The sequence below is a fragment of the Neurospora tetraspora genome (assembly GCF_033439725.1).
Source record: "Neurospora tetraspora strain CBS 560.94 chromosome Unknown B0H65scaffold_5, whole genome shotgun sequence".
Classification (NCBI taxonomy): Eukaryota; Fungi; Ascomycota; class Sordariomycetes; order Sordariales; family Sordariaceae; genus Neurospora; species Neurospora tetraspora.
The window spans coordinates 599008-733058 of record NW_026944387.1 but is presented as its reverse complement, the minus strand read 5'-3'; the positions used below and the strand labels follow the sequence as shown (position 1 = coordinate 733058).

At 45.6% G+C, this 134051-nt stretch overlaps 23 protein-coding genes and 1 non-coding gene across 24 annotated transcripts in view; 14 read left to right on the top strand and 10 right to left on the bottom strand.

Annotated features, from left to right (window-relative positions):
* Positions 1-20744: 20744 nt before the first annotated feature.
* B0H65DRAFT_218701 (kinase-like domain-containing protein) lies at positions 20745-24142 on the bottom strand. The gene is made up of 3 exons (XM_062822019.1): positions 23209-24142; positions 22493-23129; positions 20745-22431 (listed from the first exon to the last, which is right to left on the bottom strand). Exons 1-3 carry the CDS (start codon positions 23716-23718, stop codon positions 20993-20995), a joined length of 2586 nt encoding a protein of 861 aa, XP_062680204.1. The 5' UTR covers positions 23719-24142; the 3' UTR covers positions 20745-20992.
* A 729-nt stretch (positions 24143-24871) lies between these two features.
* On the top strand, positions 24872-25597 carry B0H65DRAFT_218680 (uncharacterized protein). The gene has a single exon (XM_062822018.1). It carries the CDS (start codon positions 24932-24934, stop codon positions 25367-25369), a length of 438 nt encoding a protein of 145 aa, XP_062680203.1. The 5' UTR covers positions 24872-24931; the 3' UTR covers positions 25370-25597.
* Positions 25598-27343: 1746 nt separating this feature from the next.
* B0H65DRAFT_575607 (uncharacterized protein) lies at positions 27344-33069 on the top strand (the record flags this gene model as incomplete). The annotated part of the gene is made up of 8 exons (XM_062830625.1): positions 27344-27549; positions 27612-29314; positions 29384-29587; positions 31115-31978; positions 32063-32099; positions 32156-32291; positions 32348-32700; positions 32778-33069. The coding sequence occupies 8 exons, from the start codon at positions 27344-27346 to the stop codon at positions 33067-33069; spliced, it is 3795 nt and encodes a 1264-aa protein (XP_062680202.1).
* Positions 33070-35102: 2033 nt separating this feature from the next.
* On the top strand, positions 35103-35814 carry B0H65DRAFT_575564 (uncharacterized protein; the record flags this gene model as incomplete). Its single annotated transcript, XM_062830624.1, has 3 exons — positions 35103-35157; positions 35240-35298; positions 35392-35814. The coding sequence occupies 3 exons, from the start codon at positions 35103-35105 to the stop codon at positions 35764-35766; spliced, it is 489 nt and encodes a 162-aa protein (XP_062680201.1). The 3' UTR covers positions 35767-35814.
* Positions 35815-36788: 974 nt separating this feature from the next.
* B0H65DRAFT_468159 (heterokaryon incompatibility protein-domain-containing protein) lies at positions 36789-39473 on the bottom strand. Its single transcript, XM_062826947.1, has 2 exons — positions 38675-39473; positions 36789-38617 (listed from the first exon to the last, which is right to left on the bottom strand). The coding sequence occupies exons 1-2, from the start codon at positions 38994-38996 to the stop codon at positions 36915-36917; spliced, it is 2025 nt and encodes a 674-aa protein (XP_062680200.1). The 5' UTR covers positions 38997-39473; the 3' UTR covers positions 36789-36914.
* A 231-nt stretch (positions 39474-39704) lies between these two features.
* Positions 39705-39776, bottom strand: B0H65DRAFT_t278. The gene has a single exon. It is a non-coding gene; the product is annotated as a tRNA-Thr (tRNA).
* Positions 39777-39924: 148 nt separating this feature from the next.
* On the bottom strand, positions 39925-43942 carry B0H65DRAFT_468158 (P-loop containing nucleoside triphosphate hydrolase protein). The gene has a single exon (XM_062826946.1). The coding sequence runs from the start codon at positions 43564-43566 to the stop codon at positions 40198-40200; it is 3369 nt and encodes a 1122-aa protein (XP_062680199.1). The 5' UTR covers positions 43567-43942; the 3' UTR covers positions 39925-40197.
* A 9153-nt stretch (positions 43943-53095) lies between these two features.
* On the top strand, positions 53096-55006 carry B0H65DRAFT_549619 (uncharacterized protein; the record flags this gene model as incomplete). Its single annotated transcript, XM_062829671.1, has 1 exon — positions 53096-55006. One exon carries the CDS (start codon positions 53096-53098, stop codon positions 55004-55006), a length of 1911 nt encoding a protein of 636 aa, XP_062680198.1.
* Positions 55007-61843: 6837 nt separating this feature from the next.
* On the top strand, positions 61844-65543 carry B0H65DRAFT_218340 (uncharacterized protein). Its single transcript, XM_062822017.1, has 2 exons — positions 61844-63249; positions 63320-65543. The coding sequence occupies exons 1-2, from the start codon at positions 62167-62169 to the stop codon at positions 65450-65452; spliced, it is 3216 nt and encodes a 1071-aa protein (XP_062680197.1). The 5' UTR covers positions 61844-62166; the 3' UTR covers positions 65453-65543.
* On the top strand, positions 65421-66247 carry B0H65DRAFT_218302 (uncharacterized protein). The gene has a single exon (XM_062822016.1). The coding sequence runs from the start codon at positions 65635-65637 to the stop codon at positions 66085-66087; it is 453 nt and encodes a 150-aa protein (XP_062680196.1). The 5' UTR covers positions 65421-65634; the 3' UTR covers positions 66088-66247.
* Positions 66248-69081: 2834 nt separating this feature from the next.
* Positions 69082-72553, top strand: B0H65DRAFT_495354 (argonaute). Its single transcript, XM_062827786.1, has 2 exons — positions 69082-69167; positions 69221-72553. Exon 2 carries the CDS (start codon positions 69321-69323, stop codon positions 72159-72161), a length of 2841 nt encoding a protein of 946 aa, XP_062680195.1. The 5' UTR covers positions 69082-69167; positions 69221-69320; the 3' UTR covers positions 72162-72553.
* Positions 72554-73100: 547 nt separating this feature from the next.
* B0H65DRAFT_218225 (uncharacterized protein) lies at positions 73101-75856 on the bottom strand. The gene is made up of 4 exons (XM_062822015.1): positions 75512-75856; positions 74232-75444; positions 73502-74148; positions 73101-73318 (listed from the first exon to the last, which is right to left on the bottom strand). Exons 1-4 carry the CDS (start codon positions 75658-75660, stop codon positions 73201-73203), a joined length of 2127 nt encoding a protein of 708 aa, XP_062680194.1. The 5' UTR covers positions 75661-75856; the 3' UTR covers positions 73101-73200.
* Positions 75857-76614: 758 nt separating this feature from the next.
* Positions 76615-78473, bottom strand: B0H65DRAFT_428124 (uncharacterized protein; the record flags this gene model as incomplete). Its single annotated transcript, XM_062824735.1, has 3 exons — positions 76615-77098; positions 77171-77743; positions 77803-78473. The coding sequence occupies 3 exons, from the start codon at positions 78471-78473 to the stop codon at positions 76615-76617; spliced, it is 1728 nt and encodes a 575-aa protein (XP_062680193.1).
* Positions 78474-80355: 1882 nt separating this feature from the next.
* B0H65DRAFT_218166 (uncharacterized protein) lies at positions 80356-82275 on the top strand. The gene is made up of 3 exons (XM_062822014.1): positions 80356-80876; positions 80933-81478; positions 81537-82275. Exons 1-3 carry the CDS (start codon positions 80664-80666, stop codon positions 82080-82082), a joined length of 1305 nt encoding a protein of 434 aa, XP_062680192.1. The 5' UTR covers positions 80356-80663; the 3' UTR covers positions 82083-82275.
* B0H65DRAFT_468134 (glycoside hydrolase superfamily) lies at positions 82271-86392 on the bottom strand. Its single transcript, XM_062826945.1, has 5 exons — positions 86060-86392; positions 85679-85797; positions 84345-85619; positions 82594-84287; positions 82271-82520 (listed from the first exon to the last, which is right to left on the bottom strand). The coding sequence occupies exons 1-5, from the start codon at positions 86098-86100 to the stop codon at positions 82503-82505; spliced, it is 3147 nt and encodes a 1048-aa protein (XP_062680191.1). The 5' UTR covers positions 86101-86392; the 3' UTR covers positions 82271-82502.
* Positions 86393-87139: 747 nt separating this feature from the next.
* Positions 87140-89116, top strand: B0H65DRAFT_218128 (uncharacterized protein). Its single transcript, XM_062822013.1, has one exon. The coding sequence runs from the start codon at positions 87275-87277 to the stop codon at positions 88823-88825; it is 1551 nt and encodes a 516-aa protein (XP_062680190.1). The 5' UTR covers positions 87140-87274; the 3' UTR covers positions 88826-89116.
* B0H65DRAFT_218102 (uncharacterized protein) lies at positions 89050-91071 on the bottom strand. Its single transcript, XM_062822012.1, has 5 exons — positions 90818-91071; positions 90364-90756; positions 89855-90307; positions 89644-89800; positions 89050-89590 (listed from the first exon to the last, which is right to left on the bottom strand). The coding sequence occupies exons 1-5, from the start codon at positions 90830-90832 to the stop codon at positions 89274-89276; spliced, it is 1335 nt and encodes a 444-aa protein (XP_062680189.1). The 5' UTR covers positions 90833-91071; the 3' UTR covers positions 89050-89273.
* Positions 91072-91820: 749 nt separating this feature from the next.
* On the top strand, positions 91821-93631 carry B0H65DRAFT_218088 (uncharacterized protein). The gene is made up of 2 exons (XM_062822011.1): positions 91821-92037; positions 92095-93631. Exons 1-2 carry the CDS (start codon positions 91994-91996, stop codon positions 93527-93529), a joined length of 1479 nt encoding a protein of 492 aa, XP_062680188.1. The 5' UTR covers positions 91821-91993; the 3' UTR covers positions 93530-93631.
* A 280-nt stretch (positions 93632-93911) lies between these two features.
* On the bottom strand, positions 93912-94079 carry B0H65DRAFT_412423 (uncharacterized protein; the record flags this gene model as incomplete). Its single annotated transcript, XM_062823846.1, has 1 exon — positions 93912-94079. A coding segment is annotated over one exon (168 nt), but the record flags the coding sequence as incomplete, so codon positions are not given.
* Positions 94080-94655: 576 nt separating this feature from the next.
* On the top strand, positions 94656-98121 carry B0H65DRAFT_575543 (uncharacterized protein; the record flags this gene model as incomplete). The annotated part of the gene is made up of 6 exons (XM_062830623.1): positions 94656-94929; positions 94982-96037; positions 96116-96591; positions 96738-97000; positions 97059-97399; positions 97467-98121. The coding sequence occupies 6 exons, from the start codon at positions 94656-94658 to the stop codon at positions 97928-97930; spliced, it is 2874 nt and encodes a 957-aa protein (XP_062680186.1). The 3' UTR covers positions 97931-98121.
* A 1597-nt stretch (positions 98122-99718) lies between these two features.
* B0H65DRAFT_218081 (Neutral/alkaline nonlysosomal ceramidase) lies at positions 99719-102627 on the top strand. The gene is made up of 4 exons (XM_062822010.1): positions 99719-99983; positions 100050-100720; positions 100774-101304; positions 101355-102627. The coding sequence occupies exons 2-4, from the start codon at positions 100073-100075 to the stop codon at positions 102489-102491; spliced, it is 2316 nt and encodes a 771-aa protein (XP_062680185.1). The 5' UTR covers positions 99719-99983; positions 100050-100072; the 3' UTR covers positions 102492-102627.
* Positions 102628-103559: 932 nt separating this feature from the next.
* B0H65DRAFT_589452 (nitrite reductase [NAD(P)H]) lies at positions 103560-107336 on the top strand (the record flags this gene model as incomplete). The annotated part of the gene is made up of 4 exons (XM_062831034.1): positions 103560-103672; positions 103761-103908; positions 104017-106052; positions 106109-107336. 4 exons carry the CDS (start codon positions 103560-103562, stop codon positions 107334-107336), a joined length of 3525 nt encoding a protein of 1174 aa, XP_062680184.1.
* A 5514-nt stretch (positions 107337-112850) lies between these two features.
* On the bottom strand, positions 112851-113201 carry B0H65DRAFT_429759 (uncharacterized protein; the record flags this gene model as incomplete). The annotated part of the gene is made up of 2 exons (XM_062824842.1): positions 112851-113043; positions 113170-113201. Coding segments are annotated over 2 exons (225 nt in total), but the record flags the coding sequence as incomplete, so codon positions are not given.
* Positions 113202-132659: 19458 nt separating this feature from the next.
* B0H65DRAFT_468112 (uncharacterized protein) overlaps positions 132660-134051 on the top strand; it is a 2215-nt gene continuing 823 nt past the window's right edge. Inside the window, exons 1-2 of the mRNA XM_062826944.1 lie at positions 132660-133151; positions 133282-134051. The exon at positions 133282-134051 is cut by the window's right edge and continues 823 nt beyond it. The gene's annotated coding sequence lies outside the window, so the exon portion shown is untranslated. The remainder of the gene's footprint in view (positions 133152-133281) is intronic.

Here is a 134051-nt window from a genome sequence, read left to right as displayed (position 1 = left end):
AACGATATTTTCTTATAAAGGGTATAGCGGCGGGAGTATTAGTACCCCTACTAGTACCCCTACTAGTACTATTGCTAATAAAGATCTCTAATCTATAGCAACAGTAATAAAGATAGCGAAAACCTTAATACCAATAACAACAATAACGAGTTCTACAAAGGAGGAAGCGGGGAATTTAAAGGGTAGGTAAAAATTAGGGTACGAAAGTTAGAGTATAAGAATTAAGGCATTAGAGAGTAGGGCGCCAGATTTTACCCTCCTTCACAGAGGGTATAGTTGGTATATATATTATATTATATGCTTAAATCTGTGCTGATATGTGCCTACCTATTGTATTCCCTAATCCCAATTTCGCGAGTTTATATGGTACGTTATAAAGATTTGGATGACGATCACTATCCAAGCTTGAAGACCGAGTAGTCTACTACTAGGCTTGTTGTTACGCGAAGCGATACTTCATAAGTGATGCTAATACAGAATAATAGAGTAAGCAACTAGTTGCTAGATAGAGCAATAGTATATAACGGTTAACAATAATTTTATTAAAGGAAATTAAAAATAAATATTATCGAGAGCCTTAACTTAAGACCTCGTATACGATTTTATAAAATATAAGTAAGATAGACGTTAGGTTGATATAATATAAATTAATAATCTAATTGACTTTAACGGAAGTTAATAGGGAAAGTACTCTTATATAATATATCCTACTCGACAAAATAGTCCCACGCTTAATAAAATATATACTAAAATAAAATAGAGTATTTAAGCACTTACTTGGAATATCCTATAATATTTCCCCCTTGACGAAAGGAGAAGAGTATTTACTATCTACTAAAATTATTACTAAATACAAAATAGAAAATAAGAATTATTACTTTCCTTACTATTAACGAACTATCCTTTTTATATTCTATATAACCCTTAACTACCAATAATTATTTTTAACAATTAAAATATTCTAATACAAAAATTAAAAAAATAATAAATAATTAGTAGAAATAATAAAGACGGAAGAAATCCCTAATAATAACCGCAACGAAACGAGCGAATATTAACGTTATTATTATGCTAGAAATTATTCTTATTAAATTTAAGAGGATTTTAACGCGTACACTTACAACTAAGCGGAGAATTATCCTATCTTTAATCCTCTATAATATTACTAAGATATAAAAAATAAGTAATCGGTATAGTATCGAAGCGACTAGTAAAATAAGTAATTATACTACTAAATTTATTTAATATATTAATAAAATTAAGCGTACTACGAAATAATATATTGCTAGAATAAATAATACAAAGAGGAAAAATATTAAGTACGACGTTAATATAGCGCGCGTATATAATAAACGCTAATAAAAGAATATAGCGGATACAAGGTTTTTAAAATTCGATAAGCTCTCGGCGTACATCCAATAGTTCTACCTTTAGCTATTCTACTACTTCTCCCTAATAAAAGTTAGAATTTTCTAAGAGATGCTTATACTTCTCGAAGGCGGTAACGACGACGTTAAAAATAGCATCTAAATTGCCTATTCTAACGGCAACCGGAATTTCTTTAATAACCTCCACTTTACGAACGACCTCGACCTTGCGTATAAGAAATTTACCTATAATAAATTCAATTAGGGTTACCTAAATACAATATAAATAATTTAAGCGACTTAGCAAACTACTTATTTACCTAAATAGACTAATACTATAATTAAAATATTAAATAGTTAATAAAGTAATTTTTAATAAAATTTTATTAATAAAGGCAAGGTTATTATTATTATGCTTTTTTAGAGCGCTATCGAAAATACTTTTAATACTACGTACCAACTTACTTTATAAAAAACTATATATACTCGTAAACTCCCTCTTATAAATATCAATATTCATTATATATACTTTAATAACTTTTTCGATATCTGTACGCAAATAATAATTAATTTTAATATTGAAATCTTAATAATCTTTATCGAATATACTAATTATATTTTCGAAGGATAAGTAGAATTTACCCTTACCGCTAGCCTTACTATAAATATTAATATTACTATACAATTAAATAATACGTAAAGTAATTTTACGCGCTTTTTGAAACGTCGCTTTAGCGTTAGATTTATTAAAAAGGATAATCGGAATAACTATTATAAAAATTGGATACAAAATAGCGATAATATTACTAATTAAGAAATTTAATTTATATTATTCTTAAATCTCCAAAAAGTTGTAACCGTTAAAAGTAATAAAGCGGCTAATAAAATTGATAAATTTTAAAATAATAGTATTAAAATAAATATAATATTAAATTACATATAAAGCGTAGCAGATTTCCTCTATTTAGTTACAATGAAAAGTAAAGTTACTATAAGCGACGGGAACGGTCGGAATAAATTCGAAGGTCTTCTCCGAATACAAAAACTACATACGAATATTAAAATAACCGAATAGGGTAGTAACTTAATTTTATTAATCGCTAAATCCACTACTAAGAACAAAGTCTTCGAAGATTAGCGCTAATAATATAACTAATATAAAATAATATAAATTACTCTTTAAAATTTATAAAATTACTTAGTCGAAATTAATTTAAACGCCAGTATAATCGACTGTACTATAAAAGACCAATAATAATTAATTATTATAAAATATAAAAAAGTAATTAATTATTATAAGGGGTATATAACGGCGGCTATCGTCGGCCTTCTTACTATTAATAACTAAAATATTATTTAGTACATAAATATTATAGGGCTAGATCATATGCCCTATACCAATCGTACTATTAGCCAATGCTACACTACGGCTCAGCTATAGCCATTACTATAATACTAGGCTCAGCCTTAGTAACGGTTATAAGGTAGATCTACCCAATTAGGTAGATTTTACCCGTACCCTATATTTACCATAATTGCGTATACTTTTTTTACTTCCCTTGTACAATAATAAAGATTATACCTTATACCTAACGGTACCCTCGCCCCGTAATAATTTATTATACCTATATATTGCGCTACGTACGCTTATTTACTATAAATATCGTAACGAATATTTTTCTTAGCAATTTATTAGTAATTAAATATTCGGATCGTTCTCAACGTTCTCGCCATTCGTAGAACGGAGAATTAATTTAGCAACAATACTTATCCGTTTAATATTTTTAATTATAAACGGATTTTACAACTATTATAATTATAGTAATTAAGCGTTAAACGACGCCCCTAATTTTAAATATATTTATTTTATTTACTCCGAAGATAATAACGATATTAAGTTATTAATTATTAATTATTATAATAACGATACCAATATTAAATTTAGAGTTATTAATTACTTTTTTTAATTTCATAAGCGAAATTACCTTTATTTTTATTAATTAAATTTTAATTCTTAATATAAATAATAATTACCCTACTCCCTAGGAAATAAATTCTTATAAAATTAAAATTTTTTATCCCCCTAATTATTATTATTAAAGTTATAAATTCTATAGTTTTAATTTTATTTCCTAAGAATTAAACGATCTCCTCCCTCCCCGGCCGATAGTAGCAAAATAGTTACCAATAATAAAATAGCCCTAATAGCCTTACGTATATACAGTAACGATATTATATATTGTTATATTTAATCCTTTTTATACAATATATTACTAATTAATAACCCTATCGCTTTATACCTAATTATATTTCGCTAATATACTAACTATATTACTTAATTACTAGCCTTTATCCGTATAATTAATACTATTGCTGAAGCCTTTCGTATTTTTAAAAAATATTACTATTACAAAATCTTATATAAAGAAGCGGAGGATTATATTAATAAGTAGTCTTAAAGGAACTTTTAGAACGAAGTTATTTAATAAAAGTCGGAAACTAGGAAATAGTTTAATAAATATAAGGATAGAGAATAATTGTACGTAAACTACAATAAGGAAATATTCAATATAGTTAATAATAATAGTATTAGCGTTCCCATTAGTTTTAACCTTAATAACAGTAATAATTATAAAGGAAGTCTTAACAGTAGTAGCGGCGGAAGTCTTAATAGCAGTAGTAGAAGTCCTAGCGGCCCCCCTCTTAAGCCTCTAATTCCAATTTCAACTATAAACTACGATAGTAATAATTACTATTATATAGTACCTAACCTTAAAATTTTCGACGCTTCTAGTAAAATACCCCGTAATTATAATAATATTTATTCGACTTATCATACGAAAATCTATTTATATTAGAATATAAATAAATAAGTATTCCTTATAGAATATACTAAATTCCTTTATATTTATGCCTATTTAAGTAAAACGTTTATAATTAACATTAAAAAGGGTATAGAATTTATTATAAAAAGTAGGGACACTTCGATATAATTCTAAAAAATAAGCGAAGATTTAATTATCTACTTTAATATTTATTATAATACTATAAATATAAAGTTAAATACTAAGTATACTTTCTAATAGCTTTAATAGAAGTTTAACTTCTAAAATTTCGAAGATAAGTTTATCCTCTATACTAATTATAATAATATAAATAATTTGATAAAAAAAATTTATTTAGGAAGAAAATTAATAATTAATTTGAGAAATTAATTAATTACTAAACTAACTTCCTAACTAGCAATAATTTTTAGGGCTAGGTTTTATTCCTATATAATTTCGCGTACAATTATAAAGAGGCCGCTTTCGAGAAGAAATTCTCTAACCTTTTTAATAACCGCAGTAATTCTAACTTTAATTTTAGTAACGGCGGTTCTAATAATAGAAGTAATAGCGGCGGATCTATTAAAACTATTTTATAGGGCGGCGATACTATAAATTTAAATTAATTCGAAATTATTATATATTATATTATATTTTCTAATCTTTAGAAGCATTATTAGAATAATAGCGAGTGCGAAAAATGCGGTAAGAAAAGCTATGAATAGAAAACTTATTAATAATTCGTAAATTTAGGTAATAGTAAAAGACTTATTGCAGGTACTAAAATTTACTATCCTAATAATAATAAAAAGTCCGATAATAATAATAAAAAGCCCAGCTAAAGCAGTTATAGCAACGGCAGCGATAATATTAATACGGTCGACAGTAGCAGTAATAAAGCCGCTACCGAAATTAATAATAATAAAAACGATGCCGGTACGGGAAATACGGCGCCTCCGTTGTAAGTTACTAATAGAGGCTACCATTAAAGAAGAAAAGGGAGAAGGAATTGGAAAGATATTTACTAAAGCGTAAAGAATTGAATTAAGAGGAATTTTTATTAATTAATTTAATCATATTAAAGAAATCTATCCTTCTTTCTAATTACTTTTATTATAGTAAGTATAAAATATATTAGTTAGTATTAATTAACAGCGGTTATATAAGTAAAACTTTTATTAATATAAATTTTATTAAATAAAACAATTTATTAATTTATAAATTAGAACGGCTATAGCTATTAAAGTTAGCGGACAGCAATATTAATACTTATATTACTAATTATATACAATTAATTATAAAAATTAAGGTTTATAGCGAAGATATTAATATATTAATATTTATACTATTACTAAAACACCCGGTTATTTTAGGGCTCCTTTAATTATAATAATATAATCCTTCAATAAATTAGGAAATAAGAGAATTTAAATTTAATAAAAAATATTAGGGCAAATATCTACCTAAGGATATACTTAATTTCTAAATACGGGTATTTAAAATTTTATATAGGGATACTATAAAGATTATTAAAGAGGAAATAGAAGGAGAAATAAAATTAGCATTAACAGCGGCGCTACCTTTTCTAAATAATGAATTAAGTTTCAAAAATATATTAGCGGTACTAAAACCCGAAGCTAAAGTATTATTAGAATTAGAATTAAAATTAGTTCGCTTACTAATATTAAACTTAAAACCAATTTATTCGTTAGTATTAAATTTGGAGTATTCTCGGGAATTTCTAATTCTATCTTAAACTAGACGTACAATTTAATATAGAAGAATTTAATTATAAGAAAAAATTGCAAAGAGGGCGGGTATAAACCCTAAATAGTTTTGGCCTATTAATTTATTAGAAGGAAACTAAGTAATAATATTACTTCCCGACCCAAACTTATCCTAAATAACCGAGCTTAAAATTAAAATTAATACCCTATAGAATAATTAATAAATAATATAAACTTATCGTCGTTCCGGTAAGGAGGTTTTTAATACCCCTATTTATAAAGTTTATTAATATGAACGGTATCCCTATTAATATAAATAATATTATAGAACTTAACGCTATAAATTTTAATTTCGTAGTCTATATAGAACAATTAGAAATAATCATTATAAGTAAGGCTAAAATCGAAGAAGTAATTAAATAAATAGAAACGAAATTAAAAAATAAGGGTAAAAAAGAATCGGGAAAATTAGAAGTTATAAATTAAATATATAAGGATATTTATATAAGTAATAGAATTAAATATAGAGATAGCTTTATAAACTACTTTTTAAGATTTTGAAAGGGAAAGGTAGGCGAAACAATATTAAAGATTATAAAGGAAGACATTAAAACGTTTTATAAGAAAGCGGATAGACTTTTAATTATTAAGGAATAAATTAAAGTAAAAATATTAATATATTAATATAAGTATTAAAAGGTAGCCAATCCTGACGACGTCAAAATTATACTTTAATATAAGTCTTACAATTATAAAATCGAATTTATTCTAGGAATCGAATTATTTAATATTCGGTTATAATTATTTTTTCCCCTAGAATTAGGGGTTATTAAAAGATAGTTGGATAAAAATATTAAATAAAGATTTATTAGGTTATTAGAATTATTGGCGGCTTTTTTAATTTTATTAATTAAAAAGCCAGGCGGCGGCATCCGTATTTATATAAATTATAAGGGCATTAATAATATAATTCTTAAAATACAATACCTTTTTCTCTTAATTAAAAAAATATTAAATACTATTTATAACGTTAAAATTTCTATTAAGTTCGATATTATCGTAATTTTTAATTGTATACGAATTTATAAGGGCTACAAATAATTAATAGCGTTTATAATACAGTTCGGGCTATATAAATTTTTAATTTATCTTTTCAGCATATAGGGTACGCCGGCGACTTTTTAGAATTTTATTAATAATATTCTTTATAATGCCCTAAATAAATTCGCTACCATTTATTTCGACGATACTTTAATCTATTTAAATAATAAGGAAGATTATATTAAATATGTATTGGATATTCTAGAGCGGTTCGAAAAGTTAAGGTTATAGTTTAATATCGATAAGTGCGAGTTTTATATTACGAAGACGAAATATTTAGGCCTAATTATTATATTAGGCGGTATCGAAATAAAGATAAATAAAATTAAAGTAATAACTATATAGGAGGCTCTAAAATTAAAGAAGGGATTATAATTTTTCCTAGGCTTTATCAATTTCTATTATTAATTTATTAAGAATTTTTCGAATATAGTTAAACCTTTGTATAAATTTATTAAAAAGACGGTAGATTAGTATTAGAATATTGAGTATTAAAAAGTATTCGACGATTTTAAAACCGCTTTTATAATAGTATTAATCTTGAAAATTTATAATTAGGGTAAAAAAACAATAATTAAAATAAATATATTAAATTAGGTATTAGGGGGAATGTTTTTTTTAATAGGAAGACAATAGAATTTTCTACCTGGTAGTATATTTTTTAATAAAGTATATTATAATAGAATGTAATTACGATATTTATAATAAGGAATTGCTAACGATTGTAAAAGTTTTGGAGGAGTAGTCCTTTAAATTCGAGGGGGCCTAAAAGGAGGTAGAAATTATTATAGATTATAAAAATTTTAAAACGTTTGTAATTATAAAGTAATTTACCCTTTAATATATAAAGTAGTTAGAATTTTTCAACCGATTTAATTTCTGGATTATATATTGATAAGAATCGGACAATGTGAGGCCTAACGCCCTAAATTGGAAGCTGGAAAATAAGCTACAAAATTCGGATTACGAACGTTTACTAGTAAGGAAAAAACTATTAATCGATTTAAATCGTTTTAATCTAACCTTTTTCGAAGGGGAAAACGATAAGCCGATAGACGTTTTTTATTTATATTTAGGAATAATAGAAAAAGTATACTATATAAGCTATATTATAAATTTATATAATTAAGAATTAGATTTCTAGGACTTTAATTTCTACGAATCTAGTATTTTGAAGTCTATAAACGATTTAATTGATAGTAATTACGCTAAATCTAACTTAATATAAAAAATAATCTCTTATTTATAAAAGGAGGGATAGAGGAATTAAACTTTAAAGGTTAAAAAGAAATTTAAAATTGCTTTTATAAAATATTTCATTAAATAGGGCTACGTATATTAAAAGAAGGATATAAAAAAAGGGGTATTTATTAATCCGGATAATAAAAATATTTAGTTACAATTTATTTATAAAATATATATAATTAAGCTAAGAGCTTATCCCGGCTGTAAAAGGACGTATAAAACCTTTAACCGATTCTATTATTAATTAGAAATATATTAGTTAATTAAAGAATTTTATAAGGTATGTTTAATTTACGTAAAAATAAAGTCTTTAAGGTATTTACCCGCTGGTTTTTTAAAGCCTTTTCTTATATTATTTAAATTGTAGTTCAAAATTTTAATCGATTATATTACCCTTATAATACTATATATACGCCGGGGTAGGATTTATAAATATATAGTAATCGTTATTAACTACTTTATTAAAATACAATATTATATACCTATAAAAACCTTAGAGACGGAGGAATTCGTTAAACAATTTATCAAAAAGATTTATAGTATTTATAGCCTTCTAAATAATATTATTTCGGATAGAAGCTTGTAATTTATTTTAGTACCTTAAAGAACCTTATATAAACGGCTAGGTATTATAATAAACTTTTCGTTAGCTTTTTATTTATAAATTAATAGTTAAATAGAAAGGATTAACGCCGAAATAGAATAATATTTTCGTTTTTATATTGATTGAGCCTAAAAAATTAAGTAAATTAATTGCCCCTAATTAAATTTATTTATAATAATATAATATTAAAGATTATAAATATTAACCCGTTTTATATTAATTACGGGTTTGATTCCCTAATAGGTATTAAAGTAATTAAGCCGTACCCTCCTAATTTAATTGAGGTATAAAAGAAGGAATTTTTTAAAATTTTAAAAGTAATTAACCGGTTTTAAGTTATTTTAGATAGTGTAGTCGCCCTATTGAGGTAAATATAAGACTGGTACGAAGTAAATATAAATAAATATTGTAGCGCTGCTCCGAAATATTATATTAGAGATAGGGTTCTATTGAATATTTAGAATTTAGCTATGGGAAGGCCGCAAGTAAAGCTAGTCCTTAAATAGGAAGGATTATTCTTAATTATCGAATTAAATTCCTACCGCGTAAAATTTAAATTCTTTAAGAATATAAAGGTTAATTTAATATTCTATATATTTATAGTTAAATTTTAGGAAACGGTTGAATTGCTGGGATAATACGATATTGAGGAGGATATTCGTATAAATAAAGGCTGGGTAATAATTAGAATTAATAAATATAATAATAATAATAAATAGTAGCAATAGGAATTTGAAAATATTATAGGATATAGTAAGGTAAATGATAATTACTAGTAGTATTATATTAAATAGCAAAAATATTGATAAACCTAATTAATAATTAAATAAACATTTAGAAGGTTATGACGACGCTATTTAAAAGTTTCATAATATTAATTTTAATATATTACTATTACTAATTTAAATTAAAAAGAGAAGGGGACGATTAAAGAAAAAATTAATTTAAGTTTAAAATAACTCCTTGAAGACGCTAAAGCTAAGAGTATTACCGGTTCGTCGTGATATTAAATTAAATAAAAAGTAAAATTTTAATAAAATTTTAATAAAAAAGAATTTAAGATTTATAAAATACGCCCTACCTTAAATCTTTAAAAAATAAATCTCCTAAACTTACTTTAAATGATAGCCCGTTTTAATTATAATTTAATCTTTTAATTTTATTATATTATAAAACTTTTATAGGTAGGCGTGTTTAAATCAATCTCCCCAATTTAGATAAAATTGTATAATATTTGTAAGAGGTTAGCGTAAACGGGATTAAGCAATTATAGTTATATTTACGAATATAGGGTAAAAGAGGGGAAAAAAAGAATATAAAATAATTCGAATATATAATGTTTATATTTATACTAATAGTAGCGCTTTAGGCGTCTTTGTATGCTATTATATTATAGGGCCCTTATAGTACCCCCTACGGGGGTTGGCGATAATAGAGGGGAGAAGTAGCAATTATAAAGACGATTGGAGCGTTATTTGGGATTATTTAGTATAATAATAAATATTTCGGTAGGAAAGTTATATTTAATAATGTTTTGGCTAGTATTCTACCCTTAAATAAGTATTCTAATATTAAGTAACTTCCTGTCTTAATATACGTATTAAAGGATTTTATCGGAATTTGATTAGGTACGTCTACGAGGTAATTGGGAAGGCCTACTTTAGAGGATTCAAAGGGTTTTAAAGAGTAAAACTATATATTTAGCGATTTTATAAACGGGGACTTCTTTTAAGAAAGAGTAATATTATAGGGCTAAATTATATGCCCTATACTAATCGTACTATTGGCTAATATTATATTGCGGCTTAGTTATAGCTATTGCTATAGTATTAGGCTTAGCCTTGGTAGCGGTTATGGGGTAGATCTACCTAGTTAGGTGGATTTCACCCGTGCCCTATATCTGCCCTGGCTGCGCACACCTTTCTTACTTCCTTTGTATAATAATAAAGATTATACCTCATACCTAACGGTGCCCTCGCCCCGTGATAGTAACATTTAATATTAGGGTAATAGTCGGATAAGTTATAAGGGCTGGTAAAGTTACATAAATTAACAAAATAATTAATAATATATTAAAGGCGAATATACTAAAAGAAATTACGTAAATATTTAATATTTATATTAGTAATAGAATTAGTAATAAAATTAAAAACTATAATATATAAATTATTAGTACTAAGATTAGTAAATTTATAAGCGTAGCTAACTATAATATAGCGATTAAAGTACCTTACTATAATTACTAGCGCCGGGAAACGTTAATCTAATTTTAAAATAAGCGGAACTAATAAGCAATCTTACAATAGGGTACGAAAGCTACTATTAAGGTCGCTATTATTATTAATCTAATCGTCGAAACCGTTTATAAACTTATTATTAGGAAGCATTGAAAATATTTCGACATCATCTATATTAATAAGTAATATAATAAATAATAAATGAAGGAATATATTTAATAAATAAGGGGGATTATAAGGATAAGGTAAGTTATAATAAGATTAATAAAATAAAAAAGAAGTTTTAAAAGGAAAAAATGATTTTAAACTATATAAAAAATTATATACGTACCAAAACCTTTCAACTCCATTTCAAATTATACTCTTAATTACCTACCGGGAGAATTATTTACTTTATACGACCGTACCTACTTAAACTTTAATAATTTTATATACTATTAATATTCTATTAAAATAAAATAAAAAGGAGAGCGATAAAACTATAGAAATAATATAATATACAATAAAGTAACAATATTAATTAATAATATTATCATAACCGGGAATTCAATTAAATAATATCTTGAAGATTTTAATAAACTAAAAGCGAAAATTAAAGAAAATAAAAACGAAGAAAATTTAATAAAAAAATATTTATTTCCTTTCCCCCGTATTCTTAAAAAAACTTTTAATATTGCTACTAAATTTAATTTACGGTCGCTTATTTTAATAATTAACGTACTAAACTATTTTCTTATAAATACCTAAGAACGATAATTCTAATAAATACTTTATATCGAACTCCTTTACCTTCTCCTTCGAATTCTTTATAAATTCAATATATAATTCCTATATATTATCCTTATCCTAATATCTAATCTATTTAATAAGATACTTAATATCCGACGGACCCTAACTTCTAATTACTAAATTTTCGACTTCCTATTCCTCTTAACCATTAACCTTTATAAATTTAGGAGGCAATACTTCGCAACTAAAGGGATCCAAACTTTAAACGGGCTTATAAAAATAAATTACCGAAATAATTAAATACGTAGGCTAATCGCTAAGTAAATTAAATTTATAAATTAAAAGGTTAACTTTTTTTAAAACTTTTATAAAGGCCTATATATTTTATGAACTATTTCTTTTTTAAATTTCCGGGTAAATAATAACCTTTACCTAATCGTAAATAAACTTCATCCTTAATTTTAAAATAATTAGAAAGTATTTAATATTATAATATTCTTTAATAACTATACTAACCCTATTAATAGGTTCGGCTACCTTAAATTAATACTTTTAATATAATAAAACTAATAATTCCGTAATCGACGCCTCTTCTATATCCAGGACGAAAAGATTAAATACAACCCGAAGTTTAAATTTATATCTTAATTCGTTAAGCGATAATCCAATTATAAATTAAATAATATTAATTGAATTATATTATAAGGCTACTAATATTAACATCTAAAGAAGAGTATTAATAGCGTACTATATACGGATTTTTATTTCTACCATTTAGTTAATATATTCTAATTATCCATTAATTTGGGCGTAAGAAACCATAGAAAAAAGTAAATTAATAATTAAAACCTCGAAAATACTATACCAAATACCGGAAACGAATTTAGAATTATAATTACTAATAATAGTAACTAGTAAACACTAATCGCAATAATACAAAATTTAGAATAAAACTTTAACTTATTTATACGCGCTATAAATTAAATAACCTACTAATAATAGTACTTTCTTATTAAATTTATAAGTAATATTATATATTATATTAAACTTATTAAAATTAAATATAAATTATATAATATTAATAGACTTGATAATTAATATATCGGTAATAAAGTTTATAATAATTTAAAACGGGCGCGGGAATATTCAAATAAATAAAAATTCGGCGGGAATTGGTTACCGATCGTATTAATTTTAATAATATACTTTGTAATATTTAATATACTTCCGAACTATCTATATTTTATATTATATATAAAATTAAAATAAATCGGCTATTATCTTATTAATACTAAAATAATACTTCTTATCGTATACTAATTCTAGCATTTTTTATATATATAAACGAAGGATACAAAAACATTACTCGTCTTAATAATCAACGTAATAAAGAAGATTATTTTCGAATAAATAAAAATTAACGAATAAATTAGGGCATTTACTGGAGCAACGTATATAAATATAATTCAGAACGTTAGCCTTTTGAATTAATTAGAGAATTCTACCGTATTTAAAATCGGAAGAGTATATTTCAATTAATTATTTCCGAAAAGTAGGAGCGATAATTAGTAAAACAGTCCGAATATTTAGAAAAATATTTATATATAAAAAAGAAAAGGGAGTAAAACTTTCTAAATAGCTAAAATAGAATTAAATATTAGTAAATTCGTTAAGAATATCGTCGTTATTGATTAGTTCGGTAGTAGGCAACTTTAATAAGGCGTCGGGAATAATATTCAAGAGATTAAAAATATAAAAAATATTTAAATTAAATTATAACGCCTAATTAATAGCGTTAATAAATTTAGGGTTAATTTTAACCAAATCTATAATTGGTAAAGAAATATACTTAATAATACCGGTAGTAGAAACATAATTGGTAATAATAGTTATACACTATTTATTAAATTATATTATTTTCCTAAATTTCTAGAGGGCCTAAATAATAACTACAATTTCTACTTCTCTAGAGCCGTATTTCTTTTCGGCTAAAATTATTAATCTTAATAAGAAATAGACCGATTTGATCATAATTAAAAGAATTTTACTTATACTAAGGATAAATTAACCATCCTATAAGTATTTAAATTAGAAGATGTAAATTCCGTATATTATACTACTAGCGTTAATCTTAATAAATAAAACTTCGCTTTTAATATAATAAAATATATATACTTAATTATATAAATTTTCCTATATACTACGAAATGCTTCAATCTCCTCCTTAATTAATATAAATTTAACCTTCAATATATAAGCTTTTTTCGCCTACTTTATTACTCTTAATTACAAATCCCTCAATTCGTACGCTCGCTTAAACAATTCGGTTTTCTTACCATTAAATAATTCTTTTTTAATAGCGAACTAAAACATTCTTTATTTTAACTAACCAACTATCCTAAAATAAATTTTAAAAACATCTAAAATATTAACAAATTTAAGCTTTCAAAAGGCCATAATATAATCTTCGATATACTTATAACCTTCGCCGTCGATAATATTACCGAATAATTATATAGAAAAGTAAATTATAAAAGATTTATTAGCGCTAATATAAATACGGTATTTATTAAGGAAATCTATTATAATACTAATATATTTAAATATTCTTCCTTAATATTATTAAAAATAATAATATCATTAATATAAGCGCAAACGAAGGAGCAATAATCAAATAAAAGTCGACTTATAAACCGCTATATAAAGGCGGGCGAATTCTTAAAACCTATAAATACAATATTAAATTACTTAAAACTACGTAGATTAATTACTACTATCTTATTATAATATTTTATTAAAATTAATAATTAATAGAAAAAACTAGCGGTATTAAAAATTAAAAAAAATTTGTTACCAATTATAATATTAATTATATCCTTTTAGTCGGGTAGCGGGTAAACGTCCAAAATAATAATATTATTTAACAGCCGTGAATTAATAATTATACGACTTTTCTTAACGCTATTAACCTTTCGCTATATAATAAATATAAAGTACGTAATGAATATAAATTATAATATAAACGTTTATTTTACTTTAAATATATATTTTATTATATTCCTTATTAAGAAACTCGCAATCTTTAATTTTAAATAAGTAAACCTTAACGATTCTCTACTAATTCTACTATCTCTCAACGAAATTAATACGTATTTTATCTTCTTCTTTTCTTAGAACGATTCTTCTATTTTTAAAAATATTAATATATTTATTTAGGAAGCTCTTTAATTACTAAGTAAAATTATAATTAATATCATAAATATTAATACCTACTTCGGAGAGGATAGAATTAATATTATTAAATTTATTTAATTTATAAAACGGAATATTAAAAGTTTCTTTTTAAATAGTAATTTCCTTATCGTCTTTAATAATCCTATCGATATATATAGCATATTACTTAGGAAAGAAGCTAACTTAGATTTTAGCAACTAAGTAGGCTATATGTAATACGTCGAAAAATATAATTTTTTCGTTAACTTTAAACGAAGAATATATAATTATACCGATTCGGGTACTTACGGGAATAAAAAGGTTATTATTAGAATAATTAAAATAAAGAATTACTTTATATATTTTATTATCTACCGTAATATTTAATAAACTATAGAATTGGGCGTAAAAATTATAAACAGGACATTTACCTTAGTAGGATTACTAATTATTAAACTAGGCATTATAATGTACTTAGAAAATATTTAATTAATAAACTATAAAAACGGTATCTCTTTTAACGAATGCTTCGGTAATTAACGTATCTTTTCCAACTTCTTCTCTTTTAAAAAAGACTTCTCTTTATATTTTTATACTCAAAATGAATTAAAGAAAATAAAGAGTAGTATTAAAATCGATTTTTACGCTATAGCAACGAAGAAAATCGATTTTTAAGAGTATATTCGGGCTAAATTCTTCGATAATTAAAACGGATATTTAGAAATAACCGTTAACTATAACGCCGTTTACCTTTCCTTCTATATAAAAATTAAATTCGGTAATAATATTAATAACTATTTTCGAATTAACTCCCTTTATAACGCTCGGCAGGATTAATAAATACCGAATATTAAGTAAAAACTTCTTAATAAACGTACAGTTTACTATAATCGATAAATAACCGGAATTAAAACATATAATAATTATAAGAATATTAAAGTACAATTTAATATCTGTTTATAAATAGGAAATAACTTTCTTTAAATTTAATTCTCTATTTTATAAAGTAATATCCGGAATAACTTCGATTATCTACCCTTCCATAAAAATAAGCAAATAATATTAACTTTTATACTATACCTCCAATAATTTAAGCTCCTATCTATTGGTTAATATTAGCAATTTTAATATAATATCTGCTTCTCTTACCTTACTAACCCAATTTAGCATAGCCTGAAAACACTTAATAATTATTATTCGATCTTTAAACAAAAAATTAGACGATCTACTAAATATTTAGACTAATTCTAAGCGTTTAAAAATCGTTATAAAATTGGAATCGGATAATAAATTTAATAATAAGGGTATAATATAATTATTAAAGTCGGTACTATTAATAAGAATAGTATTAATAATAATAGTCGGAATTAATAAAAACGAAGTTAATAAAATAGAAAATTATAGAATATCGGAAAATATAATATTAAAGGGAGTTAAAAAACTAGTAAAATAAATCGAAAATTTATTATTATATTTAATAGTAGAAATTTTTATATTAAATTTAATTACTTCTTCTTCGCAATTACTTATAAAATAGTAACCTTCGCTCTGTAAATAATGAACTTTATTATTAACGTCGAAATTATCCGTGAAAACAATCGCGGAATTAATATAAGCATAACAACTATCCTTAAAATAATAACATTTTTCGAACTTTTTACCCTAACGACGGTTACAATTATTATTATTACCCGAATAATTATTATTACATTTATTAAATTTATTACTAAATTTGTCAAATTTTCCGTTATTAAAATAAAGTTTCGTACCACCCTTTTCGGTAAAATTATTATTATTAGGCTAAAAGTTTCTTTTGAAAAAAGGTTTACTATTATCCTTATTTCCTTAAAAATTAGAATAGACGGCTATTATAATATTATTTTCTATTATATTATTAATATTATTAATAGCAAAATAGGTTGAACGCAGACTTTTGGCGAGATTTAGGAATTTATTACAAATAATTAAAGTTTTTTTTTTAACGTTATCAATATATTAACAGATAGTATAACTACGATTAGGGTTAGCGTAATAAAACTTTAATTTATAATATAAACTATTCTAAAAACGGGTATAAAGTTAAAAATCGGTATTATTACCCTATAAACGAATATATTTAAATAATTCCGTAGAGAAATTATATAAAGCTTAATCGCTTTTCTTATATATTTCAACGTGGCCGCACAGCCAAGAGCAACTGGCTGTATACTTGGACGACGGAGAGTAGGCCGACCGCCTCCTCAATTGGGTATTGAGATTGGGACGGCTCCGAGAATACCGTCTAGCAGTTAAGTTGGCCTCAGGGATAACACATCAGTCGATAGTAAGATATCGGCGATGCGTTAACGTCATTATTCACCAAGCGGTGGGTGAGCACCGCTATGGTAGGAAACGCAGGTGCCGGCCTCGCGGCCGGGCAAGGGGCGGGGCTTTTTATCCGGCAGACGGAAGTATGTACGGTTTTCCCTCCGAAAATAGGTGAAGGACCCCATGCCCATCGGGCGCTTAGTATATAGTTACTAGCATAGGGAATAAGACTACTATCACTATATATTTCAACGGTAAACCTATTCGTATTAAATTATTTTTATATTTTATTAGGTTTAATACTAAAGATTCGATATAAGGCGTTGGTAATATAGTTAAATTTATTATAAAAATTATTACGTTCGGTATAAAATAGGGTATTAATTTTACTATTAATATAAACTCTTTATTTCTTCTTATTGGTAAGGGCATTAGGGAAGAATATGCTAACGTTAAAGAATTTCTATTAAATAGATTTATTATTAAAAATATTAACCGGCATACTAAATTTTTTATTAAAAATAACATTATTACAAAGCTTAAATTCCTTAAAACAATTATATAAATCTTCGAATATTTTATAGAGGGTAATATTATTTATTATAGTACTATTACTATTAGCTTTAGCTAATTATTAAAAGGTATTAAAAGAAGCGTTAGCGAAACGTATTAAAGGTTATAAAATATTTATAAATTAATTACTTTAACAGAAAAATCAATGTAATAAGGGAATTAAAATAGGAGGAATTTATATAGGGGGAATTTAAACGGAAATTAATTAAACCGAGGAAAATATATTTTATTCCTAAACTTAACGAACTTAATAAATTTATTTAATTATACGGGTTCGCTTTTCGGTTTAATAAAATTAATATTTAATTTCTTTTTTATTAGCGGAGGCTCTTTCTTATTAAATGAACTCTTCGGGAATTATCTTTATAATATAAATAAAAATATAACGGCCGGTTAATAGAAGTAATATATTATAATGGCTATAAATAGGCTATTAATAAACATTATCGAATAGGGGTAAGTAATTAACGTAATTAATCCAAAAAAGTTTTATTTAGTTAATAAAGTTAGTAACATTATATAAATCTTTAGCGTTAATTATAGTAGTATTATTAATAATATTAATAAAGTTTATAATATATTAAAGCTAATTAATAATAGAATTATCGGTTTATTAAGTAGGATTACGCCGAGCGGCGGCCGGAGCGGGTAAGTTAAAATTGGGCTTTATATTATTTTAAGTAAAGTATAAAGTATTTTAGACCGGATTAACGAAATAAATTGGAAATTTATTAATTATAATTAATTTCGGCTATATAAAAGCTTACTTTTATTACTATTTTTAAATAAATTTAATTAGAATTTCTATTTGTACTATATTAGCGAAATACTTAGTAATAGGATTAATTGCAAATTACTAGGTAAAATTAGTAGCGATTTCAATAATTAAATTAATACGGGAAATAACGGATTCAATAAGCGAAAATAAACGAAAGGATTAAACGGGGTAAGAAAACTATTTTACTAAAATTAGTAATAAAAAAGGAAAAATAAAAATTTAAATAAAATTTACAAGAGGCAGCGCATTAATTATTTTAACGGTATCGGAAAAATTATTAAACGAAGATTAAAAGTTAGAAGCGACGGAAGTATTAATACTAGGGGGAATTAATATATTAGCGACTATTTCAATAATATTGTCGTTAATTTTATATTGAGTAGCTTTATTATTATTAACTTTTAATTTAATTATATATTATTACTAATAACTTTTTTAAAATTAAATAGAAGCGCTATCTCTTTTTTAAGGAAAAATTAAATTTAACGTCCTTTAAAAGGGTATTTAATGATAAAATTACAATATTTACGTAGAATTTATTAAACTTCTTTATTAATTGTATTAATATCGATAATCCAGCCTTTATTGTAAATATTATTATTAATTTCATTGGCCTAGTCCTTTTAAATTTCGATTTGGCCAGTTTCTATATTAAAGCGAAACTTAGCAGCTTTAATAAAAAGTTCGGCGGCCGGAGGAGTAAAACGTTCTTCGTAATAAAATTAGGATTAGAATACTATAAATTTAAAAACTTAATATACTTTACGTATTAGACTATCGTCTTAAAATTTAAAAGCTGTTTAGGGAATATAATTGCCGTTTAATATCGTAAAAGTTAATTTTGAAATTTGAGGGGATAATAAAAGAATTATAAAGAAAGGGGGCTTAAAATTAAGCGGGATAAGTAAGTACTTAGTTTGAAAGGGTAAATTGAATAAGTAGTAATAAATCTAATAAATTATTATTAAAACTAACGAAACGAAGATAGAATTTCCCCTTTTACGAAAGGAAGAAACGAAAAAGGATATAAAGAATAAAGAATAATAAAATCGGTTTAAAATTGAATTATAGGCATTACTTATTACGCGAAGCGATACTTTATAAATAATATTAATATAAAATAATAGAGTAAATAATTAATTATTAAATAGAATAATAGTACGTAACAGTTGACGATAATCTTATTAAAGGAAATTAAAGATAAATATTATCGAGAGTCTTAATTTGGGACTTCGTATACGATTTTATAGAGTATAAGCAAAATAGACGTTAGGTTGATATAATATGAATTAATGATCCAATTAATTTTGACGGAGGTTGATAGGGAGAGCACTCTTATATAACATATCCTGCTCGATAGAGCAGTCCCACGCTCAACAGAGTATATGCCAAGATAGAGTGGGGCATTCAGGCACCTGCCTGGAATATCCCATAACACTTGTTATCATCCAGTTCACATCACGATGAGATTCTCAACCACTTGGTTATTGATGAAGTCCCAGCAACTTGCTCCAAGAACCCCAAAAGTCACTACTCCTTATTTCTACTACATATACAAAGAAGAAGCAAGAATCATGACCACCACTGAAAGTAGGTACCTTACATCAGCTCTCGTACCGTGACTGTCCGCCTTGTCTCTTGATGGGGTGTGGGTGCAATTAAAAAAGAATTATTAGTCTGTAGATAAAAGTTAAAGCCGTTATAACCCCCTCCTTCCTTGCTGTAAAAGCCAAAAGCCAAAGAAAAGCAAACCGCAACTCTCTCTTTACTGCTTCCGTCTGCTGCTGCCATGCCTCGCAAAAAAAGGACTCGCAAAAACGAAATCAGACATGAGTGTGTAAGTAGTGACGACCCCAATCGTGAGTGAGAAAAACGACCGACCGACCAGACCAATACCAGTCCAGAGTATGTGTGAGAGTGTGAGAGTGTAAGCGAGAGTGTTGTGCGCGCAAGTACATGAAATAAGAACAACCCGCAAACACAAAATCCTGTTTCCTTTTTCCCCTTTGTGACACCCGTCCCTTTTCTTTCTTGTTTTATAGTTTTGAGCGAGAGAGTAGAAGTCCGGTCTCAGACCCAAGACTCCTTTCTCAAGACTGAGCGAGACAATTAAGGGGGAAAGTTCAGGTAGCGTAGGTGACTCCCCAACGCAGAACGCCCATACTGTCAAATCATCAAAAGCACATTTTGCTCACCCTCGCAACCATCCGCTTGCTTTCCATGCTGTCATCATCCATGCCAGCAACCTTACAGTACAATCCAACAAACTTCAACCCAATCAGTCCATTACAGTCGCAGCTCCCGAACAATCTTCTCCGCCAAGGCCTTATACTGCCAAGTGTTTCCGGCGAGCCTCTTGAACTGGACACCGTGCAGACTGACAATCGGGACCTTGACGATCAAGATCTCGAACTCGATATCATTGCCGCCCTCGGTCATTACCGTCGGTTGTCGTTCGGCGTGGTTGATGCTGGGCGTATGCAGACAGCTGAAACCACCCTTGATCTCAGTAAAGTCAACGCCAAGCACCCGCAACACTCGCTTGATATCCGCCCTTATTTCAGAGAGAGGTCTTGTCGAGGTTGTGGATACGCTGAAGATACCCTTGAGGAACACAGGCTTGGCCAGATCGGGATCTTCAGGCTCTAGCCTCTCGTTGGAACCGCCCGAGGTCTCGCCTCTTGGGTCGCTATCCACCAGCTCAGCGTCCGTCTCTTCGCGGACAGAGTGGTGATGGCTCTGGTAGCTTCTTTGAGGCTCTGTTGTTTGTGACTGAGCCTGCTGAGCAGCGGCCTCGGCCTCGCGCTTGGCTCGTCGCATCTGGATGGACTCCCTCCGAGCGTGGCCGAGCGACTTGGCGCGCATGGACATGGAACCCCGGAGGGGCGGCTTGCCGTCCGTTGAGTTAGCTGTCGCTGGAGGCTCCTTTCGCTTGTCACGGGTGCTAAGTCTGCGGAGGATACCGGCGGCCGTGCTCTCCTTCTTGGCGGGGACCATATCGGGCGAGAGTAGACCACTCTTGATGGGCTCCCTAGGCTGATCCTCACTGTGCGACCTTGTCCTTTGTCGGCTCCGTGGTTCGGCATTGTGGACGGGCTGTGGTGGCACGATATCGGCAAGGGAATGTTTCTCCCTTGGTCGGACAACGGGAGAAGGAGGTACTGGTACCTGTGTCTGTGATGACGAAGGTGGCTGCTGTGCCTTGGATGGTTGTTGCAAGTCAATGTGGACGTGGTTGCGCTCGCGCTCGAGCTTTTCGCGAACCAGATAGTAAATGGAAACAAGAGGGTCGAAAGCGTTAAGAGGATCATCGCCAAGGGGAAGACCCTCAGAACTGGTGGCAGTCAGCGTGTCCTTGCTCGTCACAGAATTCCTTCTCTTGTAGAAATCGAAACCAAAGCCACGCTTCTTCTCGGCATCTTTCGGGACTGGCTCCGGTCGTTCTCTCTCCTTTTCAAGACGGCGGATGGCGGCCTGGTACTTGGGCGACTTAATGCGCTTGGTCAACTCTGCTGTGATATACTCTGGAGGCCCAAACTTGAAACCGGTCATCTGCGAAATGACTTCGGGATCGAGGGGAAGCGTCAGGGGCTCGCGGCGCGGGAGGTAGTTATCGGGGGGTCCGTTGTAACCCTTGAGCATCCAAGGGTGGTTCATGACCTCATGCATGGTGGCTCGCTGTTTGGGGTCAGTCACCAACATGCGCGAGATGAGGTGCTTGCATTCTGCAGACAGCCAAGTTAGCATGCTGTCCAGTGAGGTCAGGGATTGTGTGTGGAAACATACCCGAAGAAAGCCAATTGGGATAGTCAACTACGCCCTTCTTGATTTTCTGGTGAAGAGCGGGCATGTACTGGTCGTCAAACGGAACCTTGCCGCACACCAACACAAACAGAACAACACCAAAGCTCCATACGTCAACCTCGGGACCAGTGTATGGCCTTGCCTGCAAAAGCTCGGGAGCGGCAAAGTAGAGACTGCCGCAGTATGTCTTGAGTTTCCTATCCTCCTCTGGGGAGAAAAGGTTGCTGAGACCGAAATCAATAATCTTGATGTCGCCAGTCTTGCTGATCAGGATGTTCTCGATCTTCAAGTCGCGATGCACAATGCTGTTGCGGTGGCAATAGTCGACGGCACTGGCTATTTGGCGAGCGAACTTGCGAGCCTGTTTCTCCTTAAGCTTACCGTGGGAAATGATGTAGTCCAGCATTTGGCCGCCATTAACGTATTCAAAAAGCATGTACCAATGCCACCTTGTTCGCAAATTATCGCGGAGTCCGCAAATGTACTGATGGTTCAGGAGGCTGACGATAGCCGCCTCACGGGCGTTACGGTCTTCCCTAGCGGCATCGGCCTTTTCACGTTCTTCCCTCGACTGTCGGCCATCGTCGGGCGATACTCTCTCAATGATCTTGCAGGCAACCTAAAAACAGAGAAAGAAAGGTAAGAGTTAGCTAAAGAAACGGAACAACCGGGATGTCGCATTTGATGGGTTGACTTGCCAATTCATTGGTGCCCTCCTTTTTCGCCAGCTTGACCTTGCCCATGCTACCCTGACCAATTGTCTTGATGAAGGCATAGTTACCGGAAGGCGCGGGGATCACGGTACGGTATCGCTGCTTGGTGGTGCCGGTGGCACTGCGGTGTGTCGAGGTAGCTGCGTCGGCGCCATTGCGATGGTCGTCCCCGGCGCTGGGGTGGCCGTGGGGAGCGGCAGCAGCAGCGGCAGCGGACATGTCGGGCTGCTGATGGTGATGCTGCTGCTGTTGTGAAGGATGGTGGTGGTGTCTCGACGATGTGGCCGTGGTAGTGGTAGCTGCTGCTGCGGTTGCTCCTGAGGCAGATCGCTGACTGCTCCGGCGGTGGGGACGCGAGGCTTCAGCTCTGCTGGTTGATTCGGACCGCGGCAGTGGTGGCTCTGGTCGTGATGTGGTAGGGGGACGCCGAGTCCGAACAGACTGTGACCGGATGGGGAGTTCGGCGGCGGCGCCAGAGGAGAGTGTCGTCGCCATGGGGGGTGGAGACGCGTGTGGTGGTACGGAGTACTCTTTTGGTCTGAAGCAAAGGGGATTTCCCAGGGTGATGGAGCCGGGTTGGCGGTAGGGCGGTCGGAGTCCTGATCCCTAGTCGCAGCCGGGGGAGGACGGGGGTCGGGGGTCGGGGGTCTTGGGGTGTTCTGGTCGAGTCTCAGTCGGCGAAGCCAATGGTTGACTATAGGCGAGTAGAGATGACTACCTGGATACGGCTTGGTCGATTACGAGGATTGTGGAGGGCGGATATGTCGTGGTATTTGTCCGGACTGACCTCGTGGTGCAAGTCGCAAGATTACAGTCGGGCCCGGGAGCCTAATTCAGGACCTAATCCAGGGCTCAGGTACAAAGCGAAATGGGCGTAATGGGGAATCTGGTCTCGAGCGATCCACGCGAATTCGGTTGCGGGAGAGAAGTAGTGGAGAGTGGGAGTACTAGGTGAAAATGCAAGGAGGGAGCGAAATGCTGTACTCCGGCTGCCCGATGCCGAAAACGATCCAGGATTTTGGGTTGGTGCTGTGCAGGGCAGTGTTGCAAGTTGAGATGAAGCAGCAGATTGTTGGGAGGAGTTGTGGAAGTGCAGTCCGCAGTCAGGTCCGGCGGAGAACAACAGGACGGGAGCTTTGGTCGCTGTGAGGGTCAGTCGAGGAGAGGTGCCCGTGCTTCGATTGAGTTAGACGGGAGTTGGTTCAACCTTGGCACATGTGTCAAACCTCGAGACGGCGTTCCCGACAGCAACTCTTGTGACGGGGTGAGCGAGCTGCGAGGTAAATGTAAGAAGTTGTCTAGAGAGGTGTTGTTGACAAAAGTCAAATAATGGTCGGAAAGGGTTAATGATTGTCTGCCCGGTCTTGTGTTGTCTCTGGCCAAGTCGGGATGGCGGAAGCAGGGCAGTGGAGACAGGATGCAAGCACAGTGAAGGGGCCCGACGGGGAGGCTTTGGAGATGGGCCCGCTGCGTCGGCCACTGACAAAGAATTGGTGGTTGGGTTTTGCAGTGAGACGGACGGGGCGCCCTGGGCAAGGGACTTGGAGTGGGTCTACCTCTTTAGTGCTATTGCTCGAGGTACTTCTGCCTCTCATCTGTTAACATGTGGGAATATCTGTCCGCCTTCTTCAAGCGTCACCGCCAGGTCGACCGCTTTTGAAAAGAGATCAGGCCCGATATAAAAACAAAGATCTGTGATTGTTTCAACATGATCCCAGACATCCTAAGAACCAGGCCGGCGGGTATGATTCACTTGTCAGGTCAGTTCCCAGTTTCTGGGGTGAATGATGAGGTTGCCTTGAATAGGAGCGCGCTTAACACCACAGATGACACTATACCGAACGCTAAACATCAGCCTCTTTTGACCTCCTCCACAGCCAGAACTCCGGAGACATTGAAGGTGAGGCACGGTAACGGACAGACGAGGCCATCACCAACGGCTACAATTTCGAGTCTATCCTCTCGTGTTAAGTATTGCCATGTAGTCCTTCTCCTGACCTTTGCCTCGAATGGTCTTCCTTTTCTCCTGGCCTGGACCCAATGTTGTCCATTTCTTGAGGACCACCGAGGCACACCAAAGAAAGGGACCACCAAGAACCACCGGGGGATCCAGCAGTTCCAAGGCAATCCGGCATCTCATTTGTGAATTTCAGTCACCATGAGAAAAAGGACAAGGAAGGCCAGGACACTTGAGGAGGGCCGTGCATTTCTAAACCCACAAAGGGCACAGTTGTCGTTCGTGATCATCCTTCTTGGCCGGCGCCCTTCAACCGCATCCACCCTTCCTCCACAACATGTTCCCCTCAAAAGCCCCTGAAGCCATTCCGATATCTTGACATGTGAGTCGGATGTTGACCTTGGTATAACCAAACTTATAGGCAGCTAACTATTCTTTTTGAGACTGATCAAAAGATTAGGAATAAACGACCAATTGACCGCTCTTCACTATTCAGCACAGAATCTTTTAACATCTCATCGTCTCTCACAGCTTGGATCGGGATCCGCTGTTGGCGTGGTGGGGAGTTTGACGACCTGCCCTCCGCCGCGGAGCTCTTTTGATTCGTTCTCGACCAAAACCGGTCCCAGACTCCAATGCCACGTCTACAGCACCCGGAAAAGGCCCGCGGCGAGCTTCGAGAAGGATGCAACTCCTGGATCCCATCTGACTGGCCAGAAGCTGGGGTTCAAGAGACGGGCAGCTTCAGACTGGTGCCAGCAATTCAGGAGAGAATGCTTGTCTCCGGGATGCCCTCCTTCAGCTCGGACGGGAACTGTCAGATTTGGGATACTCTCTCTTGACTGATACATCTCGAAAAAGGAAGCTCTCTGTGCCACACCGCAGCCTTGATACTGCAACATTGGATATCGCGGAATGGCGGCCGTGCCTCAAGCCCACGACTTGCGGGGAAGCTTTGCCCAATGGCAGCTCTGGTGCAGTGAGCGTCGGAGTGCAAGGCAACCTTATCACCAGACTCTTTTCAGAAACTTGAGCTGAGTCGACATGGGACGGGATGGTAAGTACTATGCAACTTTCTTCTTCTGACTCTCATTGCCGGCTGTCCTCATCACCCCAATCACCAGAGGAGGCCGGTGTTGTACAGCATGAGACATCCGTTTCTGTGCGGGAGACATTTGAAAGCATTTTTAATCACTCCTTTGGAATCTCACGATATCCACGCGGAAAGACCTGAAACGTTACAAAGAATTTTCCCAGGATATCAAACAAAATGCGTGGAAAAAAGACCGAAATATCAAGGATCGACCAACAATGCGTACCGGATATTGCCCGCTGAAATGATATCATGCTGCGGATCAAAGCGATATTTCCAAGACAGGAACCTGATCACCTCTCCAGGTTGTTGGGTTACAGTTATCACCTTCATGCGGGGTTTCCAACCGTCTCGTCGTCTTGAACAGATTTGTGCAATGTGAGGCTTGATAGGTATTCATCATCTTCGTCCGTGTTTGTCCAGCAAAGAATGAAATTCATCGGCTTGTTTCATGATGCCGAGCAAACACAACTGGGCTGCATTCGGCGGGCCGAGATGCTGCACTTGCAATTCCACTTTCTGCCGTCTGAAGCTCTCGGGCGCCAGCGGACGGACGCCCGGATCCAGCCCGTCGGGAGAGGTTCCAACGGTCTGATCCACGGCTCTGATATTGAAAGCGACTTTGCGGCTCAACATGGCAGAAGAATTGATGCTTCCATCGGTCAATGAGTTTCAACATAAAGTGAACAGGAATGTCTTGCTTCTTTCGTCTTTCGGTCTGGTCTCAACCGTCGGGCTTCTAAAATCACACAAGTTTCAGGGCACTTTCCCCAGGGACAGCCCCTGTCGTCGAGCGCCGTCCCCGCATCGGCAGCGGCAGAATGACCCCGCTCCGTTCTAGAACTGGTACCGCCTTCCCTTTTGACCGCTGACATGCCTGCCCCTGCCAGCTGGCCAAGAAGCCCCGGAGCAAGGCTGAACAGCGCCCTAAATTTAGCGACCGTCGCGTTCCATCACGAACCACCCACACCTTCCAGCTTGCATAGAGCTAGCTTGTGCTGAGCTTCAGCCTCGAATTCCACATTTGTCAACACACGATATAATCACCCTTTCGACCACCCATCCTCTCCATGTCCTACAAGAGGTCACGCGCAACTTTCGAGGCCGATCTTACTGCTCAACAATCACCCTACGTTTTCTTCGGCACACCTCTTCCACCGCGCGACCCCGAAGTTCGCGACGATGGCTCCTACGTACCGATCTGGAAGCAGGAGGTGAGGGACGAGAGAGGGAGGAAAAGACTACACGGCGCATTCACAGGAGGATTCAGTGCAGGGTATGTATAGCTCCTTTCCACGAAGACCGCTCTCACTTTTTGCTAACAATAACCTCCATTAGCTACTTTAACACCGTCGGCTCCAAAGAAGGATGGACACCCTCGACATTTGTCTCATCACGAACCAACCGTCACAAAGATGCCCCGAAAGCTGTCCAACAACGACCGGAGGACTTTATGGACGAGGAGGATCTTGCCGATGCTGAAGAAGCCAAGAAAATCCAGACCAACGCCGCCTTCGCCGGGCTAGGCTCGACCGCGAACGATGCCACACGAGCGAGCAGCCTTATGGGCCTCTTTCGTACCCAGGGTGAAACTATGGGTGTGAAACTACTCAAGAAGATGGGCTGGAGGGAAGGTCAAGGCATTGGCCCCAAGGTACGGAGGAAAGCGCGACTCGAGCTGCAGAACGATGCGACTGCCCAAGGGGGAACTTTCCTCTTTGCGCCGGAAAACGTACCCATGATTGCGTTTGTGAAGAAGACGGATCGCAAGGGCTTAGGGTACGCGGGAGAGAGCAGACTGACGCCAATCGGTCTGTCGGGGTCAAAGAAAAGCAGTCACGGTGACACGGACGACGAAGATGAAGACGACTACGGCTCGCTGGGACGACCAAAACTCACAATAGGCGGGGCTCGGAAGAAGGAAACCAACAAGGTTCGAGGAGGTATAGGGATAGGCGTCCTGAATGATACCGGCTCAGACGACGAAGATCCATACGAAGTCGGCCCCAAAATATCCTACAACCGAGTAATAGGCGGAGACAAGAAGAAAAAGAAGGCTACGATAGCGGCCAACCCGACGTTACAAGCAAAACCGAAGTTCATCACCAAGAAAGCAGCATCATCAATATTAGGCAAAGTAGGGTTAGGAGTTCGCAAATGCCACGACGGCCGCCTACCCCTCGACGGGTTCGTCTTCGGCAAAGAACCCGACGCCCTCACAACCGAAACCAACTCCGAAGGAAAATACCCACCTCCCCAGATCCCTCCAGGGTGGGTATCATCCAGGACACCCAAACCGGAATCCGGCGGGTCCCCAGCAGCAAACTACGTCTCAACAGCCGACGTAGCCAAAGCCTCCACCCTCGACCCCAAAGCCCGCGCCGCCCTCCTTGGCGAAAAGCAGTTACCCGGAAAATCCGTCTTCGACTTCATCTCCCCCGCCTCTCGCGACCGTCTCGCCGCCGTCACGGGCCGCTCCGACCTGCCCCAAGCTTTCGGGGAAGTTCCCGCCGCCTACGCCCGCAGCGAAGCCGAAAAGCAACAAGAACTCCTCGACCGCGTTCCCAAACTCGACAAGGAGACCGCCATAGCCGCCATCTCCCGCGGCATCGGCGGTGGCGCGCCCTATGCTGAAGACGAGGAGAAGCGTGCACGGTATAGAGGGTACTTGGAGTTCCAAGCGGGGTTTAGACCGCAACTACCACCGAAGCCGAAGAAGTTGACGGATGAGGAGTGGTTGAGGGAGTTTCATGAGTTCTTCAATTGTGCGCGGATCTTTAAGCCGATGACGGGGTTTATGGCTAGTCGGTTTACTACGAGTTCATCGACCAAAGCTGCTACGTCAACTACTGGGGACAAAGACAGTTTGGTATCAAAACCGCCACCAAAACCAGAGGATCCAGCGGAAGAGGCGGCGAGATTGGGTATGTTTGGCACCATGACTAGGTCTACGACGGACTTTTATCCTACGAGGTTGTTGTGTAAGCGGTTTGGAGTCAAGCCGCCGGCACATGTGCAGCCTGATAATTACGATGCGACTAGTGAGAGGAAGAAGGATGACGTGTGGTCGCAGTTTCAGTCGTACGGGTATCAGGGTGGTGGTGGAGCAGGTGCTGTTGAGAGGGAGTTGTTGGGTTTGGAGTTTGGGAGCACTGGCGGCGGAGGAGGAGGAGGGAGTACGGCCATGGCTGATTTGGAAAGAGGAGGAGGAGAGGCACAGAAGCCTGCGGCTGCGGTCCTTGATACGTCGAGGAATGAGGCGTTGGAAGGGAAGAGGCCGGGAGATGAAGTGTTCAAGGCCATTTTTGGGGATAGTGATGATGATGACTGATGAAGATGGAAGTCTTGGAAGGGGACCTTGATGGTTTTATGTACCCTAATGGCTAGGTGGTCAGGGGCAGGGTTAGGGTTATGCATCATCGAATATGTCATTGACAGACACTGTATGAACAGCTTCAGTTCCAAAGCTTCAAAATCCCATCACCCGCCAATCCTGATGTCAAACGTATGAACCTTCTTGAACAGCATCGGTCTCCCCAAATTGCTATATGCACGAGACAATCCCCAACCGTGATGTTGGTCTGTTGACATGGTGATTGGTCCGTAGACGGGCGGCTACAGAAGCAGGGACTGTGCTGCTTGGAAGCTTGGCTCACTTGGCAGCTAACAATTGGCAGCTCGAGCAGTGATTGGCAATTCCAGCGCCTCAGCGGTAATTTCACAGCGTGACAGCAGACAGCATGGAGCAGCACCCCTGGCCGCCCCATACAGTTGCATCAGTTGCATTTCGGGGGATCTATCCATCGCGGTGCAGTTGTTGTAAGAGTGAGAATCCTTGATCCATCGGACGGGATTGATCTCAAACAACCGGACAGGAAAAAAAGATCCAAAGTTTCTTCTGTTGTGTCCATCGGATGTCAATCGATCAATTCCGTCAGTGCTGCTGTCAACTTTGACAAGTGTGCTTGGAAGTGGAAGTTTCGCCTGTCGTCTCCCGTCTTGCCGTCCCGTCTTCTTGATTCTTTCCGCGTCATTTCTTCGCATTTCAACTTCTTACAAGTACAAATTTACCGAATCTAAGACCTGTCACACCAGAGTTATAGGTCCCTTGATTCGAGCTCCTTGATTTTCTTCTTCGAGAATCTCTTCTTTGTTTGCTTGTTCAGGACATCCACTTCCAAAGTGTCGAATTACACCGATTTCTTGCCAGAAAGCGAAACCTGTCACGAAAGAACCATTCGACCCTCTTCTGGACCTTTTCCCGCCCGGACCATCTGACATCTCAGACGACAGGGCCATCTAATTAGACGATTGGACCAGCTAGCCTAGCCTACCTCAGATTGGGCAGTGGAGGCTCGCAGGTAATTACGCCCAGGTACTTGCTGGGTATATCTGCCACGGTAATAGCATCCCACTCTCCCCGAAGAGGAACCCCAATCTTACTTGGCCCTTCACCTAATCCTAATTCCCGACCATTGTCCGCGCCAACAACATCACTCATCCATCCCATCCAATTCAACAAGTCGCGCCATTGCCATCTCCATCGCGTAACCCAATACCATCGATCCCATGCAATCAATTGACTGTGTGTGTTTTTTCAGGAAGGTAAGTCAAGACTCTTGATGGAAACAGGTCGAGGTGGAAAATAACCAAAGCAAACACTCTCCATCGCCATCAAGAGGAACACTGTGACGACTGGGTCCATGGAAACTTGGCTAACCTTTCTTCGGCTCCCCCAGCTTTATCACGTCCCTAGCCCCTTATATTAGATCCAAAATCACGACCGAATTAATTCCCAATTGCGACACCCACCCCCGTCGTCACCCTGTCTGCGCCGCGAGATTCCAGCTGCTCGTCCTCCGGGCCCATCTTCGACCACCCTCCACATCACCACAGGGCCTCTCGCCTTTCTCTCCCCAAACGGCGTAGCGCAGAAGAAGACACTGGATTGCTATCCGACCTGGACCTGGACCTGAACCTGGACAACCTGGCCCTGGATCACCATCACCTAAACCACCTGTCCGACGACAACAACACCATACCCGAGACACTTCCGCCGGGTCTTGTCTGCTTCACTGCAGAAGTCAACGGCTTCCGTCGCCCAACTACCACCACCGCTGTCGCCGGTCCTGAGCCACCATCGGCCTCTCGTTCTCCGCCACCCCAATACCCGGCGTCCGAGTCCTCTTCAGCCGGACGACCTCCGCCCTTCTCGTCGCTCTTTGCCAGTCCATCAGCGGACCCCGAACTTGCCAGTTCAGCATCCGTCTTTGAACCATTCGACGGCAAGTACGCCGCCGTTTCAGTCACCGATTTCGATAATAACGACGTCGTCAACGACCAAGACGAATTAAACGAAGTCGCATCATCGCCATCTGCCGCCCCAGCTTACGCGCCGTCCGATCCATTCGTTGTACATCATCCATCAGGAGTAGGAAGCAGTAGTAGTGCTTTTGTCGCCACCGCGCCTTCGACCTCGTCCCCCGGATTCCAGTTCCAGGACGAAACCAAGCGCGCGCTCTCTCAAAAGGAGGATACCAAGGGCGAGTCATCTCGCAAGGAGGAAGAAGCAGAGCCGCCACCGGCATATTCGGAGGGATCCAGTCCCCTCCAGTCTTTCACATATCTAATGGCTGCCGCGGGAGGAGCGTCGAGTATCATTACTCAGGTCCAGCAGGGTGGACCGCCTATTAATACCCTTGGAGGTGAGTTGGGTTGCTCTGGATGAAGGTGGTCAATTGGGCAATGTTGGGATAAAACAGAGGTTAACAATGGGGTTTGTTGGATAGATGTCGCCGCCGATGAGACGATTACTATTGACCTGCGGTAAGAATGCCCCGAAAAGATGTATTATAGCGGACGTTTACTGATTCACTTCACAGGGGAACGCGGTTCACACTATCACGCGACGAGTTGCTAACGTTACCCGAATTCGTCCTTTTGTCCCTCTTTCCCAATGGACTCTTCCCCGAAGGACACATGGGTGGCTTTGGCGAGGGAGATGCCGTACAAGTTGACGTAAGTTTGCGCGCTCACGAATTATCCACCCAGACCATCGCTAACTTCGTGACCAGTATGACCCAGCATCCCTACAATACATGCTGGAGTTCTTCCGCACAGTAGCCCAGTCCATCCCCGTAGACCCTTCCAACCCCCAAGATGGCAGCGATGGCATAGTACCCCTCGACCCGGCGTCTGGCGCAAGAGGTGATGACGGTTCTAAGCGCGCCGGCATCATTGTGCTGCGCGAGGACCTGGACTTCTACGCCATCCCCCCTCGCGCCGACCTTGGTCAGGCTGAGATGATGGAGATCAAGCGCGCGGCTGCTCGAGCGCTGCTCAAGCAGGATGGTATTTTCAGCGGGCTGAAGAAGAGTGATGAGCCGGGCACGACCGAGGCGCATTTGATTGAGATGTTGACTGCTGGGTAAGTTTTGTTCTCTGATTCTGAGCTCATCCTCCAATTCTACTCGAAAGAACAGTTTCACTAACAATACATTACAGCGGCTTCAACTACGACGACCGCTGGGGCCATCGCGCCGGCGAGCCCAACAAGGCCGTCATCTGCTCCCTCGCCCTCGCCCGCCTGCGCTCCGACATCAAGGGCAACGAGATGGGCAGCAACGCCGTCGGCATGGCCCAGAAGCTTTTGCTTTTCTGGCGCAAGCCCGCTCGCAGGTGCTGGTGGGAAGGTGTCGAGCTCGAGGGTGTCGAGGGTCTCGAGCCCGGCACGAAGCTGAAGGTGTGGATCCGCAGGGTGTGGACGCTGGAGATGAGTGTGATTGGACTGCGTTAGGTACTCGGCAGTCTCGAGCTCAGCCCGGGTCAATATGCACTGGGGTTAGTGGATGGTGGACTCGATGGTGTTGAGGAAGAGGAAGGGAAGGATGAGGAGGAGGATGAGATCATTGACGGGTTGGAGCAGCTTGTGGTGATGGAGGAAGAGTAAGGAGTAGGAGTAGGAGTGAAGGCTTGCCAGGTCGGGGGATTTTGTTGTGCCTGGTGGTCTTGCCTGGTTGATTGGTTCTTTCAAGGTGTTGGATTGGTGTGATTGGTGTTGGAAGCAAGGAAAGGGAAGGGAAGGGAAGGAAAGCAGCTCGTTCAGTTTGATATACCACTTGGGCTTTTTTTTATGTTCGTTCTTTGTTAGTTTGTTGTTGTAGAAGTTGAAGCTTGAGAGAGCATGAGTCAGATTAAGAGTGAAAAGGGAAAAGTGTTATGGCGTAATGTCTGTTTAGAATCGGCACCAGCACCAGCATATACTTTGTGTTTTCCTTCCTTAGCCAAACCGTTCCGTCAGTATATTTACCGGAGTCGACGTTGGTCCCTTTCCTTGTGTCCCGTTACTGTTGTCATTAATGGGCCGTCAATAAAATCGGAGTGTCCGTAACAAGTCAAGTGTCTACGGAGGGATACTCAGGTATGGACGTGATGTTCTCGATCCCCTTTTCTCATCCTCCGTGCCCGGTAACTCGGTAATAACCGATTATTACTTAATCACCACCTACTGTACCACATCCATTCCTTCCTTTTCCCTAGACTGTTCTTTCCTTACTAGACTAACTGCTACTTTTCCTCGCTGTGATGTACTGGGAAGGTGCGCTGTGCGCCTAACAATCAGGGGTATATAGTATACCCAGTTGCTCGGGGGTCTCCCCTCTGACAGTTCCTTTCTTCTAATTAACCACCACCTTGCTCCCACCCAAAAAAGAACCACTCCTGGCGAACTGTACCCTCCTGGCTTTCAGTAGCAGTAACCCCGAGTCCAAGGAACGAACTCAAGATCTTGCCCTTCACACCGGCTCGAATCAACCCTGCCACACCGATGGCTCCCTATCCTTCCCTTGGAAATACATGTCACTTCTCTCGGCTCCCGGCTCTCGGATCCGGACCAGTTTCCTACCTAGGTTTTTCCTGTCCCAGATCCTATTCTTTAACAGAAATTTTATACTTCTCGCACCATGCTTCCAACGTCCAGTTGGTAGTGCAACACACCAAATTACCTGAAGTGTATTAATGGTGTTGAGGAGATCCATCACCAACGGGCCGTCTCGGTCTGCAGGGTAGAGGTTGTAAGGATGTTGACGTGCAGGCACTCTCGACACTGTATCAAACTGTTTGTACAGTTGATTTCGCCATCATTGGTTCACTCGTCCTTGGGATCGATCCCCTGTGGCAGTAAGGCATGTCACTGTCTACCTCTAAAACGTATTCGTCCCCTTAGCCGGGTATTTTACATTTTCTCCCTTCTTTTTGAATGACATCCTGCAGTTGGTGCGGTCCCTGACGACTTGAGATCCTTTCATCAAAGAGTGGTGTCTATGACTTCCTCCTCGCCTATCAACATAGGTCAGCGGCAAGTTGGTGATGCCCTATAATTCGAAAACCAAGCGCCAACAGGCCGGCCGTCTCTTTCTTCTTCTTTGGATGGAAGCAGAGGCCATGGCTTAAGCGTTTACAGCCCTCACCTACTGGGACATCGAGTCAGGAGCGCTTCGAGCCTTCGAGAAACAGGTAGTTATGATACCAAGCCCCGGGTAGTTGGTGATTATCCAAAAAGCTGAATGACCTACCAGATTACCAACGATATCACCAACTCGGCTCTTTCTTTATCATCGGGTCTTCATGACAATCTCCGTCATCCAGTGTCATGGATGATGAACGAGTTGGGCTCTTCCGAAAGACGAATGCTCACCAACATCATCCTCCGCTCTCCTTCTCCTTTGACCAGAGAGTCTTCAACGCGAGATGCTTCCCGTCCACCTTCAAGAACCTCCGGCTCGTTGGTGATATCCTCCAATCGATTTGGCCACCGCGCGGAAACTCACCATGCTGGGTGTTTCTTTATTCACCTCTGCGCGTAACGTAGTGGACATCTTCGACGGTATGATGCCTCTTGACTACAAAATGGGCGGGTTTCTCTCACCTGGAAGTTCGATTATGAGAAGGAGCAGACACAACCGAAGCCAAACTCTCTGAATACCCGGTCTATTCTTTACAAGCTCCCTCAGAACCTTCCAAGCAGGTAAGCACTTTCATCCCTCAACGCCGAGGAGGGCCCTCACCTTGTAGGATCAACGCATCAGAGCGTTTACCAACTCATCATCTCCCTTTACAGACTCGTCCCCCCGACAACCAAAAACCCAACCTCACAAAACACCAAAAGCCAACAAAACCCATCAACCCACCCACCATGTGCAAGTACATCCTTCTCCCCGGCGTCCACGTACACGACTGGACCCCTACCAACCAACAATATGCCGGCGTCGGGGCCAGGTGCTCCCACGCGGTTGAATACAAAAAGCGCCAGGAGGTCACCTACGACAGCAGATTTTGTCAATGCGATACTGTCGTTGAACACGACCCGCAAGCGAATGGCCGGTCCTCTGGGCTTGCCTCCGTAGGCAACGTGCAGGTTCCGTGTGCGACATGCAGAAAGAAGGAGCCTTGGGCTAAGAACCACGGCACGACCCAGAACCCAATTGAGGATTAGGTTAAGTTGACCATTCCTTCAAGGCTACATGACCTCATTGATGGGGTTGGTCTTGATGGCTTCTGGGATTGGATGGGAAAGGGCACGGTGAGGCTTTTACGAGGTTTCCATTACTTTGGCTTTTGTTTCCTTCTTTGGGGGGAATGGAAGTGGTGCATGAGTGACCGAGACGCTGGACGGTAGCCTCACTCGGAGCTGGGATCTGGGACATGGACACTGGCAGGCGATAGGTAGTACAGGAAGGAGAAAGAGTGATTCGGAGGATGATTGGGTTTGGATAGGTATCTTTCTTTCTCTCATTAAGCTAAGAGGAAACTAAGCTGAACGACGAACGAGATGGGCGTATCGGGTCGATATGAGGAAGTGGTTGATTTTTGGGACTTGGGGTTTAGGGGGTAAAGGAGAAACTTGGAAACGTACCTTTCCAGGTACTGGAGAGAGTAGCTGACAATTCACTCGTTATTTGTTCTGTCGATATATCGCTAGTTCTCTTGGGACTTGGTTGAAGTTGTAGTGACTCCCATGTTTGCTCACTCCAGATCGGCTACCTGGTTGTAGGCCGTCTCGGTCATGTTAAGAGTGAGTGTTAGCGTGAGGCACCGTTTCTCTGCAGGCATGAGGGTATGAGACTGACCGATCTAAACAGGAAATCAAGTTCATTGAGATGTTTTCCCCAACATGAGTTGGACGTTTAAGGCCTGTTGTACCGACAGACACCCATGTTTATTTGCGCTTTCTTGACTCACTTCAGGGGCGCAACGTCGATGAACCTTGAAACCTTGTCCGAGGAGCCGCCAACGTCCCGCTTCTTGATTATATTTGTGTAATGTGGGCTCTGTTGCCTTTGGTTCATAATCGCGGGTATTGGGCGTTGACTATTTGATGCGTCCCGGGTGGTTAGTTTATGTACACTCAATTATTCTGCCATCATTCAGTCCCCCGGTAGTTCAAGGTGTAGTCGAGTCGTGATATTTGCACATCCTTTAGTAGTGTTGTAAATGAACCAAGATAACGGAACAGGATGTGAAAAAAGAAACGCGTAACATGTCTTCCGGTTCTCAAGCCAACAGAAACTCCAGTCCCAATCCGGATAGACTCGTATATGTACATGTGTAACCCAGTCATGAACTGCCCAACTGCCCCCGAGATCAAACTATGGTGATTACCTTGTGCTCGTCTGCCGCAGAGATGAGACCAGAAATCCAGTCATCCCATTGTCCCTGGGTGTATTCACGATGTTGGAGAAGACCCAGTCTTTCATACATCCCTGGTTTGTCGCTTGACAACCCTAGTACTAGGAAGAAAACACGCCCAGATATAGATCCGACCAAGAACAGATACACAACAGCGGCGGAAGGTATTCTAGGCGGCGAGGGCTCGTGTTCTTGTGGAGTTATGGACGAGAGTCGACGAAATCGACGAACAGATCTCTCCAGGTTGCCATGTTCGTCTGTTGCTTCAGACTCTTCTAGCCAGGTGTCGTTATCAAAAGGGTTTTCTCCCAGATATTTGGTGGAAAGCGAATATCTTGCCCCACGCTCAGGGTAGTCAACAAGAGCGGCTCTGAAGATATAACCACAGAGTTTGATCCAGCCGTTGTTCACCCGACCCAATGGATCTTTACCATCGGCAATGGAGCAAGTATCTTCGACCACATTCTGAGAGACCCATTCACTTGTAAAGTAGAACCGATCTTCCACGAATCCTTGGACTGGCGAGGATGTTGACGCCCAACAGAAAGTAGGTGCTATGTAAAGCTCTGGAGCACATCTTACTTGGCTCCCGGAAGCAACCCACAAGAGACTCAAAGGTAGTTGGTTTTCCCACATGCCTGCGATATATGGAGACTGTATGACTTGTTGAAAGACTTGTGCAAGACCAGAAATTGCGGGTAGCTTGTCACGGGCATCGGTAAGCTCGCGGGCAGTATAGTCAACAACAATGTGGCGCCATTGTGTATGGGCCAACTTGGCAGATTCGAACCTATACGTGGGCGAATCCAGCGGGTCTTTAGCCACCAAGCTGCAACTCCAGTTCGAACGACATTGGCACGCCGCTTTATTTTGGCAAACCCAGCGAAGCTCGTAAGCGTGATATTTGAGTACTCTCCTCGAGAGTAATTGTTCCTGCAATGTCCACCCGCGAAGATTCCAGGGCAGCGCAAGAGCCCGGTTGTGGTCCTCCTGGCGCCTTAAAAAATTGTTTATCTCTCGAACGCCTAAAATGGTCGAGCAGGCTTCCTGATTGATCCATTCCTCGTGACATGGCTCCCTGTACCAAGGATTTGTTTCCCGGTAATTGCGAGATAGAAACCCCTCAGTAACGTCAGAGGCAGTAGCAGCAGCAATAGTTAGATAGGCATCACGGTATACCGAGGCCATCCTCGACGATTCAACTTCCCAGTCGCTTGGAGAGTTTTGGATGATGCATAAGGCGTCTACCCATAGGTACTGTTGACCCAGCGTTCGGGTAACGGCAATGGCATCTTGTAAAGTCTGCGGCAGACTGGAGACCATAAGACCTAACTTCATAACCTCCAGGTTTTCGGACGTCAGCGTCAGACTCTGTCCTTTTCCCCAGCAGTAACTAAGGGCTATGTAGGTCATCTTGGCCCCCACAGAAAGCGACGCTGTTTCGACAAGTATCACTTGCTGCGCGCCTTCATGCTGTACGTCTAACAGCCGCGTGGGCAGTTCCTGACCTGCAACTTTGCATTCCGGGTGATTGGCCTCGCAGTCTCGAAGACAGGAACGAATATACTCATAAGTCTCGGGTATCTGAGGCGAGCCGCTCATATTGACGTCAAGGGGATTGGCGTTCTGGGGAATACCCAGCCAAGCTGGCGGATGACCTGAACACTCATGTATCAACACCACTTTCTCTCACATTAGACACGACTTATACTTGCCTGCCGGTGTGTATAGCTCTAGCTCAAGGCGAACGTCAAGGACATCTCCATCAACACGAAGAGAATAGCGCCCTCCCTCGCGGAAGAAGTCTATGAGCTTCAAATCGTCATTAGCGCTGTTGGGGCAGAAGTGCTCCAAAGCGTTGAGAATAAGGATGCAATAACGACAGCCTAAGCTGGCTGACGCTTTAGCCTCACGTCTGAGATAGATCAAACGAGAAAACCGTAGATTCTTGCAAGTGATGCAGTACTTTGTCAGCTTATATACCAGGCGTCGCCATGGGTGATGAACTTGTAGAGAAAATGTGCATCGGAAAGGCATTTGGCAAGTGCAACGAGGACAATAGAAGTTCAGGAGATAGAGATGAAGGGGTTGGGGTGGAGAAAAGACCGTAAGGATGACTGACCGACTCTTAACTCTTGCTCGACGACACAAACCCGAAGGGGCAGTGCTCTCCCCCGAGGATGGCTAAACTCCAGAGGCTCTCTCCGCCTCACGTGCTCGAGCTCACTCTGCACCTTAACTGGTCTCACGCCCAATCAAGAGTTCTGACGCCATCATGGCCTCTGACATCAAAACTCGTCGCTGACTGGCGATGAAAGCCGTGGCGCTGCATGACTGCCAAGTCATCAAATTGGGTTGCAATCGTGTTCGACGACGGATGGAATACAAGTAAAATGATACTGTGCGAAAATTTTTGTTTGGTTGTGCCGCGACGAGAACGTGAGAAAGGGAGAGAAAAAAGAGAAAGAAGAAGAAGTAATAATGAGGGGAAAACAGAGTCCGATTGCGCCATGTCCATAATAATTCGGAAGTCGCGAACGCGGAAGCAACCTGCACCTTCACACTCACATCACTCCAAAAAATGCGCGCAACACCAGGAACACATCATCACCAACGACAACAACAGCTTTACAGTACATCTTTATCCGCGCGTGAACAGAAACTGAAAAAAAAAGAAAATCAACAGAGAGAGGAAAAAAAAACCTAAAACAAGGAATCGCAAATTGCAACCGCTCGAAAATCAAATGCCCACAGCCAGAATCGAACTGACGACCTCATCATTACTAGTGATGCGCTCTACCACTGAGCCATGCGGGCGGGGATTTGATTCGTTGAAAGTTGTGGCCAGAACATGGCATTAAGAACTCCTACTACTGCACAATGCATTTGGTTCCGACAACACGGCAACCGGTTGACGAGAGGGGAGGTTTTGGACTTCCAGTGATGAAAAAGATATTGGTGAATTGGAATGTAAAAGGTTGTCATGGAAATAGATGATGCTTGCCTGCGTGCTCCATTCTAAATATAAAATGTTTCTCCGTATCAGATAAACATGCTGAAAGATACTCCGTGACCGAATTCGAAAATGATACTTTTGCCCTGGGGCCGTCAACTTTTGTGATCCGTTTTCTCTTTTCCTTGAATCAAACACCTTACACCAGTACAACAATCACAACATTTCACAATGCATACACCACCATAAACACCTCGAACTCTCTAAATCTCATACCTCACAGCCTTACCTCCCCATCCCAGGCCTCTGCACCCCCGGTCTCCCCATCGTACTTCCACTACCACCACCAACACTTCTACTTCCATTTCCACTCCCACCGATCCCTCGACCACCTCCACCACTAACCCCAGAACCTACAGCCCGATTCATAGTCAAAGGCTTAAAAGGTTTCATCAACCTCTCCATCGGTTTAATACCCCCCATACCCATACCCGCCCCCATTCCCTCCGTTCCGCCCAACCTCGCCAACCCCACAGGCTTCCTCACCACTCCCGCGCCCGCTCCCGCTGCCCCTCCCCCAACCCCTCCTCCGCCTCCTGCCCGTCTCCCAGGATACCCACCCAACCCCGTAGGCAAAACATTATGACAAGTAGTAACATGCAAACTCCCCGCCGGTCTTGTAGGAGTAGGCGGTTGTTCGTTTTCTTCTTCTTCCTCCTCCCTCTCCCCACTCCCAGTAGTTGGAGCAGCGAAATCGTCAGGTTCAGGCCTCGTAGGCGAGCTAGAAAAACAGACATACTGCTTTTTATAGTGAAACGAAGACGCAGAAGAATCTTTGGGTGGTTGCAGAGAAGGAGGACGAGTAACATTGAGGTTCAGACCACGACTAGTTCCCAGCTTATGGGACGCTAGTTCGGGGGCTATACCTGCGGCTATTCCTGCGATGGGAACAGAGGGTTTGGAGGGATGGCTTTGGGCTCTTTGGAGACCGTGGCCGGTGAGGGCGCGGGTTGTGGGGAGTGATGGGTTGCGGGATAGGCTTGGTTGCGGGAGACGGGGAGTTGGGGCAGAGGGACGGTTGGTGGTGATAGAGGTGGAGGTGGAGGTAATGGCTGAACCGGAGCCGGTGGCGGGCTCGAAATTGGTCTTAACAAATCCGAGGATGCTCTTCTGGTCGGCTGGTCGTTTGTTCGTGCCTCGCTTTATGCCTGATGAAGCTGAGGCCTTGTTGGCTCTGGCTTCCAGGGCGGCAGCGGCGCTGGCGTTGGCCGCGGCGGTGATGGCTGCTTGATGGACGGCTGCGTTGACGAAGCCGGGGAGGGAAGCCATGGTGAAGGTTGAGGCTTGGTCCATCGTCGTAGCATGTGGCTTGGCCCATTGAGGTTCTTCATGACCGTCTCCTGTTGATATCGCCACTGGGTTGTAGAGCTTGGGACGTTTCGATCGCGACGGGTCAAAGCCCTGTCCACTTTCTTGGAGATTCTCGTCTGGGTCAATGGGATACATATTATCCTCGGTATGGGACATGTTGGGGATCCCCTTGAAGATATCCTTTTCGGAAGGTAGCTCCCGTTGGAGCACCTTTGCGATGTGGCGCATCAGTGATCGTTCGAAATTGGGGCCCTTCTTCGCGAAAGAGTTGGCAACAGGTGATACAAAAGAAGATAACTCGGTACGTTCGCTGCTACCGGGACTGCTGTAGACTGGGTAGCTGAGGTATAGCAAGGATTGAGCTCGTGTCATGGCGACGTATAGCAGTCTTCGCTCTTCATCACCGTCGTCGGACCGCATATGCGGGATAGAGCCGTTGTAGACAGCTGGTATGAAAACGATGGGCCACTCCAAACCCTTGGCGGCATGAATGGTCGATATGGTAACCAAGGGCTTGCTCTCTTGGCCCTCTTCTCCTTTTTGTGCATCAGAAGCCAGGGACACATTGGCCAAGAACTGCGGGAGAACTTCCTCCTCCTTTGACTGCTCAAGCCCTTCGATTTCTGGAAGAGCATCCTCTCCGGACCTGTCCAAGTCTCGCACGAAGTCATTGGCAAGACTAATGAACTCCTGTACGTTGGCCCATCTTTGTTCGTGGTCGTCGGGATACGTAACCTGAAGGTAGTTTTGAAAGTTTAAGGCCGTAAGCAAATGCTCGATCAGATCGACCAAGCCAAACGGTTTGCTCTCTGTAGCCTCTTCCATCTTCTTCCGTATACCATTCAACATGCGAATCAGTTCACCACTAATCTTCTGTTCGGCATGCTTGGTGATTTTGGTCTTGGCCGTCCGATCTCCCCGGCAGTGTTTGACAAGAAGACTGAAAAGACTGAGAGTCGATTTCTCTGCTTCTTCGATAAGGTTCTTGATAGTGCCATCGCCAATGCCTCGCTTGGGGACGTTCATGATCCTCCCAATCGCATCGTTGTTGTCTGGCTGATGAATAACTCGTAGATAATCGAGGACAGTCTTGATCTCTGCTCGCTCGTAAAATTTGAAGCCACCGACCATGCGGTAAGGAACTCCGGCTTTTCCGAGGGCACTTTCGACGTGTCTTGACAGCGATGCTGAGCGCAGAAGAATAGCCACATCGTTGTAGGTCAACATTGACCCGGACATAAGAAGCGCACGGCGTATCTCGGCGACAATCCACTCTGCTTCAGTAGATGCATTCTTGAGTTTGCGCAAGACTGGACGGGAGCCTCTGTCATGGACTGGTTTCAACACCTTCTGATATCTCTTCTTGTCCTGCTGAATCACCAGCAGCGATAGGTCGAGGATAGCTTGGGATGAGCGGTAGTTCTCTTCGAGCGAAATCTCGTCGGTCTTTGGGTAGTCGCGAAGCAATCGCCATAAGTTCTTGATTTCGGCCGATCGCCATCCGTAGATACTCTGATCTGGGTCGCCGACAATGGTAATTCTCTGATGCCTTTGGGCAAGCAGTCGCATAAGCTCGTATTGCACGCCGTTTGTATCTTGGTATTCGTCGATCAAGACCGTCTGTATGTTAGACACACAAGAAGGGAACTTGCGAAGAAGTTCAACGCATCGCACCAGAAGATCGTCATAGTCTAGCAAGTTCGAACGCTCCAAGTGACTCTGGTATTCCTTATAACAGACCTCCAGGTCCCGTTGACCTTGCTGTATCGGTTGTTTCTTCGGCGGTTGAGGCACAGACGAAGGGCTAGGTTCCATTCCTTTGGCCTTCTTCTTGCTAATCCACGCCTTTGCCATGGGTGGATCCAGCCCCAGCTGCAGTCTCTTGCATATTCTCGTAATGATGGATCTTGAGTCGTTGTCGTCGGCAATGCTAAACTTTTCGCTCAGTCCGATATGGCGGCCGTACGCGGCAAGGTAACGTCGACCAATACTGTGAAATGTCCCCAGAATAATCTTCTTTTCGCGACCATTTCCAAGTGCCTTTCCTATACGCTCCTTCATCTCTCGAGCTGCCTTAACGGTGAAGGTCGCGACGACGACATCTTGGGGTTGGTAGCCAACGTGGTCAACCAGCCAAACGACTCGAGAAGTAAGAGTGTGTGTCTTGCCACTGCCTGGACCGGCTAGAATGGCGACGGTTGCAGCATCGGAGGTTACGGCGCGTGCCTGGGCATTGTTCAAGCTGTCGAGGATGGAGTGTTTTGGCGGTGCGGAGGGAGACATGGGAGCGCGTGAGAGACTGCAATTGCAGCCGCTTTAAGGCTGCTAAATCCAGCAAATGTTGGCTGGTAGTGATACCATTGGAGCCCAGCTCGCGGTATGCAAAGTCGGGCAAGTTGCTGTGCCTGTACAGGTTGCAGTTCGTTGTCGTCGATTGTCAATTCGCGAACAACAAACCGGTCGCGCCGTCAAGGTGCACGGCTCCACTATTGCTGCACGAAAGCATGTGACTTGTTTGAAGTGCAGCTGGTGGACACAACCCACGCATATCCCTAACCCTTCGAAGATCCACCGCCCACCTTTTCAACCTGCCAAGAAATGGAGACATCTTCAATTCCAAATTCCACGCAATTGAACTTTTTCCTTTTGTCATAACTAAGGGCGTGTCCGATGACGTGGAAATGGCTTTCGGAAATGGTTTCTGGAAATGTGGTCCGTGTTTGGTACTTCGAAGTAAAGCGGGCTAATTCCTGATCGAAGTCACTCCTTCGAAGTACCTTTCAACAACTTCCGAGTGTTCATTGGGCTTGGAAATGGCTTGGAAGTTGATTTACTCCACTAAGCTGGATGCGCGCTGTGTGGTTGGTCCAAAAAGGTCTTGGCGGGCCAAATTTCCAGGTGACATAGGTCCGGAATCGACTTTCGGAAATGATGGTCAGTGCTTTTTAACCGTGGGTGTGAGTTGGACTGGTCGTTTTGTCGCAACACCCACTCTCTTGCAGAGAGTGGGTAAAAAAATCGAGGGACACCTAGAAATCGAGGGACAGTCAGGTCCGTGCGCGCACCCGCATATCGTACCCAAACATACCTAAAATGTCATGATATTCAATTAATGACCATAATTGAAGCCGTTAATATTTCTGAATATCAACAAGTGCTTTGTATTACTGTGATGTGTATTTGTTTACTCTATCTCTCTGAGTTCGTAGAAACGATGTACGTTAGTAATTATTGACGTGACTTTATTAGGTTTAATATACAATAGGTAGTTTAATAGCAACCCCCCTTTTTCTAGCACTTTATCTGCCTCGCTGCTATAGTAACGATTCGAATTAATTACTAAGAGGGGAGCTCTCCCAATTATAATAAGGACCTCTTATATAAAATAGCGGGGTTCAGTCTGGGATGGCTAGTAAGAGTCGCGGTTAAAAATAAAATTATCGTCGTTTTTATTGGCGGTATTAGACTTATCTCCCTCTTTATTACCTTCTTTATTTCCTTCCTCCTCCTCCCTATCTTCCTTATCCTCGTCGCTATTAACGTTAATAATAGTTTTATTGCAGCTTAACATCGCGGCTATTATAGGATATTCTAGGCAGGTACCTAAATGCCCCACTCTATCTTGGCACATACTCTATTGAGCGTAGGACTACTCTATCGAGTAGGACATATTATATAAGAGTACTCTCCCTATCAACCTCCGTCAAAATTAATTAGATTATCAATTTATATTATATCAACCTAACGTCTATTTTACTCACACCCTATAAAATCGTATACGAAGTCCTAAATTAAGGCTCTCAATAATACTTATCTTCAACTTCCTTTAATAAAACTATCGTTAACCGTTACGCACTATTACTCTATCCAATAATTAATTATTTACTCTATTATTCTATATTAGTATTACTTAGAAAATATCGCTTTACGTAATAACTAGTACCTATAATTTAATTTTAAACCAACCTCATTATTCTTTATTCTTTATATCTTTTTTATTTCTTCCTTTCGTAAAGGGGGAAATTCTATTATCGTTTCGTTAATTTTAATAATAATTTATTAAACTTATTACCACTTATTCAACTTACCCTCTTAAACTAAGTACTTACCTATTCCGCTCAATTTTAAACTCCATTTCTTTATAATTCTTTTATTATCCCTTCAAATCTCAAAACTAACCTTTATAATATTAAACGGCAACGCTACTCCCTAAACGGTTTTTAATTTCTAAAATAATAATTTAATACGTAAAATGTATTAAATTTTTAAATTTATAATATTCTAGCCCTAACTTTACTATAAAGAACGTTTCACCCTTCTAACCGCCGAACTTCTTATTAAAACTGCCAAACTTCACCTCAATATAAAAACCGGCTATATCAAAATTTAAAAAAATTTAAATTAGTGAAACTAATAACAATATTTATAATAAAAATTGAATCGTTAATATTAATACGGCCAATAGAGAAATCTAATAAATTCTATATAAATATCGTAACTTTATTGGTAAATACCCTTTTAAAGGACATTAAATTTGAATTTTCCCTAAGGAAAAAAATAGTACTTCCGCCTAATTTAAGAAAAAGTATTGATAATAATATATAACCAAACTAAAAATTAATAATAATAAAGCTATTTAATATAAAATTAATAACGACACTATTAAAATAACTACTAATATATTAATTCCCCCTAATACTAACGGTTCCGTCGCTTCTAACTTTTAATCTTCGCCCAACAACTTTTCTAATACCGTTAAAATAATCAACGCGCCGCCTCTCATAAATCCTATTCAAATTCCCATTCTTCCTTCTTTATTACTAATTTTAATAAAATAATTTTCTTACCCTATTCAATCCCTTCGTCTACTCTCGCCTATTGAATCTGTTATTTCCCACGCTAATTCAATTATTAAAATCGCTATTAATTTTACTTAATAGCTTACAACTAATCCTACCATTAAATACTTCGCTAATATAACGTAAACGGAAACTCTAATTAAATTTATTTAAAAGTGATAATAAAAACGAACTTTCGTATAGCTAAAACCGATTATAGCTAACAAATTCCTAATTTATTTCGTTAATTTAATTTAAAATACTTTATACTTTACCTAAGATAATATAAAGCCCGGTTTTAATTTATCCGCTCCAACCGCTAATTAACGTAATTTTACTTAATAAACTGATAATTTTATTATTAATCGGCCTTAATATACTATAAGCCTTATTAATATTATTAATAATATTATTATAATTAATATTAAGGATTAACGTAATATTATTAACTTTATTAACCAAATAAAGAACCTTTAGATTAACTATATTAACCGTCTACCCCTATTCAATAATATTTATTAATAATTTACCTACAATTATTATAATATATTATTTCCATTAACTAACCATTATATTTCTACTTATATTATAAAAATAATTCTTAAAGAATTTACTAAATAAGAAAGCGCTCCTACCAACGAAAAACAAATTAAATATTAATTCTATTAAATTAAATAGCGAACCTATTTAATTAAATGAACCTGTTAAATTCGTTAAATTTAAAAATAAAATATACTTCCCTTAGTCTAACCAATTCCTATTTAAATTTCCCCTATACGAACTCCTCTTATTTAAATTTCCTTATTACATTTAATTTTTCGCTAAAATATTTAATTTATAAATATTCTACAACCTTTAATATATTTCGCTAACGTTTTTTCTAATACTTCCCAATAATCGGTTAAAACTAATAATAATAACACTATAATAAACAATACTACCTTCCGCGAAATACTGGAAAATTTATACAACCGCCTTAAGGAATTTAAAATTCGTAATGATACTATTCTTAATAAGAAATCTAATATACCAATTAATATTCTTGATAATAAATCTATTTAATAAAAACTCCTTAACGTCGGCGTATTCTTCCTTAACGCACTTAATAATAAGAAAAAGTAAAGAATCTATACTAATAGTAAAATTAACGTTTATACTAATTATTACTTATTTATTAATATAATTAATAATACTTTGCTTATTTATACTGAACGTTGTAAAATTATAATTAATAATCTTTAATAATTGTTATAAAGTATTATATTCTCTTAATAAATGAATACCTTATTTCATACCGAATATAATAATTTTTATAAAAAATTTAATTATATTACTCATACTTTATATCGTATTTTCAACATCAAACTAAATTAAGCGTAAAAATAATTTAATACGAATAAATTTACCGTCGAAATATATAAGAAAAACAATTAAGCTTTATACAATCTTTCTATAGAATTATTTAAATACGCTCGTTTATAAAGGAATAATACCGACTTTTGACTTTATATCCGTCTTTAGAATAATTTATATTACAAATTGAAATCTTACTACGTTAAACTTAATAAAAGTTACTCTATTAATTAATATATTAATAATATTAAAGAAAATTTTTTAATTATTCGTAATAAACTCCTAAATTTCATTAAAGGTCTATATTTAGCCCATCTCGCTACTAATAATACTAATGACATAACGGAAAATAACGCTATAATAGCCGTCCATTTTAATTTTTAGGGAAATAAGGATAATAGCAAACCTTTCTTTAAAAGAAGCTTTCAACCCAATAATAATAATTTTACCGAAAAGAGTAATACAAAGATTTACTTCAATAGCGGAGGATTTAAGAAATTTGGCAACAACCTTTTTAAAGATTTATTAACGACGTTTTAATAAATTATTTAAATAATTTCTATAGCGTTTATATTGACGATATCTTAATTTATTCTAATAATTAGGAAGATTATAATAAATATATCGATTTAGTATTATAATAATTCAAAGAAATAAAGTTATAAGCCGATATTAAGAAATGCGAATTTAATATAATTAAAATTAAATTCTTCAGGTTTATTATTAGTACTAAAGGTATTTTAATTGACTTAGAGAAGGTAGTAGTAGTTAAAGAATAGAAGACCCCGATTATAATAAAAAATATATAAGCATTCCTAGCCTTCTGTAATTTCTACTGGAAGTTTATTAAAGATTTTAATTGTATAGCTAAGCCGTTAACTAATTTTATAAAAAAGGATTTAGTATTTAATTAGAATAAAAAATATAAGGAGGTATTTATTTTTTTTAAAGGAGAGTTTCTTTAGCGTACCTATTTTGTCTTATTTTAATTACGAAAAGGAGACCCAAATTGAAATTAACGTTAGCGATAGCGTTTACGCTAATATTATAAATTAGTTTTAAAACGATAGTAAATAGTACCTAGTAGCGTTCTATTTGAAATAATAAATTCTATTAAATTTAATTACTTGGTTTATAATAAAGAGTTACTAGTAATTATAAAGGGTATTAAATAATAGTAGTTAGAATTAAAAAGGATAAAATTATTTATAATTTTTATAGATTATTAAATTTTAAAATACTTTAGCGAAAAATAAGTATTTAATGGGAAATAGGTAAAATAGTCCGAAATCCTATTAAAATATTAATTTAAAATAATATACCGGCTAAGTATAGATAACGTTGTTATTAACGTTATATTGCAAAAATTAGAGCATTTAAAAATAGTTAAAAATAAGAAGGAAAATTAATTTACTTTACGAATATTAAAATCTATTAATAATAATATCTTTACCTTCGCTAATAATAAATTAGCGGATATACTAATTAAATCGGAGGGGGAAGACGAATTAGCCCTATTAATAAAAGAAGTGGTTTTATTAGTTAAGCTAAATGTAGATTACGATATGGTAAATTAGTTAATTTAAACTAATTATACTATAGAATTTTTTTTAATTTATCGCGTTAAAGTATAAGAAGAAAATTTACTCTTTTTTTTAGATGGTTTATTATTAAAAAATAATAAACTAGTAATCCTTAAAAAAGATAACCTTTGTATTAAATTAATCGAAACCGCTTATTATTTAGTAATAGCTATTTACCCGGGCTGTAATAAAATAAGAAGGGTATTATATAAACGTTATTAATAGCCTACTATAATTATAAATATAAATCAATATATTAATAATTATTAAATATATAAGGATTCTAAAATATTTAGAAATAAAATACTAAGATTACTATATTTTATCTTTTTAATCGAGGAATATAAACCTTTTAATTCGCTAGTAATAAATTTTAAATTGATATTAAAAGACTGTTACGGATATAATATAATTATAATTATTATAGATTACTTTGCGAAAGCTAATTAGAATATTCCTTATAAGAATTCTATTATAATTAAAGATGTAATAATTTTATATTATCGCGGACCCTACCGCTTCTATAATTCACTGACGGAAATTATTAGCAACTACGGTCTTTAATTCGTATCTTAAATAATATAGGAAATATTATTACTTTTAAATATTAAATAGAAGTTAGTTACTTTAAGATATTTACAAATTATAAGGTAGGTAGAGAATTTCTATTAATATATCGATTAGCGAATGAAACTTTATATTAATTATAATTAAGACAATTAATTAAAATATATTCTAATACTAAATGCGGTTTAAATAAACCTTCCTTATAATAATTTAAAAAAGCTATTGTCTAAAGAGGTTATTATAGGATATATTATACCTAATATACTAAATTGGGAAATTCGAGTATACTTACGCTTACCCCGTAAATAAATTAATTAAAATAGTATTATATAATAGTATAGGAAAGTATCGAAAAGGTTTAATAGTAATAAATAATTTAAACGAATAAAGATAAACGGGAATCCGATTTCAGCATTAGCGATCGAATTTTTATTATTAAGCGAGGTTAGATTATAGACCGGCCTAGCGATAAATTAGATTAAAGATAAACTTAAGTACTATATTGTATTAAAGTAATAAAGGGTTACTTATACGAATTGGAAGTCCCTAAAACTTGGAAGGGTACTATTATTTACTATCTTAATGATTTAAAACGCTATCCTAATAACCCCCTTCTAAAATAAAATAACGAAAACCTTACTAGTAAGATAATTAGTAATAAAGAAGAGTAGGAAGTTTTAAAAGTAATTTTATTAAAGGTTATAAGAGGAAAGTTAGAGTATTAGGTAGAATAAAGAAGTTAGGACCCCGACTTTTAATTCTAGCTAGTAAATAATTTTAGTAATGTAGTAAAGCTATTAAGGGATTATTATAAAATAAACTTAGTAATATTAGAACTACCTAAACGCTTAATTAATTAGTTAGCGGGAGATAAAGAGCCCTATATTAACGATAATAAACTTAAGGAAGGTTTAAGAGTAGGATTGAGGAGAAAAGCGATAGTAAGGAAATAAAGTTGAAGGAAGTATTCGATTCCTATTTGAATTAATTTTTTCATTTTTTCTTTTCAGCTCTAAGGCTGAGCCTTAACCCCAGGGGGGGAGGGGGGGGGGTAGTATAACGATATAGGTCCCGATACCCTGTATATAAGTACTAAGGCCCTACTCGTCCTATTATAAAACCTATATTCTTAGGGATGTACGCCCTCTAGTTAGCTAAACTAGAATTAAGATATATAAGCCTATTTAATTAGTTCGTCGCGACCGTTTAATTAGTACTACGACCTGCATATCGCATTTATATGTAATATTAGATTAGGAAGGCGGTAGAGGTTGGCAGAATCTGGATATACCCTATATAAGGGTATTCAACCGAACTTAATTCTCAACCTCTCCCTCTTTCCTTCTTTAGCTTTAGTTATTTTATTATTTTGTATATACTCGTCGTGCTACGGTTATACGCGCCCGTGTTGCATTCTGATACTATCTATATCGATTTTATAACAGGATTTAAAGAATTGATTTGTATAAACATTATAGTAAGTAGTCGCTTTTAATATCCTACGACAAAATATTCTAAAATACAATAGAACTAAAACTATACCCCGTAACTATACTAATTTAGCTGGATTTTTATATTTATATTCGTTATATATTCGTATACTTCGTATATTCGACTATAAACATAGTCTAGGAGCTTTCGTCGACTCTGGCAGAATATCGAGTATATAATATTCAATACTATGAAAAATTGAGATACTTAAACCTAAATAGGGAAGTAATACGGTCCGTATTAGCACGGTACAAAATTTAGCACCCTAATTAGTATACAGGCTGTTAAGAATAGCGTACAGCGGTAATCTACTGCTAATTTTGGTCTAGCTTCCTAAAAAAATCGATCTTGGCGGTCAAAAAGCAATAGAAAAGGCGTGTTCCCGACGGAAGCACATCCAGCCGATCAGGCCCTTAACCCAACGCAAAGATCTCATCATCATGTTATCCTTTAAACCCCTCAAATGTCCAGGACCCAATGGCGATCACCATGGATAAAGCAGACCTTGTCTGGTGCCGAACCGTTGCATTGCAGTTCAACATCTGATATGTATCAGCCCTCTTTTTAATATCGCAACTCGATCGCAAAGACTCGACCCCTCAACCCAACTTCGGATCATATCTCGGCCACTGCGCGGTGCGAAGTCTTTTCCACCCAGCATCGTGGTTTAAGGGGCCAGCTAGAATCAGGGGCACGGTCGACAACAGCATGAACTCGCTCCACGGCTTTGCTCGTTGAAAGCGATCCGGGCGTCTAAAATATCAAGCTCAATGAACACCACCATCCGTGATATAGCTGACAGGATTGTGCTATCGATCAGGATCAGTTCGGACTCTAGTGCCAGACTCAACCAACAAATGGCATTGGCACATGCGGCTGACGTGAAATGGTGATCTTCCTTTGGGGCCATCACCATCACCTGCTGCTGTGTGATTGTTGGTCAAAGTGACTGCTCATCCACCAAACCCAAGGCGATAGCTTGGTGGATAGAGAGCTCTTTATCAATAACCGTTGGCTTCTCCTTTCACTAGTGGTGTCGTGACTTTTATCACATGTGCCCATCACTGTGACTTTCTCAGGCCAACTGCCGTCACTGGTAACCATCACAAGTTCTGGACCCATCGCGGCGGTAACGAGGCTCGAACACTGCAAGGTACGCCTCATCGTTGGAGGACCTGTCAAGGCTAGCCAGGCACGAGTCACATTCCTGGGAAAAGGCGGTGGGTTTGGAAGAGTTTATTTCGAAGGAAGAGCCTCACCCTCGCTTCACAGAATGCCACAGTCGAGGCTCTCTCGTGCGAGGCCTGGGGTCCAGGGACAAGACATATCCAAATCGAAAAAACAGAGAGGCCAAGGACGGGACGCGGGAGCAGCACCAATCGCCAGGGGTTAACAACGGGTGGAGGCGGGGATAGACAACCTCGCCGGCGTGGTCACCATGTGCCAGCCAATCGCGTCGAGTCCCTTGCCGCTCGCCCTCCGGTGCTATCAAGTCCACCCGACCAATCATGTCTCATACAAGCGTAGCACCACCTCTGGTGCTCACCAAGACCCCAATCAACACCACCGATTTTTTGGCCTCCATCCAAAGCTATTTTTGAAGGTCATCATGCGGGAGCCACGAGTGAGAATGCAAGTGGTAGACGTGCCTGAATTCGGCCCCTATGCTAGTGGCCAATCCGCTCCAAAATTGACCAAAGTGCTCATCTACTCGACACATGCTTCACGACCCTTCCAACCAGAATTGTATCAACAGCCGCTACCACAGTATATACCCAGACGTTTGCCTCGACGCCCCTCCTCCCGTTGACCTCCTGTTCATGCGGATGCTGTGCTGGTCCATATCACATTGCGTTTCACTTTAGCGGATACTCTGCCTGAGGGATCGACAGTTCCCAAAAAGGTCAGCATCTAGGTGAAGGCAAACAAAAAGGAACTACTACTCCCGGTATCACTCCCGGTATCCTGCCTCACATCATCATGCCCCCTGGTATCAGGACTTCCATCAGCAGAAACAACATCAAGTATAACTCGGCCTGGGTCTTGTCATTCTTGACCACATCACTCGTTCTCACTTGGCCTCATCTCTGCCTCGCCATTCCTTCACCATCAAACGGTCAGCCTGACTTGTCTCCGAGAGGCAACAACAACCCACTAAACATCGATTGGGATCCCGCTCCGGCACCAGAAGACGGCCCTCCATTGTCACGAGGTGCTATCCGTGACCCGGCGTATCTCCCAGCACAGATTGGCGGCATTGTTGGTTCGTACGCGGTATCGTTGGTCATTGTTGCCATTCTTCTTCTTGTGCTTTCCAAAGGACGGCGTCAAGCTTTGATCAACGCCGACCTTCCAGACGAAGACAAGTATCTCAACTTCAACCCTCTCCCGGCATACCTTCAGCAAACAGAGGAGGAGTTCAAGCAGACACTTGCTCAGTTCCATCAACAAGAACTAGGAGAGCAGTTCTACCAGCAGCAGCAAGAGCAGGGACAATTCCTGCCACCACTTCCAACGCTTCAGATCCCACAGAGCCCATACAGGAACTGGGGATTCAGAGAAGGACCACTTAGCGCAAGCAGGTCGCAACACTCAGTCATCTCTGCTGGTTCACCAACCTCGACGGTTCTCGCAGCCGGTTACGATCTTTCAGTTGACCAGACGGTAATCCGACACGACAGAGCCATGGCGCAACAACAGCTAGAAGAGATGTACAAGCATGTGATGGAGCAGGAGGAGGCAAAGGCAGAGGGGAGGCAGTACATACCACCAAACCTACCAAGGCCCTCGGTGTCATCATTTGCTTCCCAGCAGCAACAACAGCAACAAGCACCAGGAACCATCCGCAAGAACAAGCCTTCCAACCTGAACCTCTCCAAGGAAAAAGAAGAGAAGCAATCCCGCGGCTCCTCTCTCCTCAACTTCCTCAAATCCCCCAAGAAGAACAAGGCCCCGCAAGGCCTCTCCATCTCTTCGCCCATCATGACCCCGATGTCCGGCACTTTCCCCCGTGGCTACCATCCCGACGTCGACGGGCAAGAGATGAACCCCATCCCGCCTCGCCACTACGCCCCCGCCAAGCCACCTCCCATCCCCTCGGACGTGCTCCCCTTCCGCCGTCAAAACAGCGGCCAGCAAGGGCAATACCCCACCCCTGACATATCCCCCGTAAGCACTCAATCCATCGACCAACGGATCGACATCGCCCTGCACCGGCCTCCACAGCGCGAGGGATCCCGCTCCGACGAGCGTCTCCCCTCGCACGTCCGCGACCCCTCCGCCGCCTCCAACGCCTCTTCCCTGACGGGAGACGCCTACCTCGCCGACCCGCCCTCCGCCGTCTCCGAGCGCTCCACCTCTGGCCTCGTCTCCGGGACTGTCGGCCTCCCCTCCTCCCCTCGCCCCGGCGTCAACCGCTTCCCCAGCCTTGACTCAACACGTACCCTCCCCTCCTCTCCCAAACCAGGCGCTTCTTTCTCCTCTTCGCGCTCCGGCGCCTCTGGAACTTCTTCCACCCTCCGCCCTAACGCTCCGGCCCCTCTTAACTCCCTCAACGGGAACGCCTCCTCCTCTGCCGTCCGCGCCGGCGGCGCCTTGCCGCTTCGCGCTTACGAACCCTCTCTTGCCTCGCCCACCAGCGGTAGCCAAACGACGAAGCAAACCGTCTTCACGAGGCAGGCTAATGGCCCGTTGTCACCGGGCATGAATACTGCTGGGTTGAGGACGCCCTGGACCGGCGCGCCCGTGCCGTATAGTCCTTACCAGCCCTTTTCGCCGGTAGTGCCGATTACCCCGTCTTTGGTCACCAAGGCGGATAGGAAGAGGATGAAGAGGTTTGAGCCGAAGACGCCTACGGTGGAGATGGTGAGGAGTGAGGAGGAGATTTGGTAGATGGTTGCTGAAGGATGGATGATAGGATGGTAGGATGAAAGGGTAAAGATTGCATGAGGGTTGGGTTTAAGGAAAAAAAGATTGGATGAAAGAGTTGGGATGGACCTTGGAAAGCATCGGATAACAACATTGGATGGTCGCATGGATGGATGGACGGGTGATGCTTGGGTGGGGGATACGTGGCATGGTGATGGTGATGATAAAGCAGGATCTTCGTTTACCCTTTTGATTCCCTTTCTTTTCTTCTTCTTTGGGTTGTACATACACATACCGTTATACCATTTTCTCTTTTTGGTTTCTTTTCCTTGACGGAAAGTCAATTTGATACCTGGGTTTACACTTCACATATACCTCCCTTCTACTGTGATGTCGTCCTGTGTGTGATGGCGGTTGACGGTCCAGTCAGATAACTACATGACTATGGGAAACGTTCGAAAATGTAAACGTCCGAAAGCAATTGACCGTTACTCCATAGTCAGGAGGTTCTAGAACGTTGAAAAGTTACAACGTTGGAAAGAACGAACGTTTATTAATCGTGAATAATAGATTCCCGTTCGTAAACTAACGGACGGTCAATTGACCGGAAGCTGCACCCCCCTCCTCCCCGTACGGCCTGGTGGGTTGGGGGTGTTCGGAACGGGATCATAAAGTTGCGTATGTATTGTTACGTATGGAAGGTGCAGCCCGCCTAGAATTTCTACTCCGTCTTAGATCTTCTTCTTCTTTCAACCAGACCAGACATCAAGGATTTTCCACCATTCAAGTTCACTTCTTCTCACTATGTCGCGCTTGCGATGTCCCGAAGTTTGCCGCCCCCCTCCGTCGGCAACGCCTTGACGAATGATCCCAATCCCATTTTAGTCGTCGTCAATTCTGCACCAGTGCAGTCAAGCCTGGGAGAGTCCAGTTACCTCACCCTTCTGTTCACTTAAGCCTCTGCTGCCAGCGAACTTCTTGCCATATCGATCACAGTCCCCAAGCTCCCGCCGAAGGTAGCCACGGAGATAGGCTGATAACGGACGTACACTACACTGACAAACCAAAGTGTTAAGGTCATATTTGCCTGGTATGTACCTTAACCCATCTGCACTTCGCTTTCGTAAAACCTGCGATGTTACGCATGTTGACGTCCGGTCAAACTTTCCATGGGGGACACTTGGATAAAACTTCCACTTCCCTGGCATTCTTGTACTTCTTTCTTTTCCAACCACATCCACCACCGCATCTGAGATCTAGAGGCACTCAATACTCTTGGACGATCGGGCCGAGCGGACTTCTTCCGAGCTTTCATGCACGCAATTTGGAGATAACATGAGAGCAGCTGATGACGCCCGACTTCAATTTTTTTCATAACCACAACATGCTGGTTTCGGACTGGACCGGACCCGGAGGCGGAGCCTGAGAAGCTTGAAACCGGTTGAAGGATCCGGGATATAAGTTGCTCTTTGCCCCCGGATGCCTTATCGGAGGCTTATCAGGGGCACAATGGGATCACCTCGCGGAGATGGAGACCTCTGCAAGACCTATTTGAATGGTTGATGGGGTGCGATCACCACACACAAGCTCCTCGGGCGGCCTCCAGCGCAACTGCCAGACCGTTAGCTCTATGCAGTCCGCGAGATCCCGAAAATGGTTTTTCCGCGAGTCACGGCGGTGTGAACGGTCCCTACCAGCTTCAGGTCCTTCTCGACATATGCGGGCACAGATGGAAGATAACCCAACTCGGTTCAATAACCTGGCTTAAGTTGGTCTCTGCTTTCCAGGGACGCAACGGGATCACGTCACAGAGCAAGTGATCCATATCTATGATCGGTATGACGTTGATTAGCATTTGGTCGACATGACAACCGCAAGGTACCGAGGTGAGCCGCCTACGTTGACATAAAATCATGTGTCGAAGTTGTGTTGACTAACTCTCGACGAGGGTTTGATAGCACCTCGTTGCGTACTGCATAGGTACCTATAGGTACCGTTCGAAATCCCGGATTTTGGTTCTTTTCCTTTGGATGCATGGAAGGTGGGTTTCCTGGTTGTGAAAGCATCGGCTCTGTTAGTGGGACAGAGTTATTGCTACGGGACGAATGTGACAAGTGGGCTTTTGGAAAGGAGAAATACCGATCTTCTTCCAGGTCTTCTTGCTTACAACCACTTCTTACCTCTCATCAGCTGAATGAGCTCATAGGCTCGTCCCAACTACCGCATTGAATCCTCTCCCGTCCTGGACCAGCCGACCTACGCTTGAGTTTGTACCCGGAGGTTAACAGTCATGGACCATGGACGAGTGTCTCATATATGCCCTCGAGTTACCGTATAATCTCGGGAAATTCAGATTCCAGGTCAGTCCGGCAACGCAGGGTTATAGCTCTGCCATTTGCTTCTACAACCACGTACCTACAGCCAAACGCAACTGGCAGACCTTTAACCCTACAGAATCCGCACGATTATGCCTGTCCTGGAATCTGAATTTCCCGAGATTATACGGTATACTTGTAAGAGGGGTGCAGAAGTTACCTGACCCAGATCGAATGTACTGCACAGGACGAAACACGAAAGCGAGGTATAGAAGATACCTAATCGGTATGCAAGATAAGGTACTTAATCCATTCTAGGTACATGTCGGTGAAAATCTTTCGTCTCTCCCACAATGCATCTCGAAACCATCCGCAAAGCATCCAAGCGTCGGACATGAAGCATCCAGTGCATACCCGTGAGGCTCAGTATAGACAGCTGCTGCCGCAGTCACAACTTACAACTACAGATCCATGGATATCATACTAATCGCAGCAAGCATGCATGCAGAAATGGGGGAAGTTCCGAAAAAAAAACATCATAGAGAAGTTGGAGAAAAAGTTTCGAAACATCTTCATCAAAACATCCACAACCCAATTGCTGGGGCAACCTTGCTCCTAGGATATCAATTCCAGGTACTATTGAAAAAGAAACATTGTGGAAGAAACAACCTGTGGAGTTTAAAGGAAGAAAAACAACGACGAAACAAGATGCACCGGAATGAATCCTCCGGAACCCTACCGGAAGCCTACCGGAACCGCGCTTGCTTCCCTATCCCCGGTACGAGCCAGGTTTTATGCACTAACTGCCATGTATGCAGAATCAGAAGCTGACATTTTGGTGAGAGACAACGATAAGATATGCGACCACGCCTTGATGATGCATTTAGAGGGCAAAGTTGGTGTATACATACCTACCGTAGAAACTCGCGAAACTCGCCATCGTCAATCGCCTCTTTGAGCGCCGAGCAGGGCAGAACGCGGCGCTCCGTAAGCACGCATACACCAGCAGATGTGGCTGTCCTGTTAGTGAAAACTCGAGGACATGGACATTGCCCACCACTTTAACTTGCGTGCGTTTCAACGTACAGACTCGGGCTTGCTCTGTACAGATCTGCCCTCTGCCCGGCGCTCAAAGAGGATATTGACGATGGCGAATTTCGAGTTTCTATGGTATGTATAATTATGTAGAATGCTGGCTATGCATAATCAGGGTATTCGGCATCGATCGCATCCAGCATCTCCGGGTTATCAAAGTGACGGCCCGTAGCAGTTCATACACTAGTGACAACAGCAAGAGCCAGCGGCACAGCAGCAGCAAGCACAGCGCCCGCTAGCAGCTTGCAGCTAACTTGTAGGTTCCAGGGGTCTTTTTATTGAAGATTCTCAAGATCTTATAAGTAAGTCTCGATGCCCAGTCTCGATGAGTTGATCTGAAAATCAGGAAGTTTTGGAAGGAATTTGTCGGGGACAAGGAGGGGGATTGCATACTGCAGCTTCGGGGCGGAGAAGAAAGATGCGAACAGACCTAGAAAAAAGATGCAGGCCTGGAAAGGAAAAAAAAAAAGATGGGAAATATGACGTCTCTACAGGTAAGTGAACTGTCATCCAGCTCACAGCTGTGTCTTCCACTTGGGTGTTGTTAGTTGGCTAACATCCATTGGGTTGAAGACGAGCCCCCCAGAGGGCAGGCAGCCTGTCAAATTATCCCAGGATGAGGGTGAAAGGCTGACTGCAGCCCTCCCTGCCTTTCTTCTCTGCTCCCCGAGGACGAAGTTTCGATTCTCAAATTTCATGAAGAATTGGCGGCGGCGGCGTATGCGTGTGCTGTTGCCCAGACAACTCGGCTTGAATGCCACGGAGTCGGGTCTTACGTAGTGCAATTCATATGCACTACACGTGGTTTCGCCTAGAGTTACCAAAGAGAGCCGTTTCGCCGTTTTGTGGCCCCGAAAATATTGTGTTCATAGAAGAGCCGAGTCGCAAAAGGTCGCCAAGTCGCAAATAGTGGTGTCGCACGAGACAATTCAGATTTTGTTGGTCCGGTCTGGGGTTTTGGTTGTCGAGTTGTGTTGTCTTGGTTTGTTTGCCACCCTACCGGTGTACCCTCCATTTTAAGGTTGCCCCTTTTGGACGGCCCGACCGGCGACGACGTGGGAGTCGGAGAAGGCGGAAAAAGAGAGTCGAGAATTGAGCACCCCGAAAAGAGTCCGACAAACCCAGGTTGACCCCTTTTCCTGGTGTGTCACTGTTGTCGGTGCGAATGCGAGTTTGCGTTGGTTGGGATATTTGGGGATACTATGCCAGATATGATAGCTCTCGTAGCTTCGGCAAACCCTGTCATCAAGTTATTGCTTTCCCAAGAATTCCCCGAGATTTGATCGAAATGTTTTTGGGAAAGCCGGGGCGTTTCTGTAATCTGTGCTTTCTGTGCTGAAGAAATATGATGGATGTGAAAGGTAGTCTTCCGCATAGAGATGGTGCTCCGATATTGGATGGGAAAATGGCGGGATGGCATGGGATGGGGGATGGGAAATCCATCCAGGCTGTGATGATAACAATTTTATCGATAGATAGCTCCATTTGTTGCTTGGATAGAGTTTGTCCTCCCATCACAGTGAGACACAGTTCGTGAAACCATCATCTGCTACATACCGCCCGGCTCTGCCCTGTGTTCGATCTGCTGCGGACCGACGGCGTTGAAAAGCAGGAACCATGTTGAGAGAAGAGCCAGGGGGATAGATCGTCGCGAACCCTCGACCTTCGACGTTCCGTCCCTTCTATCGACCCGACTCGCGACTCCCGACTCCCAGAGATAACTTTTGCGGGGGGCGGTGATGCGTGATGATTGCACTGGTTGTTGTCCACCGGCTCCCTCTCGAGATGTTCTAGCGCAAATCCAATCCAATTCAATCGCAAAGTCAAGGTAGCAAACCCTGCAGCCTGCAGACCGAGCTAACCTGTTTCCGGTAATTTTGTCGAACAACAAACAAGCATGCATGCATGCTGGGAGCTGCAAAACCCAGGGCAGTCGCAGGGCAGTCGTGCGTCTGTAGAGGTACCTCGGTCACGCACGCTGGTTCTGCAACTAGTCATCAAAACCATGGCACAGAACAAGGACACAGAACAAAACCTGAAGGCGATGGGGACGGAGGAACTCGACCGGAAAAGCAATTTTCGTAGTATATAATCTGTCTCCCCCCAGCATCCCTACCACCGCTCCCGAATCGATTTTGGCCAATTCCCGGATCGTTGGCGCACCTCTTGCTGCTAGTCTAGCTTTTTGTTGTTGACTGGAGTAAGTGTTCTTGACCCGAACAACTTGAAGTTGATGACTTTTCGAATCAAAAAGGCGCTAACAAGGTACGTCCAAAAAGGCCGTTTTCTATCGATACGCAAGTGGGGTCTTTGCCCTGCTTTGGCTGACAATGATTGGCTACATTCCTTGGTTTTGGGCCTCTTCCGGGGTGGAGTGGCCTCTTGTGGAGACCCACTCAGTGACAGAACGTTTGTTGGTTGCACGTGTCCCGACTCTTGGCGACCCCGTCGCCGGCTGTGTTGGTGTTGGAGCCCTTTCCTGCCCCGGGCGTTCCTGTTTCCTTGTCTCGTCTTTCCGTGGGAGAGAGACGAGTGATCCAAGTGGTTACATAAGCCTGGTGCCCCCCGAATTCCTGCGGGCACTTGGGCTCGGCTCCAGCCGTCAGTCCTTCCATGATCATCATACGATTCTGGCTTAAATCGTCCCACCCGTAACCCCATCGCCCTTCCACTCCCGACACCACTCTTTCCCTCCGCGCATCAGCTCACCCAAACAATTCGACATTTGCGACGGGAGAAAGAGGGAGAGCGCGTGCGAGTGAGCCAGAGACGCCAGACCGACCGAAGAAGTCAATTGTCGACACTATCCAAACCGAAAGACGCGGTCCAAGCTCCCTGACAGCCCAGCGCCTGACCCGTCCCGGACCCGGCAACCATCCACCCATCCACCCATCCATTCATCCATCCATCCATCCATCCATTCATCCATCCGGCCATCTCATCATTGGCCCACTTCGTCAGAGGGAAGCCAAGAAACAGGGAAAAGGACCAAGTGTTTAGAAGACTCGGAAACGAAGTGTGTTGGGGAAAACCAGGTAGAGGTACCCCACTCTATTCGCGACTTGTTCTTCTCGACGAAAGGAGCGAGACTCGGGTTTGTCGAGTCGAGTCGGGCCTCAAGAAACATCGAGCTTGTTGTCGTGGGTTTAGTTAATGTAAAAGAGTATAGCTGTTAACGTCAAGCGGGTGTGCGACAAAAACGGTTGTTATTGTTGTTTTTGCTGCATACTACCCCTTCGGCCGGCATTGGAAGCACGCAAGTTGTGGTGCAAGTGCGGATAACGGAGCGGACCAGCACACGCAAGGTCGCTCTTTCTTTCAACGCAGTTTCAACGCACATACGGGGAAATTGGATTTCGGTTTGGTTTTGTCTCCAATCAGGGAATTTCACGATCCCCAATTCTTGAAGCAGGAATAGACGCACTTTCCCGCTCGGCATCGCAAACCCAAAAAATTGCAGCAAAGGGGAAAAACAGTCGGGTATCGCTCATTATCGGCCCCTACCGGGAAAAAAAGAGGAGACGACCTGAGGACTGGAGACGACCGAGCGCACACGCCAACCCCGGGCCGCTTTCATACCTTGCGCCTTGCCAAACACACCACGCAAGGACGGGAAGGGCTCGATAGTTCACAGCCCGCCTGCATGCAACAGCCCATCATTGTACAATTCTGAGCTGAGGGGTCTTGGGGTACAGCAATCAGATCCGGCATCAGCCAGCATTCCCGAATACCAGCATCCGGCGGCCGCACTTGCCAGTGTGCATCCAAAGCAAAATGGCCGATCCCGATGCTGACTCGCCCGGCCTGTTCCAAGGAGGTCTGGACAACTTCGACATCAGCACCCCGTTGCAGCTGAGCGAGCCCACGCTCGCACACCACGGCTCCCTGAACGGTCACAACGTTAACGACGCCGTCACTTCCCCCGATCCCACCTCCCAAAGAGGAACCTCCATACCCTCCTCCCTGGCCGACACATCGAGAGCCTCAACCGGTGGGCCGACTCAGCAGCATCATGATCCCAACAACTCCCCCCCGATAGGCCACCACCAGCATCCCAATGCCTTCAATGGTAACGGCATCAGCCCTCAGCAGCAGTACCAACAACAACAGCAGCAGCAGGCCTTCGACTTCAATCAAGACAACATCTCCAACTGGGCCCTTGGGGACTCTCCTCCGTTTGATCCCGGCCCCGACTTCAACTTTGGCCCTGTGCCGCACGGTCTGCCCATCCCTCAGAGCTGGGACCTCCCCGTCCACTTTGGCCTCCCACAACAGGGACAGCAGCAACAACAAGGCCAATTCTATCCCGATACGACCGGTGCTGGCATCGACCCCGGCATCTATGCCGCTGCCCTTTCCATTCCGTCGCCTCAGCAACAATCGGCCGAACCCATCTCCGTCCGCACCAACATCAACCCCAACATCCGCAACAGGCTGACTCCAGCCCAGCAAGAGAGGCTCAAGACCATCGCCATGCCGCCTCACCTCCAATACCACTCGCCCAGGAGCGCCGGCAGCCCCGACTCCAATGCCAGCATGGGCCACGACAAGGGCTCCGCCTCATCACCAGACGGCCTGGAGCCATCGAAGCCAAATAGTAGGAAACGAAAGTCCTCGGCCGAAGTCGACGAGGATGACGATGACGATGATTTGGATGGACATCAGCCTGTAAAGAAGACGGCGCATAACATGATTGAGAAGAGGTATAGGACAAATCTGAATGACAAGATAGCAGCGTTGAGAGATAGCGTGCCTGCTTTGAGAATCATGTCAAAGAGTGCTAGGGGAGAAGATACAACGGAAGATAGGGAGGAACTTCATGGATTGACTCCAGCTCACAAGTTAAATAAAGCTACGGTATGTAGGATTGTACTTGCGTGATGCACACTTCAGGGGCATGCTACTGACATGCGAGATACCTCTACAGGTTTTGAGCAAAGCGACGGAATACATCCGACATTTGGAGAAGCGGAATAACCGGTTGATTGAGGAGAACAACAGCATGCAGGCCCGCATTGCCGCATTCGAGAAGCTATTCATGGCCGGTGCAATGACCGGCATGACCAACCCTATGCAAGCTCCGCCTACGCCAATTCAGTACCCTCAGGACGTCTCAGCGTTCATGAGCACCCCGATGCACACGCCTCGGGGTCCGGATCCTCCGGGCTTAATCCCGATACCGGACGACATGAAGCGCATCTTGTCGGCTCAACAGATGAACGCTGGACGACCGTACCCAGTGGGCCCGCCGGCCATGCAGCCGGGATTCGTGCCAAATCCGGGCGTCATTCGCAGACAACAAATACAACAACAACAGCAGCAACACCAGATGCAGGGGCGGTGGAATCCTTATCTCGGCAAGATGATGGTTGGTTCGCTGGCCGGACTGATGCTCGTCGAGGCTTTCATGGAGGACGAAACCAGCAACGAAACCACCGAGGGACGTGGTCTCTACGCTCTGCCGCTACGGCTTATTGGATCCTTCATTCGCTCATCGCATCTCAGTGTCGGTGGCTATTACATCTCGGCCATTGAAATTATGGCCAAGCTCAAGCTTCTTTTGCTTGGCGCTCTTCTCGTATGGGCGCTCTTTCCCGACAACGTTTTCGACGCGCCCAAGTCGGAGAAGCCAAAAGGCCCCACTTCGGCGGTGGAGGCCGTGCCCTCGCTCGCCTCGCCAATTCATGTCAGGAGACAGGCCTGGCTCACGGCTATCCAAACCGTCTGGGTACCACGACACAACTTTTTGCTCGAAGCTGCTGCCTTGTTACTCAAGACGCTCAAGTTCACTCTTCGCAATGTGTTTGGTGCACGGACATATCTGTGGATGACGGGACTTAGTGAGGAACAGGAGGCTGCTCGTGTTAAGGCCTGGACCATTGCATTGGATGCCCAGCTTGCCGGCGGTGATGTCGAGATCAATAGGAGCCGTCTCACTCTCACGCTGCTCGCTTCGGGCACCCTCCCGGACACTCCCCTTCGCTTGATGCTCAAGGCACTTCACACTCGTGTTCTGCTCTGGCAGTTCTCCGGCAAGTTCTCGCTTGCCAACCTTCCTGCAGCGAAGATTGCGAGGTCGAGATGGAATGAGGCCAGACAGCTGAACATGATCCTTCAGCGAACTTCTACTAACCCTGAAGATGTCCTCCCCGAGCATCTTGCTACTCTGTTGGAGCAGGACTGTGATGACGTTCTCAACGATAGCATCGTCCAGAGAGCGCACAACCTTGCCTTCAACCGCCCCACGACCTTCAACCTGGTAGACCGAACCGACGGCATGAACATCGTCGTTGAAGACCCCGCCGTCCGCTCCCCCATGGACGCCGTCGCCGCCTGGTACTCCAGCTCCATCCTCCAGCACCTCCTCCTCTCCAGCCTCGCCAAAGCCCAAGACGGCATCACCGAAGCGACCAAGGAAACCATCGACGAAATTGCCCTCGCCGTCAAGATCGCCCCAATTGGCTCCAACGCTTACCTGCGCGCCCTCATCGCCCGCGCCGTCCTCGTCTCCGAAAAGCGTGGCGTCAGCATCGCCGCCGCCCTCAAGGCCTCCGACCCCTCTCTCAACCCCGACAAGCACCCCGAATACGGCCGCGGCGTCCCCCCGCTTATCGACTCCCCCATGGCCCAAATCGTTCCCGACCACGACGCCCTCTTGGCCCTCCAGTACGCCATGCGCATCGCCCACCTCCAGAAGTTCTCCGACCCGCCCAAGCAGGCGATCGACTTCATCAACTCGATCCTCCCCGGTGGCACGGACCAGTCTAAGCACGAGGGTATGTCCCTCTTGGCGTGCACCGCGGCTTATCATCTGATGGAGTTGCTGGAGCGCCACACAGTCTGCAGGGAGCAGTGCTCTGGTGCGCTGGAACGCTTGGCTGGCGCGCTGAGGATTTGGGTCGGAAGCTCGCAGGGCGAGAAGGTTGGCTTGGATGGGAAGATGAGGCAGAAGATGATTGGCAGGTGTTTGTCGATTACCAAGTCGGTCATGGGCATGGAAAATGACCCCGGGTATGGGAGTATGAGTGATTGTGAGGAGAGGGAGGAAGGGGGGTGTTAGGTTTTGGTGATCCCCTTTTGCGATTGCTTTAAGTTGTTTTTCCACGTTATTGGCTTATATCTGTCTGGGGTTATGGTATGGTTGAAAATCATTTGGTGTTTTGGCGACGTGTCAGGTTTTTCCCCTTTACCAAAGTTTAAATCGCCCCCTGAATCTACACATTGATTTTTCGTTTCTTGTTCATGTCGTTGAATTTACTGCCATACCACTCATCTTATCACCCACGCTACTCCACTTCCTCGCTTTGTTTACTGTTATGTTTGCTTTGCGCCACGGTGAAGACAAATACCTTTAGTCCTGGTTCATATCTACTCCTTTTTTCTCTGTACCTCTCTCTTCATCTGTTGTTGTCACTGCTATACTATCAAATCATGGATCATGGACCAAAAGGAGGATTTCAGAATGAAATGTTACCCTTGAGGTATCTATCCAATGGCGGCGGTGGCCAGATTTTGCTGTGTCCTCGCTCGCAAATGTGTATCCCACGCATCCAGTGTGTCGCGGCGGTCATCAGCTTTGCATGCACGAATACGAAGTTTAGAAGCAGGCTAGCTGTCTGTCCTCCGAGCATATTGGGCGTGGATATACCCCAAAAAACGCTTACGTTTACGTTTTTTTGTCAAATTGGGTTTTAAAAGGTTTTTTTTTTTTTTGAAAGCGGCGGAGTTCTGCGTATGCTCTTAGATCTTATCTTGCTATGGTAGGTAGTTATGGAAGGAGAAAAGGGGTCAAGGGGAGGAAAAACTAGGGCATGGTGTTTAGGTTTAGAAGAATGATAATTGAGTTTGTACTGCACTCTATTTTTCCGATGGTCGTGAGTAAATAAATGCTCGTTAGATGGCGACAAGATAAAATCTCATCGTCAAACGCTACGGTGGCTAAACAGGAGATCAGAACATGAGATAGACGAGGCGGAGCGCTTATCACGTTCGTGGGTACTGTAAGGTGTGAGGAACGGCTCCAGGACGACATGATGCAACTGAGGCTCTCAGGCTCCGCTTGTGACGGAGGAAACGAAACAGAACAAAACAAAACAAATCAAATCGAAGAAACGAAACCAAACAACACGGTGAGTTTGAGAGGATGAAACGGAACAGAGCGAGCGGAGCTGGAGCCGTGGCAGATCGGATGAAACCCAGTTTCCATCACACACACTACCCCGATCCCCTCCGGAGGTTCGAACTGGAATCGGGGATCACCCACGGCCCAACGGGACCGGGACGAGAGCGGGAGCCCGGGCGGGAGCGGGAGCGGGAGTAGGGACGGAAAAGTGGGACCGTACCAAGAATTTCATCCAGTGAGGTGGTTGATGCATGTTCCGGGTGATCACCGACGGCCGAGTCGACGACGACCGCAGAGACTAGGTTCCAACGTCAATCGCCGTCCCATCCATCGCCTTTTGGCTTGAGCGGCAATTGCCATCCACCGACACGAGCTCCTTCATTGTAACTGACCCCCAACTGATCGCCATACATTTGAGCTACCCTGCCCTGGCTTGGAGACTGTAGCTGTGATACCATTTAATAGTGCCGCTCTTCCCCCGACAAGTCGGTGATGATCAACGGGACGGAGTGATGGTACGACGGTAGGCCTCATCGTCATCGGTCGCCCCCGGGCCCCGGCGCCCGGGTGCCATTCTCATTCCTTCCTTTTAGTTTCCAGCTTGTCAACCCCGCCTGCGAGCCTGCCTGCCTGCACATGATGTTGTCATTTTGTCATTGGTTGCCGTATGCTCTTTGCTTCTATGATTACGATTTGCGATTTGCGAGACGGCAACGGTGTCTGGGCTGTTGATTGCAATTGCCATTGACAACTTCATGATGTGCAAGAGTCAATCAACCATGGACAGTTCTACTCGTCGGTTGCACTTTGCCTCGAGGTTTTCTTTGTACGTTCGGACACCTCAGTGAGTCCGCAAAGACATCGTGGCTCTTGTCATTTCTGCTGAACTCAACAGTCAATTGAGCAAGCGAGTCTCTCTCTGTTGTACAAGAGGATTCCGACATCATCATCATCATCATCGCTCTTTGCGTTTTCTTTTACACATTGGTGATTTGGTGTTTTCGACATGGGAGCACTGATGGCTATTCATCAACCACCACGTCGCCGCACTTGACCTGTTTCCTGCGGGAGGCCCAAAGGGTAACAATGATCTGTCCAATCTGCTTGCTTGTTTCTCGCCGCTCAGTCCAACCCACTGCTCGTTTGCAGCAGCGAGTTTGAGTCACTGATTCCTGCGTTTTCGGAGGCAGTCAGAGCAGTGATAGTGTAACGGTCAACGAGGCTCTGGGGAAAGAAATGAGGGGCAATTCATTTCATCCTGCCCTCTTGGTGGGAGCTCCCGCCCGGTGAATGGCTTCACCACTTCCGCTTCCACAGCCGTTTATCACAGTAAATAGATATTGTCCTACCACAACTTCCTTTCCAGCAGTTGATCACTGCCTCCTGTTAATCAAGTCCCTACAGGCTACACCTGACCCATCTGCTGGCCGCAGTAAAAAAACCCCCGCATTCCCACCTGCTAGCTTCGAGGATTCGGTGCAGAAGGTACTCGTGTGGGGACCTTCAACCATCGGGCAGCTACAAGCTCAGGAGCTACAGCGGGCGCGTTCCTCTGCTGCTCTGCGGTGCTGTTAAATAGAACACCACCTCCACGACAATCCTCTCGCAAAATTTCCACCAAGCATCCCATTTTCTCTACACCTTGTCTGCCTACAATCGTCAGCCTTATCATCTTTGCTCGCGGATCCGCGTAGCACACATCTTTTCTTTTGCTTTGGTTATCATGACCTTGGCAATCACCTCTTCGCTCTCTCTCTTTCGCTCCAGAGACCTACCGATCATCATTTTCTGATATCGACACATCATCCAACAACAACAACAACAACAACATCATCATTTACTACCAGTAATCCCGCACTGGAGTAGTCGTTCGCTCGATTACTCTTTTTGCGTCCGGAGTGCGACACAGTAGCGGCTTATAACAAAGTCCAAGTTGAAAACCATCCGTGGTATTTCTCTCTTGGCAAACACCACCCTCCCACGACAAACAACCTACCTATCCTTTGGCTTGTCCAGTCATCCGACATCCAGTCATCCACCTCTCCAACCCTATACCATTTCAACAAGCTCTTCCCTTCGCCTATCCTCTTTGCTCACCTCTCTGCTCAACCAACGATCTCATCGACCGAACCGAACCGAACCGAACAACAGCCAACCAGCCGAATAAGCTCGTGCCTTGTTGATCTACTCGACAATCTGTTACCACTACTACCACAAGTCTAACAATCATGTCTGACAATCGTGGCGGTCGTGGAGGTCGTGGCGGAGGCGGTCGCGGCGGCGGTGCTGGTGACCGTGGAGGCCGTGGAGGCGGTTATCAAGGCGGTGGTGATAGGGGTGGCCGTGGCGGTGGTTACCAAGGCGGCGGTGATAGGGGTGGCCGTGGCGGCGGTTACCAAGGCGGTGGTGATAGGGGTGGCCGTGGCGGCGGTTACCAAGGCGGCGGTGATAGGGGTGGCCGTGGCGGTGGTTACCAAGGCGGCGGTGATAGGGGTGGCCGTGGCGGTGGTTACCAAGGCGGCGGTGATAGGGGTGGCCGTGGCGGCGGTTACCAAGGCGGCGGCGGCCGTGGTGGCCGTGGTGGTGGCCGTGGCGGAGGACGGGGAGGGGGAGGATTCGAACCAAGAGAACCCCCTGCTCCTGATGTCTACAAGTAGGTGCCTCTCCATTTTTGTACCATTCAACATGATGCTAACTTGACTTTAGGGGAATTGACGGTCGTGGTGCCCCTGAGCCCGACGCCCAGATCACCAAACTCGAGGACGACTGGATCAAGAAGCATGTCAGCAACAATCTGGTCACTTCAATGAGCAAGCTTTCGCTCAGCGACAAGGAGAAAGCCAACAACTTGCCGGTTCGCCCTGGCCATGGCACAACGGGCGGGAAGGTGAAGCTTTGGGCCAACTACTTCAAAATCAACATCAAATCACCAGCGGTCTACAGGTACACCATCAAAGTTGCCGCCAGCGAGGAAATGCTCGGAAAGGAAGCTGAGGTCGCATCGAAGAAAGTGGAGGTGGTGATTGGGAAACTGCTCGAGCAGATTGGCGCCGACGCACAGTCCGTGGCGATTGCCAGCGATTTCAAAGTGCACCTGGTGACGGCAACGAAGCTCAAGGTTCCCGAGAACCGCATTTTCCAGGTGACATGGACCGAGCCGAGTTCCAACCAGAACTTGGCCAATAAGCCCCAGACTTGGGTTGTCAAGGTTGAGGAGAGTGTCGAAAACTGCGACCTCGGCAAGGTGCTGAACGAGCTTACGACGCTTGATCCCAAGCTCGACGGAGATTTCCCCAAATACAATGTGGAACTCGATGCCCTCAACACCATCGTCACTCATCATGCCCGCGCCGACGAAAATGTTGCGGTGGTGGGAAGGGGAAGGTTTTTCGCCTTCGGTGATGACCTCGTTGAACAAAAGCGGCCCGAAGACTCCCCTTTGGTCATCTTGCGTGGATACTTTGCCAGCGTCCGTCCAGCTACCGGAAGACTTCTGCTCAATACCAACATCACGCATGGCGTCTTCCGTCCTGGCATCAAACTTGCACAGCTGTTCCAGGAACTTGGACTTGACGTAATGGACAAATGCCACGCCTGGAGCCAAGGGGACAAAGAAAGGCTCAACAACAAGATGCGCAGAGTTCACAAGGTCCTGGCGAAAGCCCGCGTTGAGGTAAACCTCCCATTCATCGCTGATGGAAAGGTTGCTTGGAAGAAATGTCACCGCACGCTCAACGGCATTGCGAACCGTAGCGACGAAAGGGTGGTGAAGCCAAAGAAGGATGGCGATGCCCCCCATCCACCACTGTTCGGGATTCCCAATCTCCAGATGGGCGGCCCGGCCTCTGTTCAGTTCTACCTGCGTGCGCCACAGACAAAGAGTGGCTCTGCCCCTCCTCCGGTCCCCGGCCTGCCGACCAACGCGTACATCACGGTAGCGGATTACTACAAAAAACGGTACGGATTGGCAGCAAATCCTTCGCTTCCTCTGGTCAACGTGGGCAGTAAAGAAAAGGCTATCTACGTCTTGGCCGAGCTCTGTACGCTGGTCAAAGGTCGCTCCGTCAAGACTAAACTAAACGCGAACGAAGCGGACGCCATGATCAAGTTTGCGTGCAGAGCTCCTTCGCTGAACGCCCAGTCTATCGTGACGAAAGGTAGACAGACCCTTGGTCTTGATAAAAGCCTGACGCTTGGCAAGTTCAAGGTCTCGGTCGACAAGGAGCTGCTTACCGTCGTCGGACGTGAGCTCCAGCCTCCGGTGCTTACGTACCACGGTGACAAAATGGTACAGGCGAACGATGGCGGGTGGTTGATGAAACAAGTCAAGGTGGCCAGAGCTGGCCGCAAGATTGAGAAGTGGACGTACTTGGAATTGATGGAAAAGCGGAACCCCAACGTCAATCCCGTGCCCAACGCAATGGTACCGCAAGCTATGACAGATTTTGCCAGATTCCTGAACATCACGGGCATCCCGATCAACCCCAACTTCCCGCCAGGCCAATCCCTTGCGATTCCAGGGAGCGAGAAAGAGTTTGTAGCCAGCGTGAAGGCAATCATGACCCAGACCCAATTTATTGTGGTTCTTCTACCCAAAAAGGACGTTACGCTCTACAATTGGGTGAAGCGGGCTGCCGATATTACATATGGCGTCCATACGGTCTGCGTGGTAGCCGATAAGCTTCTTAACCCAAAGGGGCAGCTGGGGTATTTTGCCAACGTGGGCCTCAAGATCAACCTCAAGTTTGGCGGCACGAATCACAATATCAAGACGCCAATTCCTCTGCTCGCCAAGGGGAAGACCATGGTGGTTGGTTATGATGTTACCCATCCGACCAATTTATCGGCGGGACAATCGCCTGCATCGGCTCCCAGTATCGTCGGCCTGGTCTCAACGATCGACAGCCACCTTGGACAATGGCCTGCAATGGTTTGGAACAACCCCCACGGACAGGAATCCATGACCGAACAATTTACAGAGAAGTTCAAGACGCGTCTGGAACTGTGGCGCAGCAATCCCGTGAACAACCGCACTCTCCCCGACAATATCCTGATTTTCCGCGATGGCGTCTCTGAGGGACAATTTCAGATGGTCATCAAGGACGAACTACCCCTGGTTCGCGCCGCCTGCAAGCTTGTGTATCCAGCCGGCAAGCTACCGCGTATTACGCTGATTGTCTCTGTCAAGCGCCATCAGACTCGCTTCTTCCCAACGGACCCGAACCACATTCACTTGAGGTCGAAGAGCCCCAAAGAGGGTACCGTTGTTGACCGCGGCGTGACCAACGTCCGCTACTGGGACTTCTTCCTGCAGGCGCACGCGTCGCTTCAGGGCACGGCCCGCTCGGCTCACTACACGGTTCTGGTGGATGAGATCTTCAGGGCCGACTATGGAAACGAGGCGGCCGACATGCTGGAGAAACTGACGCACGACATGTGCTATCTCTTTGGGCGAGCCACCAAGGCCGTCAGCATCTGCCCGCCCGCGTACTATGCCGACTTGGTGTGCGACCGGGCGCGTATTCACCAGAAGGAGCTCTTTGACGCCATCGATGACAACGAAAGCGTCAAGGCCGATGCTTTCGCACAGTATGGCAGCGCCGGGGCTATTCACCCCAACCTTAGGAATTCCATGTACTATATCTAGGCTTGCCAACTGGGTGTGGAGATGGAACTGGAGTATAAAAGTGACGGGAAGTCGACAAGGTCATGTTGGGAGGCCAAAAGAGAAAAAGCTGCTGTGTCGTCTCTGGATAAAACGAAGCGTTTGCTTTTTTGGGGGCTTTTGATTTCATCAGCGATTTGTTGCATTCTTTCTCGTCTGTTTCTTGGCTCTTTCTCTCTGTCTGTCTGTACTGCATACATGCACTCTGGATGATGAACGACACCATTTGATGACTTGATGAGAGATGGCAGACTGCCGATATCGCGCGCAATGAGAAGGGGAAAAGTAAAAGTGGGAAACAAGAACAAGGCGGTTTTGGTTACTTCAATAGCGAAATTAGGAGAAAAAAATGATAAAAACATGATTTGACAACTTTTGACTTGGATGGGTCTGGCTGATGTTGTGAATACCGCATTTTGAGACGGGGGTTGGTTGTCACTGACTTGGTGATGACTGGAGATTCGGGATGGATGAATGCCAGGCTACATGCATGACGCTCCTTGATAATTCTCCATGACCCAAGAACGATTAATTGAAATACCACGACGAAGGATCGTCAAGTTTGTGTGTGTCAAACCGAGATGGGACTTGCCTTGGGGTTGAAGCCTCATTAAAGACACAGTTATCTCTTGTCAAGTAGTGTTGTCCAAGACACGGTTTGAGGATGAAGGCAAGCACATAGCACATAGCATAGAATATGACCTCCCATTGTTCTTTACAGGAAGTCCAGGCATATATGTGATGTGATGTGATGTGATGTATCGTATCGTGTATTCCACTTCCGATGATAGATAGCATAGCCCGTTTTTCCCATGACAACATTAGGTATCTCCCAAATACAAAACACAAGAATAAAAAAAAAAAAAGGGGCACAATCTTCCAGCTGTGCAATGACGACGATGATAGGTATCCATCCTCCCAACCCAAACCCAAACCCAAACCCAAACTCCCAAAGCAGAACCTGAAATGAAACCAAACCAAATCATTCGACAACACAGATAAGAGACAAATAAGATGTCATTCATTCCGCAGCAAAATATCGTTTTGTTTTGCTTTTCGTTTGTTGAGCCTTGACTTCGGGCGGGACGATGGTGTGGTGAACGACGTGGGGGCGGTAGACTGCGTCTACTGGTGGCATCCTGTTCACACACAAAAAAAAATTAAAAGTACCAAGGTTAGCTAGCCATGTCTGTTTGTTGTTGTTGTTGTTGTATATAGACATGGTCCGTCGGAGGACTGAAGGACGGATAGATAAGATAAGGGAGGGGGGAGGGGGGGAAGAAAAAGAAGAAGAGAGGGGGAAGAAGAAGAGGAAAACTAACCAATCATCCAAACTCAGCGGGAAGTACTCATACAACAAATCCGCTGCCTCCAACGGACTTCCAACAACATTCTCCTTCTGACTACTCTGGTTCAGACTCTCGCTCTTCGTATTGTGCATTCCCGTCCCAGATGCTGCGCCGCCCAAGCCCAAACCAACACCAGTACCTATCCCCATCCCCATCCCCATCCCCATCCCCTTCCCACCCTCCTGCTTCAACCCACCACCACCACCCGACTTCGGATACAACGGGCTTCTCATATTATCACCCGACCCCGAGTTCGTTCTATTCATAGGCGGACTCCTCTGCTGCTGTTCGTCCTCCGATAGAGACAGACTAATCGGCAGAGCAGTCGGTATCATCGGTATTGAAGTCGTGGAAGAGGTGCTGCGGTGGTGAGTTTTGTGGGTGGTAGCTGAGGGAGTCAGCTTTCTTCGGGGGCCGTTGTTTTGGGCGTTATTGTTGTTGTTGTTGTTGTTGACGTCTGAGGGGGAATATCCCCACGATGGTATTGGTGGTCGGGAGCCGGGGTTCGGAGAAACGGACATGGCTAGTTTCTTGTTGGGGTGGTGTTGTTGCTGTTGAGGGTTGGGTGAGGTGCTGAAGGATTGAGGGGTGGGGGTTGAGGACCAGGCTGATGATGATGGCTTTGGACGGACGGGAGTTAGTACGTGATGATGGGGAGAGGAAGGGGATGAAAAAGTACCGGAGGGGGGCAGTGGAAACACACCTGATTCCCTAAGGAGTGATACCTCTGGAGCATTTCCGATCGATCCATACCCTGTTGTTGCTGTTGCTGTTGCGTTTGCAGTTGTTGTTTCCCATTGCTGCCGTTCCCGCCAGCGCCAACACCAACACCTACAGACCCCTCCGTACTCGTCCGCTGCAACATCCCCTTCCGATCGCCCGTCAGCGGAACATCCCTCCTACTATCAAAATTCCTCGGACTCCTCCCCCTCACAATCACCGGGCCGGACTGAATTTCCGCCAACTTGATCAACTTGTCCCCAGACTCGCTCGTCTTCGCCAACAAGTTAATCTGCACAACATAATGCTGCTGCAACCCTTTCCGCCGTCCGTTATTCGCCGTAGCATGCTTAAACTGCAACCGCTTCCACGACACCGGTATCGACACCCGATTCCCGCTCCCATCTACCTCCTGGCCTGCTGACAAGTCGAGTAACTGCTTCGGCGGCGTCGTCGCTGTTTTCGATGGTTCCTCCTGCGGTCCTGGGGCTTGTTGTCCTCCTTGCCCATTTCCCGCCGCCAAAGCAGGATTACTGCTCTTCCAAGGGATGCTGATAATCTCCGTCTGTTTGCCCTCAATACTCTCCGCAGCCGTAATCGACGCCCACAACTCTTTTATCGGCACCTGTCTCCCCCCACCCTGCTGCTCCCCATCTATCAAAAGCGAGCAATGCAGCGCATGTCTAGGCAGGGTAACCTGCCCCGTGCACTGCCACAGATTCCTTCGATAACACGTCAACTCCAAAGGTCTGGCGCCGGGGTGCTGTGCCTGGCCCTGCTCCGGCGTGTTGCTGGCGAACACGTCCTCGGCGACGAAGAACATGCCGTATAGCTCGGCGGTCATGTTAAGGTCGGCGAACCGGCCGGTTTCAGAGTCGATGAGGGTGGCCTGCCCGGAGGGGATGGGCGGGCTGAAGCCTAGCAGTTTGTTGTCGAGGAGGTCGGAAGGGGAGTCGGCTTCGTTGGTGGTTATTTTGAGGGCGGCTTCGGCTTCGGCTGCGACGGCGCCGACGATGGGGCCCCCGACGGATGGGAGGTTGTATGCCGTGTGGCCGCCGTGGCTGCGCCCTTGCGAGTGCCCGGGGAAGGGAGGGTAGGATGTTGTCGTGGAGAAGGGGTCTTCGAAGGTGAAGTTGTCGAAGTCGTAGGCGGATGGAGTGAAGGGGATTCCGGCGTGGAGGTCGGAATTGACATCGCTGTGGATTGGGATCGGGAGGTTAGTTTTGCGATTGCTGGTGGTGTTGAGGTGGTGACATGACATACAGAAGCGCTTCGTCAAAGCCAAAGGGATCGCCCATGCCCATTCCCATTCCCATTCCCATAGGCTGACCAGCGGCGTTCAGCCCGAGGGCGTCGGCGGTATTGGCCGTTGCGCCATTGGGGAGCTGTGGTATGGAGTTGAAGCTGGCCATTGCATTGTCGTGGTGTAACAGATCAGTATCGGTCTCGTGTGTCGATCGAGTGTTGATCTGGCGGAAGAGATCCCGGATAACGATGTCGCTTATGCCTTGAAACACATGGTGTGGTGTGTCCGTTATCCGGGGTGTTTCTCGACGTCCTCCGTTCAATCGGCCAAGGTTGAGGCTGAGGGAATCGCGGCCTGGACTTGTTGGTCGGCGATGGCGAAAGATGCTATCATTGGGAGTATCGCCAGATATCAAGGGTCTTGTCGAGATTGCGCCGTGTGATCAGTCGAGGTGGAATGGGTTGCGACGGGACGGGTAAGAGTGTGGTGGTATTATCGTTGTCGGCTTGCACCAACTGATCCAGTCGGATGTCAGTGAGGCCAAGCAGAGAGGCTGTGATCAACTGTATCTGCAGTGGTTATAGTGTTCAGTCAGAGGCCAAAGTGGCGAGGCCATGGTAGCGTCGTACAGAATATTGACTGCCAAGACACTGTCCGCTTGGGGGTTGGATGTGCCGTGTGCCAAACATCCAATTCGCACCGAGAACCCTAGAGAGTCAGGTTACACTGACGCTCGATGACCCCTCATATTTTCGCCATCAGAGTCAATCGCGTTTCAGGCTTCATGCCTTGTTGTCGGAAGTCATCTTTCTGCTCATGACAGACTGACGAGCGTTTGGCATCTTGAACTTTGAAGAGAAGACGGGATGAAGAAAGAAACTCGAGTGGAGAAGAGATGAACCCCAGACGGGACAAGTGGAGACCTTCTTCCCGTCAAGAGTGGAGTCTGGGGTTCCGACGAACACAGTGTCAATTGACCGATAGTCTTGCTTGTGGGTTTTGGCGACGACATGGTCACAGGAAACTCGAAGATATCACGACGATGACTTGATCATATCGGTTCGTGTTGAAGTAGAAAAATGTCCACAACCAAGGTTTATATCAGTAATGCCCAGCAAATCTACGCCGTCCCCTTCTCATCCAGCCTCCTCCCCTCCTCCTCCATCACCCCCGCCAACGACACTGCCGCCCCAAGCAATGAACTCTCCTTCGCCTGAACCAGCTCTATCCTCTGCTCGTTGGAATCCTGACCCGCCGACAACATCAGCGCGTCCAAGTACCACTGTAGCGTTTCCTTGTATTCAGGAAAGTATGACAAAACTGACCCGGTATAGCCTACCGCGGTCCGCTCTATCTTCAACTCTACTGCGGTCTCATCACTGAACGGCGACTCCGGCTCAAGTTCATTTGGAAAGCTTTTTTCGGCCCCATTCTTCAGCTCCCACAGCGCAAACAACGAAGCAGCGACAATGGAAGCCGACCGCTGGGCTATGTAACCCGCTAGTTGCTGCATGAACCGCATGTCCTCGGTGCTAGGATTACCCGCTGGTAGGCGGTAAAGCTGTGAAAAGACTGCGTTGGCCTTGCCTCCGGAATCTAAGCCACTGATACATTGCATCGTGTTAGCAATCTGGGGATCAACAGATAACTGAAAGAGAGAAAGTAGCGTAACTTACTCTACCATCAACGACATGGTCTCGGTATCCATCGAGTAAGCTTCCAACAGCAGTGGCGGTATTTCTCCTCCCAACACACCCGTCGTTTTGATAGCTTCCACCAGCGCGATCCGGAAAACTTCACCTAGGTAATACCCACTGACTAGATGCTCAAGTGGCTGGAAGTCCGGTCTCTCATGAGCGGCTTTGAGTATCTTATCCCATCTCGTCAGGGGCAAAATGTCACGGCCGAACATGCCCAACTCTGTGTTAACCATCACGTGGCTCGCTTGCTCATACCAACTGGTAGGTCTTGCCCCAAACTTGGATTTTCCAATAAGATTTACCGGGAGGTGGGCGGCGATGTTTACACCCGTGCCAAGAATCAGCCCGAAGCGGGTCGATGGGTTGTAGTATGCTGATGAAAGCAAGGTGGCGTTGGAATCGTTGACGATGGAGACTACCTCGACGTTCACTTGGAGTTCTCGGAGAATCTTGTTACATGTGGCGCCCAGGTCCTGTCCGATCAGTCCGTCACATGCAAGAAAACTCTTGCCCATGGGGCAGATGTTTCCTCCGTTGGGTGATGTTTGCCTGTCGTGCTGTTAGTTGGCTGGTCTCGGGATGAAAGAAAAGTGAAGTGGATGACATACTCTAGAGGAAAGCTCCACGCTAGTCCCATAGGCATCGGAACTCCCGATTCGTATCCGTCTTTTGAAATGCGCCCGGCGTCGATTGCTTTCTTCACAAATGAATCTATTTTCCATGCCATCCACTTGAAGAAATCTGCCCCTGCAAGTAGCCGAACATTTCTCTCTATCGTATAGTTGTCCATGTGAACAATGGTACTGTCGCCATCATCTGCAGTTCCTCGGCCCTTCAGATCCACCAGACCAACGCGGAGTGTCGAACCACCAACGTCAACCGCCAGATACTGGCCACGCTCGTGTCCGCCAGGTAGTTGGTGGTTGTAAGAGGGAAGCATACATGCTGGGTTGGTCTGTAACCCTTCTCGAAATTGTTCCTTGAGCTTTTTGGAGAGCAACAGAAGAGGGTCGTCTAGGTTTGCGCTTGTATCGCCGTTGTTTGGTGTGATCCAAGAATGTCCGTCTCGCGGGAACAGATTGTTGTCGATTGGTCCAAGAAGGAGTTCTTTGGCCTCTTTGAGAAACTCCTCCCTAGTCCGTTGAAATGTCTTGGTCTGCTTGACTTTTGTTTGGTCGGATTTTGGACTAATCCAAAACGCGAGTAAGGCTTGTAGGAAGGACCTGCCGCGCGAGATCGATTTGAGGGCGGTTATTATAATTCGTTTGAGGGATGCCATTGCGGAAACGAGCGGTTGCTTGGCATTTGAGATGGAGAGTGAAGTAGAGGAAGGACGCCCTTCTTAAGTCATTGAAAGAATCAAGGGAGGATAAGACAAGTGCCGAATGAATGGGTTGCGCCTGATCTAACCATACTCTGACAGAATGATGAATGCTGTCGAGAGTGAGAAAATAACACGTCGCTGGTCTTGTCTCCTTCACCACTGGGTAACCTGGTGAGCCCAAAGACTGACAAGCCGATGAATACGGATCGTCGAATGAATACGAAGGTGACCTTGAGGCTCTGCTCTAAAAGAAGCAGTAGTTTAGACTGTTGGAGGTAGAGTACAGTGGTGTGGTGGTGAGAAGCAACAGGTAAGGTGACAAGAAGGAAGGAAAAGGTAACGAGCTGATGAGGGGAGAAAGACCAGAAGGCTCGTAAGGAGCCGCGGCTGGAAAACCCACTAACAAAATGTCATGTTACAGCCGTGGAAGACGGCACTGTTAGTCGCCCAGGATCGCAAGGGATATGGCTCTCTTGATCTAGATGCTATGTTGTGAGGTAGTGAGGCTCCTCACCCCAAGCTAATAAGCTGAAGCATCGACCGATCGCAGGCATGACACTCTTTGAGTCAAACCTGGTGATTCAGTGTGCCAGTTATGGATAGGTCAACAGCTTCAACTTCTGAAGTTTAAGGGAACGAGTTGTCAAGACGAAACCTCAACTGGAGGATAATATGGAGGTGTTGGGTGCAAGTGTGAAAATATTGCGAATAAAGAGCAGAGCAGAGCCAATGACAAGACAAAGCAGCTGAGTGTAACCAGGAGAACGGCAAGCGGGTTGCAACTTGCAGCGCTTGATTGCAAGGGACGGATGCGAGGCGGGGTTCTGTGCAGGAGAAAGAAGGCCTGTGGAAGGCTATCATTGAGTGCCATGGTCGCCGCTCGCCGTGTCAGTCAACGAGTGTGTCTCGGGAATTGGTGGGAAAGTAACGTTGCCTTGGTGTCGGTCTTTGGGTTGGCACTTGCTCGGTCTTTTGGGCGCTGGAAGTAGAGAGGGGGCACTTTGACTTCAAACCATTGCGATCAGTAATCTAGAACAACCGAGGGGCAGAAAGTGTGACAATCAATGGACAAGAAACCGTGGTCGATAGGACCGGTTCGACTGTTTGGAGTCCATCCAGAATGCGATCTTGACATGGAGGGTTGGAATGTGGGATTGAAGGTTGAAGATTGAAGGAGTCGGAATCCAAATTGACAAGCCGAGCCAAGTACAGTGCACCGTTGAGCATGGCCCGTGCGACAGGTCCTGCCTTGAATCTGGGCACTAAAAGCTTATGGCTGGAGTGCACGAGCCATATCAAATCACATCGAGGAAAGAGCTCGACGACGACGACGATCCAGTTCCATCAAACTTTGTGCGTACCTTCCTCCACTAGCTCACAAGGAGTCCCCCGAGTTGAAGGTTGCAATACAATGCCGATTTTCACTATTACAACAAAGCCGCCTTGCCTATCGGATGAAATCGCGACGAGTGTCTTCTACGACGCAGGTATCACCTGTGCGTGGATCAGCGCAGGACGACGGAGATAACGGTGTTGAGACGTCACCTCACTCAGGTCTCTCCCTCCACATTTTCTCTTTATTCTCAGTCGCCTATGTGACAAGATCAGAACGACGAGTGTCTGTCGCCGCCAATCACAATCACACAAACCTGTCACTCTTCCCTCCACGACCGCTGGCCCCAGTGATCTTCCGAAGCTATCGACATCAAGATTTCCAAGATGAACGTTCCATCAGCCCTCCCCTCTCTCTCTAGACCTGAAGATTGGGGAAGCCATCTGGAAGCTACGATGGATCATCGCTGACGGCATTCATCGTTGCGGGGTCGACTTGCCATTTCGTGGAGGTATCCGTCATGGACTGACCTCGGAGTTGATGGTCGCTCTTGCCAGTCTTTGTGTCATGAGTGAGGATGCCAGTGCACCTTGATGGCTCCCATCATGAGAGCTGTCCTACTAAACGTCTCACAAACTTCCATTTTTTCCCTTGAGTCGTTTCTCTCCCCGTACACCCAGACATTGCTCTAAGAACAGTATCATTAGCCCGTTCCTGGCAATCTTCTCTGCCATTAACAGTATCTCTTCTTATCCCTCACCCATTCGAGCACCCTGTCTTCATTTCCCCTACCATTTAACTCAACCGGCAACATGGGGCTCATCATCCGCGACAACGCCGAATCCGCCAGTTCCTACGTGGCCGACTACATCGTCGATCGCATCACCTCCTTCTCTCCTACCCAGACTCGCCCCTTTGTCCTCGGTCTCCCAACCGGCTCCAGTCCCCTCGGCATCTACAAGTCTCTTGTAGAGAAGTACAAAGCTGGTTTGGTCTCCTTCGAAAATGTCATAACCTTCAATATGGTAAGAACAAACACTCACATCTTCCTCTTCCCATATCTTGCTGACAACTATCCCAGGACGAATACATCTCCCTTCCCCCGACCCATCCTCAATCCTACGCCTCCTACATGCACGACAACTTCTTCTCCCACGTCAATATACCCCCGCAAAACATCAACCTTCTCAATGGCCTCGCTCCAGACCTCGCTGCCGAGTGCTCACGCTACGAATCCAAGATTGCTGCCGCCGACGGAATTGACCTGTTTCTTGCCGGCCTGGGAGAGGATGGACACCTAGCTTTCAACGAGCCCGGTTCCAGCTTGGCCTCACGAACGCGTGTCGTGACACTAGCAGAGGACACCATCCTCGCAAACAGTCGATTCTTCGACGATGATGTGGATAAAGTGCCCCGGATGGCGTTGACGGTGGGGGTAAAGACGGTCCTGGAGGCGAAGGAAGTGCTGATGATTGTTCTTGGTGCGAGAAAGGCGAGAGCATTGAAAAAGTGTGTAGAGGAGGGGGTGAGTTGTATGTGGACTGGCTCGGCACTGCAAATGCATGAGAGGGCTATCGTGGTTTGTGACGAGGAGGCGGCGGGTGAGCTGAGGTGGAAGACGGTCAAGGTTCGTGTTTCTGTCAGTTGTCGGTTGATGAAGAACAGACAATGCTAATGTGTGGCAGTACTTTAAATCGATTGAACACCGAGAATCCGGCCCTGACCACAGCCCTGACCAATCCCTGCCCATCAGGAACGACCTTGGTGCCTCCCAGACCAACCTCAAAACCGCCGCCGGACCACTAACACCAGAGTCAACGCCAAAAGCAACTGCCACACACACCTCATCTTCTCCCATTTCTCCGGTGGCAGAAACGGCCCCAACACTTCTCACCACATCTTTTGATGCAGACCAGTCCCCAGTCTATACGTCCTTGGAGAAAGAAATCCTCGCCCAACCCGTGCCCAAAAGTCATGGTCTCCTAGGACTCCTCGGGACTTCATCATTTCCACCCATCGAGTCAGCCACCCGCCATTCCCGAGAGCCGTCTCGAGCTCGATCCCACTCCCACTCACAATCAGACGGCCATGCCTCGGACGGAGACTCTGAAACAGAGTCGGAGTACATTGACCTAGAGCCAGACAGAATGGCCTCCAGGCTAAGTGATGCCGCTTTTGCTGCTGAAGCGTTGAGAAGGTTGACGCCGAATCCTGAAGAGGGGAGAAGGTAAGTAAGGGCAGTGAGGAGGGTATCGGGTCCAAGTCTGGTGCTATTTCAAACCTGTGGATGGAGAGTGGCGAAGAAGATTGTTCCAATGACTGGATACGCCACGGAGTAAACCGACTGTATCCCCTAATTTTGGAATAACCCAAAGAACAGAACAGAATCACTAAACAAGACATTTTCTCATTGTTACTCCTATACCTAAGAAGTAAAGAGATCCGCTTAGAATCTTCAGGGCTAGGTGGCTAAGTAAAGGAAATCGAATCGTATATCGCAGGAAGTACACCCGCTCAATTTGTCAAAATAACTAGCAACAAAAACGAGGCCCAAGATCAAGTCATCTCCAATACCAACACATTGCGTTGACATCGTACCTGAATAGCAGAGAACCATGTCATGAATCATATCCAAGCTGAGGGAAACCGGCTTAAGCAAGCGAAGCAAACTGTAATCAGGTCAGCAATCGATCACTTCCCAACATTGTTCCCTTGTATCAAGAAAGAAGGGGGGACACTCACCTGCTCAACCCCATTAACCACCTCTTCCCAAACCTGCTGAACCTCAAATCCCATGCCCAACAACGTTTCCACACTATTCCCCTGGCCCTGGCCCTGGCCAAGATCTCCATCCGCAGAGCCACTGCCACCGCCATTGCTCACCCAACTCAAAACGCAACAAGCCATCTTATCCCTCTTATTCTGTCTCAACCCCAACATCACCAAGCCCTGCAACACCAAGTTTGCGTTTGCTTGCTGTTGCCCCATCATCGTCATGGATGACATGGATGACGACGACACCACAGGCGCAATGATCCCCCCCGTCGTGAACTCCATCCCACCACTGCCACTAGACGTCGCCGACGGTAGAGAAGGGACATGGAAGTACCGCCCCAGGTCGCTGCTGATTACTACGGTGCCTACCAGTTGTTCTTCTTGAGGAGTCCCCGGGGCTTGGGCTTGGATCTTGGCGCGGATGATCCATGTGTTGTGCTGGGGTTTGGAAGATAGGAGAGCTAGGCGGTAGAGTTGGAGGATCTCGGGGGAGGAACTTGAATGGGCAGATACAAAAGCGAGGACGGATTCCTGTTCTGGGGTAGTCGGGGTTGCATGGGTGCGGCCTTGGCCGTGGATGAGGTCGAAGGAGACGCCGGCAAGCTGGAGGGTGGTGGGGAGGTCTGGAGGTGATGACCACGTTTGGAGAGAGGGGAGGAGGAGGTTGAAGATTTTGCGCAAACTGGTGCGCCCCCCGCCGGTGGAGGATGAGGATGAAGATGAAGAAGAAGAAGAGGAGGGAGAAACGTCCCAGCCGCAGGTGCTGGAAAACCAGGATTTCAGGCCGGAGGAGGCAGCTGCTGCTGAGGGGGTGGTGGAAGTGGTGGAGCCGGGGGTTATAGCTGAGGACATGGAAAGGGTGTCGGAATTGTCGAGCGGGATGCCGGGGAAGATACCCGGTAGACAGCACCCCAGCTGAAGTTGCTTAATGTCTGGGTGTTTCTGAAGGAGGTTCCTCACGGCTCGGCGATGGAGGGAGTACCCGATCGAAACGTTGCGCTTGGACGGGTCGACGAAGATGGCGCCTATGACTCCCGTGGACGTGGAGGGGAGGTAATAAGTGGAACAGAATCCGTACAAGGCGCCGGTCGAGGAGTTGCGGACGACAAAGTGCTGCTCTTCCATTTCGTGTTTTTCCACCATGTCTGGCATGAAAGGTTGAGACAACAGCGAGAACGATTGCGGGCCGAAGGCGTAAAAGTGCTGATGATTGGGAGCGCTGCCCCGGACCATGGCGAAGAGCAGATCTTGCAGTCCCTTGGTGTCTCTTTCGACGTCGTAGGGCTCGACGAGCCAGTGCTGCGTTCGGGTCTTGGATTTGCCTCCCGCTGAGCTTTGCACTGCCTTGCGCGGTGCTTTTCGGAGAGTACCGGGTAGTGTGCCGTGGGGGGTGAAAGCGCCGAATAAGGCGCGGACCAAGGCGGACATGGCGGTTTCGGTGAAGTCGAAGGTGCAGATGTAGGTCCCGATGGATTTGTCCATGGCGAAGTCGTAGGGGGAGGAGACGGCTATGACGACGAGGTTCTTTTTGTGGCCGGAGGCTTTGAGCAGGGAACACATCATTGCTACGTGCTTGGTGAAGCCGGCTTGGTAGAGGTTCCTGTTGGCGTCGGCGGTGAGGAGGATGATGGTTGAGGCGCGTTGGATGAGGGATTCGTGAACTGGATGCTGTTAGTAAGGGGATCTCGAAGGGGGGGAAGACGGAAAGGGAGAGTTACCTGGCCGCACACCGTTGGCGGTATAAGAGGTGTGAAGCAACTTCCCATGCCTAGCACGAGCCAGAGATCTTCCAAGTTCTCTAAACACTCCCTCACCACTCATGATAGCACTCCGCTCCCTATGTATCCATTTATCATGAATCGGATTCTCCGACTTGACCTTGGACGAACTCTCAAGAATAGTCTTCGTCATCGCCGACGCCGGCAACGGCTTAACCAGCGGCGTCAAGAGCAGCAGTTCCTCCTCCTGATGCATGCTCTCATTCAGCGGCAACAGCTTCTCGTTATCCCTCATCACCGTAATCGAGTCATCATACGCCTTCATGCTCAACGCCAGGTGACTCGGATGGATCTGCTTCAGCAGCGAAATCCCCGGCGGATTCAGCGCCTTCGCCCAATCCGTACACCCCCTCTTCATCTTCAACACCCTTCTCAGACTCGTATAAATCCTCTCTTTCGTCAACACCTCATTCTCCAACCCCAACTTCAACCCCGAAATTGCCTCCAGCTGGACATCATACGCCCTACACAACAGCACCAAATCACAACCCGCCTGCACAGCCATGATCGTCCCCGTCCTCACCCCCATCTCGGTACGAAGCGCTTCCATCTCCAAACACTCCGATATCGCTACCCCGGTGAACCCCAGCTCTTCGCGAAGTAACTCATCAATCACTTGCTCGCTCAAACACGCATGCGCCACTTTCATGCTCGGATTCGCGATCCCGCACCCGCCCACGAACATGGCATCCAGTTTGCCCGTGGCAATCGCGTTCCGGAACGGCACCAGCGCTGACAAAGCTAGTTCTTCGAGGGTTTGCGTGATGATGGGTATATCCAGACTACTCCCCAAAAAATCCAGATTCCCATAACTCGGGAAATGTTTGCCGCATGTAGCCACGCCGGCGTCTTTATACCCCTTCATGGCGGCAATGCCATACTGCGAGACTTCCTGCGGATCATCGCTCGTTGCGCGGACTCCCAAAGGTTGGTAGCGCGCGTTGGTGAGGACGTCGAGAACGGGGCCCAGGATCAGGTTGACGCCGCAGGCGGAGACTTCGGTTGCTGTTGCTTTGGCTAGTTGGTAGGAGAGGTCCGGGGAGCCGGCTGCTGCTTGGCCCATGGAGGAGGGGAATTGGCAGATGTGTTCTTCGTCGAAGAGGGAGTTGACGCCGCCGTTTTCTTGGTCGAGGGCGATGAGGAGGGGTTGGGGGTGGCCGGATTGGTGAGCGATGGTTTGGAGCTCTTGGACGAGCTTTGCTGTTTGGTGGGCGGCTGGTGATGGGGTGTTAGTCCTTGTTGTAAGGAGAGTTGATGGGGAGAATCATGACTACATTTTAGGTTCTTGGCTGTTAGGAGGATGGAGCCCAAGTGGTGGTCTGCTATGAGTTCACGGATTTGGGGGGTCACTTCGGTGCCGTCCCATCCCATGATTAACATTTGGCCTATGGCCCTGGATGGGGGAGTGAGGCATGAGGTTAGCTAGGTGTGCAGTATATTGAGTGACTTGGAGGAGAGTATGGAAGCAATTATCCGGGACCGGGACCGGGACCGGAAGATGACCCGGGGAACGACCCGGGAACGGGATAACGGGTGTGGTAGCCATGTGTAAAACCATCCGGACGGCAACCCGGGAAACTGGATACCGGGTCCGGTGACCATAACCACGTGTGAAGTGAGTGATGTAGAACTTGGATGAGATGAAGTGTACGTACCAGTCCAAATCCTGCCATAGTGGGTCTAGATCGGCGTCCATGGTGATTGGAGCTGAGGAGGTTGACCAAGGTCGGTAGGGCTGAAGATGAGTGAACCAAAAGCGGAGAAGCGGCGCTGTCTCGATGTTTCAATTCCAGACTATGGGGATAATGTCATGTCACGTAACGGCTATAGCAAAATGGCTGAGTATCGCCGGATGGGGTCTTGGTGTTGAAGTGGTGAGTGGAGGTGAAGGTTGTGTGTGCCGGTGTAACAACAGGTCGTCGAACATGGAGAACACGTTAACGCGGTTGGTGCTGTTGGTGGTGGTGAGATTGTAGTGCTACAGTAGCCGCTAAAGAACCACTGTGGCCGACGTGAAAAAGAAAATAATGATTGGCCGACTGGTGATTATATCAACGGCGCTTGGCCAGATTGGGTAGGTGTTGTTTCCTTTTCTTTTCCACCAACCTCTTCTGACTTTTGGTTTTCTTCCCGTGATCTTCCTCTGGACAACGTCGCTTTTGAGGTTCTGTATTCTTGCCTTCTGGACTTGACCGGCAACGTTACATTTGGGACCTTCATGATAAAGACTCGCAACAATCCATATCAACACCCACACGTCTCGGTGTCGATTTGAAGGTGTGATGGATCCGGCGACCCGAGTACCTGGTCCAGCGACCAATGCCGAGCCAACATCTCTCCTCTGACAATCGCGGTGGTGATGGAGTGATGTTGATGTGACAGGAAAACCTTCTACGGCTGAGCTTCGTCCGAGAATCACCTCTGTCGTTGACGAATACCATTCGCGGCAGACACCATGTGCGCCCTTCGTTGACAACAATCCACAAGCTTCGCGACAGAAACGCAACACACCTCGTACACCTCGCTGTTGACAGCGATGATGTCTCGTTACGCCGTGACACCGAGGATGTGGTTGCGTCTACCTCATCTCCTATCTCCATCCGAACTTACGCCGTTATCTCATCCCTCCTCCAGTGAGGTTATCCGGAAATGGCGCGGATGAAATTCCAACGGTAGCCGTCCGGTGCTGGTGTAGATCAAGGTCCACGTCTTAGCGTCCGATGACAAGTATCATCAAGGAAAGAACGTCCGACGAACTTTTGCAGAGGCGTTGTCCATATCACCAAGTCTTTTCCCGAGAACTTTGATCTCTCGAGTAAATCTTTGCCAAGAGCCGGACATCTTTCATCCAGCCTCACAAAATCCTCACCATGCCAGCAGCTTCATCATCCTCCCCACCTCCACTCGGCACCGGCATCACCAAACTCACCAACTGCCGTCTCGTAATCGGCGACTCTCTCATCCCCTCCGACCTCTTCATCAACTCCCTAACCGGCAAGATCATTTCACCCTCCGACGACACCCTCATTCCCGACGTCACCATCGACCTCCACAACCGCATCCTCTCCCCCGGCTTAATCGACTGCCAACTCAACGGCGCCTTCGGCTTCAACTTTTCTTCTTTCACCTCCTCCCCTGAATACATCAAAAACATCCACACCCTCAACACCAAACTCATCCGCACCGGCGTCACTTCCTATCTCCCCACTTTGACCTCCCAAACGCCTGAGCTGTACCACTCCGCGCTTCCACACCTCGGTCCTCTCCGTCCCATCCCTACCCCTACCTATACCTCCTCCTCCACCTCTACCGCTACAACAAACGAAGAAATCGACCGCACCCGCAACCGCATCCGCCACCCCCAAAATGGCTCCGAATCCCTCGGCGCACACGTCGAAGGCCCCTTCCTCTCTCCCTCCCAACACGGGATCCACGACCTCTCCGTCCTTCGCTCCGCCAACTCTTGGCAAGATCTGGAAGAAGTCTACGGCCTTTCCAATCTCACCTCGGGGGAAAACATCAAGATGATCACCATCGCCCCCGAGCTCGGTTCCATCACCACCCTCATCCCAGAGCTGGTTCAAAGGGGCGTGGTGGTCTCGCTGGGTCATACTGAGTGTACATTGTCTGAAGCAGCGGCAGCGGTCCGAAGAGGGGCGAAGATGGTTACGCATTTGTTTAATGCCATGAACGGGCTGCATCATAGGGAGCCGGGGATTTTTGGGTTGTTAGGTTTACCTCAAGAACAAAAGAAGGGGTTGTACTACGGCGTCATAGCAGACGGTATCCACCTCCACCCCTGCACCGTCTCTCTAGCCTACAACCTGCACCCGCAAGGTTTCATCCTGGTCACGGACGCGATGCACTTATCTGGGATGCCGGATGGGAAGTATGAGTGGGTTAATGGTGAGAAAACAGAATGGATTGAGAAGAGGGGGAGTGCTTTGTGTATTGTTGGGCCACCATCGTCGTCGTCGTCGTCGTCGTCGTCATCATCGAAACTGTCATCGCAAGCAGGGCAGCAGAATGGCGACGTCAACAACGGCGAGGGAGGTTGCCACGACGGGGTTGAAGCAGCTCAAAATGGGCAAGAAAAGGGTAAAGAAAAATGGGGAGGAATAGCAGGCTCCTCCTCCACCCTCCTCGAATGCGTGAACAACCTTTTGAAATGGACTGGGATGTCGGTGCCAAAGGCGTTGGCGAGTGTGACCAGTACGCCGGCGGAGATGTTGGGATTCAAATGTGTGAAGGGGAGTTTGGAGCCGGGGGCGGATGCGGATTTGGTGGTTTTTGAGGAGATGGAGGTTGAGGTTGAGGATTTGCTGGGTGGAAGTGGAAGTGGGAAGACAATGAGAAAGCAGTTGGTTGTTGAGGAGGTTTGGAAATTTGGGGTGAGGGTTTGTCGTGATGGATGGGAGTGATTTGTAGATTGGGCGAAAAGGTCGTGGTTATACAGCTTTGATTCTTTGGTAGGTAGGTAGACGCATGATGCTCGATGCTGAATGTCTGTTGACTGGCCGTTTCAAATGAACAACAATGATGGTTCGCGTCCGCTAAATCATGACTTCCACTTAAACAAACGCGCTGCTCATTCTCTTCATTAGGCCCTCCTTCCACAGCTCAAAAAGGTATAACTCATTCCTCTTCCATCCACCGCTAAACATGGTAAAACAACTCAGAATCATGCTGCGGAGTGTTCCGCTTTCTTTGCTCGATCTACCCTCATGCCAAAACCATCGTCCCTCGCTGTCGTTAGAAATGTTACCTAGACAGACAAAATCGCTATCCAGTAAAGAAGTTAAAACTCAAAACGTATGCACATCGTATCATCATCATTTCATCCCCACCATACTATCCAGTTCATCCCACCTACGACCACTTAGGCTCGTCACTCTCCACCTTAGGGGTCGAGACAGCATTCCGGTCAGCAAACGGATCGTTCTCGTCCTCGTCGGCGTCGCTATCCTCGTCATCGGATGGCTCTACACGTCTTGTAGGCGGCTTCAGCATTGACGGCTTCGAAGCCGCAGACGGTCGTGGAGGGGGAGCAGGGCGAGGAGGCATCGGTGGTGGACTCGCGGGGGTGTTGGTGATGCTGAGACCGGCCATGCCCGCAGCCGGCGCGCGCGGACTGCTGGGTACGCTGCCACCGGATTCTTTGGCTTTGGCGGCTTTTTCGGTTGCCACTGGGAGATTGTTAGCAAGTGGGGATAGGAGAGGAAGGGGAAGGTGGACATACTACGATAAAGATGTGCTTGCTCAGCGAGATCATCGTCCGAGTCGCTGTCCGCGTCAATAGAGCGGTCCAGCTGCTCAAAAGTCATGAGCGCTTGGACGAGTTCATCGTTGGCGTGTAGAAGGCCACCTAGCCACTGTTCGGATTCGACGTGTTGGATCTATGTCTGTTAGCAACCTGGGCAAGAGCAACCGATGCTGACAGGGGAACTTACATATCTCAAGATATTTCTTCGAAGCTTTTTGCACTTCTCGAAACGCTCCACTGCAGTTGAGTTCTCCGAAATGCGCTCCTTCTCTCTGTTAATGGATTGCAGGGTGTTCATCAGGTTCGTGGAGGCAATGGACGCCTCGGCGATAGTCCTAGTCATCTGGTCCTTCTCGGCTTCGAGGTTGAACGGCCTGTGCTTCTTGGATTTGCTGCTGCTCTTCTTCGACTTGTCCTTAGCGGATCGACTGGAGGAATGAGCATGGCCACTGGAACTGGACACCGTCGGCCGACGCGATGACGAGGAAGATGGTTGTGCGGTTGATGAGCTGGCCTGGGCAGTTGAGGTGCTTGCCGATGCTTGGCGTTCCTCCTCCTCGTCCTCGCCAAAAGGGTTCTCGGTCTCCTTAAGTACCTTGGACCTCTCCTGGGTGACGACCTGCTTGCGCCGGGGAAGTTCCTAGTGTAGTGTGAGCATGACTGGCAGATATGAAGTGTAGACTGTAAGGAGCTTACCTTGTAGAGGTTCGCGACGCGCTCCATACCAGGAGTACTCTTGTAGGCAGTCCAGCTTCGAAACATTTCGGTGCACTTCTTCTTCACCAAGGGGTCCGAAAGCTCGGCGGTACCACAGAAGCGCAAGCGCTCAAGGAGGGGTTCATCTGCAAAGGAGCGCTGGAAGCGGGCACCGGCATTCTGGATCAGAGCATCGAGGATTGTCAGGGCTCGGAGCTGGCGATGCAGGTTTCCATATTTGAGTTTCTTGCGAATGGCACGGGCTGCCTCAGTCGGACCGGAAGCCTGGAGGTTGATGGCTTCGATAAGCTCGGGAATACCGCTAAGATCGTCTTCGGCGTATGTTTCACTCGTCAGTCGTTCGATGTCGACCGTGACAGCCGTGTAGGGTTTCTGTTCTGGTCTGTTAGCGAATGTATCGGACGCAGCTATTCAGGGCACCTTGGTCGTGTACCGAGGAAGAGAACATTGTATCGTGAAGTAGCGCGAGGCCGATTGTCTTGGTTGCGTTGTCGTAAAGAATCAACTCGAGAAGATGGAAGTCGAGAAAGCCGCGCAGTCGTATCGCTCGATGCCGCGACAGTTGTGGTGGAGGTAGAAGAGGTAAGTCAACAGTCGCGTCGACTTGGGTGATTGGGATCTCAGATGGGCGCAGTCGCAGTCGCAGTCGCTAACAATGGCCTGACCAGGAAAAGTAGTACGATTAATGGAAGGTGTGGAAGCTCTCGTCGTCGTTGGAGAAAGCGCAATCTGTCGAGGCAAGCGCGATAAGATAACGGCAGCAGTCGTGCCTGTTCAGCGGTGATGTGATGCTGTGATGCTCTGATGCTTTCCACTTGACGAGGGGCAGCTGGGCTGATGCGAACAATGGCGGGGTACAGGGAGCTTGAATTCATGTGACGCCGTGAAACCGGATTCTGTCGCGCCCAGTGTTTCTTTCGACACCCTTCAAACAATCAAAATCACCGCAGTGTCACCAACAGGACATTTGTCTTTCGTGAGCAACCTCAATGCGCCTTCAACAATGGGATAAAGATGCGAAAAAGGAGAACCAGGAAGTTTCAAACGGCGCGACAACATTCCATGCTTCCTTGACAATGCCCCGGTCGCCGGTCCTTGGCGCTCAACTTTCAGGGCACAAGCTCCCCACAAATCTCGGCCCGGTGCCGAATTGTGGAGCTCCGGCTCACTATGATGCGGGGCCGGATTACTTGGCATCGTCACCCTCGCTCCGGCTGCCCGCCAGCTGTCCTCAAGGTGCCCGCCGGGGACCTCCCGAATAGGAAAGCACGACTTATACATCCATCATCACCTGCATCAACAACTTGACGACTCGCACTTTCCAATTTTCAAGGACAGAAAATTTCGAACAACTGTCTCGGCAAGTCCTCTTCGATTTTTGTCCCGCCTCTCTTACCATGATGTCTGTCCTCCTCGTTTCAACACCGGTTTCCCGCCCGGTGCCAATCTCGAAAGGCCAATTGTACCCCAATGGCTTCTACCTCGACAGCACCGTGACGCTCCCCAACTTTCATCAGTATTCTTAGTCTTGGTTTTTGTACCCAGTCAGCCCAGTCAGACATTGTCTCTCCATGAACCAGACGGACAGACACAGAGCCCGAGTGTAGTCATGGATATGATAGACCCTTCGAGTGCGGCAACTGTCAATCCTCCGTAAGTTCGTTTATCCGCATAATGTCTTGGACGGCAATGCTAACTTGTATCTTCTAGTTATGATGTGCCCTCCCTTTCAACTACTACAACCATAACGGTCAACGATGCTGCACTGGTCAACTCCAACGTCATAAACGGGCCGGGTGCACTTCCATCAGAGCTCTACCATCCGGCTACTTCATCTTCTCTGAAACGCCGAAACACCGATGGGGGCTGCCCAAGGGGAAGGAGACGAGGACATGCATTCCCATCCCTCGAAATCTTCTCGGAGTATCATGGTTTTGGCGACATTGCCCCAGTCGGGTATTCATCTTGGGAAGAAGGCGATACCCAAGAGCATATGCATGGGGACACCATGCCCTTCGACCCGGAAGGCTATTACTCGCCCCCATACTCCAAATCCGAGCTATTAGAGCTGTGTGCCAACAACCCACGGGCCGATAGAGAAGATTGTGAAGAAACGGATGCTTCGTTCTTTAGCAGAGCCATGATCTTTGACTCACTCACGGGTGGCGATCCGATGGCCTACACGGGCAAACAAGACATCTTCACATATAACAATGTCTCTTCTTGTGATAACGTGCTGACCAAGGAGTGCGAGGTTATGTTCGCTGACAACAAATCAACGACTGCTGACGAGTACTCGGTCGCATCGTCAGATGAAGACGCTATGGTGAAGCTGGCTGACTCCTTGCCGAGCCTTCTCGCACAGATTCCGCCATCCAGTGTCATCAAAGCTGTCGAGGGAAGCTCTACGCCTGAAATATTTGATCCAAGTCTACAGAGGTCAACGCCACATAGCAATCCCAAGAGCTCTTCGGTGCCCGAGAAAGACAATCAGCCTGCAGAGTCCGAAAACTTACTTGACGAAGACATTGACTGGGATGAGGTATTTCAACACCTCCCCGCTGCTCCCAAGGATGTCAATACGTCTCAAATTCTGGAATTTCAAAATAACACTAGCCAACCGCTTGAGAATACGATCGAATGGATGCAGTCTCGCTCAATCAGCCCAGCGAAGTACCAACCATTCACTAGGCCAGCCTTCCCCTGCCCCTTGCGAAACAAATCCCCCGTCGAGGGATTATCAAACACCAACGTCCTGAGAACATGCTTCCGCCTGGGATCCATCTTCAAAGAAGTAGCTCAATGTTTTCGACAAGACCAAGAGGTGACTTTCGAGCTTTTTGCCAGGGTATCATACTCCTCAAGAGAGAATGGTTCGCGAGTTCAGCATTTTCAGTTCGTTGACTTGTACGAGGATCAACCACCCCACTTATCCGGCGTTTTGACTGGGTGGAAGAATGACACCATACTTGAGAAGGACAGTGTCTTGTTCCTCGGTGAGACTAAGAACAAGATGTGCCGTTGCATGTGTCGACCGAGGAAGGCAAAGAAGCCTGAGATTGGTTGGGACCTTGAGGTGTTGCGCATCAGATTGACCGACTGGGAGGAGATCGAGAGTGTCAGGAGCGTTGTATGCTACGAATGACCGACATGGATATCTCGGCAACTACGGAAGATTGTTGAAGATTTCAGGATCAACTCACGGCGTTGTCAAGTCACTATTGTATCTTTGTTGTGAAAGATCGATGGGACTGCTATATGTGTTTTACTGGTCTGCGTACTGGCATCGGCCAGGATCATGTCGAAAGCTTCTCGCGGTGGGCATCTGGATTGATCTTGTAAGAGGGTGTTAATCAGCCATTTGCTGTCTGTCCTCTACCCCTCGGCATCGGGATATATCAGAGCATGTTGGAACGAAAGTAGGCGTATTGGTAGTGAGTAATCATCGCAAAATGACGGGCCAAGATTGTGGAATGTGAGGCTGACATCACTCCTTCAGATAAGAAGTGCCATATAGATACGTCTGGTTCCCGAGTCTGCGCTTTTCTGGCCTCCAATCTCTGCTTGAGCGTGGTCTTCCTTGTAGACCATTCCTTCAGTCTATTGTTAGTCAAACTCGCCTGAAAGGTGCGCTCGAGTCGTCCCAACTGTTGACCGCCCATATCGACCTTGATGTCTCTCCTGGACGGCTGTCTGCCAGGGTGAGGAGGGAGCAAACAAACCTACGGCTGCTCATTCATCCCATTTCTCATGCATCTGAGGAAGAGACTCTTAGCCAAGATTCGCAAGAATTCGATCTGGCATAGTAGGTAAGTCCCATATTCTTGTTATCAAGCTCTTGCATAACTCACGCGTCTGGTCACTAACCACTGAAGTATTCATCCAACACATCGCGGCGAGGCTGATGTTGTTTGATGTCCATACCTATCTCTCATTCCATCCAGTATCACGGTACAGAGGGATCTCTGAATCTCCAAGAAGTAGGCATGTCTTTCGTCTGTTCTTCTTCCGCTGACTAAACCTTCACGCTGATCATCCTCCAGACTGTTTTCTCCATGGCAGTTGAGGGGTATAAAAACGACTCCTCGCCCTGCCATTTTCAATCTTTTTCTTTCCTCCCTCATCCTCTCACCGCAACCGGTCAACCATCTCTCAGATTATCTCCCGTCATCTTTCAGATTCTCCCGTTCAGATTCGATTTCAAAGTCAGGCATCACATTCGGTGTCCCCAGTAGTTTCCTGCTCCCACATCTATCGGCCCAGTTTCTACCATGGATGTCCCCATCAAAGAAGAGGAGCCCTCGACAGCAGAAGCAATTTCCAGTAACGTCGTCGGTCACGGGAAATCCCTCCCCTATGCCTGGGACAGCTGTTCTAAGGAGCTGCTGCGGTCTCGCATATTCATCAAGCAACAGGCCGTCGAGGATGCCTTTGACCGTGCAAAATTCATTTGCGAGGCTATTTCATCAGCATTGGAAGACAAGGAGTCAGAAACATTCAAGGAGCTTTTTGACGAAGAGATTGCGGCTTGGATGGATGAGATCCGTAAGTGAATATGTGTAACTTAATATGAGCAGGAACTGACATAAAGAAACAGTCAAGCTGGAAAAGACGCACAAGGACTTCGAGGTCTTGGTCGGTGTCGCAGGGGTTACGGGTGCCGGTAAAAGCACCATTTTGAACACGCTTTTGGAGATGCCTGAGCTTCTCCCTTCCAGCAACTCGGAAGCCTCGACATCTTCAGCTTGTCGAGTGTCCTGGAACTACGACAATGATCCCAAACACAGGTTCACTGCCGTAGTGGCCTTTCGCGAGCGCGAAGACGTCCAACGGGAGTTGGAGCAAATCTATGAAGCACTTGATGAATGTCGGGAAATGGAGGAAGGTTCCGACGGAGAAGATGGAGAAGAGTGGTTCGAGCAAAAGGCGGAACATGAGAACACCATCAAGGAGGGAATGCAGAAGATTCTGGCTGTGTGGGGTAAGGAAAGAGAAGAAGTACAAATGCTTTCAGCCGAAGACCTTCTCGCATCCAATGAGGATGTTCTCTCTGTTCTGGGTACCACCAAGCGTCTTCATGCTGCAGACAAGGAAGAGTTTGCCGAACTGGTCAAGCCTTACCTTGATTCATCAGCGACGACTGAGGGCTACCAGGCTTGGCCTTTGGTCAAGGAAGCCAGGATTTTCGTCAAAGCGGATATCCTCAGACACGGAATCGCCTTGGTCGATCTTCCCGGACTGTCTGATGCCGTCGAGAGTCGCGCCCAGGTTGCGGAGCGTTACAACCAGCGGATCGACACAACTATCATCGTGACACCATCTGTTCGGGCGATTGATGAAAAAACAGCATTTCAGCTGATGGGAAAGTACCAAGCACTCAGGATGAAGCTTGACGGCAAACTCCACAAAAACAGATCCTGTATTGTGGCCTCACAAATGGACGGGATTGACCATGATGTTTTCAGCAGAAGCTCACCAGAAGCGAGAAACAAGGCAGGCTTGAAGGAGGACTTGGAGAGTATGAAATCACTCACAAAGAGACTAACTGTTCTTGATCAACGCATCAAAGACTGCCGGAAGAAGCTTGTTGAGTTCAACAACAGGAAGGAGAAAGCGATCATTGATCGAGATGCATTGAAGCCCACTTTGGTAGGTGCGAAAAAGATACAGCAGGGTATGAGATCAGTCCATTCCTTTCTCACCTCACTCATGACACTAACATCAGAAACAGACAAACGGTACCAGGAAAGAATGAAGACGGCAAGGAACAAGGTGACAACCACGACAAAACTTGTTCGTAACCAAGAATCAGTTTTAAACGGTCTCCAACAAGAGAGATACAGCGCGAATCTGTCTTTGCGCACATGCGAGGGCAGGGCTAAGTGGACATGCATGTCTATGAGACATAGTCGAATTGAGAAACGGCTCACAGAAAACTTCGAGAGACAGCGGAAGGAGTTGGAGGGAACTAGTCAGCGGCTTAGTTCAAGCGAACCCACCACTAACATATTTTCTGTCTCCGCTACCGCATATCGAGACCTTCTCAAGGGAAGAAAAGTGGCTGGGTTTCCCACCAAATCGTACACTGGAATACCTCAACTTAGTCAATGGCTATGCGACTCCGTGATGGAGAACAGGGAAGTTCATCTGGACAGTCTCCTCAACGCACTCCGTCGCCTCGCGCATGGCATTCAAAGATGGTCAAACGTCAACTCAGCGGGTATGGATGTTTAGCTTTTCTCGCGAAATAATCGAGACCTTGCTCTCTCGCAGCCATGATAGGTGTGCCCAGGTATGTCCTTATACATTCTTCAAGTTCCTTGTCTAATGAGACTGACACATGAAAATGACAGAAACTTGAAGCCGAACTTCACTTGTGGTCAGAAAAGATCAAGTCATTCGATCCGTTTGCTCAAATTCATCAGACACAGACGGTCTGTAGGAGAGAAGCGGGAAGGGTTGCCACTAGATGGGCAGCCAGAAACCCAAATGACATGACTTCTTCGGTCTTCATGGCCTGGATGACCTTCAATGCAATTCTCAAACGAGGCGGAGGCCCTTACAAGTTTAAGAGTAAGACCGGGGAGAGCCACGAATACAACTTTCCCGAGGCTTTGTATGTGTATGAGATCCCATGTTATGACATGCTCCATGCTAACAAGTGTCTGCCACAGAGTTATACCCATCCTTGAGAAAGTAGTCTTAAAGACTTGGCACAAGGTGTTTCATGTTAAGATCCCAGCGGCTGAGAAGCCTATCATACCACGAGTTGATGCAATCTGGGATCAGTACTGGAGGAGCTCGTTGGCCAGATCCAAGAAACTGCATCCCAACTTCTCCCCCATGTCCTGGAATGCATCCCGACCGTGCGCGGCATCAAAGACGAGATACGTGACAAGGTTCACGAGACACCTCACAAAGCTTTCGAAATGCTCTGCTGAGATCCACCCGGAGTTTCGAACCACAATGGAAGAAAAGCTCAAGCCTATGTTCGACGAATGTCTGGAAATTAAAGGTAGGCCAAAACCGAGATCTCGAGATGTTTCTATTTGAAAGGTCAACTAACAAGGATACATTTACAGGCAAAGGACATTACCAAGCCCGCCGCAAGTATTTGCAAGACAACGTCAAGGCCAAGAACACGAAAATGTTCAACGATGGGTTCAAAAAGATGAAGAGACGATATGAAACCCATCTGGCCAAGGTTCCCCAGGAATTCTCGGCAATTGCCCAGTTCGCCGTGACAAAGGTTCAAGAGCAAATCGGCCTTTTGCTCACTAATATCGAGACCGTCAACGATAAAAGCCAAAAGCTGTCGGACCGCGCCACCACGCTCCGGCAGGAAGTCGGACAGGCCGCGATGCAATGGGTGGTCGAGTGGAGGGTTCCGAAGTACGAGGCGTCTCCGGCACGCCCCCATAGTCTTTTGCTGCCCAGGAAGTATGTCGAGCCTGAACCGGAGGAGCTGGATGAGGAGGGAAACGCGGCGAAGGGCAAGCAAAAGGCAGACGATGACGGAGATGTTGAGATGGAGGACTCTGAGTGATCTGACGGTGAATGCCGGAGGAACCATGAGGTCTTTGGAAGAAGATCGCTGACTGAAGTTGGGTTTGGGTTGGAGTTTTGTCCAGGGGGAACGCTCAGATGCCCTTTTTCTTTTTTCTTTGGTCTTTGCGTTATTTTGCACCCGCACTCATGACGGGTATCTCTGAGAGACCTATAAGTTCAGAGGTCTGAGGAATATTCGCGTCCGATTCTGGCACTGGAGTCATGACGACGAGATCTTCAGCCATTCTGGCGAGCTTTTTTCACATTTCTTTACAAGTTTTCCGGAGATATCTCTAGGGGGTTTGAGATTCTATGCTGGCCACCCATGAAGCTATGCCACGCTGGCGAAGCGAATGATACAGGGAAAGGTCCCGATTTATAGCTCCTCCGTATCTGGACATGAGCTTCGATCTGCCGGTTTCCTACGTTCTCGGGGAGAATATCGGACAGGTGCTTTTCGGGTTGATGGATCATCTCTATCACAGCGAAGCAGCAATGATATAGAATACTCACTAATAGAATCAAAGTTATGCGTTGTCTTTCAACATGGAAGTGTCTTGCCAGACCAACCTCTCTTCCTCTGATACCAACATTGACAAGGGAAACATCTCGTACTAAAAAGCTTGGTCGGAATTCCTAAAAAAAAGTCTCGCCAGGCGATGTTCAGGGGAAAGCGAATCCGAGCGTAGATCTATACCATCCTAACGGGGTTCTCTGGGGATTGGAACCAACAACACGAGGGATTCTCTCCGCTCATCGATAATCCCGAAGATGTCTCATTTTGTGTTGCACAAGATTCAAGATAAAGTTGAGGTTGGAGGAGGTGTTGCGCAGTTGATGTTCAGGTGGTGATCCGCTAACAGCTCGCCAATAGCGGGAGGTGAGTGCCCTGATGACCCTCTGTGACTGCTTGTTCCGTTACGTCATACAGGGCATCCCCACACGCTACCTCTAAACTGGATCGGGATTAGGTCCGCTATCGGCTTTCGTCTGTTTGTGCCTGGGCCGTGATCTTTTTCTGGTTCTCTGCAACCTTCTTTCAACCTACGCGAAGGTTGGACCAGTCATTATCAACGTCCCCCTCTTTTGCGGTCGTTTTGCGGTGGTGATGATCCCCCTCCTTTGAAGTCTTGATCAACCAAATCATTGCTGGCACCTCGGTTGGGAAGACATCGTCCACTAGGTGCCCAGTATCATCCCTCTCAGCTCGTCGTCCTCCTCGCCCTCCTCCTCGCGTGCCTCTCGCAACCGAAGCTGCGAACGGAATCTCAACGGCTAGACGCAGTGCCACCCACACCTCTTCCTCGATCCAGGTCGTGATCCGAAATACAACCCGCGAATGTTGTACTCGATAATGCTTGAACACCACCTTGTGATACCCGAGTTGCTTTCGACGTGACAGCACAAAATCCAATCTCCTCAAATCTCCCGCCAGAGGAGAGTTCTGCCAACCATGTTTGCCGGTCGAGATATACGGCGGTGATTGGCTCCCGAGCATGAACCAGCTTTCGGAATTATATCTACCCAGGAACAAGGATGGCGGCCGCCTACCAGTTCAAAATCGAAGTATGTTTGTAGCGTCATGTTGCAGCCCTCCAAAAGACAGACGTTGCGGTGGACGACGCAAACTTGGCAAAATGCCTGGTCAACAGACCTGGGATGGCACCCTGCTGGAGTCTTTCCCAATGTTCGACAAGGTCCCTCAGCTGGACACAACGAACACAGACAATCATGGCCACAACGCTTGGTCGCAAATGGAAATGGAAATAGAAATGGAAATGGAAAACACCCGACCCACCATCATGAACAGCAAACGTGGGAGATCCTCCGATTGGGTTGCCGTCTTGTCCTTGATCCTGGCAGTGTTGTTGCTGTCAAGTGGCCCTCCCTACCCACGCTTCGATCTTCCACCGTCCCTATCCGTGCGGGGAGACGAGATGGTTGTTTGTCCTACCAGGGAGGATAGATGGGTATAGATACCAAGTCCTCCCCAAGGAAAGAGGATGAACGGTGTTCTTGATCGACGTTGTCCCAAGTCGTCTTCTTCAAGGGTATGTGAGAACATGGTCCTCTGAAACATCCCTTCTCTAATTCAGACCTCCACTAACACATCCCAGGCACAGGTAGACAGCATCGCAAGATGCCTTGCTACCAACAACACCGCCGCGGCGGCATGGCGCCTCCCAGACGCCTCATAACCATCGCCGTCTCCGTTATCTCCTTCTTCATCCTCGCCGCTCTCGCCATCGCCCAGTTCGGCCCCTCCTCCGAGTTACACGCTCGGAAGCTAGCCCAGCGCATCGAGCATGCCCAACGCGCAAACCCCCAATCCGAACCGCGGGACACTCCACTCGGCGACAAGTATCTGATCGGTGTCGGAAAGGCCGATGTAACCGGCCCGGTTGTCGAGATCGGCTTTGGCGGGTATGCGGACACCAGCCAGATCGGAAGCGGTTTGCGCCAGCGGTTGTACTCGCGCGCTTTCATCATTGGCGAGACCAAGAACCCCAAGAACCGCCTTGTTTATATCGTGCTTGATACGCAGAGCGGAGACACGGCTGTTCGCAATGGTGTTCTTGATGCGCTGAAGGGGATGGGAGATGAGTACTCGGTCTATGGACAGTCCAATATTGCGCTTACCGGGACACACTCTCATTCTGGCCCGGGCGCTTGGTTCAACTACCTGCTTCCGCAGATCACGACGTTTGGGTTTAGCAAGCAGAGTTACCAGGCGATTGTGGATGGTGCTGTGTTGTCGATTAAGAGGGCGCATGAGTCTCTTCAGGAGGTACGATCAGCCCGGTTATACTTGCCGGGACAGGACAGGACTAACTGGAATAGGGCTACCTCGACATCGGTACAACCGACATCAACGACGGTAACAATAACCGCAGTCCCTCCGCCTACCTCGCCAACCCCGAGTCCGAGCGAGCCAAATACCCCTTCAACACCGACAAGACCTTGACCCTACTCCGGTTCCGGAGAGCTTCTGACCTGAAGAGTGTCGGTGTCCTTACCTGGTACCCCGTCCACGGCACGTCCGTCTACCAGAACAACACGCTTGTGAACGCCGACAACAAGGGAGTTGCTGCCTACCTGTTCGAACAGTCCGTAAAGGGCGACAGCCGTGCTGCTGATGGTTTCGTTGCTGGCTTTTCCCAAGCGAACGTGGGTGATACCACGCCGAATACGCTGGGTGCCTTTTGCGATGACGGTTCTGGTGCTACCTGTGATTTTGAAAGCAGCACTTGTGCCGATGGCAAGGTGCAGGCTTGTCGTGGAAGGGGACCGCTTTTCCAGAAGTTGGATAAGGGTGTGAGCAGTTGTTATGAGATTGGGAGGAAGCAGTATGCTGGTGCTAAGAATGTTTGGGTAAGTTTGCTATGTCGAGGTACTGGGAAGCACTTACTGACAACGCGTAGACTTCCCTCGATTCAAGCTCGACCCCAGTTGTTGGCTCTACCGTGAGGTCATTCCACTACTTCCACGATATGCGCTACTACAAGTTCAACCTCGACAATGGCACCGAGGTCCAGACCTGCCCTGCTGCGCTGGGTCACTCGTTCGCTGCGGGAACCACAGACGGCCCCGGTGCCTTTGACTTCACCCAGGGTGACTCTGGCGCTCCCAACAACCCTTTCTGGTCCGTCGTGGGCGGTGTACTACGAGTTCCATCTGCCTCGCAAACGGCCTGCCAAAAGCCCAAGCCCGTCCTGCTTGATGTCGGCGAGATGGACCTCCCCTACCCTTGGACGCCCAACATCGTTGACGTCCAATCCCTCCGCGTCGGCCAACTCTTCATGATTATCTCCCCCTCCGAAGCCACCACCATGTCCGGCCGCCGCTGGCGCGACGCCGTCAAAGCCGCCGCCAAGTCCCAAAAGCTAACCGGCAACACCGAACCCGTCGTCGTGCTCGGCGGTCCCGCCAACACCTATTCCCACTACGTCACCACCCCCGAGGAGTACGCCATCCAGCGCTACGAAGGCGCTAGCACGCTGTTCGGGCAATACGAACTGCCCGCATATATCAACCTTACCCTCTCCGCGCTCCCTTACCTCTCCCCATCTTCCACCAGCTCCCCTCCTCCTGGCCCAAGCCCGCCCGACAACAGGGATGACTCCCTCTCCTTCATCACGGGCGTAGTCTACGACGGCGCTCCCCCCTCCAAGCCATTTGGTACATGCATCACGCAACCCTCCTCTTCGTACACGCGCGGCAGCGTAATCACCGCCGTCTTCCAGGGCGCTAACCCGCGCAACAATCTGCGGCTGGAAGGCACGTATGCAGCGGTGGAGAAGCTGGGAGCAGATGGAAAGACGTGGACACAAGTGCGGAGTGATGAGGATTGGAACTTGACGTACGAGTGGAAGAGGACGAATGGGATTTTGGGGTATAGTGAAGTGACGATTAGATGGGAGACGAGAACGGAGAGTAATGGAGAGGGAGACGATGGGACGGGGACGTATAGGATTAGGTATTTTGGGGATGCGAAGGCTGCGGTGACGGGGAAGATTACGGAGTTTCAGGGGGTTAGTAGGGAGTTCAAGTTGACTTAGAACAGGGAAGGGATGAAGGCGGTGGCTTGGGGGCAAGATAGGAGGTGATGGGATGAACATCACGACTTGGCTTGGGATCAAATCATTCAACATTCTAGTTTACGACAATGGAAAACATTCGGAAAGTCCAGACCGACAACCAGTGAAAAGACCCCGAGATCCCGCGATTGTACTAATTGCAGTACCCATCCGGAGACATGGGATTCGGTATCAAGCTTTCAGCAACGCCATCTGAACGAGTCCGCGGAACGGGCGAAACGTCAACAACAGAGTTCGTCGTTCCACTCCATCCATCACCCCACGTTCCCTTCCCCTACGTGCGGCGAGACGTCCCGCGTGCTTATCTTTCCGTAGTGCTCCCGTTCTCATGCGCACATCTCCGCGGGAGCCTCAACCGAACGCTCGATTGATGACTTACAGCAATTGGTGGCCTCTGATTGGTCGGATAAGATATCACTACTGTAACCATCTCCTTATCAAGATCAACCTTTCGCCTCCTTGGTTTCAACGGGAGAGATGGACTCTGGACTCTCCGCGCTGCCGTGGAGATGTCATTCTCCGGCACAGTACATCAGCTCTGTGTCGGCGGTGGATTGCGGACGGTGAGTGACACCACTATACTTGACTGATGAGTGAGTGGCGTCGCGACCGAACGAAGGTTTCCATCCTTATCGCATGTTTTATCGGCTGGCGTCAGAGGCGTTTTCCATGTTTTTTCGCGGAGATGTTCGTACTGCAGTGCGTTCTACCTATCGTACCGACTAGTTTCGCATCCTTATGTGTTTTTAATTAGTTTGATGGAGGCGATTAGGATGAATGAAGGGTAAGTCATTGAGTTGGGTATCTAGGTAACAAGAGTTGATAAAACTAAGTGTCTCTCCAACAAGAATGGAACGTTTTGTCTGTCTTTCTCGTTGCTTCCCATTTTTGGTGGGATCATTGTGAGTCCATCAGCTAGCTAGTTGAAGGCTATTCCTTTGCACACTCTTATGTTTATGGACACTTTATTTGACCATTGAAGGTCCCTGTGATACCCTCCTGTTCATCATCCAGATTCATCAGCCAGAAATGGCAGACACATCACCAGATATGGCTGCAAGCCCAAGCCCAAGCCCAGACACAACTACTCCTCGGAAGAGGATAGTGGTTGTGGGGTTGGGGATGGTTGGTATTGCTTTTATGTAAGTTCTCACTCAACTTGTCTCTTGTCTTCCATGTCAGAATCGTTATGGAAGACATAACTAAGCTAATAATATGATGATAACACAGCGAGAAACTCATCAAACTCGACACACAACGACAATACGAAATCATCGTCATCGGGGAAGAGCCCCATGTAGCATACAACCGCGTCGGCTTGACTTCCTTCTTCAGTCATCGCGAGGTTGAACAACTCTACCTCAACCCCCTAGAATGGGTACGCTTCTCCTTTACCTTACTTACCTACATTCTCCTTCCCAACTCCCTCCACAACTCAACTCAACTCTCAGCCGTAACTGACACATACTCCCTTTTCCCTTTGCAGTACAAGCAGCATCTACAAACCTCCTCCCTAACTCACCACCTCTCCACCCTCGTTACCTCCCTTTCTCCCCTAACCAAAACCCTCACCATCTCCCCACCCCCCTCCACCCCCTCCCTCACCACCCTCCCATACGACCACCTCATCCTCGCCACCGGCTCCCGCGCCCTCCTGCCCACTTCCACACCAGGCCACGACGCCTCGGGAGTCTTCGTCTACCGGACCATCAGTGACCTCCAACAACTCATCACATGGTCTTCAGACTCCCGCATAAAAGGATCAACGGGCGTGGTCGTGGGAGGCGGACTGCTGGGGTTGGAAGCAGCCAAAGCTCTGATGGATTTGGGTGCATTTGACCGGGTGGTGGTTATCGAGAGGAACGGGTGGGTTTTGTCGAGGCAGGTGGATGGGGAGGCGGGCGGGTTGGTGTTGGAGGGGGTTAGGGGGTTGGGGGTTGAGGTTTTGGTTAGGAAGAGGGTGAAGGAGGTGGACTGCGAGGAGGGGGACGAGGGGGGGAAAGATGAAAGGGTGAAGGGGATCAGGTTTGAGGATGGAGAGTACTTGGCTTGTTCGACGGTTTGCTTCGCTATTGGTATCAAAGCCAGGGACGAACTGGCACGAGAAGCGGGAATTGAGTGTGCTGAAAGGGGAGGAGGAGGGATAATGGTTGATGATTCCCTTCGCACCAGCGCGCCGGATGTTTATGCCATTGGCGAGTGTGCCAGCTGGCAAGGGCAGACGTTCGGGTTGATTGGCCCGGGCGTGGAGATGGCAGATGTGTTGGCTTTTAACCTCACCCAGGCGCATCTGCATACTCCGCGAGTATTCAAACGGCCGGATCTCAGCACCAAGCTCAAGTTGCTAGGTGTGGAAGTGGCCAGTTTCGGCGACTTCTTCGCCGACCGCGATGGACCGAGGGAGTTACCGCCGAAGTTGAGGAGGGAGTTGAAGAAGAAATCCGGCGGCGGCAAAGCGGAGGTGAAGGCACTCACCTACAAAGACCCCTTCCTCTCCATCTACAAAAAGTACATCTTCACTTCGGACGGGAAGTACCTTCTGGGAGGGATGATGATAGGCGACACATCAGACTACGTCCGTCTCGTTCCGCTGGTCAAAACCCAAAAAGAGCTGGATATCCCCCCTTCACAACTCATCCTCGGCGCGAAGAAATCCGGCGACGACGGAGACGACGACGACCTCCCCGACGACACGCAAATCTGCTCCTGCCACAACGTCATCAAAGCCGACCTCGTCTCCCCTCTCAAAGCCGGGACATGCACATCCCTAGGCGACCTCAAATCCTGCACCAAAGCCGGCACCGGCTGCGGCGGATGCATGCCCCTGGTGACCTCCATCTTCAACCGCACCATGGCTTCTCTGGGCACAGAAGTGAAGAATAACCTGTGCCCTCATTTCCCGCAGTACTCGCGCGCAGACTTGTACAACATCATCTCCGTCAAGCGGCTGCGCACTCTGCCCGACGTCATGCGCGAAGCCGGCGGCGCTGACCCAGAGAGTCTAGGTTGTGAAGTCTGCAAACCAGCTATCGCCTCCATTTTTGCTTCGCTGTGGAACGACCACGTCATGTCTCCTGCTCATCACGGGCTGCAGGATACTAATGATAGGTTCATGGGGAACATCCAGCGCAACGGCACCTTCAGCGTGGTCCCCCGCGTTGCGGCGGGAGAAATTACGCCCGAGAAATTGATTGTCATCGGCGAGGTGGCGAGGGAGTATAACCTCTACACCAAGATTACGGGCGGGCAGAGGATCGATATGTTTGGAGCTAGAAAACAGGATCTGTTGAAGATCTGGAAGAAGTTGGTAGATGCGGGCATGGAGAGCGGGCATGCGTATGCGAAGAGTTTGCGGACGGTCAAGAGCTGCGTGGGGACGACGTGGTGCCGGTTTGGAGTGGGTGATAGTGTGGGTATGGCGGTTAGGTTGGAGGAGAGGTATAAGGGGTTGAGGGCGCCGCATAAGTTTAAGGGGGGAGTGAGCGGGTGTGTGAGGGAGTGTGCGGAGGCGGGGAATAAGGAGTGAGTCGTCCCTTGTAGTTTTTACTGCGCTCAATGGTGTACTGACCAGACAACAGCTTCGGCCTCATAGCCACCGACAAAGGTTTCAACATCCTCATTTGTGGCAACGGCGGCACCACACCCAAACACTCCATCCTCCTTGCCAAGGATGTCCCGCCCACCAATGTCATCCCCATCCTCGACCGTTTCCTCATGTTCTACATCCGCACCGCCGACAAGCTCCAACGGACCGCTCGCTGGCTCGAAGCCCTTCCCGGCGGTATCGACTATCTGAAGGAAGTCATCCTCGACGACCGGCTCGGCATCTGCGCCTCGCTGGAAGCCCAAATGCAAGAGTTGGTAGACAGCTATTTCGACGAGTGGGCCGAAGCGATCAACAACCCAACCCTGCAAGAGCGGTTCAAGCAGTTCGCGAACACCGACGAGGGCCAACCGCCCATGGAAGTCGAAATCGACCGCGGACAAGAAAGACCGGTGATGTGGCCCCGCGAAGACGAAGGCGGTTCAGCCAAGGAAGACTTCAAGGGCTTGCGAGACAAATGGTCGTCAACCACCTGGCAACCAGTCCTCGAAGCATCTTACTTCAAAGGCGCAGACGACCTCCCCAACGGCATAAGCGCTAGCATCAAGCGCGGCGACACACAACTTGCTGTCTGGCGGATCAAAGGGAAATACTACGCCTCTCAGCAGATGTGTCCTCACAAGCGCACTTTTGCTCTGTCGGACGGTCTAGTCGGCACCGATCCATCGCCGTCTTCCTGTTCATCGACCACCCTGCCGCCTTCACCACCTACTACCCCCTCTTCTTCATCCCCCTCTACCTCCCCGCCCCATTCTCCCACCTCCTCGTCAACCCCGCCGACAACCACCACCTCCTCCTCCTGCACCACCAACCCCTCCGGCCCTTCCAGCCCTTGGATCTCCTGCCCCTTCCACAAGCGAAACTTCTCGCTCACCTCGGGGTCATGCAAGAATGACACCGAACTCTCCATCGCCACGTTTGACGTCGAAGAACGCGAAGACGGTATGGTGTACGTCAAGCTGCCGCCTATCGATGAGCTGGATAGGGAGCTGGGGACGAAGAAATGGATGGTGAAGAAGGGGGAGGCGGGTGAGGGGCAGTTTAGTGAGTTGGATGAAATGAATAAGAGGAAGGGGGTGGAGGGGAAGAAGGGGAGGAGGGGGAGGAAGCCGGGCGCTAGCGAGGCTGGGAGGGAGGTTGGGAAGAGGATGGTTGAGGCTGTTGGCGGTGGGGGTTGTGGTGGCCCTGGGTTGGAATGGTAATGTTTGGGAGTGGTTTCTTTGTTGTTTCGGTTTATGGTCGTTTGATTTTGGTCGTTAAGGGTTGGGAGTCTCGGTGTTATGATGCTTTGGTACTTGAGAATAACAAGAGGTTGATGACGTTTGGATAAGATCTGGAGCCTTGCCCTTAAGCGTCCGTCTGGAGCTAATCATATACTTAGAATCTGCTCCAGTGCTTCATGTCAAGGACACGCATCCGTAGGACGACACCTGATTATGTTCGCTGTCAACGCATACTAGAGGTAGCTTGGAACAGTTATGCCGTGTTTTCACATGGATCACCGCCATGTCCTCTGAGCTCTGTGCATTCCTCACTCCGTCAAGTAAATTCCTTGACCTCTGTGGTTGTGACAGGACAGACTTGTAGGCAAGGGAGCTTTCCGGCTCCCATTGAGCATTACTATCGTTCTTCACTTCCCTCTCAACATCCCCTTTGTCTCCCTTGTAACCGGAAAGCTCATCGATCTATGTGCAGCAGTCAGTATATGTAGCTGACGTGTTACTCACCTCGATGCATCTCTTGCCAGGCTTTCTTGTGGCATATCTGTTGCCTCCCTTTTGCCTTCTCTTGCCAATGTTGCCCTTTGCTTCTCTTTCTGCTTTCTTTCTTGAAGTCCTTTCATTCTGCCTTGTCTTTTCCCCCACCTGATCATCGAAAGAGGTTCTGCCATCAGCGGAACATTACGCATTCGCGTGCCTGACAACTCATCAAGGTTGTCAATATCTCTCACCTCTCAACTCCCTGAAGTACTTCCTATCCCGAGTTTGGGGTTGAGAATGACTGATACTTAAGCACATGGTGGTGTGAACACTTCCCGTTCAGGAAGTCATGGGGTGGTATCAGTGGCTTGAAGCCGCGCAAGAGCTCGGGTCGGGTTCGTGGGGGAGGACTTCCGACATGACGGGTGGACGGATGGGCGGGTGTAAACGGTTTCACAGCGAGATCTGTCAACCTGTTTCTCGGGATGCTGGACAAGATGGTCGACCACAACATGACGTTTCCGTCATGATACAAGGAGATGGTGATGGTGTGAAAGGGTCAGTAATGGGGGATTCAGCCTCCCGTTGTTGTGTCCCGACGAGTTCGTTCGTGATGGCGGGCTCGTGTTCGTCACCGCCGTTGACGCCTCGCTCGGGTTGTTTTGTTGGAATGACGGAATATCGAGTTGAGTTGTTGAAGCTGGGGTACACCAAGTAGGCACCGCACAACGTGCCAAGTTTTGAGCGCGTGGTGGACGGGATGCTTGACAGCAGACAGACGAACAGTGGCAGCCATAGGTCTCATAGCGCAGCTACCTACCTGCCTTCTCGCCTGCAGTCCACGTCCACGCCTTCCCGGGTGGCGGCTGTTGGTCGTTCTTTCCATCCCATGATTCCCATCCCATCCCATCCCCTCTCATCCGGAAGGCACGGCTGCCTACAGGTAATGACCGGCACTGGCATTCGTAGAGGTAATTTCCCGCCCGGTACCCGCTTCTATCACCCCCCCGTCAACGGCCACTTCAGTAGTTCTGCGCAGTCGATTTACCGGTTGTGACCTGCGATATCTCACAAGACCTCGTGATCTTGTAGTGTGATGTCATCGCGGGCACACGTCCATTGGGTTCAGGTCCCGAGTCTCTAACTCGAATCTGGGATCTATCTCGAAGCAGCGTCAGTATCAGGCATACCCATCCCGATGGTGGTGTTGTTGATGTCACCCAACCACGGCAACCTACACACCCTCTGGCTCACGTTACAACCACCACAAGCACTAGGCACGCTTCCTTTTTGACAGCTGTCGTGACGCTTAGCGCCTCATTGCCGGTGCTACCACCAGTAAGAGAGGTGGCTTGCAGATTTCACCTTGCTTCAGAAGAGATCTCGTGACTTGTAGTGGAAAGGGGATGGGAATGGAGGGAGACTGATGTAGAACTCAATCTTGATGTCCAGAGTAGTGACAAGCTGATACTGCACAGAAACGGCAGCGAGGTGTTGGAGAGTATATTGCGAAGAAGGGTGGGTTTGATCAAGTCAAGGGGAAATGGGGGACGTTGAAAGGAATGAGATGAATAGAGTCAAGCAGCAAGTTGTTATCCTTTCAACCAGCCTGTTGCTCCTCCTTCCCTTGATACCCATCAGGGGCAGTTTGGACTGGACGCCTCAGTTCGTATCCAAAACCGATACTCAGCCAAGTAACATGATTTGTCACTTTCTCTCGCGGCAGTCTGCATGTCACAGAGAATGCCCTCCCCGAGTTTCTATCACGGAGTGACCCAACGGTACCGGGTAACGGACTCGACGCGAGGGGTACTCAACAGCCTCCAAATCAAAACTTTACATATCGAACTGGCTGAGTCGCACCTATTCCCTGCAAATCTAAACAAACTTCATTCATGCTTTCTGGGTGTGAGTTTTCATCCACCGTAACCGACCGTGTATATTCTCCGGTCCTTCCTTCTCCTCCGGCCGGGCCGGACCGGACCGGGCCGGACAGACCCCACTTATCCCTGATTTTGTAATGAGTTAGTCGCCGGATGGGGTTTCATCTTGTAGATTCGGGGCCGGGGACTCAAAGAGACCTCACATGATTATTACGGAGTCTTGCAGCCCATAAGTACGTAAGTACCGGAACATTACGCCCTTACGACCCTCCTGACGACGACGGGTTGTCCAGAGTCTAGGCGCCCTCCGTTTACAGTCCCGTTGTCCATCAACCCACGGTTCATCTCAGTTCCATGTTCCATTCGGTCTTGGACAAATCGGCTTTCATACCGTTCCCTGGTAGAGCCAGTAAAGCAACGCCCATCCATACTTCCCGGACTCGAGGACGAGGGAGCCCGAGCACCCGGCACGACTCATGAGGCAAGTCCTGGTCGGCATCCCTGATTGCCGTTCGGTATGGGCATTCTCAATCACCGACACCGTTAAAGCTAACCGTCTCCTTTTATCCGGGGTATTTAGCCTAAGCGTGACGGAAAGGCGATGCGTAACCGTTAAGCTACGGCTAGGGTACGACGGCATGGCATATTTAGGGATTCGGGGCATGTGAATTTGATGAGCCTCATCCCCTGGGTCCCTCTTTGTAACATGATATTGGCCTGTCTGCGTCAAGACCCATGACATGAGAAATCGGGGGACGCCTTTATAGCATACCTTGTGCCTGTCGGTACCAGATCATGTGCCTGTTAAACCCCCTATGCATAGTAGCTCGAGGGATCCCGCCGATCATGGTCGGTATGCTCTATTTCGCTGCAGGCATCCAGTTAATACAAGATGTTGAGCCGTTTCCATGGACATGGAAGGGCAAAAGATTATTTTCGGCTCAATCTTTCCTGAACAGGACACCAATGAGGCAGGGCCTGTTTGGGTCGTTGTCATATGGGTCGGGTGAGCTCGACCATCCAGTTGAGAGAATTTGAAACGGCATGGCAGTCTGTCAGTGGTGCGAGACAGTGACTTTGAGCGAAGGAAAGCAGCTTGCGATCCGGGGGTGTTCTGCAACCGTAGGCGGTACCGTCTTCAAGTATGTATCCGCCAGTGCAGCAGCTAAGGCATATCCAAGGCATCCCGTGATGGCTCACATCATTCCATTCCTCAATATAGACTCAAAAAGAAAGAAAGGGAAGGAATCCAGTTGGTCGGGGCACTTGCACGGAGTAAAGAAGGGCGCGGAGAGTAACGTCAACTTACCTACCCAGACATAAAGACCATGGCTCGTCTTACTCACCGAGTTTGCGCTCTGACCGTCGCTGTGCCACAGACGTGCTCGCCGAAAGAACGGAAAACGTCTTACAAACCCAGGTCATATGGCATTTCCCAACTCGTAGCTTGAAACGAGATGAGCCACCATGGAACGGACCGTGTGGGTTTTCAAGGCGGTTGGCGTTTACTTGCCAACTTCCCCGGAGCGCTTGGCTCCCGAAAGCTTACTTGAGGCGATAAAGGTATTCCAATATCAGCCCAGGGGTAGATATTCCCGATAACTGGTACAAATAGATTGTCGGCCACTACCCCATCGGTAATTCACCAATGAGGCTAAAGGTGGGAGATCCTAGACATTCTTCACGTAGAGTACCAAACCATCCGGAGGGTATCGAAGGGGTATTCTTCGTAATCAAAGTTAAGTCGAGGAGGATTTGGCTACACAACAGCAGCCACACCATCGTGGAGAGGAAATGAGATGTGTATACTCGCGGGAGATGCGGAGGTTCCATGCTTGGTGCATTCTGGTGTGGGATTGCTCCCACTCATATTCCCCCGGGTTACATCAGCCTTTTCGCTCAGGGTGCTACATCCTTGAGCAAGCCCGAATAACCAGAGTGTAGGTACCGGTACCATGCTGTGTATTAGTACCCTTGGCGTTGCACGGTAGATGCGCCTGACGTGATCCGGGGCAGCCACCCGACATCCGTACCGAGTACCAGCATGAACTGGCGCGTCTGGCCCCCACGTCCGGAATTCGTGGGGAAGTACAAGCATGGAATCAAATTGCTGGTCTCCAAGTAGTCTGGCACATAGGGCCAGGGATGGTACTGTTGAGTCTCATCGCAGGATTGATGTGTGAGTTGGCATCACACAAGAGTCAAACTCGCGAAAATGGGGCTCTTGTCTTGAGACCGGCCTGACTCGCATGGAAGCGAGAGGGCACGGGGTGAGGTGAGGGAACGAGGGCCGTGTATCCTGAGCACTCTGGCTCCCTCTCTTTCTCTCGTGGCAGTGGCCCGTCAGATCAGTGGCACAAGCAAGTTGATGCAATGTCGTGCCACAACGGTGAGTAGGTCAAGTGAATGAAATCCAAATTAAACCGCAACACAGGGCTGCGCCATTGACAGGAGAGAAATCAATATCAATACGCTATCGAGTATTGAAGAGAGACATTCCAGCTCGAGGCAGCGGGGTAAGCTGGGGAGAAGAGAAGTGTCTTGGCCTTCCATGGCCGCTGAAGGAGTTGTTGTTCGGGGTGGCTTCAAGACAAGTCCGCGGCCACGGAGGACAAGCTCGTCCACATGACCGGCCAAATACAGGGGGGCTGAGAGATGTCGAACGAGATAGATGGCGTGGGAGTCTTCCGAACTGTATCGTATCAACCTACACCGCCCAGCAGTCGAGTTGCAAAACAAGAGCGGACAGCGAGTCATCAAGACTCTGTGGAATGGCCGATTTCCCTTTTTCCATAACCAAATACGGCTCTGGAGGTCTTGATGGTAACACTTGTCCATCTTGGGCTTGTTCAGAACGAGGACACTGGTAGCGGGCCGAGCACTAGCGTAATAGCTGGAGTGTCAAGTGGTCCATGAACGGGTTGATGTCTGCGAATTGGCGAGGCTTCGTACGTATGCCAGCGATCTGGGACGGGTCACGACATGCTAAAGATATACTCGGGCTGCACAAGCAATATCCGGTCAGCCCTTTGTACGAACAGTCAGGACCAATCGAGAAGTGAAGCAAGGCCGAACGGGCAATGCGCTCTGAATTCGAACCTAGTGCTCCAAGTCAGGAGTTGAAGTCGGGAAATCAGTCATAACCCAAGTTTGTGGTGTTGAAGCACCGGATCCAGATCAATAGCCGGCGGCTGTTGGATGCTTGCTGCGCCGTTTTGTTGGTCACTCTTGCGCCATTGCTCACGCCAGACTCGAGAAAGATGGGACGGGACGGTTCTTTGAAAATTCGGGCGAAGAGCCGAAGCCACTTGGTAAGCGTTGAGGCGCTGGGAAAGATCAAAGAAGCGAAAATAGCGGGAGTGTCTTGCAGCTGGGCAGTCTTTGGTCTGTACTAAGCTGACGCCAACAGTTCGTTGATGGTTGCCTGCACTCGTGGCTAAGATGGTGGACACTAACATTGGATTTGGTCGTCATTAGGGCTGATCTGGGGAAAGGTCCATCAGCCCAAGAGCAATGCGTGTTTGGTTGCCGGCGTGGTAAAACGACCTCGTGATGGCATGTCTTGGTTGTACTTGTCTTGTAGCAGCATCGTCGGCGCACAAGAAACGGAGGCGGCTGGAAATGCAGTGCGGGTGGTGATGAGGTGCGACACGAGGATGGAAGCTGGGAAAAAAAAGAAATGAATTGGCGACAACCTAATGGAACTGAAGGAAAAGGATCCAGAATTCAAATCCAGATATTTTCAGTTCAGCCAGAGCAGGAGCAACCAACCATTCACCCTTCCTTCCATCGGGTAGGTACCTTATGAGGTGCCTGCCGCCGGGTGCACCGTTACGTTCCTTCCTTCCTTCTCGCCAACGGGTCTCAATGAGGGGTATTTAACTCGTTGTCTTGCTTGAAAGCCACAGGCAGTGATATCCTGGGGTATTTCTTCATCTGCGATCCGTCGTCTTTCCGTCTATATGCTGTGTCCTTGATATCAAGATGTGGTGTAAATAAACTCCAAAGGTTGGTCAGGGGTAACTTGACTGCCGCATCGGAAGGAGATTTTAGTGGGAAAAGGAAAAGTGACAAGTGACGGAACCCCCCAAAGTACCCCTCACGCCCCGCTAAAATCCCAGCTGTTCGCACTTCGCAGCTGCTGAAGGCCTGTGCGGGCTGACATCATAGGCGGTCTGGGCCTGGAACCTCACAACCCTTATGGTCAACCTCCTCCGTCATCCATTTATTTCCTTTCTCACATTCCGATGTGCGGCTCGACAACAGGTTGCCCCGGATTTTCCGACAATTGGACGCTTCGAATCTGAGGTTCGACTCTCTTCTATCGGATGCTGTGATATACCCCGTATACTCAGCTGCCCATCGCAACAAGAAACCGGAAATGGAAGCTGGATAAAGACACTGGAACCGGGGATTGGGAACAGTGATTACCCGGTACATCTATACCAGTATCTTTACCTCACCGACCTGGAGGCGAAACAGTGGTAATCGGCCCGTCAAACCAACCTACCGTCCTCTTTTAAACATGATGGAAGGCTTGGAATAAAGGCGCCCATTTTATCTCTCGAATATTCAGCCTTTGTACCTCGATGGCCTCCGTTTCAGCCCGGCACTTTCGCCACCAAACTCACATCTCGATATGTCCCATAACATCAACTTGTCCGGAAACCATGACACGTGGGATGTCCTGTTCTTTCCCAATTGGTTCTTATCCATGGTCCGAGAGGAATGAGCCAGAGAACCAGTGACCGGAGATGGTCTCAACTAAGAAACCATGGACGTATGATCGCCAAATGATCTCCCACCTCTAACGGAGTACCGGTACCGCTTCAGTTGCAGCGAAGGTGTCAAGTACTGTTACCTGACTACTCGCACTTCGCGACCTGGATTTCCCAGGACTCCTGAGCACCCAGGCCGTGTAGCCTCCGTTTTGTGCGACAGAAATGGATGGACAAGCGAGCCGTGCCATTTTCAGCATCGACCAGAGTCATCTCGCTTCGGGCCTACCAAAGTCCCAACTCACGACGACCATCATGCCAGCATGAGATCAAAAGTGGTGAGACTCTTCCTTCCAAGCCCATTGCACTCCAAGGCAGTTCATCAAAATCCCAGGATATCATCACCGCTATCATACTGATAACGGTCAGGCGACAAGGATAGCGCGGCGCGGCTCTCCCGTCCGTCAGTGCCGAGCGAGAGGGTGGTCATCATCTCATCATCTCATCCGGGGAAGCGATCGTGCATTGTCGGCGCGTCTCATTGCCGTCGGTAGTTGGAGCCAACTATCGAGCCGCTGACTCATGACTGATCCTTTTGGTTGAGCTATACCTGATCATTTTTCGGTCTTGGTCTTGATTCCTGTCAAAGGGGAAGTCCGAAGTGGAGGTCTGGCATCTTCCATCAACCCTAACCCGATCATCCCGTCAGTCCAACTGTTTCAGCTCGGGTTGGTGATACTTACCATACCGTACATCGGGGTATTCCAGGGAGTAAAATACGCCCATGGCGTCTTTCCACAACGTATCGCCGAAATCCAATCTTTCCTCGGAATCACCTCACCTTCCAAGTTTTCGACTTGCCAACCAGCACTACACTGGAACTACCTCGGAGAACCTCAAGCCAGAACCCAACGCTGGGATCATGACAAAACGCCAAAGAGCACAGCACGGCATCCAGCATGAAAATGAGCGGTCACCTGAGATCACAACTCCTGCTGAGCCGCACCCGCGGTAGAGGTACTGTAGTATCTTATCCCGTGGAAACCTCCGTCCCACGCGGCGAAAGGGGGGGTGGCAAATTTTGATAAGCGCGGCACTGGATAAACTGCAACAACAGCAGCAGCAGCAGCCCTGTTCCGTGGTTGACTGAGTTCATGATAGCCTTCGCTGATACTTTGAGGGCGTAAGGAGGCCATAGAGGAGAGCTTCCCCTCGCACGTGCTCGACGGGCATGCCTGACCGCCTGGGCAAACGACTTGATATCGGCCGGGATGCATGAGAATCTCCGGGAAATGGTTCATGGACACACGCGGCTGTGATATCCTCTAACGGTAGGTCGCTTGGCTAAAGTTCAAGACGCGGGATCGTCGTCCTCGCGGGGACTTGTGCCTTCCCAGGGCAGCCTTTTCAGCCTTCCTGATCAGGCAACCTAACGCCGCCTTGTACCTTGTCCTGCTCGCTGGCGAGGAGTCGCATTCAGTTCAAACGACCGGTCGGCGGGAGCCGTCACAGCAACATTGACATCAGGGGCTCAAGGTGATGAGAAGATCAGCCCCCTGGACCGTCCGAGCTGGGTCACTTCAAGGTACCTAGCTACGAACTCCTACCCTTTTCCAGGCGAGAGCGACAATCCCATCCAGAAGCGCCCGTTTCATCAACACCAGGGACAATCCAGCGATCATCATCCTTGAAGAAAAGCTCGGTATCACTCCCAAAACAGAACAGCAAATATCTGGAACTTCTCCACGGGCACATATAGGGCACATGACTCCATTCAAAGCAACTGTGCCTCACTCCGCTGTCCCGCTGTCGAGGCGAGCCAGGGTCGTGCTATTTACGCCTCAGCGGGGGCGCGGGACTGTGACGCGGGGCGGGCCATTAAAAACAGTTCTTTAGGGTAGCAGTGCTGAACAATTGTGATGCATGTCAGCGCCGAACGACTGGCCGTCGCCTTGTCCTAGAGGTAGGATCGTGAGTGAGGCGGCGCGGGGTAGGTAGGTAGGTACTCGAATACAGTATTTTCGCTGGACTCAATGGTCCAAAATGGGTTTTCTCTTTTCAAGCGATCAAATGGGAAATTAAATCACATTTTATCCCCCATGTTTGTAAAGTATTCCAACTTCAAGAACTCTGGATATCGAATCCGGGGCCTTTCATCCCCAAACGGCCGTTAACGTCCGCTCCCATGTCCTTTCCCCCACGTTTTCCCTCCACGAACCACCGAAATCCCGCGAGACAATTGAGCCCCCAGAAGTATCACTAACACAAACATGTCAAGTGAAGCTCTCGTCCCCCCGTTACCTCCGCGTTACCCTAAGCTGTTCGCTGAGTTCATGTTTCCTCCGTCTTTCTGGTGCTCTGGTGCTCTGGTACCCTGGTGCTCAATGGACAATGGCACAGAATCGTATTCGCACGTCTGTACCTTCCAAAAACCGTCCACTTGACTCCTTCACCGGCTTCCTCTTGTGATACAAGTTGACACAAGTTGACACAGGTACCACTCGGCGCAACTAGTCGCAGCGCGGGTGATGAAAGAACGTGGATGAAGATCTGGGGTACAGACAAACGTACAGAGGAGGGAGCCCCGAGAGTAAGGTACCTACACCTACGGTTTGCTTACCTCTAGAAGGAAAATCAGCGGTCGAGCCTCACTTGGCATGCATGGCTTCTTGTCATCTCAGTTTGTGAATCCTTTCGAAGAGCCCCTGTGCAATAGTCGGGTAGCCAAGCGTGCGGGATGAGACCACATACAGAAAGGGGCACCGCGGGGGCAGGTGAGAGAGAGCTCTTGTGAGCTGTGAGTTTGACATTGTGATATTGCAATGCGCCTGCCTGCTCAACATCAACTCCGTTACTGAAGTAGCGTTTGCTCCACCCAGCCGTTTTGGACTCTCCCATGCCTCACTGCAATAATCCAATGTTGATCCTCGCCTTACTTTCAGCATCGTGAACTTCAATGAACAGCAACAAAAACATCAGACTCTGAGACAGAACTCGTCTCCGGCGTCGCTGCCGAGCGCTTGGCCTTCTACAGTCTACACCCAACTAACATCGTGACCACCTTCAGGATTCATCACATCTGATCACCAGGACCACCTGGTAAGGTATTCAGGGGCAAACACCACTATCACTTACACGCGCCAACCGCCAACCGCCAACAGCACACTACCCTACTCCGGCGACTTCAAGGGTCCTCAAGCACCATCTCTTTTTTTTTTTCATTTAGTGAATTCAGGGTCTTCAGGGTCCGAGACCGCCGAGTGTGCTAAACCGTGATATGTCTCACTTCACACACCCTCACCTTCACCTTCACACACCTTCCCTCGGCCCATTCTATTCTAAATGCATCGGTATATTCGGAATCCCTTACCGGACCGTCGCCTGCGAGGCTCGGGGGAAGATGACGCAGGCACGGGATGTGCTGACTGCTAAATACGCGGTGTTTGCAACCATCTCGTGATCTTTGAACAGGGGAACTAGGGGGAAACAATGGAAACAATGGCCAAACAATGGCGCCACGATCACCACGATGGTGCGCTTGTCTTAGAGGCTAGAGATCTGAGGCGCAGTTGATGAAGGGGGCATGCGGGCGTTTATTTTTGAATCTCTCGAGGTTCTCGTGAAGTTCGTGAGGTGGCGCCCCCGCACTAGTAACGTAGATGTTTGGAGTTGTTACCAAGGTCAGCGCGCAATTAAACCTCAAGGTAATGATGTATGACGGTTTTCGTCGAGGTTGCCTGGAGTTACCTTAGTCTGTTAAGAATCAACCAAACTAAACTGAACAGCTTCAAAGTGAGTAATGCTGCCTGGACGATACCTACCCTCACCTCTCTCAAAAGCATTCTGATAGGGCTGAAAGTCTCCAATCAATCAATTTAGCCGTGGTCACCTAAACCAGACCTCTAATAATCCCGGTTCCTTGTCTCCGCTGATGGCCACATGGGCCCTTCTCGCATCGGCTATGTTGAGCTGCGTGAAAGCCTACTCGTTGAGCTGCGATGCGTGACTCGCAGTGTTTTCTTCAAGGGAATGGGACCATTTATGACTGGCGGATGGGATAGGTAGACGGTTAGTCTAGGCGCGTGCCATTCGGTACTTGACCCTATGGTCGAATGGTATTGTAATTCATTTGTGAATATTTGATGCAGGGCCGAATGATCGGCATCAGATATCCAAATGTTGTGATATTACTGGTAATAATCGATATGGGTTCAACGTGGCTTGATTGTGTGTGTGTGTGTAAGACTGGCTCTGTAGACTTGAAGCTCTGGCATTTGGATAAAAATCCCGCATATCCTAGTCCAGCTGGGTACGTGTACGCCTAGTGGATCCCCTGGCCTCTAACACACCCCCTTAAATCTAGTGTATAAACTATACTAAATCTACTTAGACATGCTCTAAAATCCTTTTATAACTAGCTAGAAATAATACCATTCCTAGATTGCTTCCTCGTTACAGTAGTTTTCAAGCTATTATTTGTAAAAGTTTTATCCTACTATATTTACTGTTATATTCGCTAATTCGTTGCCCGAATCCTCCTTTATAAAATCCTCTATACTTTTCGGGCGGCCTATAGCGATATTTCCGCTATTAAACTCTTATAGTTAAATCTATAGCCGTTGTAATTCTATAAGTCCTAATTACTCTAGAGACTTTAAATATATTACGGGAAGGAGGCTCTTAATAAAGCTATTTACAATCTGCTCTTTAGTAGGTACGTATATTACGTTTACTAACTTCCTTTCTTATGTTTATTTTAATTAATACTTATATATATCGATATACTTAAGCTTAATTACGAGCCGAATTCCCTCTTTTATAATAAATTACATTATTTATTCATTATTGTAGTTTATAAATATAGCTTCTTAATCTTCAAACCCTAGAGTAAGCCAATTAAAGAGATCGCGGACGTAGATGGCCTCCTTAGTTCCATAATTAAGGGATAGTAGTTCGGTTTCTATAAATGAAGTTATAATTATATTTTATATTATTTAATTTATAGCCGTATAATATATTAGATTGGGATTTAAATTAATTTGAGCGAATTTAGAAATTGGGAAGGTTACGTCCAATCGCGACGTGATATCAATGTAGAGAATTGAATTAATTTTAATTTAATATACGTAAATTTTATACGGGGCTACGCTATTTTAGTAAAGTAGGAGTTTCCCTTTGGCTATAGGCGTAGAGTATAATTTTTTAATACGTTTAACCTTCTCCGTAATCTTTTGGATATAATTGTATTATAATAGCTAAATTAATTTCTTTTTTCGGTTTCAAATAATTTCGATACTTAGGAACTATTTTAGTAGTTCTCTACTCGTTAATTAATATTTCCTCTCTATAATAGCTATTACCCCCGTAATTATAGCGATCCCTTTATCCCTATATTTATAAATAATAATAATATCGTTAATATAGAAGAAGAGGAACATATTGTTTTTAATTAAAATATTAGGCTCTATAGGGAGAGGGTTTATACTTATAATTATAAGGGTTTTAGTAAGTTTTTACTATTAGAGGAGGGGAGATTTTTATAGATTATATAATGTATATAATAGTTAAAATACCTAGCCTTTCTTAATATGCTCAGGGGGAGCCTTTATAAATACTACTTTATTAAATATAGTATCAATAAAAGCGTTCTTCATATTATATTAGGTTAAATCGAAGTTAAAGTAAATAATTATAATTATTAAGATATAGAACGATTTAATTACTAGAATCGTTATATACATTTTACATATACTATCTTTAAATTATTAGTTCTTGTATATAATTAGATACGCTTTATATTTAAGGAATTAGCCGTTTTGGTTAAATTTATAAATATATACCTATATTAAACCGAATATTTCGCTATCTCCCGTTTTTTTAATACTAACTTACTTTTAAGGTTTTTTATCCTTATACTTATTTAGGTATTCTTTTTTTATAGTTTTAAAAAGTTCTTTAAAGGAGTGATAATTAAGATTATTATAGTACTTTAGAAGAGGTAGAAATAATTCGATAGAGGGTCCTTAATATGCTTTTTACTTGATAGCGGTTAATAATATCTCTTATTATTTTTTAATTTAGGATTATAGTTAGGATTAATATCCATACTCCTCTTTCTTATTTATTCTAGGAAGGCTTAGTTTACAACATTATTTCCCTAAAGGCCTATAAGTCGATTATCCTTTACAAATAAGAACGATGTAATTTAATGAAGGTATTAATTTATAATTTTTTATAATGCTTTATTAGAGCGAGAGAAATCCGTTATTAGAAACGTAGTCAGATTATGTCATGGGGCTAGTGCCCAGGGTATTGGCTTGGCTCTACTAAGCCGGATCCTTATAGGCTCAATAAGCCGATAAGCTGATGCGAGCCTTCTAATTGGCCAGACCCGTATAATTACCTAGCCCGTACGCTCAACTTTAAAACCTTGTCTTAATTACACTCTTCTAGTACAATCTTCCTTCTTACTCTCTTTGTCAAATATAATATTTCAACCTTATAACTATTTGTTGTGCTTTAATTCGTGTAGACCCGTTATATATTATATTTGACCCTCTTTTTAAATTAATACTATTGCTCTTCTTTCGTAGGTATGCCCAAAGAGTCTCCTACCGTCGCTCTCGTTCCTTAGCGACAACCCTATGTACAATATTTTAATAATAGCCGCTCCCTTAAATCGCTTAGTCTATTAATTCCTAAGAACGCTAACGATAATTTGCCTCCTTAATTAAATAATTAATTCTCGAGATTTCTAACTTCAAAGTCTAATAGATTATAGCCTCCCCTTCCTTCGAGCCGCCGTCGTTATATAAGCCTATCCTTCCCTACTTCGAAAGATTTTCTAGGAATAAAGCTGATTTTAAAACGTAGGTATTTAGCGTTTAAATTAAATTATACGGTAATAGGTATACTGTTAGCGATTTAAAAGCGTAATTTTATTATTTATTCGCTTATTTGTCGCCCGCTATTAAAAAACTATTTATCGTTTTCGCTAATTTCCTGTCTTTATAATTATTATTAATATTTATCGATAAGTTCCGTTTTATTTATAGGGTTCCTAACGCTATTAAGTGCGCTAATTAAGAATTATATTAATTTAAATAGAAATTTAGAGAATTGATAATAACTTTTATCGCGAAATTCGAAGAAATATTCTACCGCGCCCGCGTAAATTCGTAACTAGATACTATTAAAATTAAATAAATATTTATTATTTTAAAATATTATTGGAAATAACGCTTTTCTGACCGAACTAATATATTTAAAGAATATTTTTAATTACTATAATACTTACGTACTTTTAACGGTAATATATTCCTTTTAACCTCGATATCGAGGGCTCCGGTTGACGATAACGGCGGAAATCCTATAAATATTTCGATTAACGCTTCAACAATAATAAAGAAGCGTAATAAACCCTCTAGTAAATTATAGTAATAATGGAAGAGAAATAGTAAATATACGAATTACAGTAATAACTTATATTAAATTAAGAAATATAAAATAAAGATAAATAATATTAAAATTAATAATCCGGTTGGGGGCTCAATCAGTTACAATAGCGATAATTAAGAGGAGGATCTCTTAAATTAAGTAAAGTCTTATTAAAAACGACCCTAATAATATTAGGGGTAGAGGAGTACTACTATATCTAAAAAGAAGGATTTCTAATCAGTTTATTAAAGTATATTATTTATTGATTAAATAGGTAGGTTATAGTACAATACCCTTTGCCGCCCGGCTATTTGGGGGTATTTATTATAAAATGCGAAGGTAGTAAGCGTAAATATTTTGTAGGTATAAAGAATTATTAAAATTAGTCCCTAACGACGGAATTATAATAATAGTTTATAGGTATTACGTAATAAATAACGTGGTAGTTGACAATTCCTACTAGTAAGGGAAGTAGAGCGATACAAAATATTAGGTAATAGCTTTAATTCTAATTATTTCCGTTATGGATTATTGATATAGTACGGCGAAAGAGGGCCCCGGAATAGGCAAGGTTTAGAAATATTCCTTAATTAAATCTTAGTGCTTAATTTATAGCGTAGCTTTATAAAGGTAAATATTAAAGATACCACTAACCTAGGTAGTAAGTAGGAAATTCGTATAGCGTTTATTTGGGAGCTTAATATAAATATTTTTCTTAATATTAGGGCGTGTTTGTTTCCTCTGAAATGGCCTTCTGAAGTAAGTTTTCTGAAATGATTTTCAGAAAGGTTGCACGGGCCATCCTGAAATTCAGAATTCAGTTCAGAAACGTTCTGAAGCTCCTTCGATATTGAATGTTAGACTCTGAAATTGGGAGTTTGATGAAAGATAATTGGCCAGAAATCGCAGGTGGGACTCAAAATTTCACAATGGGGATTTTGGAGCGATTTCAGTACCGAAATGTTCAGAGCGTTTCCAAACAGCACTCTGAAAAAACGGCTCTAAACAATTCAGAGCCACATTTCAGGGGAAACAAACACGCCCTTATTAGTTTCTTCCCCATCTACGAACATTTGGTTTAAGTGCGGCTAGTTGACGATTTTGGTTATTTTTCGTATATTTAGTCTTATATGGTGGATTTTCGTTTAGGGGAAGCAGTATGGGGCTAGTGCCCAGGGTATTAGCTTGGCTCTACCAAGCCGGATCCCTATAAGCTCAATAAGCCGATAGGCCAATGCGAACCTTCTAGTTAGCCAGACCCGTATAATTGCCTAGCCCGTACGCTCAACCTTAAAACCTTATCTCAACTGCACCCTTCTAGTGCAATCTTCCTTCTTGCTCTCTTTGTCAAATATAGCATTTCAACCTTACGACTGTTCGTTGTGCTTTAACTCGTGCAGACCCGTTATAGATTATTAGAAGGCGTAGGGAAATAGCCCTCTTCTTTATCTTTTGAATTTAAGATTATACTTGAAAAATCCGATAGTAATTGTACGGGCGGCGATAGTAAGGGTTCTAAAGACTTTTACGGTATTTTTTAACTTAGCGGTATTCTTAGTACTTATGAGACCTTTAAAAATTTAGATTACATTTATATTTCTAGAGACTTTAATTCCCCCTTTTCCTTTAGTATATTTTCGGTTTCGGTAGGAAAGTTTTAGTTAATAGGACTAGGGATTCTATTATTTATGGTAAATATAGTTTCGATTTATAGGATGTTCATTTGCGCGATATTTATTTAATGAAAGTTTTTTAATTATATAGCTAATTCTTTAAAGAAGCTATTAAAGGTATTACAGATTTTTTTAACGTTATTATTAGGGAAGATCTCGTTTTTATTAAATATAACGTTTCGTATAATAATAATAGAATTGGTATAGGGATTTTAAATCCTATAGATATTTATTAATTAGTATTTAGTTAAATAGCCGACTTAAGTACGGTCTCTAAATTTATTAATTTGTTCTATTCTTTTATAGTTTTTGTTATAAGATTAAAGGCTTTATAGCTATATATTTTACGGTGTCCGATAGTAGGGGAGGGGTTTGATAGAGGAATGATATTATTTTTGAATTAGTAATACGTTTCGAATCGGTTTTAGGGAGATTTTTTAATAATATTCCGCTTCAAGGGTTAGGTTATATAAATATATAGCTACTTTAGTGATTTTTATGTACAATTCGTAAGGAAAATTTATATTTGATTGTATTGCCGTACTTTTAGTTTTAATTATACCCTTTGAACGTTTTATACCGCTGTTTTAAATTTATATATAGGGCGTTGAGGGTTCGATATTAGTTCCTTTTATGGTAAATTAAATAGTAATTGTTTTATTTTTAATTATTTCGTTATTATATTCGATTACCCGAAGTACGATTTAGTATTGAATTTGTAGCCTTATATAGAAGGATTCTAAATATACGATAATAGATTCGGCTTTTCTATTTATTTAAATAATATATTTAAATAAATTTAAATTACTAGTTTTCACTTACTATTAAATTTAAATACTTTTAGCCCCCTATTTTTATTTCTTTATAAGAGAAGAAGTTGATAATTAGTTGTAACTTAGGGCCTTTTAGGTAGTTATGAGTTTCTTTACGTATTTAGTAATTTAATTTAGCTTTAATATATACTTCGTAGTATATTATATCCGGTCCTTTAAATTGTATACTATACTTTTAGTCCGTTAATTTAATTAATATTTCAAGTCCTAGGTAGCCAAATTAAAACTACTAGCGAAGAGGCTTACTCTCTTAAAGCTTCCGCTTAATATAGTTTATATACCATATAGTAAAAGAAGACTAGTTAGTGCTATTTTGTAGAGGGATATATTTTAAAATAAATTACTTATATTTAGAAAGGATATAATAAATAAAGCAATTTATAAGGCGGGAACGTAGGTAATTATTTTTATAGTCTTAGTAGATTTATTCATCTTTAAATTATTTTAAAGAGGCGAGGTTATAGGCTATACTCGGTATTAGAGCGACGTTGGGGAGTTGGAACTCTCTATTTTTATTATTATTTTAAATTATAATTATAATAGTACTATACCCCTCTATAGGAATCTGCTTATTTTCCGCTTATATATAATTATTAATATTTAAAGGGGTAAAGTCTTTGAAGCGATTAATTTCATTGAAGATATATATTATTATATTTAAATTAAGGATTATAGAATCTCTTAGTAGGTATATAGTATCATATTTCGCTATAGGTATTAAAAAATTACTCTTATTTACCCGGCGACTATAGAATTAATTATTTTAATCTTTATCGTCCTATTACGTTCGTAGATAGTTAATAGCGTCTTTAAATATTTTATCCTTCTTTAAATTAGCGTACGCGCGCTTCTTAATAGTAGGACTTTTAATTTAGCCTTTATAAACTAATCATAATTTAGTATAGGAGTATTTAATTAAATTATAACCCGGTTGCTTATAGAATTTATATAGGGATTAATACGGTCGTTTATTCGTTAATAAGGATGAGGAGGAGGTATACTTATTCTTATTAATATTTTTTCTAAATTTACCGTTTTTACCTATAGCCTCTCCCCGTCCTTTTACTTCTGGGTTAGGGTTTTGTTTATTATTAGAAATGTCCTCCTTAATAAGTTTATTACTTAACGTAGCCGCGAATATAGTACCCTTAAATAATGGGGCGCAACCTTTTCTCTAAGTAGTATTCGTTATTACTACTTTATGAAAGTCCTTAACTATAGTATAGAAAGAGATTTTAAAATAAGGGTTTCTCTCGATCTCCTTATTATGCTAGAATGAATAATTATTTGCTTAGGTAGTATAAAGATTCGACTTTATAATTGTATAGAACTTTGGGAATTATGGGTTTAGTTTATTTACTTTAATAATTCTTCTAATAATATAGAAGGCTATAGCCGCTTCCTAGTAAAAGGTTTAATTATATTAATTACGGTTAGTTCTATTAGGGGGCTTAAAAATATTAATAAATCTAATTCGGAGGAGCTTCTTTACCTTACGGTCGTTGAAAGTAGTGGATTTACTAAAATTATTTACTATTTATATAGATTAATATATGTTTCCTGCGGTGCCCTGACTGGCCTATAATGATAGCACCAGTACAAGGTTGCTACAGTGAACTATGCACTTGTAGCAGAGCGGAGCGGAAGCGGTAGGAAGTACGACAGCAATGCTGAAGGAAGCAGCGTAGTTGCAAGTACAATAAAAGGATGTTGTAAAAGAGGTCTTAGAGAGGACTCTGCTCTCAAGACAGAAGATTACAGTGGACTCTGCACTGTGAGAAAAGACTATATTGTATTGCTTGACTTGTGCTTGCTTGCTTAAGGAGTGACGAACTGAAGGAGAGGAGAGGTCTCTATATACATGGACACTAAGCATCTAGAAGCTTCTGTTGAATCCTGTGATGACAAATCAGTCTGGAAGAAATGCTAGCTAAGTTATAAGACTCTAGAATACAGTGGCAAAACCTCTTGTATTCTAGTACATTCTGTGGGGACTGAGTCAACTGATTCCGTAGAAGGAATAGTTCAACTAGCCTTCTATACTACAAGGTAGTACAAGGCAGTTACAAGGCACAGTACTAGCCACACGTTAACAATATATTTGGTAAAATTAGTTTCCTAATAGTTATTTCTAATAGTTTTAGATATTTAGCAATTTAACGTAGTCTTTTTAATGTTTAGGTTAGAGAAGGTCTTAACTTCTATACGCTAATCCAATTTTTTAATTATATAGTTATGGTAGTCGCGCTTATAATAGAAATTGTGAAGTTTAGCGGTAGTAGATAGGGTAGCCTCCTTATCCTTCTTGGCTTTTTTGGTTTTTCTAGCGGGAATTTCCCCTTGGTAGTTAGCGATATTAGGTTCTATTAATTCAGTTAGCTAAGGAACGCGGTTATTTAGGTCGATATACTTCTAGAAACTTAAGTCTTAGGCTATAGAAATAAAGGCATCTTCCTAGGCCGGCCAATCTTTGGGGCCGTTGAGGGCAATACTATTGATTTTGGTTGTAGATATTGTTGGTAGTCATTTAGTTGGTTGTCGTTGCTAGCGATGGCTTCAACGGTCAAATCAATGAAACTCTTAATTATGATATTATTGGTAATAATCGATATGGGTTCAACGTGGCTTGATTGTGTGTGTGTATGTAAGACTGGCTCTGCAGACTTGAAGCTCTAGCATCTAGATAAAAATCCCGCATATCCCAGTCCAGCTGGGCACGTGCACGCCCAGTGGATCCCCTGGCCTCTGACAGATGTTGCAGTCTCAGGGTCCAGTCCTGTGAGGGCTGGAGGGGTTGTGGATGGACGACTTGATGGAGTTGAAAGTTTCGTTGTCTCTGATGTTAATTACATCGTTAGTTGCGGCACTACTGTATACTCAACCTCGGAGAAAGTACGTTGTAAGTATTAATCTCTCCCCACGCCTGTTGCAGCAGCTTGAGACTTCTCCGTGGGGGGGATGAAGATGTTTGTCGACGTGGCGCGACTAACGAAGGCCTCATGACCAGCAAAGTCTTCGATATAAGGCTTTCCCGAGGTTGAGACTGACAGCAAGACAACAACAGTGGGCAATGGCCTGGTGATATTCAAAGAAGCGCGGACCGCTGTCAGCGTCTCATCCCGAGTCTCGAGTATGAAATGTGATCAAAAAGCCAATTGGCGAGACTAGATGGTGAATGATTCCCAAGGTGAGACAGCAATCAATCATCAGGTAGTTGCAATTGCTCCCACTCGCTGTTTGTCCAGTCCACGGTGAGACCGAGCTAAGGAAAGTGTTGAGATGCTGTAGTGGCAGTGGGTGGTGTAAAGATCTTCAGGGACACGTTCACACCCTCCGTCAGCCCGGGGATATAAAAAGTGATAGAAATAGACAACTGTTTGACTTTGAGACCATCGATCGTGGGCGGTGGTGGTGGTGTGTGGTTGTCAGATGATGGATGGGATGGGGGACCGGCGCGCAGCCGGATGTCACCCCCGGGGCCCGTTCCGTGATGCTCGGGCCGTTCACAGGTCAGCAACAGCCAGCCGACCGTGGACGGACCACTGAACGCCGCAACGGAGGGTAAGACTCCACTTGGCTGAAATATTTCGATGTAAATAAGGCCGAAGATAATATCAAATATTTTATCAATAATTTGTTGTCGTCCACTATTTCACCGAGACGTAACTTACACTTACTCGCTCCCCTCCCCACCGTTCGGACCGTTCGACAAAGCGTCCACCTGGCTTTCGGTGGGAACGGGGATTAACCCTTTCGCTGACCGGAGCAGTGACCTTCCCAACTCATCACGAGAACTGACTGACAACTGTCTGTCATGACGAGCTGTTTGGAAAAAGGGACCTTGGATGTTACGGTACCTTGTAGGAATAACCTGTTGTGTTGTTCGGTTTTGTTCGTGGCCGTGCTTGTGTAGGCTGATATTCGCCGCCGGTAACCATCACCAACAGGCGTACGGAGTATCCAGGACAGAGCAGGAAGGCTGAGCAAGTGGACAGAGGGCGTCGCGTGACCTTGAATATCGTCGTGATATCCGCCTGAAGCTCTGTTCTCGGCCTAGAAAGTTGCCTGCTGGCCTGCTGTGCTGTGGATGCCCGACGACCACGGGGAAGTCACGGGAAAACTTCGGAGTGCGAAGTTGCAGTGGTCACGATGGAATACAATAACTTTCTGGTGAGGGGTTAAGATTTGACAAGGCAGGCGCGCGGTCCATCTGCTGCTAACAGCTACGGGCCTATGATTGCGGCATGTCTGTTAGTGACCCCCAACCCGCCTAGCCCACAGGCTCCAGCGTGGCTTCATCATATGCCCATGCAAAAGAGGGGAACCACGGCCAAATCATCAATTCAAAGTTCTCCACGACAATGGATCCTCGACACGGCGTATCGTATGATGCGAATTAGAAAAACCCATAAACCACGGGGCGGGGGGAGATCCGATGTGGAAAGTTTGCGGGGTCTCCAGCCGGGCCTCCGGTTTAATTGCGGGGTTGGCTCAATGCTCATCCGGGGCACGGAGGGAGTCTGTCACGGGGTGAAATAGCGGAGGCCTCGACGGAAAACGGGGCTCCGAGGTTTATGCTGCCAGGTAAGATAGCATCTCGAACATTTCCATCTCCCACCACTGCCGACGCCGAGACGGGAGTTTGGATGAAATTCCGCCAAAGGTGGCAATGTTCTTCGACTCGGGTCCTTGACCCGGACTCCCTCGTGACCGAAGTCATATCGTCAAATGACTGACGGGGATGACTTCAGATGAAGGACGGAATCCTGAACTGCCGAGTCCGTTTCACGTGGGCTGAACTTTGAAAAGGCTCCGTAGCAGGCTGATCACGGCCTCATCTCCCACGAGCCACGATACCAAACTTGGGATTACCTGATGGAGTTCACCAACTGCCGTAGCCTCAATTCCGGGGAGACAGGAGGGTGGAAATTGACGCGATTCAGGGTCCACGGGTAGTGTGTCATGTGGCACAATTCTCAACATCATCAGGGTTCCCCGTCTTTTTTGGCTTTTGCCCATTCGAGACGGATCGATTTACAAGATCTTGTGAGCTTATTCGAGGAAGTGCAGGGCATCTGGGATAAACACAATTCCACAAGATATCTCGAGTCTCGGTGACTGGACGGCAAAAGTCGAGATCGTTCTCGGGCGAGAACCTCACAAGTCACAACCGCTGGCTGGGCTTTTCAGGCTGTGTTGCATCTCAGCCTCAACAGACAACACCGAGAAGGGCCTCACGTGCCACGACACTGCTGCGTCTTTTTGAATGTCACTGTCTCCACTTTCTTGACAGACTCGCACGGCTCGTTTTGTAATTTCTCTTTTGGCGCTCGCTGAAACTTGATTGAAGCAGAGAAAATTTCGTATTGTAACGGAAATAATTCGGCCTGCCCTCGCACCAACAAAACATGAAATGCTTGCGAATGTGACGGCGGAATAATTCCTCGACGAACAATCTCGCACACAACATTGGCCATGTCTCAGGTTGCGAGTCTCGAACAACGAGCGTCACTACAAAACGGATGGTATTGATGCCAGGCGGATATTACCGTCCCCTTAGGCTCTGGCTGAATGTCATCTGGAGATGGAAAGGTCAAAACGGAGCAAGGTGTCCATGTGCCGTTGGGTAAAAGTGGAATTCACACCATGGAGTTGAAGGGATGTGGGCGAAATTTTTTTTTTTTTTTCGATAAAATCTCAACATCGAAAAAGACATCAACAGCAGGTTGTAAGTTACAACCCACAGTTCCACCGAAACCACCCTGGCGACACTCCCCCGGAATCATTCCACTTTTCCCTCTCCCCATCGCCCTGGCAGCGGACATCAAACAGAAAAATGCCTTGCAAAGACTTGGATACCTTGGCCTTTTGATCGCCCTCCCAAACGACCACTTACCATCGCGTATTCAACCCACGTGTTGCCCTTTCACTCCTCCATGATGCTCCATCCGTTGTCGTGTCAACTCCATCCAAACAGAGTCGCGTGAGGGCGTGAATACAGTCGCGACATTCGTTGCGCTTTGATAGCCGCGCAGCCGCGATGCCGCCAACTCTCGCCAGTCCAGGCCTTTCCTAATGAATTTAACCGTCGGCTGATGTTGCCGAAAACCTGGGGGGTTCTCGAATCTCGAATTCTTTTCGGAGTCAATAAAGTCACTATTGAACATGGTCGTGGATGGAAATCGCCAATGCAATATCTACCGACCGGATCGTTGCCGTCTGGTGATTTCAACCGCCTGACAACCGCAACCGTAGCCGCGATTCGGGGACCTGACCTGCAGAAAAAGTTTTTCACAGCAAAAGGTGATGATCACAGCATTCGCTGCGTGGTGGACAGGTACCAACCACCCCGACATCTGCCTGCCTGTCACCTCATCACCCAGGCCCAGGTCCAGGGAGCTGGTTCCTGGCAGCTGCAAATCCTACGCGGACCGACAATTCATGCAACTCATGCAACTCGGCAAAAAGGCCCGAAAAATGATCAACGTTTATCCTTTTGCACTTCATTGTTTGGTGTGGCTGCCCAATGCAACGTCCAGGGACCGATTTTGCATCTGTCACCACCTGTCTCGCTTGATCGCTAACTGTTTGGCCCGGGCCATTTCCGTCCTCGGCCAACAAGACGGCAGGAAGATCGGAGGTATCGCCGTTGCGTGGGCTCACTGGGCTGCGGGCATGGTGCGGCGTGGTGTGGGGCCGTGGTGTGGTGCCTGCCCCGGTCTGCGCCGAGGGGCCGCCGAGGGAAGGCCGGGAAATGTGGATTGCGTGGAATGTGTAAAATGCTCACTTCCGCTTGGCGGAGGAGATCACGGACTAACTGCGGAGCATGCACCGGACGCCTGATTCTGGAGGTATCCCGGAGGTCTCAGGTCTCAGCAGGTCGGATATCGCCGCGCCGCCGAGGATGCACCAAGCGGGAGTGCTTACATACGAACCATCGTGACCCGACATGAAAACGCCTGGCCGCGGGAGAAGCAGTGGAGCCACCGCGGGAGAAGAGATGGAAGGTGCGAACTGCGAAGACGGTCCGGACTTGGCTGCCTTTCTCGGCGATGCCTTCAACGCTTTCAAGTTCATCGCCGATTTTGATATCGCCATTTCCATTGTTTTGTGTTGAAGTCTCCAACCTTTGTCTTCGCCGCATGAGATTGCACCTGTTCAGCTGCACCAACATCGAACTTCTGGAACATTTCCGACAACAGCTAGCGAAGTCTAAAGTTGAAAGACTTTCCTAGTCCACCGTCGCCGCTAGAAAACCTGGAAGCTGGAAAGAGAAAAGTTTGCGGCCCAATCACGCTGGTTAAAGGAATTGACGTGCGCTGAAAAACTAGTGCATAATCCGCAACTAACGGAATTTCTTGGCGGTCTTTTGAGTTTGAGATTGGTCGGAAGAGATCGTGAAACTGTCAGGTACGGTACGGTATGTTTCGATGTTGATGTCTGCAAATGATGATGACCCCTTTTGAAAATCCGAACAACGTTTGATATCAAAGGTATTGATGTACGTCGTTATCGAAGAAAAAAGCGGATGTAAACAGAGGGAAAAGATAGGACGAGACAATCATCGGTCCGAGCTCACCGTTTGGAATTCGGGACGGTGAGGACGGAGCCAAGGTGTCGCGATTAAAGTGCTTATACATTTCCGTACAACTACATACGTTGGTGTAGGGTAGGCAAATAATTAAGACATTGCCCGGCCTGTTATATCGTCCCCATGGCATGTTTGCAGGTTGGCTTGTTTTTGAGTTTGCGATGAGGTAGGATAATCGCGATTTGATCTCAGATCTGTCGCGGTTATGTGCCTTTTTTCACCCGCGTGTCCGCATAGTATCCACGTCCGCGCTGCGTCTGATGTCCGACTAGCATCGCAGGTGAAGGAAGCATGTACATATGTGTAAGCAGGGTAAGGCACCTTTACAGCCTTTAACCTACCTTTGGTTGGCTGGGTGTCTGTGGAGGTCTAGAATGACGGCGACGTGCGTGATGTATGTGTTGGTAGCCGAAGCCGAACCAACATTTTACGCCGGGGAATTATCATGGGATGGGGAAATCATTGCCTTTCGTATCAGAAAATGGGGTCTTTTTCCCGGATGGTTTTCATCATCTATCTGCAAGGAGGACATACATGTCTACCTTACTGCACATGCACCTTACATACGGACGTAGGGCTATGTGCAGAGCCGACTGCAGCACTGCTCCGTATCCGATTCCGTGCACACGGGTTTTTGTTTTTGCATGACATGTGCCTACCTCTCTACTTGAACGTCAACTGTATTCCCGGAAGTCAAGTCTCTGCCCCCAAACTCAAAATCTTTTCCATCACACGCTGCCGTGAGACCAACAAGTACCAAACACCATATGACATCGCACTACCTCTAGCGGCACGGTGACACGACGCGTCCCGGTAGCAGTAGTTCACGTAGCAGAGGTCCAGACCGGGCAGGGCAGCATCTCTCGTTCTACGTCAAGAATGCGGGGGTGGAGACCGGGCGGGGGGATCATCATGACAGGGACACAACATGTCGAACTGGTCGATCATCAGATCGGGGATTTAATTTGTTGACGAGTAGCGACAGATATATTGAGGCAAGTGAAGCTGTTGGCAGCTTTGCCCTTTCCGCCCTTCCCATCGATACGAGCGGCGGGGAGATTTTGGCGTTACCGTCTTATGTATGTAGCCGTTGTCAGGCTGACTTGAGTTTTGGGTTTGGGTTGTTGACCATGTTTTTCGTGATATTTACCCCTTGAACTTGCTTCAATGGTGGTTGGGTGCCTGACGAGATGAATTTGACATGTCAATGTTTACCCCATTTGTTCAGCGAAAAGTATGGGGAAGTGAAACATAGCGTTATCCGATGGTGATCAGTTCCTTCCGTTCAATGCTATGGGAGATGATGTCTTACATCGCAGCTTCCTCTTCTTAGGCCCTGATCCGTGCAAGTTCTTTCCTCGTTTACTTTTTCTTCCCAGTCGCTTTCCCCCAAAGTCAGATGCACTGCAGTCTTTTAAACTTTCCGTTAACAAAGCTTTGCTTCATGCCCATATCACAACCGTCAAGACATGTATCTTACCTGCACTCTTGACAGACACTCTAGATACCTACATATCGTATTTTACCGGGTCCAGACACACATCCGCGCGCGCAAACCGTAACAGCCGCTTACACGCAGCCGCCATCCACAAAACGCGGGCGACCAACAGCCGCGCTTCTCTTCTTACCTCGCTTACCCCTTCCTTGTAATGCCTCCCCCGGGCCCCCCACGGTTTTGCACCCATGAAGACTCCTTCCCTACTTGCAATCACTGAAGAAATCTTATCCCATCCACATGACCCCGAAAGGATTTTATCCCCCCTCCTCAGAATTTAGAAGGCGGGACGGAGCCGAAGACGGGGAACGGAAGGTACGGGCGGAGTCACCCGTACGCGCGGAGTACTACGGAACGGAGAGCTCCTCCTACCTGCCCGCGGGTCATTTTCGACAGATTCCTTTTTTTTCGGGTCGGCCATCACTCAATGTTACAAACACCGAATACCGAGGATCAAAAGGTTTGTAATCGTAATGTGGATGACATGGGCGAAGATATGGGGAAATATGAGGGGGGTTTAAATAAAGGGACGCATGGTAATTTATCCCACGTGTTTTGGGTGGGACGATTTGCGGAGAGTCGGAGGG

Coding starts and splice junctions, on each gene's coding strand:
- B0H65DRAFT_468159 (XM_062826947.1), bottom strand. CDS start 38,996: ATGCCTTTCCGATGCACATTTTCTCTACAAGTTCATCACCCATGGCGA. Junction 38,618..38,674: donor AGAGCTATACACACCGGCAG/GCAAGTATAAGT, acceptor ATGAGTGTTCAG/GTCATCCGCCAGCTTGGCTG.
- B0H65DRAFT_218102 (XM_062822012.1), bottom strand. Junction 90,308..90,363: donor GCGTCGCGAACCTCTACAAG/GTAAGCTCCTTA, acceptor ACACTACACTAG/GAACTTCCCCGGCGCAAGCA. Junction 89,591..89,643: donor GCAAGCACATCTTTATCGTA/GTATGTCCACCT, acceptor ACAATCTCCCAG/TGGCAACCGAAAAAGCCGCC.
- B0H65DRAFT_218680 (XM_062822018.1), top strand. CDS start 24,932: ATGATCCCAGACATCCTAAGAACCAGGCCGGCGGGTATGATTCACTTG.
- B0H65DRAFT_218302 (XM_062822016.1), top strand. CDS start 65,635: ATGTCGTTGAATTTACTGCCATACCACTCATCTTATCACCCACGCTAC.
- B0H65DRAFT_218166 (XM_062822014.1), top strand. CDS start 80,664: ATGGGGCTCATCATCCGCGACAACGCCGAATCCGCCAGTTCCTACGTG. Junction 80,877..80,932: donor ATGTCATAACCTTCAATATG/GTAAGAACAAAC, acceptor CAACTATCCCAG/GACGAATACATCTCCCTTCC. Junction 81,479..81,536: donor TGAGGTGGAAGACGGTCAAG/GTTCGTGTTTCT, acceptor AATGTGTGGCAG/TACTTTAAATCGATTGAACA.
- B0H65DRAFT_468134 (XM_062826945.1), bottom strand. CDS start 86,100: ATGGACGCCGATCTAGACCCACTATGGCAGGATTTGGACTG. Junction 85,620..85,678: donor AACAGCCAAGAACCTAAAAT/GTAGTCATGATT, acceptor CCCCATCACCAG/CCGCCCACCAAACAGCAAAG. Junction 84,288..84,344: donor CGCCAACGGTGTGCGGCCAG/GTAACTCTCCCT, acceptor AACAGCATCCAG/TTCACGAATCCCTCATCCAA.
- B0H65DRAFT_468158 (XM_062826946.1), bottom strand. CDS start 43,566: ATGTCTCCCTCCGCACCGCCAAAACACTCCATCCTCGACAGCTTGAAC.
- B0H65DRAFT_218225 (XM_062822015.1), bottom strand. CDS start 75,660: ATGGCCAGCTTCAACTCCATACCACAGCTCCCCAATGGCGCAACGGCC. Junction 75,445..75,511: donor GGCTTTGACGAAGCGCTTCT/GTATGTCATGTC, acceptor CCCAATCCACAG/CGATGTCAATTCCGACCTCC. Junction 74,149..74,231: donor ATCACTCCTTAGGGAATCAG/GTGTGTTTCCAC, acceptor GTCCGTCCAAAG/CCATCATCATCAGCCTGGTC.
- B0H65DRAFT_495354 (XM_062827786.1), top strand. CDS start 69,321: ATGAGCAAGCTTTCGCTCAGCGACAAGGAGAAAGCCAACAACTTGCCG.
- B0H65DRAFT_218128 (XM_062822013.1), top strand. CDS start 87,275: ATGCCAGCAGCTTCATCATCCTCCCCACCTCCACTCGGCACCGGCATC.
- B0H65DRAFT_218088 (XM_062822011.1), top strand. CDS start 91,994: ATGGATATGATAGACCCTTCGAGTGCGGCAACTGTCAATCCTCC. Junction 92,038..92,094: donor GCGGCAACTGTCAATCCTCC/GTAAGTTCGTTT, acceptor TGTATCTTCTAG/TTATGATGTGCCCTCCCTTT.
- B0H65DRAFT_218340 (XM_062822017.1), top strand. CDS start 62,167: ATGGCCGATCCCGATGCTGACTCGCCCGGCCTGTTCCAAGGAGGTCTG. Junction 63,250..63,319: donor ACAAGTTAAATAAAGCTACG/GTATGTAGGATT, acceptor ATACCTCTACAG/GTTTTGAGCAAAGCGACGGA.
- B0H65DRAFT_218081 (XM_062822010.1), top strand. CDS start 100,073: ATGCCTTGCTACCAACAACACCGCCGCGGCGGCATGGCGCCTCCCAGA. Junction 100,721..100,773: donor CGCATGAGTCTCTTCAGGAG/GTACGATCAGCC, acceptor TAACTGGAATAG/GGCTACCTCGACATCGGTAC. Junction 101,305..101,354: donor CTGGTGCTAAGAATGTTTGG/GTAAGTTTGCTA, acceptor GACAACGCGTAG/ACTTCCCTCGATTCAAGCTC.
- B0H65DRAFT_218701 (XM_062822019.1), bottom strand. CDS start 23,718: ATGGCGACGACACTCTCCTCTGGCGCCGCCGCCGAACTCCCCATCCGG. Junction 23,130..23,208: donor AGGAGGGCACCAATGAATTG/GCAAGTCAACCC, acceptor CTCTGTTTTTAG/GTTGCCTGCAAGATCATTGA. Junction 22,432..22,492: donor TCCCAATTGGCTTTCTTCGG/GTATGTTTCCAC, acceptor GGCTGTCTGCAG/AATGCAAGCACCTCATCTCG.